Source organism: Tinamus guttatus, unplaced genomic scaffold, assembly GCF_059628265.1.
Source record: "Tinamus guttatus ecotype Peru unplaced genomic scaffold, ASM5962826v1 Tinamus_guttatus_pri_ptg000246l, whole genome shotgun sequence".
Classification (NCBI taxonomy): Eukaryota; Metazoa; Chordata; class Aves; order Tinamiformes; family Tinamidae; genus Tinamus; species Tinamus guttatus.
Window position 1 is genome coordinate 3,374,477 of NW_028288780.1, and position 116,631 is coordinate 3,491,107.

The following is a 116,631-nucleotide window of genomic DNA, read 5'->3' on the forward strand; positions in this document are numbered from 1 at the left end:
ACCTTCTGGTAAACATTGTCTTTAATAAAATTATACTATAATAACAGTGAAGAGTTGCCAAAAATATATAAATACATCTATCTCAGGAGGTGAAGTTATTAATGAGATTGTCCTTCTATAACTAATCCTGTACCCAGACCACCTCCTATGAGATTATCCTTTGAAGAAATAAGCCTATTGAGAAGTTGTGCTGTGCCACAGAGTCGTGTGGAGCAACTAACCGCAGGGCCACGATGCTGATTGCAAGTGTCTGCCGCCCCGGCACGGAACTGAGCAGCACAAGGCAGGCAGGGACAGCGGCAAGGCGCGACCGGCGTCGCATGGGGCTACGCGGTGGCACCAACGACGGGTCACGTTGCGCCCTTCCTTGTTCAAGGGAGCGGATGGGTCACGCGGTCTATTTCCCAAACAGTTTGGCTTTCGTTTTGTTAAATGACATGCCTGAGTTAAGATATAAAAGAGATGGAAGTGAGTAAGAAAACATTTCATCTTAAAACTGGCATGATACAGAAAATAAGGATAAATTTCAAAATAAATGGCAATGAGAAATTAATTTTCTACATGTTACATTTTGATTTCTGGGGTACTGTCACGGCTCCCCTCAGTGACAGATTTGATCCAGAGCAAAGGGTCTCACGTGCTTCTGTCAGCACAGAGCTGGCAGGAGAGCAGCGCTCAGCGCAGCTGCACGTGGGCTCTGCTGGGAGTTGCAGTTTCTGCAAGTTTTCATCCTACCAATGGACCTCCAGCCAATTTCAAAGTATGACAGTTTAATAGGAAGCAAATACAGATATATAAGTGGCAGTAATGAAGTTCCTTAGAAAATAGCAGCTGTGGATAGGTACTGAAATTCAATACTTATGAGAGCAATGTGGGGGGGAGATGAGAGGGAAATCAATAGATAAATACACACTGGAGAATTTGGAGGATAGTTTAAAGCAGAGTAATACAAAAGTGGGCTGTTCAAGCACCAATGCCTTCTGCGGGAAGAGTAAGAAACCGGTGAGAGATGAACAAAAATGTTGTGAAATTGTAAAGGCTTCGGGGAAGAAAAACGAGCACTCGAAACATACTGTAAAAGCTTGATGGCTGTTGAAGTCTATTTAGCCTGCTCGGTGCGATGGTATTCAAAGCCAGACTTGACATGTGTCTCTCCCTCTGAAATAGATGGGAGGTCTGCTTGTCCTCACTATAATTTTTAATTGAGTTTATGTTCAGTTAGCATAACATGATTGCTCTAACGATGGCTTCTGTCTGTTCATAACAAGGTTAAAACCCAATTAGCAGCTGCAGCTTCTAACAATATTTCACCTCTTGCCAGAAGGCTCCACTAGCATCTGGCTAGCTGCGTGGAACTGGTTCAGCACGCCCGGCACTTTGCAGCGATGACGGGGTCTCCTCACCACCGTGGTGGTGGCCTTCCCTTGGAGCACTGCTGCAAGGGCTCGGGCTGCCCCACCGCGTCCTCCTGGGCCACCCAGTCCCAGCTCTAAACACCCTGTCACAAGAAACATTAACTCAAAAATCAGTCACACCTTCACTTTGCAGTACTTGAGGATTATTCAAAGGTACACAGCTGGTAAGAAAGCTGCTATGATAATACTTTGAATTACATGAGGACTAGCATTTCTTTTCCAGAATAAATTCTATGCTAACAGCTAAATTAGAATGAACAATTGTTCATAATAATCAACAGGCTTCATGAAAACCTGATTGTTATGCTACAAAACCCTCCTTAAAGGCTGTTGTGTCTCATTTCTGCCCAGCTGACCCTCATAAAGTCATTTTCTGTAGCATATCCTTTGCACAAAATGAATTATAGCATGCTTGCTCTCCCCCTTCCTTTCATGGCAAGTCTAGTTTTCCCATTACTCACATCTTCACCCAGAAAATTACCAAGCGTGTTGATATTTATGGGATAGTGTCAATATTTACTTGAAATATCAATTTCAGTGGCCGTACAGACAATTGACCTTGGTTATCTGTACAGTGTATCTTGATCAAAAGCAGGTAAATAACAAATGTGTCATGTTCTGAATTTTAACAGAAAATTCATAGATACTTGTAATTTTAAGATATTCAAGGGAGAAGCTGTCTTGGAAACATAAATAAAGATACTGGCAGCAAGATGAAAATTGTGAATTGTATTGTTTTGTATGTTAGGATGTAGCCTGGGATACTTCTCTCGAATAAAAAAAAATAGCTTAAAAGCAGTTCCAAACTTTTTGTCAAGGTCTACTCTTTCTTTATATAGTAATTTTTGATAGAAAGCATAAATGTCCTTGGAACTTTTTATATCTCCTTTATGAAACTCCCAGTCATTCTTGTACCAGAGCTGTGTAACATGTGCAGATTGTATTTAAAGAAACAAACAAACAAAACTCGTAAGTTAGATATTTCTGCTTTCTTTCCGTGGTCAATTCACTGCTATTCACCTGATCAATCCTCTATACTAGGAGTATACTAGTATTTGCTGCTGGGCAGGGATGACCACAGGACTCTCCTGTGCGCCCTGTGCACCTTCCGCACACCAAGAGCAGTTTCCTTTCGGCTGCCTTTAGGGGCCTGCGGATAAGGAGCGCCACAAAGGGCTCGCATGCAAGGATGGGATGACCTTTACGTCTCTAGGAAGCCCTGACACTGCACAGCTGCAAAGGTGTCCACTTTATTACCAGTTTTCCTGATAACCCTCAGGGAATCTCAAAGGCAAATGCCTCTTTTCCTTCCTGCCAGGTAGTTCTTTGTTGAGAGGCATTTTGATACCAAATGACGTTATAATCAATATTGCTTATTCCAGGTCCCATATGAGGACTACACTTGGTTCCACCCCGTTCCCTTCCTGCCTTCAGATCACAATACACTTTCATTTCACACCAAATCAGAGCTAACTGGCGCCAACAGGCGTCTTCTCCGGAGGTGCCTGATCTGTGGCGGGCACAACCCAGCACTCACGGCCGGTCCGCGGCCCCGCAAACACCTCCCCCTGCGCGGGCGTCGCTCAGAAAATGGCGCCGCGGCGCCGCGGACCGTTAGGGGCGGGGCGGGCGCGGCCGCGCGTGCAGCGCCCGCGGCCCCGCCCCGTGACCTCAGCGCGCGCACCGGGCGCCGCGGCCGTTGCGCCTCACGTGACGCAGGTAACGGTCCCCCGCCGGCCCCCGCCCCGCCCCGCCCGGCGCGGCCTGGCCCCGGCGGCGGCGCCAGGAGCCTGGGGCCTGCCCGCCCCGCAGGTCGGTCACCGCGGGCGGAGGGAGGAAGGACGGGCGTGAGGGGCGGGCGGCGGGGTCTGGGGGGGCAGGTCGGCCCGGGCTGCTCGCCCTTGAGGCGGGAGCCCGCCGAGCGCGGTGACCTCCAGGCGTCTGCGCCGGAGCTGCCGAGGTTGTGGCGAGGGTGACTCTGCGCCCCCCCGAGACGGGACACGGCTCCTCCCTGACACCCCTCCCGCTTCCCTGCCTCTATTTATTTATTTATTTATTTGGAAAGGGAGCATTAGTTTTATTACAGGTAGCTGGCCCCATTTTTAAAAGGAGATGTGGTGAATGCCGAGTACATAATCTTCCTTAAAAAAAAAAAAAAAAAAAAAAAAAGAAATAATACTGTAATGCGTGAGTGATGAATTATGTAGTTCTTCCTTTTCACTTTTTTTTTTTGTTGTTGTTTGTTTGTTTGTTTGGGGGTTTTTTTGAGTGGAAAGTTGCATGTTGTTATATGGCAGTAGCATCTCTGCCAGAAGGAAAAGAAACAAGGGTGTAGGTGGGTATTTCTGATGCAGCCATGTTTGCTCAGGCCCCTAATGCTCTAGTTTCAGTTGTCCGTGACAGACTTCAGAGGTTATTTTATTTTGGCTATTTTTCATTACCTGCATTATTCTATGTTGAGATTAGAGTCATTCTGTCTTAAGAAGTTCAGGAGTTGTATGAGGTTTATAGGAGAAAAGGGCCATAACAGTGGATAAATGAGGCATGGGCCAGGCTTACTAATGGCTTCTGCAGAGCAAGAAACACATTAGCTTTGGTAGCAGGACTTAACGTCTGTCCAAGAAGGTCAGTGAGGATATGGACAAGCAGGAGAACATTGATTCTTGTAAGGATGTAGCATGTTTATGCAACGTGTCTGTTTTATTTATCCAGCTTTTTGCAAGTTTGTTTAATTCTGGCTTCAGAAGTGTTTTGCTGTTATCTTGTCCTTATGTTTACATCCCCTTTGGAAACCAGGGTGGAGTAATTGACAGGACTGTCCCTCCCATTAGCTCACTTCTCAAGTTGAAAGTGCTAAGGCAATAGCTAGTTTGTGGCTCAAGACACACATTCAACACTTCAAAACAGCTGTAGAGGTTTTCAGCTGCTTCATTTACTTTCCCCACTTTAATGGTGCTTTGGTGTATTTACTCTCAGGCTCTCCTTCTGGTTCACTGCTTCTTTCTGATTTTTGACCTTTGGTAGAGATTTAGTTAATATGTTCTTCTGGTTGCTCTTAGCTCGGCTTGATTCCTTGGCAATCACTGTTTTCATTTCAGGACTGATTGAGGAAGCATAGCGGAGTGGAACAATCCTATTTTTCACTCTGCCCACTTTCCTTTGTGCGGATTTTTGACTGGCAGTGTCAAGACTGAGTAGGCTGGAGTCTATGATCATGCTGGTGGTCTTTGATTTGTTTAGTGTTGATGCTGACAGCTGACATCTGTACTGATGAGCTGCAAGCACAAAGAGAACCAGGAAGGTGCTGGTTTTACTGACTGGAATTAATCTGTAGTTAAAATGTAACTGGAACTGCACTGCTGGTGACTTTGTCCGTTTCTGCTTCATAGATGCATAAATTGAGGTATTACTTATTTTTGTAAGGTAGAAATAACACCAGTTGTAGCAGTTTTCTTCACCAGGCATCTTGAGATCTTCACAGGAGTGAAGGAATCCATATCTGGTTTTATAGGTCATTTATTTACAAGTTTTTAGTTGAAATGGGACCCTGAGCCCATTTTGGAATTGAAGTACTTTATGTTATTATGGACATGAGTATTACACGGATTTTGCATCTATTTTCAAATCTTCCTTACAAACAGTTGTTGTTTTCCTGTAGGTTCTTCCTATTACTGGAAAAAAAGAGCCACTGTAGTGTGTTACACCAAGATAATTTTTCTTCTGACTCCCTTCTCTTCAGGTCTTTGCAAAGCACTTTAAACAAAGGCTGGTCGCCCTTTGGGAAGGAGCTGGCACCTGCTCTTAAGATGCACCTGCTGAAGCATGTGTGCAGAAGTTTGGGTTTCACATGAAATAAGATACAAGATAACTTTTAGCAGAAATGTCGTGTATAGTGTCCTAGGTTTTTGTGTCGTTGTGACATCTCAGTTCTTATCATTAAAAATGCGTTAAAATCTTATGAAGTTGTGAAAAGTGCCATGTATGTATGTATCGTGTTTTTGTTGCCCTTCTATCTTAAAGAGTGTAGTGTACGTAGACGATATGTTTTCAACTCTGCTGATATTGCCACAGATGCTCTGAGTTTGCAGAGGACTTAATCTGCTTTCAGAATAGTGCTGGTAGCACTTATATTCCCATACCTGTCTTGAAGCCCTGATTACAGATGAGGTGTTAGCACAGGAGGAAGTCAGTGTTGTAAAAGTTTTGAATCTGTACAATGAGAAATGACAAGTGAGTGTAGATAAGGAAATAATGCTATCCAGCTGAATATATAGGGGATTCCACCTAGCCTTATTATTGCCAATTTGTTGAAAACACTGGAAGGGAAGAGTATATGAAGGCATTGGAGTTTTTTTCTCGTTGTTGATTAAAGAAGGATTATGTACTAATTTCAGTGATACTCCCTTTGGAGAATACTTCCTATTTACCTGGGTAATGAACACAAGTGCTTACTTGGAAAAATCAACATATGGATCATGGTAGCTGGTACTATGAGCTAGCAGTCAGTTACGGTAGCAGATGAGAGCTGAAGGGCTGCAGAAGTCTTGAAAGAGGAGGCAAACAAATTTGGTGCGATAGAGGAGGAGAATTCACTGCCAGGCTGGTGTGTGTAAAGTCAGCAGTGCAGAGAGTTGTCAGTAGCCTGCAAAATGGATGACTGACTTGAGGGTGATTTTTTTAAGACTCGTATTTATTCTAAACTTAGGGGTGTGGAGGGCTTTTCTTAATCTGTATCTTGTCCTTTATATTCTTTCCCAGATAGTTGTAAAGTGTAAACAAAATTAATATTTTTTCTTCACACTGTTGCTGTTCTTTTGCTATTGTAGCAATTACAGCATTGAGATTGGATGGCTTTTAGGTTTAATTATAAGCTACATTTGTGAATTTTATTCTCAGGGTGGGCTTTGATTCCCACTGTGAGTACCAGAGTTGATTTTATTCGGTGTATTCAAGTTTTTTATTTTCTTATTTTTCTTCCTGATTGTGTTCAAAATTATGGGGAACCTGCTTACCTTGTTAAAAACCAAGCAGGAAGTCACCAGAACAAAATAAATGTGGCTGGTTAGGAGAACAAATTAAACTGAGCCTCTTCTTAATGTAACCTGATTTGATTCAATGCCAATGTCAATATGAAGACTTGACTAACACTTTTACCTTGTCAGCTGCATTACACATGGCACCAGAAATTTGAGGCAGTGGGCTTTTTTTTTTTTTTTTTCAAAGTGTAGGTTTCAGTGTGTAGGTTGAAGCTGTTTGCTGAACCTGCCTTGCTTTGGCTTTGTAAAAAGCTACTGCTTTCTTCAGCTGTGAGACAGTAGGTGAGGATGCCAAGAGCCCCAGGAAGCCAATGGGTTAGTAGTCTCTTGCAGTCCCAGAGAAGCAGGACTTGGTACAAGGGGCATCATAACTGCTATGTAAACCTGTGGATGGGAGGGTGGCCATCAGCAAAACTTCCACTGCAGTAAATGCAGCTTCATGGGCAGTAGTGTCCTCTGTTCTGAAGGTAGCTTTGTGCTTAGGTCTGAGCTTTGTTAAAGAGTTTTCTAGCCATAAACTTCATTTTGACTGTGAGACCGAAATGTGCCTGTAATTTAATGACCATTTTTCTGATTAGATTTGTCTTATTAATAGACTTGAATCTTCTGTCTAATAAGCAAACATGAGTCATCTGAAGCTGCTTGCGGCTACACTGAAGTGGCATGGCACTAAACTTCTGGAAAAGCAGGATGTAGTCAGAAAGATATTTTTCCATGGCAAACGATATGTTTCATCAGGAATCTCGGAACCTTTCCTGAGTGGGAGTAATTCCAACTATGTGGAGGAAATGTATTATGCTTGGCTTGAAAACCCTAAAAGTGTGCATAAGGTAAGTTGTCTAAAAGTTATCTGAAAATTTTATTATTAGCTTGAGTGGAGTTGGCTCCTTCTATTTTTAACATTTTTATTAAAAGTCCAGGGAAAGGTTTTGTATAAAATGAAAAATACGAAACTAATTTCCCCACATATTGATTGTTATAAGATGTTACAGCAAAGCAAAAGTACAGACGAGCTGAAGGCATGGTGAACTTGGAGTGAGAAGTCCAGACTAGAAATAAACTGCTGAATAACTTTAAGAATTCTTCTACAGAATGGACATTAAAGAAGTCTTTTAAGTAATTAATTAGATTCTGAAGAAGATCCACGAAGTAAAATGCTTAATATTTTGGTTTACTTACTGTAATGGTTATATCAGGGGATGTGTTACTTAAAGATGAACTTACTACTTAAAGATGAATGTTCATTTCGCTTCCCTTAGGAAGTTGTAATCTTAAAGCTGGATCTGTTGTCAAAGCTCAAGTATTTTGAAAAGTGTTTTGTTCAGTGCCTCTCTCCAGGCTACATACGCTTGTACCTTTTTATTTTTAATCCTTTCTTTTGGGGAAAAATACAAGCGCTCTATTATTTCTATCAAGTTTTCTGCTGACAGTAAGGACTCTGTTATGGTACTTACACATTAAGAAGTTGATGAGAAGTTCAATAAAGTCTAAGAAAGACTAATCAGTAGTGTGGTAGTGTAAATTGCACCCCAGTTGTTTTTACAAATTTATTGTGTGTTCCTTTATTTATGGGGCAAGTATATCAAAATGTCACTTGGTGTTTTAAGTCTGCTCTGTCTAAAGAGTGAGAAATGATGCATACTGAACAGAGAAAAAAGGGTACCAAAATAAGAGTTGTCTTTTTCTGTATGAATTTCCTTCTGTTGGGTGGTGACATACATTCAATGACAACTTTGAAGAGTGCCTGTTAGTCACACAAGAGGCATGTCCCTGCCTCTTGTGTTATGCCTTTAGCTTGAAACTGAAAACACCTTTCCCAGGGTTGACTCCTTTTCTCACATTGTCCATCTTTGATTTTTCTTCATGTACCTGCCAACTAAGTTTCCAAATAGTTCACAGCAAGGCAGCATGTTCTGTGAATGTATTGCATTAATTTCGGAGAAGCCCTGAGCACGTTTGCTCTAGGAGTCTGCATTAACCCTTTATCATAAGGGCCCAATACTGCACTAGTGGCGTGTGGGGCACAAGGGGCCGCGCGTGCAGGGCCGGGTGCTCCTGGCGCTGACCGCGGTGCTGAAGGCCATACCCGCTGGGCCGCAGGGCAAGCGGGGCCTGCAGCTGCGGCATGAAACTTCCTGACACAGCGGGCCTAGGACACACGGCAGACTTCAGCTAAGGCACTCACTTACTCAGGGTGTTCTGGCTAATTATTTAATGGACATGGTAAAAATCCTGCCAACAGACTGTCCAATTCATCCGCCAGGTCTAGCACAGCTTGGAGGCAGATTCTGAAGGGGGAACACATTTTGTAGTTTGAACAGCAGCTAATAAATTAGCAGAAGTGATTTAACAGAGGAATGTCGACATGCTGATTGACTAGAGTGTGTTCCAGAGAATGTATCCCAAGTAATTCAAGGTGTATTTTGGAAATGTGTGACTTCTTTTCCAGGTTAAAGATATCCCAACATAATGAACTAAAGTGAATTCATTGCGTCTCAATTACGAGGCTTGAAAGGATGTGGTTGATGAAAATTATGAATTGCTTCACAAGGATTCTTGTCTGAAAAGCAAGCCTCAGGGAGGGAGGAGGCAGCAATGATTAATTTGTCTTTGTTTCATTAATGGATTTAATTTTTAGTTTCTTGAAAGCCGCCTCCTCTCTTCAGCTAAAAGCTGTAAGTACTCCTGGAAGAATTTTGATTGACGGAAATTGTTCAAATTGAACTTAAAATAATACTTAAAAAAGAGGCCAGGGGGGCAGATGGGAAGTGTTGAGAATTCAAGTCAGCCTGTATATTCTTAAATATTCAGAAGAATGCCTAGCATATTTTCATGGTTCCAGAGGAAGTTGTGAATTCATCATTCTGCTACAGAAATTTGTGGAAATGTAGAAAAATCATGACAAGCGAGACCTACAGCTCGTGCGTTATTAGTTATGGTGGTGGTTAATGTTTTCAATCTCTCTGCAGGCCACTCGTAGTTTATTGCATTATCCAATATGTCCGTCATGGTTTAGATATCTAATCTGTGTTAAGCTCTTAGACATTACAATAAACTAATAAATATTTTTCTTCTTTGTCTTCTTACTGTTTCCTTTTCTTGGATATCTCCTTTTTGGAGGGAATGTGCCCCTTCTCTTTGATGAGAGGAAGTGTTTATTGTTCTTGGACTTTTAAAATCGTGCTTCATTCACTTTTACTTGGAAGCTTCAATTAATCAAGCCTCCTCAAATAATTCTTCTCTCAGAAGAGTTTATTGGACATGTCTTTTCATATATTTATGTTTAAAGCTGCTATTTAAAATATGACTCTCATGTTACTGTCAGTGTTACTAGTGTTTTTCCTATAGATAGATCTCTCCTTTATTTATGTACTGTAATTGTGTATCTAGGAATACATATTTGTATCCAGCGAACCTTTTATTCCTTGTGCAAATCCATTCCTGGTGATTTCCTGCTTTTCCTTGTCTTTCGTATTTCTTCTCCTTAAAGTAGCCAGAACAACGATCAGAGTAAAATGACATGGGCTCTGAAAAAGGCATCATTATTTTTGCTCGGAGTGTGGTGTCAGGGCCATAGATCATAACAGAGAAGCCTGACAAGGCTCAGTTATTACTATCACAAGATTAATTACAAAACTGCATGGTTGGATATTGAGTACATAATGCCAACCATGTTATACTATATGCAGCCATTCTACCGTGAGTATGTGATTGCTTCTTCATTCTGTGCACTTGGAAAAAGGGGCTTTTGGCTTTGACTTTTCTTTTTCCCCCACAACTAATGATGTAGTGGCGCTCGGTACTTTGTGCATTCTAAGGCTTTGCTGTCCTTATTGCAGATGAGATATATTATAATGCTGCTAGAAAAAACAAACCTTAAAGCTAAGTAATACATTACTTGTTTTAATATGTATAGTGATGTTTATTGTATTAGAATAAAATATTTGTCACTGAATCCCTTGAGTTATATTAATGCAGAAATTAAAAGCGTTATTAATTACAAGATAAATTCTCTGACTAGAAGAAGAAAATAGAGGAATGTATCATATTATCACTATGTGAATTTATTTAACCTTTTTTTCCTCACAGAGGTATTTAGGAAAAAAACAAAAACAAAAACCTATTGCAAGTCTCTTCAGATAATTCCCTTCTAACCTCCAAACCTGTGGTGTTGCCCTTTTTTTAAAAAACTTTACTCATTTAGTTGAGAGGCCTCTAGATATGCTGGTCTTTTGTATGATCATCCGCGGTAAGTGCTGCTGTGGTAGACTGGCATTGATACACAAGACTTGAAGACTATAATCTGGTATCAATCTTGAAAGATGCTATAGAAATTTTTAAAGGCTTTGATGGATGTGTGTACAGAAAAAAAACTAATTTTCTGTAGCCAAATGATATATTTTCCCTCCCCTCTGATTAAACGTCAAGCCTGCTCACCAAATCAATAATAGGAAAAAATAGTGTGGGTTCCTTCTGTCCCAGCAGGCTGCATCTTCAGATGTAAACATTCTGAAGGTATTTCTTTGTGAGTTTGCCTGAAAAAAAAGGGGGCTCTGCTTATTCTCCTTAAACATGTAGCATTCGGGACAAATCTGTGTGAATTGTGTTAGCAGCTCTCCCAGAAAACTACTCATCCAAAAACACATTTAACTGTTTGTAGGTCTTTAATTTTTTATGTTTAAATCCAAAGCTTTTGACACACACACACACACACACACACACACACAAAAGCAATAGTTGTATTATGATCATCATTGTCTGTGGAAAATTTTAGGAAGGAACCTTAACATAAATGAGATATTCCTTATTAAACTTATGTATGAAAAGTGAATGTCAGATTTGTCATGTTAATTGGCCAAACGTGTACAGAGAACCTCTTAATTTAATGAAAAAAAAAACTTCAGTCTAAGTAGTCTTAGTTGTACTACATGGAGGCTGTTGTTAGTTACCATTGCAAATTGTCAGATTAGTTATTGTACAGGTATAGAATAACAATGCTCTTCTTAATTTAGGGTAAGATTGTGTACAGAGAGAAAATATTGTTGTGATTCCTGTAGACCTCTTGCAGTATCTTGCATAAATGCAGATTTCTAACTTCAACTAAGCTGGTCAAGTGTCAAGTTAAGAAGAAAAGAGGAAATAGGCACAAATGAAAGGAAGAAACTCTTCATCATCATGGTAGGACCTGACCAGCAAGCATGATCTGACTGCCTGAGTTTGCCACAGCATATGAAAATTAGGTCAAGTTTAGATCAAGTCTGCCTAGAACTTGAATTTGACCAAAACAAAACATTTGTGTAGAGGGGCTAGAAGCCAAGTTCCCTTATTTTCTTTGAGATGACTAATTTCCTTTCTTTTTCCTTCTCCGTAACCATGTCTAGTCCTGGGATTTGTTTTTCCGAAATGCTAATGCTGGCCAAGCATACGACCCTCACTTACCAGATCGGTTAGAAAAAAAGGCATCGTTTCTTCAGAGCCATGGCCTGGCCCAAACACCGGGCAAAGCAGAGAAACTTGTAGAAGATCATCTTGCCGTGCAGTCCTTGATAAGAGCATACCAAGTAAGTGCATTTCTGGTAGCTGGGGGAGAACATCCGCCTGGCAAACAATGTGGATGTTGTTGGCCTGGCCCAGCTGCTGCAGCTGAACAACTGGTGCCCTGGGTGCCCACCCCCTCGGGGAACTCCTCGCTGCTCTTGCGCTGAGGCTCTCGCTGGAGCTAGAGCGGCGTGCAAAGGGCACGAGAGAGACTCGGGTTGTGCCCGTTCACTGAGTGCAGGAGCCTGGCGGGTCGTGTCTTGGCCACGGCTGCTCACTAGTCTGCATGCAGATTTCTCTTTTGGTCTCGAATTCAGCAGGTTAGGTGTCCAAAATGGAAAACTAAGGGATAGTTACTGCAAATAGTTTTGCTTCACGTAAAGAGAGTTGTTCTAGACATACAGTGATATTGTCTGAAGCAGTGAAATCTAGTGAATGTTCTGAGGTGTGCAGTAGTGAACTTTTCCTTGTCTTTGACAGTGAACTTTTCCCTGATTTGAATCAGGGAAAGCATGTGTATGGTTCTAGATATACTATATTTTTTAAGAAAGAAGGAAACGTGTTTGCTTTGTTATGCTAAGTTAGTTAGAACTCTCGAGAATCCTGATTTTTGGTAGGATTATAGGTAGAAGAAGAGAGAAGAAATGATGAATTCAGTACTCTTAGCCTCCCAAAATTCACCTTCCTCTGAGTTTGATTCAGCTTTGAATTTCTTCTAGAGAATTTTCAAAGTTGACTTTGTTTCACACTTTTATTTAAAACCTTCTGTTGAGTTAAGAAATTAATGTTTAGCTTTTTTCTCCCCTAAAAGAAAAAAAAAGTTTTTTGTAAGTGTCACAGTGTTTTTGGCTTGATGTTTTCTAAATGTTAAACAAATTTTAACTTTTTATTTAAATGTGTGTTTTATATCTTAATTTCAATAAAACAGTTAGAAAAAAACTGTACATGATCTAAACATCTAAGTAGATGGGGGTTGAGCGAAATATTCTAGTTTGATTTTAAAAATGAACATGTTCAACTTGGGAAATTGCACTTATTAAAAAAAGTTTGCAGTTTGGCTCTACAGTTCTGTTCTGCTCACCTGCAGCTTCTCTGGCTTCTGAACATCTCACGCTGTGATGGATGAGATGGTGCACAAACCCCGCTTGATGTTAAGGATGTATAGTGTTTTATGAAGTGATGTCTATATATAATAAGGGGCAAACCCCTTCAATTTTGGAAGTGTAAATTTGGAAAAAAGATTGTGTTTTTTTCCTTTTTTTTTTTTTTTTTTTCTTTTGTGACTGTCATTAGTTGGAAAATAGGCAAGACTTCAACCTGAGAATATTAAATACTTAGAGAAAATCTTACCAATGCAAAAACCATTTCAATGGCCTACAAAATATCAATCTTGTTTACAAGCCTTTTTTTTTTTTTTTTTTTTTTTTTTTGCTGTTCCGTACACATGGATATGTAATAACTGATTTTGATTCAGCTTAGTAATTGTATAAGTCAGGTTGCACAGAGAGGTTGTTGAGCCTCTGTCCTTGGAGATATTTGAAAACTGTCTGGGCAAGGTCCTGAGCAACCTGCTCTGGGTCCCTTCCAGCCGCAACCGTTCCATGATTCTGTGATATTTCTCCTCACATTAAATGACCTGGCAAACCAGGAACAGGGTAAAACACGATTCACATACATTCCTAAAATAATTTTTCTCTGAGGGGGGAAAAAAAAAAAAAAAAAAAAAAAAAAAAAAGAAAAACAAGGCATCTGTTTTCCCAAGAGCTACAAAGTGCTTTCCAAACGATAAATCAAACTGCAGTACAGAAATATGGTATATTTGTTTCAATGGCCACACTTGCTGTAAGTTGCAGTGCAAAATTTTTTAGCCAGACAACTTCCTGGTGCCTTGCAATTTGTTAGTTATAATACTAACGCAGTATTTAATTAGGTAGTGGACAAACAGCAGACAGTGGACAAACTGCCATTTCCTTTTGCCTTTTTTGTACAGTCCAATGTGAAGAAATCTACAGGCTGCAAAAAACTGGTATTACTGTGGGGTTTGTCTGTCAGGACACAGTCTCACAAACTGTACTTGCAGGATAAGCTATCCTTAACAGTAAGCAGTAGGGTCGTTAGAAAGTGTGTAAAAACTAGTCTTTCAGATCAACTCCTGATTGCAAAATATATTGCGATCTCTCAACATCATTGGGATTTAGTACTTAGCTCCCAGTTTTTTAAAGGTAACACTAATTATGTGAATCCTCTTGCCTTTTGGCTTTGTTCTTGCCTTTATGGGCAGTAATGTCTGCTCTGAAATTGGAACACAGCTTTTTGTTTCCAGCTTTCTGGAAAGGATACATGGGTAGAAGAGAAGATAGTTTTGATTTTCCCCAGCCTGTACTATTGAATCTTATACCTGCCTTTGAATTGTGTAAACGGATCAAATAGTAAACAATAGATGGCTAGATTTTTGTGTAAATAGTAACTGTTGCGTAGATTATGTTTTTGTGACACTGCAGTGCTTACAGTGTTAGCTTACGCACATACCTGTGGCAGAAATTGCTTGTTTCTCATTTCAGTGTGTAGAGATATTAAAATCTTAATTATAGGACATATTGTGTTTTAATTAAAACACAGCCCATCCTGGAGTGTAATATGACACAGTTTTTTACAGACTTGCTCTTCTGAGGTTTAGAGTTCTTGCTAATACTCTCTCTCCTCCTTTAATACTGCAGAGCAGACGTATCTTGAGGAGGTGAGTTCTTTCCTGTTGACGATGCCTGAGACAGAATTGCTTGCTTAGTTCCAGTCAGATACACTTGGTGCTGCTGTAAACAATGAGGTGGCACAGATGTTGCCGTGGGCATCATTTGGCCTGTCGAAGCTTTATTACTGGTGATTCATAAGGTGCAAAGAATCTCAGAGGCCAGGCTGAATTTACAGGGCTGATGATTCTTTTTTATATTTAACAAAAACAAAACAACTTATTTCTATTAGTTTGTAAGTACATTTTGGTATGCACTATCCTGTGAATATAGAACATTTGAATAGTCTTTTTAAAAGTCACTCCTTACAGATAACCCCCATTTTACACACTAGTGAGAGTGATTATGTGCAGTAAAGCTGCAGTTTATTAGTATTTTTTTCAGAGACAATTAGTATATTAGCAGTGTGACTAAAATTCTACCCAAGTGATCTGAATTCAGCCTTTAGAAGAAAAATAAAATGGGAAAAATTCACGTATTTGCCTGCATGAAAAGCTTCTAATGACTTAATTCAGAAGAATTAATAAGAAGAATACACAAGGGTATTTATATATATATATATATATATATATATAAATGTATAGTACTCGCACATAAACCCACACATACATAGATACATATACATCTTTTATTTGTGGCTGTGTTTAAATTAGTTATTCCTTCTGTAGTACTGTTGCTCATTAATATAAAGCACTGTAATATAAAGTCTGTAGCAGTTTATAGCTTGTATTGACCAGCATTACTAATAAGTGACAGCTGGCTAAATTCCCCATTGGTGTATTTGATGCATTAAAGTTCATTCATATCACACATACGAAATTCCCAAACCTTCTTGAATGAAAACTAGGTTGACTGTGTTGTGGGGGTTACTCTCTCATGTGGAATAGAGCTCATGCAGACAGATCCCTTCACTTGCAATTGAAACCTCTTTGGCACCAGTATGTGTGTTAGGTCAGCGGTGCTGTACGTTGGTGTCCTCCAGTCGCTTCAAGGAGGATTCGGGCAAAAATACATGGTGATTGAAATAGCAAAAGATAGAATCTATAGGCTAGTCACACTAAGTTCACACTAATTTTATCCAGAAATTTAAGAGTACAATCGTCAAATCTAGTATTTTTCTTTAGTTAGTCTTAAATGTAATTCTACATTAAGTGGCATGTTAAACAAAACTTATGTTCTCAGGTGTAGGCAGCAGTTTTTAAAAGAGATCGTATACATATCCAGTAGTATAACGCTTATTTTCTGTTCTTGCAGCATAATTTGGGAAACCTGCACCTCTTACCATTAACTATGTCTACTTATTATTTGTGCTGTGGAGATATATCAGTCTTTCTCTCTTTATTTTTATTTTTTTTAAATCTTTCTGACTTTCATTAACCTGATAATGTTTTTCATCCATTTTCCTTTCTTTTCAGATTCGTGGCCATCATGTGGCTCAGTTAGACCCTCTTGGAATTCTGGATGCAGACCTGGATTCATTTGTTCCATCTGACTTAATCACTACCATTGATAAACTTGGTAAGTATCTGATACTGTGTCCAAAGAGAGAGAAAAAAGAAAAAAAGCAACTGTCGTCTTCAAAGTTATTGAGATAATTGCAAAAGCAATTCACTATACTAATAACTTAATAACTGTTTTTGATTAAATTAATAAGACTCTATTAGGTGTTCAGAGCACGGGCGAGTGTTGGCAGGCCAAAATGAATTTTCTTAAACCTTAGAATAGTTTCTCCAGAGCATTGTGACTTGCCAGAGGAGTGATCCTGAAACCTTCAGGTGCGCAAGCAAGCAGTGCTGAATACTGAACCAAGGGGTGTGTCTGAGAATGTATCCAGTGTGAAATTGGAATTTGTGCAGGAAACAATTTCTAATGCAGGGCAGGCGCAGCAAAAAGAGAGAAGGATCTTAAATGTTGTCTGTTCTCAAAAATCCAGACCGTCATAGCTTGAGTGTTCCAGGAAATGTGCAGAAGGCCTCTGATGCTGTGGAACGTAGTTGGTATTAGACTTTCCTGTGTGTTTTCTTTGACCCACCTTCTGTTTTTCTCAAGAAACCTTCTGGTAGGAAGTTTCTTTTGGCAGCTTATCCTACAATGCTAGTTAGAAGTGTTCCTACTGCACAATAGGAGGTCTGGGATTGCTGTCAGAAACTCTTGGGGTTCAAGAAGACTTTTTCTCTTTAAACATGAAGTGATGCTTCAGTAAATATGGGCTGCTCGAGTACAAAGCACAGATGTTCTGTTTGTGGCCAAATCACTCTTGTACATGTCCTATTTTTTGCATGACAGCACATGACGAGCCTGCGAAGTCTGAAAGAAAGCAAGGAGGAAAAAATATGTAGGGTGTAGCACTGCTTTGTTTCATCTGACTTTAAAAAGCAAACAAACTCTCTTTTGTTTTATAAAAAAACAAAGATAATTTTGTCCTGGAAAAAATATATTAAAGTAGGAAAAAAACAGATTCAGTGATGTCTGTACAAGGACATAATAGTGATACACAGACATCTATTTTGATTACTCCAAATTTATCAATTTAAATATAGTAAATCAAAATTAATACTTATACTAATATTTATATTTGCATTAATTATTAGTAACAATATGAACATTATAAATATTAACAATATTAAAAACACAAAATAAGTGTTTATATGTTAAAACACAGAATATATGACAGTACAGTGCAGTAGAAGTGGTTGCAACACAGTATTATGGCCTGGCTTCTATCTATATAGGCTTCTGTGTATCTATATGCGAAGTTCTATAGTTATTTAATTTTCAAATTGCCTTTTTTTTCATCTTTTATTTTCAAGAAATTGGTTTAAACAGTAATATAGAGCACTCTTCTACCCTAAGTTTTGTGCAGACTCTCAGATCAGTGATAAATATGTGTGTGCAATATATCCAGAATCAAGATAGGTCAAAATTAGAAATACAGAAAATATTTTTTAGTTTTGAAAATATTTTAACGCGCAAGTGCACTCGCATTATTTTAAACTAATTTCTGTAGTCCTAGATACTGAAAATTGTATTTATGTACTTTGTGTTTAATAAGCATGTACCTTTTTCCATTGAAATAAGCTATTTTTTCTTTCTGTATTATCAGGTCAAGGTTAAACTTTGTCCTGCAAAGCCTTTAATGTGCATTGATATTTGTCTATTTTGTTTTGTGTATTTTTGCTTTCAAAACCGTATGGTAGTTAAATTTACTAAACTAAATTTGCAGACAGAATGAGTTTAGAGATCTCTGAATCCAGATGGGATGATATGCTTAAACCAGCTCTTGTTTCATGGAGAGGAAAAAAAAGTCTGTATGTTTTATAAAACATAGCTGATGTAGGAAATACTGTTGTACTGCTACTTATATACGTTTCATACCAAATTTCTTATAAATTCCAATTATTTGGCTTCTTGAGTCAAGTAACAGCTACTTATTGAATACATTTTCTTTTAAATCCATAGCAAAGTACATTTTATGAATGGATGCCTCCAAAATATTCACGCTGTAAATCCTTAATCTGCTTTTTTCTTTCTTAACATGACTTTATTAAATTTCAGTTGGTGGAGCTTTGGAATTTTTTTTTTTTTTTTTTGGTCTCCTGCCCTGCTTCTCAAACTACGCACCTCTTGCAGGGTTTTATGGTTTGCATGAGTCAGATTTGGACAAAGTCTTTCATCTGCCCACAACCACCTTCATAGGAGGAAGTGAGACCAGTCTTTCTTTACGAGAGATCATCAGGCGGCTGGAGGTCAGTGTGACACTTCTGATTTGTGACCTCATCTCAACAGAGTGAACTTTTTCCAGAAGCTGTCAGCTACAAAGAACTTGGTCTTTGCTAGGCATTGATAGCACATCTGAAAACATCAGGTGGCATTAAAGGAGTTGGTGGGCTGTTACCACAGATGCTAACACTTTTCATTAGCTGAATGTCTCAGCTATGTAGATTTGGATTAGTGTAAAAGAGGTCAATATAGTAGAACTAATTCAGGACATAATTTTACAAAAAGTTTGTGCTGCCTAAAAGGAGTAGAGACCTTAGAACTTTAGTTGATGTTGTTTTGTTTCCTGTCACAGGAAAACCTCTACTCGACGTGGGCAGGGTTTGCTCTTGCCACCCTGACTTTAGTGGGATTCTTACCTGAATGTGTGGGTTAAGTACCAAATTCATTTAAAAAAATGAAAATGTAGCTTTTAAGACTGGTGGTCCTTGCTTTCATCCCCAGTCCCTTTCCTACAGTCTGGTTCTCTGACAGGTGATCCGATTATGTCATATGAAGTCATCAAAGCTGGTTGACAATTAAAAGAATAATTATAATTGGATGGGAACTCCAAACAGCAAGTAGGGCTAATAATAAATTTATTAAGTGCTGAAGTGTTTAAAGTGAACTGAGTGTTCCCAAATGTGGTTTGTTCAGGATCTTGTAGTACAAAACATGTGAAGATTTTAAAGGCATGGCAATAAATTCTGTTGCATAAAAAGGGATATAAGTGAGGAAGATGAATTACAGAAATGAGTTGCAAGAATAAAAATAAGTAATTTAGTGAGCATAGAGGAGATCTTTGGCTTTGTCCTGTTGTAAGTATGAGAAATGTGTTGACTTGTGTGTCTGACATGCTTTTACTGAGGCTGAAATATCTGAAGAAACCTTTCATTTTTCCTCCCTTCCTTTCTCTGCACTCAGCTTTTTGAATTCTTTCTCAGATTTCTAGCCTTCTGAGACTTGTCAACTATCAAATATATTCATGAGACTTCATAATAATCTTCTGATTATCTTTATTTCTTGGCCTCAGATGACATTTAAAAAAAAATCAGTGGGTAGATTTAGTTAAATTACTTGAAATCTTTGTTAATGCACTCAAAGACTGCATTATGCCCAATTGTGAGATAGGTGAAATATGCCAGTCAAATCAAGGCAAGTGTTTTGACCTACTTGTCCATGAACTCCTAAAGGTGTTTTGTTGGTGTTTTTACCTTCTAGAATACCTACTGCCAACACATTGGCCTGGAATTTATGTTCATCAATGATGTGGAGCAGTGCCAGTGGATTCGGCAGAAGTTTGAGACACCAGGTGTTATGAAGTTCACTAATGAGGAGAAGAGGACTTTGCTGGCAAGGCTGGTGCGCTCAATGAGGTAGGCTGGGCTGGTGCTGGGCAACCCCTCTGCTCTCTCTGCAATAGCTGAGTGTCAGCTGGCACGGGAAGCTCGTGAGCTCTCTAGGTTCTGCTGGGTGGCAGTGAAATCTGGACTACAGGGGTGTACGCCTGTGTGGGGACAAGCCTTTCTAGCTTCTCCCATCCGTGAGCAACTGCCTAAATAAGACTTGGTTCTCATAGCAGCAAGCACCTGCAGCCCTTATGAAGTCAGTGGCATATGGGTTGGCAAGCTGTGGCTGTGAAATACTGCAATTCTGCAAACCTTGTAGCAGTTCACCTCAGGTGTTGAACTTTCTGCTTGTGCACTACTGGCTCCGCTTGCAACTGCAAAGAGAAAACTGTGTGTGCAACCACCACTTTGCTCCCTCCTGTGGGAGCAAATGAAATGGGAACCCCCCTTTCAGCTTATATAAGCTGATATAGCCCTGCTGGCCTCAGAAGAATCATGGCAGTTTATTTTAGCTGAGAATCTAGCTTGTTGCCTGAATGCCTGAGTTGTAAAGGTATTGTTGGGTGAGCTAAGGCGACATTGCTGTGTTACGGCAACATTTCATTTCATTGCTTTTAGGACTTCAATCTAAAGAGGTAAATGTCAGCATCCTGAGTGAGGACTAAGCTGTGTATTAATGCATTATGGCCATGTTATCAGCCCAGACACTGCACAGATGATGTAACAAAATAGTTATGTTCATAGAGATTTATTTTCCTTTGCATTCCATATCTCCCGGCTTTGCAACAAACAACCCTTTCAGTGTTTGTTAAAAGGCACTTTTTAACCACTCACATTGCCTCTGGCACAAATGCATTAAAGAGTGAAAAAACATAGAACTGTCAAAGGTTGACATCTTTCTCCTACTGTAGCTGAGGAAGATTCCAATGTACTTTTTCTTGGCAAGGTATTAGCTGTTACATCATGTAGTCTGAAGCACTGTCCCATTAAAAAGGGCCTATGAAATAGGTGTGCTTTCTCTCGCTGTTTTCTTTCAGTATTCCATGCTTCCAGAAAGCACACATTCTCTGATCTGTCATCTTCAATTCATAGAGCAGACTTCTCTGTTTGCTTTGCTTTCCTAGTGATCAATATAAATTTTGTGTACATGGGGAGGAGCAGAGTTTAACCTGGGCAGTTATGGTGAACACTTCTCAGTGAAGGAGGGAGCCTTAAATTCCTTCCCATGTCTTCCCCCTGCCCTGCATATGATTGATCTCCAGAGGTCTACAAACATGTTGTCAGAAGCTTTAAAACAGATTTAAACTGTCTGATTTGCTACAAGATGTTTGATAATAAGTATTTGCTACATTTTTTTAATGATCTCATCTCTCTTTTTTTTTTTTTTTTTTTTCCCCCAAAAGATTTGAAGACTTTCTTGCTCGCAAGTGGTCTTCAGAAAAGCGATTTGGTTTGGAAGGATGTGAAGTAATGATTCCTGCACTTAAGACTATCATTGATAAATCCAGTGAAATGGGAATTGAATATGTTATAATGGGAATGCCTCATAGGTAATGTCAGTGAACCTATCAACAAGTGGAGTCTCTGTCTCAAAACTCGTTTTAGATTGTAGAATTAGAATTTTATTAACAAAGTCAGTGTTGGAGTAGCTAGGGAAGAAAAAGTCAATTATAGTGAGTAAAAGGAATGTGTAATTGTAACAAAGATATTTGTCAACGAGAGGTTAAAGGCCTCACAGGTGAACACTAGTGAAAGTCACATCAATGTACTTTGAAGCAGCAAGCATATGTGTTGTTTGCCCCATTGCATAGAGTCTAGAGCAGATAAAGGAGGTTGAGATGGTGTCATGCTTGTGCAGTCTACATTAATATTGTCATGTTGTAGCTGCTAGGTATCTGTAAAAAACATTGCTCACATTTGGATAATTAGATGTTGTAGAGTGTTAGTGGGAATGCATTGAAGGTAATTTGCAGTGGGAGGGAGAAAGGGAGAATAAGGCTTTTAAATTTTAAAAATGTAAAGCAAACTTCTTAACTGCAAATTTCTGAAATAGATAACTTGCTAGTTTTGTAAGTTTTATGCTAGTAGTACTGTTGATTTCCCTGTTTGAGCCATAACTGTGTTTGATTTTATTCTTAGGGGTAGGCTGAATGTGTTGGCTAATGTCATCCGAAAAGAGCTGGAACAGATCTTCTGTCAGTTTGATCCCAAGCTTGAAGCAGCTGATGAAGTAAGATGCTTTGTCAATTTATCTATACAGAGAAGTCAACATTCAAAGTAGTTACTTAGTCTTTGCTTGTTTTTGGTCATGATCATTATGCAATAGCATTATCATCTTCTGAAAAGTATTGTTTTCTGCTTTGAGTATCGTTTTTTGGTTTGCGGGTTATGATTTGATGAAATTTGATCAAGAGTGCAGTGCAAACTGATGCATACCTGCCTAGACTTGTTTTTCAGGAGGAAGGATAAATTTTAGACATTCAGTTTTGTATGAATGATGTGCCTGAACTTTGACCACATCTTGCGGGCCCACACTAGGGATCTGGGGATGTAAAATATCATCTGGGAATGTACCATGAGAGGATCAACCGAGCAACAAATAAGAAAATCACTCTGTCCCTGATGGCCAACCCTTCTCATCTGGAAGCAGTTGATCCGGTTGTGCAGGGGAAGACTAAAGCTGAACAGTTTTATCGAGGGGATACAGCAGGAAAAAAGGTAAAAATGGTTTAATGTTGTGGTAACTTTTTTTGGTAGAGTTTTGCAGCATTTTTAATGAAGTGATTTTCCAATAATTTTGTATTGTGGAGAAATCTTCTTCTTTGCCTCCTCAACAAAAGGAGTATACCACCCACTGAACCAGATCAAGTGTTTGACCTCTGGGGTAAGTTCAGGGAGAGAGTTTATAACTTTGCTTTGGGTATTGGATGAAGCAGGCAGAATGCAAACCAATCTATGGTTTATGATGAAAGTACAGTTGTATTCTGTAAACGCTCTAGAAACGTAGAGCAGATGGATCTTTTTGAGGAGTGTGGGTTTTTTTTTTTCTTTCTAATAAATGCATGTATAATCCTTCCTTGTAGGTTATGTCCATATTATTACATGGAGATGCTGCCTTCGCAGGACAGGGAGTGGTTTATGAGACATTTCATCTTAGTGACCTCCCATCTTATACCACAAATGGCACTATTCATGTTGTGGTCAATAACCAGGTAATAAGCAGAACATCTTCCAATCAATTTATCTATTTAATAGTTGCTGGTGTTTTTCTTTCTGTCTGCCTGTCTTTCTCTTGCGTTCTTGTTTTTTCTTCTTAGCTGACTGGGCTGTCCCCTGTGTTTATTAAGAATGGTTAGGATATTCCTGAAAATGGTCATACTATCTAGCAACTCTGATGCTAATATGGATAATATTATATCACCTACACATACCTTATTCAGTTGGTCACACCTAATTGGATTTGATTTGCTTTGTTTCTTTTCAAATAAGCAAAAAGCAGCTCGTGTAGCTGCTCAGTTTACTGACATTTAAATGACTATTAAATCAATCTCAAACATTCAGGGCAGAGTAGAGGGAGATGCCCACATCATTTTGTTGCAATTCTTGGCATTTTTAGATTGGCTTCACTACAGACCCACGAATGGCCCGTTCGTCTCCGTACCCTACTGATGTTGCTCGTGTGGTTAATGCTCCCATTTTTCATGTGAATGCTGATGACCCTGAAGCAGTGATGTATGTGTGCAGTGTAGCTGCAGAATGGCGCAACACCTTCAATAAAGATGTCGTCGTTGACTTGGTAGGTCTCTGCTTTCTTAATTCTTCACTCTATCGTATGCTACTCTCCCTAATTTTTATGTATCTTGGAAGACCCAGGCAAGAAGCATATTTAAAAAAAAAAAAAAAAAAAAAACACTCGCAGGAATCCATAAGCATTTCTATTCCATAGACTTTTAAAATTCCTGTAAAAGCATGAAATTTAAAGTTTTAATTTGACATCTTTCCCTACCAACAGAAACCATCTTGTTCTTTGCAGGTTTGTTACCGTAGGAGAGGGCACAATGAAATGGATGAACCAATGTTCACCCAGCCTCTAATGTACAAGCAGATTCATAAGCAGGTGCCAGTGCTGAAGAAGTATGCTGACAAGCTGATTGCAGATGGGACTGTAACACTACAGGAGTTCGAGGTACAATGCGTCAACAGAGCTAAAAACTACATGTGAAATTATTTGCAGGTAGAAATAACTGTGTCATTTTGTGCTGTCTGCTTTAACAGCCTTTTATCACTACTGTGATTGTGACTTTCCTCTTCCCGATTCAGTTCAGTTTTGATTTTTGTGCGCAGCAGAGTTTCAAAGCTCACCTCTTTGGAGGTGCTGCTCAGTTCTTTTCATAAGTTCAGCTCTCGCTGTATGATTTAATGAGAGATGAATTCCCCATGAACAAACATGCGTGTTGTGGGGGAAAAAAAAAGACTGAAAGGGCACTAAGATATTAAGAATATAGAAGCAGTATACACAGGAAAAAAAAAAAAAGGTTACTTACGTTTTGAGATGTGAATATTGGAGATGGAGGAATTTGATTGCTCCTCTCTATCTCTGGAATCTTGATTCAGCAGTAGGACAGAATTTGAATGTTCATAATTGTGGTTGTGGTTTCATATCGATCACCTAGAGGTGACACTCGTATTCAACAGGTACGTGTGTACTTTTAAAGCATAAAAGATCATTTGAGCTTGTTATTTTCTTGAAATAATGAAACTGAGTTCAGAGATCACTTGAAATCTTCTGGAAAGATGAAATATGTGGAGTCTGGGGGCAGTATTAAACTGGTTAGATCTTTGCCTCAATCTTTTAGAGCAAAACTGTATGGCTAACTGTGTAGCAACAGCAGTGTTGTAGAGCAACCAAAAAGCAGTTAGTGTGTGCGCATTTTGCTTCAGGTTGTGGCTTTGCACTTACCGCCTTTAAAGTGTGAGCTAGCAGTGTTGTAGTTAGAATCTACAGCTGAACTAGTTATATCTAGGAGGATCTTTTCTGGTCTTAACTTCTGTGGCCTGAGGTATGATGGTAAGAAATTCAGATTTTATGACTGTAAGTTATAGCACTTCGGTTCTTTTTTGATTTTTGGAGTGCGGTTGGCTATGCTCTTGGTCCTTTTCTCTGTAGCACTTGCCCAATAAACTAAATAAATTATTTCAAATGATGTGGGTAAGCATGTTTCTAGAAGACAATTTTATTCCAGATAAAATAGGTTTGTTAACGACATTTCATTATAAATATGTAATGTCATTACTGTCATACCTGAATAATAGGTGTCATCTGTAGAATGCCAGGGTGTTGTTCTCTTTTATGCCAGGGTGTTGGTCTCTTTTAAAAGTGTGGGTTTTTTTGTTTCGTTTTGTTTTTTTCCCTGCAGGAAGAAATTGCCAAATATGACAGAATATGTGAAGAAGCATATACTAGATCTAAGGATAATAAGATTCTACATATTAAGCACTGGCTTGATTCACCTTGGCCTGGTAAGAAGTATCCGTTGACACATTCTACTATTTGAAGTTACTGTGTTTTCATTTTAATTCCATATTCTAGGACTCTCTATTTTTGTCAGGCAGCTTTCCTGTGTAATAAAATATGTGACTTATGGTTTGCCTGTATTAGCAGTGAGACATTTTCCAAATCATTTTGAAACAGGTGTGTGTTATAGAAAATATTGAAATATGTGATTTTTAAAAAGCCCACATTTCCATCCAGCAGGGAAATGTTTTATCTATAATGCTATTCATATCTTCCTTCTTTTAGGAAGAAGGGCAATATCTCCTTTTTTTTTTTTTTTTTTTTTTTTTGAGGGACTCAAGTGTCGTTTGCTTTTTACTGGCTGCCTCTACCCACACATTTGTTTTTAATTCACTGGGAGTAAAAGTAGAAACAAAACAGATTGTGGTGTGTCTGTGAGATCGAGTCCTGTTTTCACGCAGGCAATGGAAGTGATTGTGCCTCCCTTCTAGAAAGTGAAGGACTAGGTTAATGTGCTGCTTAGGTTGTCTTAATGACTGTTGGTTTTAAAATAAATTGTAAATAGAGTAGAAATCTCTCAATCATCTCACCAAACCTTTTACTTCTAGGGTTCTTTAATGTGGATGGAGAACCCAAGAGCATGTCGTGTCCCCCAACTGGCATTTCAGAGGACCTACTGATTCACATAGGCAATGTGGCTAGTTCGGTGCCGGTCAAGGACTTCAAAATACATGCAGGTCAGCTGGAGTCCTTGCTTCCTTGGGGCCTGTGTTTTACTCGGGTGTTTTCTGTCTGCACGTGAATTGCTGATGGGCCATTTCCCAAAGGGGAGAGTGGCAATAACTTCTTTTGGAGAATGTGGCAGATGGGGTCCTGCTGCTTGTTCTCAGTTGAATATTCTTTCAGTATCATGCCGTTTCTGTTCCATACCTCATTAAAATAGTTATTTTCTCCGAGGGAGGTTATAGTCTCTTTGTAACATTAAGTTAATACAGTCCTTTTATAAAATGCTGCCTCTATGCTGTGCTTTCATGGGACTTGCTGCAAAGTAAGATATCCATCTTATGGAGCACTATTACTTGTTTCTTTTTATTTTATTATTATTTTTTAATTGCTGAAACTGCTGGTAATTTGGGGTCCACTTAAAACACTTTTCTTGTTCTTCACTTGCAACTTTCTGCTCAGTGATCTAGCCCAGCCTTTTCACACAGGGCAATGCTGCTGATGTGCAATGAGTATAATTAAAGTACAGTAGACTATGCAAATAAATTTAAGCCCAGTTGTCGTTCTGGTGTAGTTATTTAATGTTGGTGATAACATAAATCTAGCACTTTCTCAGAAGGTCTTAGCTTTCGGTCTGAAGAGATTCCATGCTGAATCTAGTGTCTGTATGGTCCCAAAAAAAAAAAAAAAAAAAAAGGCGGGTCTCAGTAGGGAGTGCCTGGCATTGGGGAAAAGTTCTGAGCTAAATCTTTTTCTGGGTGGCGTCTAGCAGCCTTACAGGGAGCAGTAGTTCCATGGGGAAAGATGGAGCTACTTTATTTGGAGTTCTCTTTTTTTACTTGTAGGAAAGATACTTAGGATCTGTGGAAAGAGTGCTTTTTTTTTTTTTTTTTTTTTAAACTTTGTTTTTTTTTCTTTCTTTTGCTAAAGCAAGGTATGAACAATATGCAACCCTTTGCCTTTGGGAAAAAGTATTTTACTTTGTTTGCAGTTCAGGTCTAGCAAAACAATTTGTAGACTCTATTGGGTTTTGCCTAACTTCATTGCAGCTGTTCTGCTTTTGACAAAGTCAGTGGATCAGCAACTAAAAGTAGCAACTCAAAATTGATTTTTTTTTCTGTTTTTATGCATCCTATATCAGTGGGGACAAAGGTGAATGTTCTATGAATGTAGAATGTCTTTCAAGTAAGTCCACAGATTTCTGATCTTTACTCCAATATAGGACTCTCACGGATTTTGAGAGCCCGCCTGGAAATGACCAAGAACAGAGTCGTTGACTGGGCCTTAGCAGAGTACATGGCTTTTGGCTCCTTCTTGAAAGAAGGAATCCATGTCCGACTAAGTGGACAAGATGTGGAAAGAGGTACTTTTAGGTGAGTACTGAAATAACTGTTGAATGCTGGCCCATACTTCAACACTTAGCATGCTGAGCAGAGTCTTTTGAAGGGAAAGGCAATCAGAGGCTATTTGGCCTCATGTGATTGTCATAGGCACTGATGGTCAAGAGGAATCCAATTTCCTGCTAATCTGCAGAGAATTAACATTTCAAAGAGTTGTATTTAAGGAAGAACAAATATTTCTAGATATTTATTTTCTTTTGCTGAAAGGCAGATTTTTTTTTCTTTTTGAGTAAAAATTCAAGTGCAAGCCATCTAATTACTGAGAAAAGGTGTTTTGCTGCTGCAGGTTCTCAAGTCTTCAACTAGCATTCAAGTGTAACTGCTTCCAACTCCAGTGTTCTTTGAAACAAACGTATTGCCACTCGGCAAGGCTCTTCTAAGTGAAAGAAGGTGTTTTCTACAGAGTCTCTTATTGACTATGGAGCTAGAACGAACACAGAATCTGATCACTTGGTAAAATATAGATGGTGCTGCTGCTTTTCCCTACCTGATTCTCCATGGAGTAAAATCTTAATGATGTATTTAATTGAACCCTTTGATGCAAAGCCCATTGCTGGGGGCGAATGCAGTAGCAGCTGCCCTCTGCCTGCAGAGAAGGCTGATGTGCATTGGTGCCTGCCTTCTGTGTTTGCGTGCTGAACTTCATTTGGTATCGAGTCTTCCAGGCTTTGTTCTTTTTGCTCCTGTTCTAATGGCAGTTTAATAAAATGATTCGGACAAGACGTTAACACAAAGCGAATCAGGAGGTTTCCCCATATTTCTCATCCTCCTTGATTTCAGGAATATTGGTCTTGTAAAGTGGTAAGCACCTCCTGGGGGAGAAACACATGTACATTGTTCAGCAACCTAACCATCTATTTCAGGTGAGTACTTAGTTGTGCTCAATACTCCTGAGAATACCAACTGTGTAATAGGTGGAAGAGGATTTTCCAGAACAATTTGCCAAATTTCCTTGATGTATGTCCAAGAGAAAAATAAATGTTGTATTTGCAACAACATATGTAAAATAAACATGCTATAGACAAAAACCCAGCTTGTTCAGATTTGCACAGATTAGCTAATCTTTTCTGTGCCATCTGGATTCTGTTATTCACTCTTTTAGGAAACGGGTGAAGTTGGGGACTGAAGTCAATAATGTAGATGTTTGGTTTATAGTATCATTGTGAATTTTAATTATGATTGTGATAGGGTGATAGAACAGTAAAGGATTAGGTTAAAATGCCTCAAGTCTGGGGAAATCAGAGAATATTCAATATTCTGTTAAACATAGAGAACACCATAGGAATGTGCAAGGCTTAAGATGTAAAGCTGTGTTCAGCCTCATCTCATCAGAGGAATATGTGGAACTGCTAATTTGGGATACAAACACATCTAAAATATGCTGCCATTTCAAACAGAGCTGCCCTTGTTTAGTTGTGGTTAGGATTATAATAAATATGAGAGACTCCCGTAATAGCTGGAGACTTAGTTGCCTGTGTTGTTTCTGGGAAAAAAAACAACACTGCAAGTGCTTGAGAAGCATATGTCACCGCATCTTCTCTCAAACTGTGTATTAAAAGATGCTTTCTACACCCCGCCAAAATCTTCAAAGTACATAAAATCTGAACTACCTTGATCTAATGGAAAAGGAGCATCAGCCATTATTTGGGAAGAATGGAGATGCTGTATTGCCATAATAGGGGAAAAAAAAAAACACACACACACTCTGTTCTGGAGTTTCTGAAGTTCTGGCTGCACTAGAATACCTTCTGTGGGCATTCAGATCATCCCAATGACTGCATGGCAAGTTGAGTGAGTCTGTATTAGTGCTAGCCAGGAGAGTCTCCTCAAGCAAGCTCTAGGATGCTTTCTAGATCCCAAACCCTCTGTTTTCTCATTCCAGAGCCTTTAACGTGCAGAACCCAGAATATTATAGATGTAAGCTACTTCTCCCATGTGAAGAACGTTAAATGTAATGGCTTGTTTTCTTCCCATTTCAGTACTCCACCTAGCATTGTTAACAGAAGGAAATCAGAGAGATGCTGCAGATGAAATGTCTTGGCCCTTTCTTATTTTGGAGCCACACTTTGGAGAAGGCAGGGAAGGAAAGAGACTTGACTTTGTTCTGGTTTCATATCAGTAAACCTGACAGCTCTGCCCCCGCAAAACTCGACTCGTCTGGCTGCCCATCCATGCTCATTGTAACTGCCTTTTGGTGGTGGTGCTTCATGATTCAAGGTCTAAAAGCTTACTGTCTGTTTAGGCCTTTTACTTTTGATCGAGTGACAAAAATAAAATGATAAGATTAAAAATAATTTCTGTCTTAGAGTGGGTCTTCCTGTGCATATTTTTCCCTTTTGTGCCTATCTCCCCACGCTGTTCTTCAAGGGTTCTGTCTTTTCCTAGCCTTATATTGTTGTCTTCTAAATAGAATTCAGAACTCTCTTGCTAGCATGCATTATGCAAAATGGAAATAGAGAAAGATTCAGTCTTCATTGTTGGCAGCTATACAGCACACAGTAGTTGTTACCAGCATAATAGCAGTCCTTATGTTAGCGGTTGTAAAGCTGGACATATTGGTGTGATTCACTCAGTTAGGCTGCTCAGAGAGTTAATGGATTACAGTAATTACTTGAGTCATCTCTGTTTTGCTAGTGCTCCTTGGTGCCCCATTCTAATGCTGATTAATGGGGGGCTGGAGAGCTGTAAATGGTATGAATGGAAAATGGCAGGAAGGAGGATACTACTTCAGTCTTGGTGTTGTGAAATCATCCTTAGATTTTTTTTTTTCCTTTTTTTTTTTTTTGCCTGAAAGACAAACAATTATTGTCTCAAGGAAGAGAATAAAAAAAAATGCCAGGGAGGCACAATGAAATGTTTTAAATAACAATTTAAGCTTCTGAAATATGACTTTCAGTCTAATATATTTTACAACCCCCTTACCTTCCCCAAATTCCAGTAATGACAATGTATTTTCAGGTTTCATGAGTGCATGAGAGCAAGTATGTGAAAGTCCTCATAGTGTAGCAATTTTATTAAAGATATTTCTGTGTTTCAACCAACCACAGTGTTGTATATGGCAGATGTAACTATTGCTTGCTTTCCTTCTAGAATTTCTAGGTTTGGTGGTTAATCTTTTAAAATTGCTCTGCTGTAGCCCAGATTATTCTTAGCTGACAGATTCCTTTCCCCAACTCTTCGCAGCCATCGCCATCACGTGCTTCATGATCAAGAAGTTGACAAGAGGACTTGTGTTCCCATGAATCACCTCTGGGAGCAGCAGGCCCCCTACACCGTGTGCAACAGCTCCCTTTCCGAGTACGGCGTCTTGGGTATGTCCGAGCATCCGAGGGATTTGGTTACCCGTAACAGACCTCGAACGAGATGCAGGGATTGGTGGCAGGAAGACCTGACAGGAGGAAACTTTCCAGGTTTTTGCTTTGATGTAATTGGGATTCCTCGCCTGCAAAGTCTTGGTTGTTACCCGAGTTTGCCAAATGTCAAACCAACGAACATGCATTCTTCTGCTAGCTGCACTGAAAAATAAACAGACTGCCTGTATTGTATTTTAACATTATTGCTTTCCTAACAGTTTTGCGTTGCTCGAAAGCCAGGGAGTGAAGAACAGGGGCTTAAAATATGATAAAAATGCCTAAACCTATCCAATCCTGAACAAGCAGTCTAATCAGGATATTCAATGGTTGTTACAGTCACCATGGTCATTACAAGAATTCTACTTTGTTTTCTTATCTTGAGGGTTTTTAAAACATGCTTTAAATTTTAAACCAAATTCTATTTTTCTAGAATGTGGTCTGATTGGTCTCATTTTTAACCTACACAGTTTTTAACATTTTCATTTTTAACCTACACAGTTTTTAACATTTTATCATAAATTAAAAATGAGAGGGAAAACTGCAGTTTTTCTTTATTTTTTTGAACATGTTGTCTGTAGTAGCCAGCATTTGAATCTGCACGGGTTTTAGTGTGTCCACAAAGCAATACTTGCTTCTTAAACCCTTCTTCTCCCTATAATATCTTTATTTATATAAACTACTGAAAACCTGCCTCTAATGACTAGTGTGACTTGGGAGATTTAATTACCTCTCAGCAGAAAAGCTGCAGAGAATGCCAGTATTGGTCTTACCAGTGTTCAGCAGCAAGATACATAAAGTGACACAATACTTCAATTTTGGAGAATAAGTTAGGCAGGGCAGGGACAAAACTCATAAGAAAGAGACTGCTTTATTTATTTATTTATTTTAAAAAAGCTGTGGAACTGTTTTTGAAGCTGTTTCTTTCAGATTCTGACATCTCTTAAATAAGCATCTCCACGTTTTACAACTGCGGGATTCAGTTGAAAGAATCTGTTTGTTGTAGCTGATATTGGCAATGCCAGAACGCGTGGCTAATGCTTTAACAAAACGGAAGGAACTGTCAACAAAATCAGGGACACTTTGGAATATAAATATAAAAAGACATCTTAGCCTTATATGATGACTGAGTGCTAGTGTGAGTGTGTTATTTCAAGAACACAAATCCTTGTTGTTTTTAGCATTAATCGTTGTGAATTATGCTTTTTGTACTGGACAGACGTTTTATGTTCAGCAGCAGTGAACAGGTAACCTCACTCTGATGTGCCGAGGGTGGCAAACTGTGGAGCACAAAACAAATACTTCTAATAATTTATCAAGAACATTACTCAAAGGATTAATAACAAAGAACTGTGTCTGTTTCATAGCCAATGTGAGAGAGTACAAATGAAACATGGTGGAGAAAGGTGGTAATTGCGAACTGCTTACCTGGAGATTCCAGAAATATTTGAGCATATAATCAATTGCACATATGATACATATTACATATTGCTAATAGCAACATTTAAATGATGCAAAACTGAATAGCTGGAGCATGGATTGAAGAGGGTATTTGTTAGTTCTATAGGGGAATTGGTCTAAGCAATACTAAGATCCTTCCTTTGTGTATCTTTAAGCTGATAGATAATGCTTATGTATGATCTCTAAATAGGAGAGAGCGAAAGAGAATATATGGATAAATGTAAGGAAAAATATTTACTGTAGATACAGTGAGAATTTCATTTTAGAGAATTACTTTTGTTTGCAGTTTCGTACCATTTCTCACAGTTTTAGTTCGGATTTTCTTGTCCTGAGCTCTGTAAATGTGCAACACCTCAGAATCATTTTGGAAATTCCTTTAGTACCTGTGAGTTCGAGCTAAATGAAAATGGATTGACTAGCTCTGCATGATAAAACCCCGGATTGCTTGGCAGGTGCCAAAGCCAGGAGCTTGCACATGTGCAGAGCTGCAGGCTTTGCACCACGTTTTTTGTGGAGCTGGTTGGGAGCACCTGGGTTGTTACTGCTCCACTGGAATGGTACTCCCAACAAGATGAATTTCCCTTAGAGGGGAACGAAGTCAGTCTTGTTATCTTGGAGTTCTAACGGTTCCTTATGTTTGGATGCAGGAAGTAAGAGGGTCTGTGTGATGGGGCATCAAATCAGAGTATTTAATAAACCCTAATTTCTTATCTCATCTGTGACATCCTAAGTCTACTATTTTTAACTATGTCCAGACTATTCCAATGTAGTTGTGCATCCACTCATTTAAGCTATGGATTTTTCTTTTTACTGAAAGTGTATGCCTGGGAGTGTAACTGAGTGCTGTGTGAAGTCACTTAATCAGAAAAGCTTTCCCTAGTTTATTTGCTGATCAAGACAGAAGAAAGGCAGAACTATCTTAAAGTCAGTCCATGATGCTTCTTGTGCAGCTTTTTTAAATACTCGAAAGACTCTTCTGTCTTTCTGTATCCCTCTCAGAGGGATCATGTAGTATTGATTTTTTTTTCCATCCAGAAAGAGTGAGATTTTTTTTTTTCTTTTGATTAGATTCAGTGCTGGCTTTGAGAGGTCTTGGACTGTAACATCCCATGTTGGGTATTCACAGGGAACTTCCAAGCATGACAGACTTGGAGTTAGTACATAATTCAAGAAAAGTCCTGAAGCTCAAGAGACCTAGAACACAGCTTTTTTTGTGGGGAAGATGATTATCAACTGGAAAGGGAAAAAGACAGGTATTGATTTCAACTTTCTTCACAGTACACTCTTCAGATGGAATATGTAAAGTTACTACTCATTCAGAACAGTATGTTTTTTGTAAGGTTAATTGGGAAATGCTGTTATCTGACTGAAATTGCATTAGGAAAGAGGACAGATTGTAGTAAGGACCTGGTGTTAATGGCACGTACATGTAGCTCCAAAAGTCATCAATCAGTATCAAGCAGGTATTTACCTGCCTCTCTCCTGGGCTGTGCGTGGGTTTGGGAAAGGATGCATGTCCCTCTGTTAGTCCTGAAGTCCCTGTTTTTTGATTGTACATGACACAGATCTGTCTTTTAATTTTCTTCCTTCTGACATTCTATCTCTGTATCAATAAGCCATTTATGGATTTTTTTTAACATTCATGCCTTAAGTCACTTAGAAATCATATTTAATTAGACTGCAGCCTTATTTATTTTGACTGAAAGCTATAGTTCCTACAGGAGCCCTGCAAAGTGCTGTGGATAAAAATACAGTCTAATGTGCTGTGTAAGCTGTGCTTTGCTTGGCAATACCCCCTTCTCTGCCAGAGTGACAAAAGAACAGTAAGGGAGCACAGCAGGAATGGACTAATAGAAAGATGCCTGTCATCTAGGGACCTTAATGAACTCCAGCAATTAAAGCATTAGTTTTGCAACCCTAGTCAAGTGCTTGATATTCTTCTTTCTTATCTTCCCTCGGTTTGGAAGTTCACTGTGCTGTTGCACTGGGCCCTGGTCCCCCAGGCCTTGGTGCGCCCTAAGCTCCTGGGGGCTGCACGGAGTTCGGGAGCTGGCTGCAGGCTCTGCTGGGCACGGCCTTCACCCTTCACTTTATGAGCTATGTCTCAGCCAGGTTCTCAGCACTAGATTTGTCAGTAGCTTAAATGTGTTTTCCAGGTCTCTAACAATAGAACAGCTAATTGTTTAAGCTCACAAGCTTTGCACAGCATTCTGAAATAACACTGGTCATTTCTGGTCTCTGGAGATAAAAGCAGTAAAATTCTGCAAGGTTTCTGCTGAAGATTTTTAACTCTCTACGCCAGTGAGGTTGAGCCCTCGTGAGGGGTTTGGGTAGAATCCTGCTCCCCTGCAGTTTGGGTGTCATCTCCAGACCTGTGGAGTCTTTCCAGCTTGGATCACCTTCCCCGACCTTGATGCATCTGGAGCCTTAATAAATCCCTTTCAGGAAAAGCTCTGCCTCCTACTCCATCTTTTCAGATACCTTTCCAATAATGACTTGAGATTTTTTTATTTAGTATTTCAGGTCCAGCTCTTCAAATTCTTTTCTCCACAAACAGATAGGAGCAGTAATTGTAGGCAGACTCCCTAGCAATTGCTGTAATTGCTGGTGGTAAAAAGATCATTAAAGTTACGAACTCTCATTGTCATTTGCCTGCTGGAAAATGAGTTTTGGAGTCTGATTAAACAAAGATGGATATACCACAGACACATGTTCTATGAGACGGTAGCCTTTGGGGTGCTAATTTTAACATATTAATCAGGATATAGAGATTGCATTTGAACATGTTTTTCCAAATTGTTATATGTCTGCCAGAAAGCTTGCAAAAGGTACCTGTGTTGAGATCACTCTTTTTTATGCAGCTTATCCTGGGACAGGATCACCATGGGGTGATTATTAGCATGAAATGAGCAACAAGATAGGAAGTGAGGAATGGTACCGTTTTCCCCTGTGAAACTTCCAGGGTATTTTTGGTATGCAAAACAGAATAATATGTGCACTTTGAGCCCTAAAGCATCATCATGGCGCTCCATGCCCTTTGAAAAGGGGGTGCGTGATTATTGGTAGTTCCAAGTGGTCAGAACCTCATTTTTTTTCTTCTTCAAAAGCTAGATTATTCCATCCTTAAAGAGAGCACATATGTGCAAATAAGCCTTGAACATATTGCATATTTTCTCAACCATGTAACCTAATCAGTAGAAATGGTCTCTTAATGCTTGCATAAAATTAGAAGGGGATTCAAGTCTATCTAGGGAAATCTCTTTCCCAAATACCTTTGGGAACATGCATCGAAGGGGTTATACAGACTTTTTTCCACTGCTTGCATGGTGTTTAAAAGCAAGAATCACACAAATAAGGAGAGTAGAGATTTATACTGTGTTCTAAAAGGAAGCTTGTACAGGGCGTCAGACCAAATGAGTGATCAGCAAGAGTCATCCTCTTTGGAAAATGAACTCTCATGGTGACCCAAGGGTGAAAGAGAGTCCTTCTAACTCACCAGTCACGTGTTGGCCTCTCAACTTATGGGTCTCCTTTTGGTGAGGAGCATAACGGTCTGCGGGAGTCATGGATGGACTGTTTAGAGTTCAGCACCGTAGAAGTCAAGTGATTCAGAGATTTCTTGCGATGGGGAGGGTTAAAAACAAAAGAGAATTGGTCAGGATTTACCAAGGAATAGGCTACAGAGGTACACCAGAAAAACAGACTGTAAGCAACAGTCTTCATAAACAGCAAGAAGATCTTCAAGCAAAACTGTTTCTCTCATGCATTTGCGTCGTCCTGAAGTTGTTTGTCTGCAGGCTTCTGGGAAAGCCTGTGCTGACACTGTCTGAAGAGGCTTTTCTCTGGAGTGGAAGAGCGAGCTCCTGTCATCACAGTTTAGCTGTGGTCAGTGAGTTAAACAAAAGCAGTTGCAGTGTCACGCATAGATTATCAGGGTAAAAACATCATTTAATGTATTGGATGTTCTTGTAGTTAGTATTACATGGCACATGACACATGTCTAGATCTCACTAGTTTCCCTGTGGGTTTTCCTTATGAAACTGGAAACTTTATGCTACTCTGTCTGTTAGTTTTCTGTGTTGTAGTGTGGAAATGCTTGCCTGTTTGTTTGTTTGAAAAGTGAAATGGTGTGTTTGCAGCACCCAGTACATGAAAACGTCAGTCTTAGCACAGAGTTCTGAGCATTTCTCTGAAAAAAAAAAAAAGTAAAAATTGAGCAAAAGCTGAAAAGAACAAAGAACATGAACAGAAGTTTTATCTTAAAACCCTCCTCTGTAACTCATAATGTGGTTAAACTCAGTATAACTCATGTGCTGTATATGTGGCACAAGTTGTTCTCTTCAGCTTCCTACTATGTTGTTATATTTTATCTTGGCATTTCAGGTCATCTTAAAGGTAGTTTAGTAGCAATAAAATCTCCAATTGCCTGTGGGCTTTTTTTTGGTCTTGCTCTCTGAAGTAATTCCCTTAGGCACTGAATTCCCTGAAGTCCTGAAGCCTTAGGTCACCGTGCTGTAAATGACAAATGACAAGTATGTGAGGCAGTCGTCACCCTCTGGTGAGTTTGAAGTAGTAGCCCTGTGTGTCTGTGTGTGTGTGTGTGTGTGTGTGTACTGAGATGCTACTCTCTGCTGGGAAGTTCAAGGTTTTTCAGAGTTCCCAAAACTTTTCTGCTTTACAGGAGTTGTGGATGGGAGTGGATCAGAATCACAGAAATCTTCACAGATTTCCCATATGTTACTCTACTAAATACTGCAGGTCCCAAAGTAGATTCTCTGGGATTTTACTAGTACAGAATGTGTAGGAGGGTTATTAGGTACCTCATTTGTGATTGGATTTGGACTTATAGCCACTTTTGGGCATAGAAATATTATGTAAAGCATTAGGTTTTACAGAGTGTGTTGTGATATTCTTGTCCAGTACTCTTGAGTCTGCAAGTTAGGAAGGAGAAAACCCGAGCTTACACGTAGTATCAGGGGGAGTGTGCCGTGCTGTCAGATCAGCAGGAGTTCTGCCCTGCATCCACAACTTCTGTTGTGGCCCATTTCTCTGTTAGCGAAGTGGACACTACTCTTGTGACTGTTGGGGGTTTGGTGGCCAGTGGGGCAAATTCAGCAGAACAGACACTTTGTTACCTGGAAGTGTGTGCAGTTTTGCCAAGGCTGGGCCTGCTGTCAAGGCGATATCGTAAAACGGCGTTTGTGTTTGTCTTCAGTGTGACTTCATTGAAACAGGAAAAGAGAGAAGGTGAAATCTGGCAAAAATGGAAATGGCAGTAGCATGTAAATATTATAAACACAGAACAGAAGAGGAATTGGGTATAGACCACCGTCAGTGGGGTGGGACTCTGTGACCTGACTATCCAATCAATTACACATTGTTTTACAAAGATAAGATATCCTCAGTGGTCTGCTTAGCTCATTATCACATTTTGGAGAAAGCTGTAGTTAGTTGCGACTCATCTTAGGTTTTTAAATCAGATTTTGTAATAGCAAAGCTAGTTGCTTTGTTGGAGTAACCCTCAGTGGGAGCATACCCATGTTACAATTCTGTATTTGAAGCGAATTTTAGGTTTTGTGCAGAACTAGCAAACCTCAACATAAAACACATTCATCCATCAAGTATTTGTTCTTTGCATGATTGAATCAATCGTTCTTCAGTCAGAGTCTGTGAAGTAGTGCTATACGGTTGGCCTGAATGAGCTCAAACTTTGGTAGTTCAAAGTTATAGCTGTATGAGACAAGTACAGATACTGAGACAACTCTCCAGACTCATGTGGAGAGAGCCAGGGAAAACAGGAGTGGAGATTACGTACATGTTTTTAGCCCCACATTTAGCTGGCTACTGTGTTCCTGCCAAAGAAATAACCAAAATTTACCAAAGACAGATGTTGCAGAGGTGTCTCATGCACCTCTAATGTTCAGGCTTATTTAAAGGTCTAAAGAGTGTGGTCCTGCCTATGGAGATTGGTGTCACCAGTAACGCTGTTCAGTGTCTGGGGGGAAAAATGAGGGAAATCAACAGTACTGGGCAGGGCTGTGCAAGTCAGAAAATGAGCAAGTAGCTTTTTGAACTAGTCCTAGATTGTGTTTTTTTTACAGCTATTGCCCTCCCCTCAAAACAAACAAACAAAAAAAACAACCTCAGTGAACTTTCTCAAAAAATGAACAAAAAGTCTGAGTTGAAAAGGGGAGTTAATCATTCATTAGAAATTCATGATATTTAGATAGTTCAGTAAGAATGTGAAGGACTAGTCCTATTTGCGGGAAGTTCATTAATTTTTCTAATGAAAATAAAACTACTGAAAACCGCATAAATTACAAAAGGGCTAAGAAAAGATTCTTGCTCTTAATCACGTTGTTTTTCCTTTTAATTTATTTTCAATGAAAAATGAGTAGAATTCTCAGCTAGTCTGTTTCTTTTTCTCCTTGCTGTGTGTTTTCCAGGCTTCGAACTTGGCTTTGCTATGGCAAGTCCCAACGCCCTGGTGTGCTGGGAGGCCCAGTTTGGCGACTTCCACAACACGGCCCAGTGCATTATAGACCAGTTCATCAGCTCGGGCCAGGCCAAGTGGGTTCGGCACAACGGGATCGTTCTGCTCTTGCCGCACGGGATGGAAGGAATGGTAAGGAATGGTCTTGCTGACCAGCACCCATGGGAGTGCACAACATCATGTTCCCTGTCCCTAAAATCTAAAGGTATCTTGAGAATCTCACAGTGGTATTGGGGGCGAACAGTATTTAATGTATTGGACTGCTTCAGTGCTACAAGGGGGAACGTATGCAGGTTGGTCAGAGAGGACAAAAGGAAATCGAGAAATGTTTCTGAGCACTTGGCTTTCTGTTCTTGGTGACCTGTACCACTTTGTCCTTCTTAGATGGAAGACTTCTTAGGAAGACTAAACAGTTGCAACCCTGCCCTGATATACTGATGTACATTTCTCTCTTATGAATGGCTTTCCATACCTTTTTCTGTGTAAAGAATAAAAGGTTTGCTATTCATAGAAGTTTTATAAATTACTATTTCTTTAGGTAAGCCCTTTAGGACTCGGAATGAATCCACATCCACAGCCCGAATGTGCCCTCAGGAGGAAGCGTGTCCCTCTGCAGGGAAGCTGCAGTGAAGGGAGCTACATCTCTGCCGTTTGTAGTACTCTTAATCAATCTTTGCTCTTAGTCATTTGGCAGCGAGGATTTGCCCAGATGTTCTGAAACATGCTTGTTTTGCTACTGGTGTCAGATGTTTTCTGAATATTTAAGTATCCCATGTGGCTACTGAAATACGTTATCTTCCCGGAGGAGCTTTCCATTACAGGAGAGTTATTTTCTGTATCAGCAGCATTGGGGGCAGAATGATATGGGGAAGGATTTGTAATGGGATATGGATCTTTTCACCCCTAGGTCATGCATTCACAGGCAGGTGTGATGGAAAGACTGCTGCTTTATGGCTCCTTGGTGACTCATTTGAAAGTAGCTAATAGATTCAGGGTAGCTCGCACTGGATATAGGTGTTTGCAATAGAAATAAACCCTCCTCCATCGCACCAAGCAGGCCCTGGCAGCCTGATGGGCAGCGTCAGCAGAGAAATGGGAGATGGATGTGGACTCCGAGGCCCTGGGCGGGGGTTGCTGCAGGGCGACGCGTGCGTGTGTTAGGGAGGCCTCACGCCGCGCTCCTGTAGTCGTTTGCTCGCGCCAGCTCTGCTTCCAGCCTCCTGCAAACTGCCCCGTGCTGCTCGTTCTGCCTCCAGGAAAGCCCGTGCTTGGGGTGGGGTTTGGGTTACAGCAGACACACAGCAGTGCTGTGGCAGGGTTAGACTCCTGCTGTGCTCCACAGCTTCACTTAGCTTTGCCTCTTTTCCTCGCAGTCCCTGCCCACTTACGACCAGAGTATTTGGCACCCAGGAAGTGCCAAAGCTTCAAAAGAATGTGTGTATGAGGGCAAAAGTTCTAGACTGTTCATGTTTTTTTTTTTTTTTTTTTTTTTTTTTTCCTTGCCAGTGGAGATTTGGAGTGTTTTTCCTTTGAACCCCCTAGGCCACGGAGTAGTAAATGAAAAGCAGAGAATAGCTTGTTTTACATCGTTAGACTCCTAACTACCAAACAAGTGAGAATTTGGAGATCATATATAAGGTTTCGATGCAGGAAGTTACAATAGGAGAAGAAAAACTTGTTTATAAACATCTTTAGCTTAAGCGCTGTAGAGAGATTTGAGAGGGGGGAGATAACAGATTCTTAATAAGGAAGATTACATTCCTTATTCCTAAGTTAGCTCTGCCCACCCAGCATATGTGTTTTGTTACTCTAAAATGGGGCTAACGGTGTATGTTAAAAGAACCTGCTTTGAGAGCTGCTAGCAAGAAAGAGGACTTGAGAGTTCAGTAGTTGTCAGGTGTAAAATCCCTCTTCCAAAGCCAGTAATTAAGCACAGGCTAGTTTGGCAGGTCATGTTTACGGGCATTTGGATCTGTTGTAGCAGAAGTGTTCATTTAGGGCATTTTTTCCTATGTCGAGCAGCTAAGGTAGCAGAGAGATCCCAAGTCTGCATGTGTAGCTAATAAAGCAGAGGGAATCAACAATTAACTAGTGGTTGCTGCTGTTCAGCAAGCAAGTGTAGTTGTGTGGAGAAGAGTGAGGCTCTGCAGTACGCTGAGAAACATGTAGCGTTTGCCCTTCTGGCATCCTTTCTCCTCCTTTTTGCCCTGCATTAAACAAGGTCATTCTCGTGTCCTCTCGTGAACCTACTGGCCTTTCACAGTCTTCGTTGCACAGATACACTGAGACAGGCTGACATTACTGCAAATGACAAATGCGTTGGAGCTCCACGTGAAAACTAATCAGCTCCTTTGAAAACGGCCCATGGAAGAGAGACCAAGAATGTTGGTCCTGCTGCGGGTCCTCTTCTCTCCATGCTGCAACATTTTATGCTTTTGGCTGGGGGACAGTGTGTACCACCTGAAGCAGAGCTGCAAGGGTAACAGGGAGCACTTCTGCAGAGAGTGACCTGGACTGTCCATCTGCTGGCTTGGCTTTTTAATGTTGTTTTATATTATTATATGATTACCAGGGTCCAGAGCATTCATCAGCAAGGCCTGAGAGGTTTCTGCAGATGAGCAATGATGATTCCGATGCTTATCCAGTAAGTTGACTTGTCAAGGGCCGTGTCCTTTTTCCTGCTCTTTCCTTGTCGGGTATGTGCTTTAGTGTGGGTGGTGTAGGCTTTATCATCTGAGAAATCAATGTATTTCCCCTTTGCCCTGTGCCCTTGGCTTATATTTAACTTCAAGAGCTGGTATGTTGTTGGCTTGGTCCTAGTAGAAATAATCAAAGCATGCAGCTATTGTGCTCCCTGTCCAAGTGGGGTCGTACAGTGGTCTCTGGGAGCATGATCGCTATGGCTGTTCCTTAAGGCCAGTGATTCTGCCTGCTTGTTTTGCTGTGCAGATTACAAATTGGTATCTCAAAAGAAAGCCAAGTGGCTTTTGCAATTGAACTAAGTTGTACTAGTGCGAGCACAAAAGTGGGGACAATTCATAAAAATTCTATTTCCACAAAAAGCAAGAGAATTTCCAAATCCCGTAATAAACTTAGTCTAATTTTAAATTTGATTCAGCTAAGAAGTTCAGAGATTGATCAGTTATGTCCAGAAGATATTGGGCAACAGCACATGTCCTTTCCCACTGCAGCATCTGTGCTAATTTAGTTCTAATAAATACTATTGTATATGAACTGAAAATCCTATTAATTAGAAAAAAACTATATTTCAGTTTAGGCCTGTTACCCGTGAGGTAAGGATGGTTACAAAGCTGTATTCCTTCTCATCTAAAAGTGAATTGTCTGTGCACTGTCAGCCTAAAGCTCTGTTTGACTCTGCTTGAGTGCAGTCAATTGCACATAACAAGCAAGTGTAAATTCTATCATACTAACTAAGAGCACAGATGATGAACGAGGACATCATTTAGATGCTGTACCAGTCTGTGATGAGATAACTGTATCTCTGCATGCCTATGTCCACCTATATATATATATAAAAAAATTAAAATATATAAAACATATATAAAAGTTGTAGGACAAGACACCAAAAAAAAAAAAAAGGAGCCAACTCTACACACAAAAAATGAATTGTAATTATAAGATTCTTTTAAAGGAGTTCCAATTTGTGCCTTCTACCTACTAAAAATCCTGCTGAAATTGATGGAAGTTTTGCTTTGTTTTTTCCTTTGCTTTCATACATTTTTAGCATGAACTAGAAGCAGAGAAGTATTTGTAGGTATGCTTCCCTAGCTAATAGTATAAGCTTAGCAGAAATCTGTTCATTAAATGTTTGAGGAAGGGGATTGCTAAGAGTCAGAAATAGAAGGATGGTTTTCAAGCGTCTGGTTCTGTTCCCACCACCTCCTGCCAAATTTTGCTAAAGGTTTTAATGTTTCTCTCAGGAATTCACTGAACAGTTTGAAGTCTCCCAGCTGTATGAGTGCAACTGGATTGTGGTGAATTGTTCAACTCCAGCCAATTACTTCCATGTCCTCAGAAGACAGATCTTGCTGCCATTCAGAAAACCGGTAAAGTTGCTGTAATAGACTTGAATGTTCTAGATACATTAACTCATCCTTCACATGAAAAGGGGATTTGTTTGTTTATAATACATTTGTTAATATGTGGTATACTGCTGAAAAAAAAAAATCTTTGGTGAAAACTTTAAATGCGTAAGTGCTAAAGGTGGTGGAGTTGATGGAGTAAGCTCTCACTTACCAGAATTCTGTAGCTTGGCTTTCAGCTTTCCTTGCTTCCAGCTATGCAGGCCACCAGCTCAGCTTGTCAGGATACTGTATATAGGTTGCATATGTATAATCTATATGCCTTATTGCTAGAACTTCTGCTGTGTTTGTATAGGAAGTGACTGCTGCCTTTGAATCAGGTACTTTGGGTCTGAGCTGCAGTGCTGGCTCCACTCTAGTTGCCTCACCCTTCCCCTTTCCTCTACAGTTATCTTTCTCTTCTAAAAAATTGTAGTTGAGAACATTTAGTGTGTTGATTATCTAAATCTTTTGAATAATTTTGAAACATCCTAGACTTTCAAAACATGCAAAATTAATTTACTCTGTCAAAGTTATTCACATTAAATTGATCTGTGGCATTTTAAATGTCTATTTTTGTATGAACAGTGATGTAAATATTGCATATAATAGTGTAGGTGAAGCAGCTCCTGAGTGTTGGAAAAAATCTGTGTCTTACAGCTGATAGTCTTGACACCCAAGTCACTCCTGAGGCATCCAGAAGCTAAATCCAGTTTTGATGAAATGGTATCTGGTAGGTTGACTTAAACTATTACGGACAGATAACCAGCGATGCAAAGTTGTATGTCAAGACTGTAAATGGGAAAAGAGAATCTATTTTGGAGAGTGTTGTCTTTCTTTGGCTTAATTTTTGTGGAGCTATTGTGAGGACAAGAAATTGTTTGTATTTTGTTATCTCCTTTCTGCAGATGAGTCCAGTTTTCTTGGGCAAAGAATGTCGCTGGCTTTGATTTCTGGTTTAAACACTTACAGAATCTTTAGATTAGGAAAGGTGATTACTGTGCGTGTGTGCGCGCGTGTGTGATTATATGATTACGATTACAATTTCCATTATAAAGAATGATTACAGGTTAGAAATTCTGTAAGATTTGAGAGTTGTGCTTTCAGTTAAGTCTTGCAGTGCCCTTCTGCCTCAGGCTAACTCACAGCAGTGGCCAAAACTCTTAATTGACATCTAATTTTGATTTTCATGTTTCTGCTGAAGATGACAGCAAGTGAAGTATTGCTGACTCTCAGCTGTTTGCTCTTTTTAAACTGAAAGCTGAGGAGGAGGGGGAGACCGACTCCAGCTGACCCAATAACACACAGATTCAGTCTTCTTTGATAAATTCTGCTGCTGAGTGAGATGGAAAAAATCTAACATAAGTCAGTTCCTCTTTCATACATTTGTGCTGCTGCTTTTCTCTCCCCGAGAAAAATGGCTCAAACAGAAGGTTTTTGTCCCGGTAAGTGGGTGTGCTGATTCAGACGGGGAGGTCATGTCACTGTCTGCTGCCTTGTATTTGGTTGATGTGGAAATGGTTGTAATCAGTCACAGAAAGGAGCAATGGAAAGGATCTCTTAGACTATCAAGGCTCTACTCCTGCCAGAGCAAGATTAGTGTCTTTCATGCGTTCCAGTTTCATGTATCCCAAGTTGTCCTCCTGAGAGAGGATATCACAGGAAGCCATATCTAGCAGTCAGCTGCTTGCTTAGCAAATGACTGTTTCTTGGGACTGCTTTGGTGCAGAGTCAGTTCAGTTGAGTGCACTCCTCTAATTTTTGCTCTCTCTAGGTACCACTTTCCAACGTGTGATTCCTGAGAATGGGCTGGCAGCTCAAGAGCCCCATGAAGTCAGGCGAGTGATCTTTTGCACAGGGAAAGTGTACTACGATCTGGTGAAAGAGAGAAAGAATCAAGACTTGGAGAAGCAAGTGGCTATAACAAGGTTGGAACAGGTGAGCTCCTGGATTTTCAGAAAAAGCAGGGAGTTTGGGGAGACTTTCAGTAAGGGGTTGCTGTGCTTTTCAATAGATGAGGTAATAATGATGATACTCAGCATTTTTATGAGACTTGGGTCTTGCAAGAGATCACATCAATGATGTACTGGACAGTGAGACTTGGAAAGATTGATGACTTGCCCAGAACTACATGAAAAACCTGAAGGTTACAATTGGATGGCATCTTAAAATTGTACCTCTAGTTTGCTAGGTTTGAATGTTGTTAATAGTTCTCTTGGAACTATCTTGTCATTCAATAATTCTGATGCAAATGGAATTGTACCAGCCACTTTTCTCGAAAATTGTAGAAACACAGAGGTGTGGACTATAACAGCTTCCATTTATATTTGTGCTAACATAAAACACATGTCTTCCATAATTGGTCATTTCTGTTACTGTAAAAATGATTGAAGTCACTTTAAGATCACTTTAAATGGTTCAAGTCAATTTAAGAAATATGAGTCGCTTTAAGAATGAATAGCAGTCATAGTAGTTTGATACTAAAGGGCTAAATGCAATGGCTGTGTGTAACACTCAACAGATAAAAACCTTTCCTGCCAGAGACTCACACCATATAAGATAAAGCTTTGCCAATGATTACATCTTTCCAGATTTCACCATTCCCTTTTGACCTGCTGAAAAAAGAGCTTGAGAAGTATCCAGAGGCTGATCTAGTTTGGTGTCAAGAAGAACACAAGAACAGTGGATATTATGATTATGTAAAACCACGTTTCCGCACGATTGTGAACCACACTCGACCTATCTGGTATGAAGACTTTAAACAATTGCTTTATCTGCTGGGATGGCATTTTTGCCAGGTTTTTCATTGGAGGTTGTTGTTAATGGGAAGTCATATTCCTCACAAATCAAAAGCTTGAGTTTGGTTCCTTAGAGAAAGGAGAGAAAGTCTATGGAACTTTTCCTTAGAATACACAGTGCATATCTTGCTCCTCTTGGAGTTCTGGGGAAAAAAAAAATCAGTAGCAGCTAGCTCTCTATGTATCACTACCTATTGCAGTGCTTCACGCCCCTGGATTTTTATCTCTTCTTGTCTAAGATTGTCTTTTCTAAAAATTTAACTCCACATTTTAGCTTCCTGGAGAAGGAAGTCCAGTCAGATAGCTGTGTGCTTTAGTTCTTAAGTCAGCATATGCAGGTGTTGGAGTCTCCATCCCCATGAGCAGCTTATATAGGAATGAAACACTGCAGCTGGTGGCCCTGGGAGGAATGGGGTACAAGAGGCTGCTCAGAACTGAAGGGAGGGAGATGGAGACTGACTGGAAGGTAGAACCGTGATGGCACAACTTCAGTTTCATTTATTGTTGTTTCAAAAAAGGTAAAGAATTATATGTCTGACTGCTAAGCTGACCTGAATGCATTTAGCAGCATATTCCCCTGCCCATTAGTGTCAAAGTTGCCTCTCACCTGTCTGCCCGATGTGTCACAAAGGTACGTTGGCCGAGAGCCTGCTGCTGCCGCCGCCACCGGCAACAAGAACACCCATCTGGTGTCGCTCCGAAGATTCCTGGATACAGCGTTCAACCTGGAGGCCTTCGAGGGAAAGACATTCTAACTGGCTCATCTCCATCAAGAATTGTTATAAATTGCTGCATCTGAAAAGGAAAGCAAGCTTGAATGGGAAAATCTTATTTTTTCTTCTTTATGAGTTTAAAGGATCCAATTTCAATAGTCTCCGTCTTGTTCTGTTCTCCAGTGTGCTGAGTGGGGCGGGGGGGGACAATTCTATTTATCTTTCACTATTTTTTATCACTTGTCTATTTAGATTCAATACTCAAAGAGTGTCTCTATTCATGGATCCAGCGTGTGCAGGCACTATCCAGTTACTGTAAGTAGAGCAAGCATGGGCAGCATGATGCATTTATGCAAAACTCTGAAAAAGAGGGTGAGTTTGGGAGCCACTAAGGAAAAAATATATATTTGTTGTTCTAGGAAAAACTGATTGTCAGTTTTTCCTAGTACAAGCCAAAAGTTAAGGTGTTACCATCAAGTTGATAGATAACTTTGATGGAGAAATGTACTGGCTGTCCAGATTGAAAAGAGCTGGCAAGATAGCCTGATGATGTGAGAAAAGAGGCTGGAAATAGAGCTACATTACAAAGTCAATAGCCCATGGGTGATAATAAAAGCAGTGTGAATCACTTAGGTGTAAGGTGGAGGAGGCTGAAAGACAGACAAACAGAAAGAAACCCAGAGCAGAACTGTAGGGGATAGATAGCTGAGGAAGGAGAAGTCTGCACGGGCAACAGCTCACAGCAGGGAGTGATCAGCAGGAGAGTGAAACAGCAAAGTGCTGGACAAATGACTTCTAAAGGAAGAAGGTGACAGTACCAGCTGCTCCCGTTCCCTGGGCTGCCTGATTTGATGTACTTGTGGTATGTAGAGAACTGTGAGGTTCTCCTGTGGGCATCTTCCCCAGATTACAGGAAGCTGCTTTTCTTTGATCTGCTACGACCTGTACAAAGATTGTGTCTTGATGGGGAAATCCGTGTTTGCCTGGAAGTGGTGGCTCTACTTTGTCCAGTGTTAATCTTTGCCTTAAATTTTCCTGATGTATTCAACTCCAAGTGGCAATTCCTGGTTTAATAGCCCATTTTTGTTTTAAGGAGAAGGTGGGCAGGCAGCAGCTGCTGATGGACCCAAGGCACCCGCTGTGTTTTAGTGCAGGTAGCAATGGAGGAATGGCCGTGCCCATATCCAGGGAGGCGATGCCCTGCACAGGGCCCTGCTCTGCTGTGGTGACCAGGTGAGCTGCTGCGTTGTACCCCACGGCTGGGGAACACAAGTGTGGTGGGGATCACCCCCATGCCGCTCCCTGTGCTGAGCCAGCTCTCGGGGCATTCTCAAGTTCCTGGTGATGTGCTCTGCCCTGCTGCTGTTACTGCCATTTTGGCTGTGGTATAAGAAGACTTGACAGTTTATGCCGGATTCGGAGAGTCTGGTGATGTTTAAAAGATTCTTGTCTTATCAACGTGAAAGGCTTGATTAAAAAACCTTTCAGCTATGATCATCCACTGGTAGTACAAGCAGGGTACCAAAAAGGGGTGCGTGTCTCATGCTTCCTTTCCTGTGGCCTGGAGACAGCATGACGGTGAAAAGTCCTGTTCAAAGAGCAGGAAATGGATGTTGCAAGGTACTTATCATGGTCTCTAGAACCAAACTTAGCCTGATGTTTGTGAATCTCTGTAGCATCTTTCTGAATTAGAAAAACCCCAAGGCAACCAGCCTTTCACTGAAACATTGAAATTAATTCAGTCTTTTGGAACCTAATGAACTTTACGTACTGCAGTTGACAGCAGCAAAGATTGTCCCATGTCCATTTCCATGCTCAAAACATTAAGCTGATAGGCATTAACTGTCGCCCAAAGTATTTTAATGCTTTTATGAATGTGTGTCTCTGCGGCCAGAATGTGTGCAGCTAAATAGTGCTGGCACCAGTTATTGTGTTCTCCGCTTGCATAAGGCAGGTCAGTGCTGCATGAAATATGATAAATGCACTTACCCCACAGTATGTGTGGAGGTAGAAAACAATGACAAAAGAAATACAAATATAAGTGGTAAATGGCAGGTTTCCATTTTAAATGTGTGTAATAGAATGTGGCATAACAATTGCATAAAAATACCAACAAAGAATGTAAAAAAATAAATAAAAATATATAGAAACTAAATTATGCTGTCGCTGTGGGTTTTTTTATTTGTTTTTTCTTTTGAGTTTTTCTTTTGTGTGTTGGCATTAGTACCCTATTCATAAGAGTGCTAGGGCAGCTTATCTTTGGCTTCTTGTTTTCTCAGTAGTGACTTACTTAAATTTAATAGCAAAGAGGAAAAAAAAGCATTTGGACTAGAAAAACATGGTTATTCAGAGTCATTGATTTAAAAGGAGTAGTAAAGCAATTGAGATTATATTAGAATATTTTGTTTTAGCCTTTTTTTTAAGTAAGTGAACACATCTTTTCAAAGGGTTTCTCTTTCAAAATATTGGAACTAGATACCTAAGAAATTCATTTCTCTAAGTGTGTTGGCTCATCTTAAGTTTCTGTTGGATTACTAGTCTGCACTCTGGATGGTAGTTCAGAAGCCAGTAAAACATCATAAATTGTTAAATGCAGAGATTGCACTTTTTATGTATAATTCTTCTGTTTTCCTTTAATAAGGTCCTTTGAAATAAAAAAAAAGAGAATTTTAAATAGGTACATATTTAATAGGCACATTATCAAAAAACAAATGCAAGTTGCTACATCATCTTTAAATTGGGTTAAGAATCTCTGATCTCACGGAAGACGAATATTGTCTTAGAACTGACATAGATACTTTTTACATACTATAACAGTTTCTTAAATAGCAGTTTCCCAGTAGTTACCTGATGAAATACTGTAACAGCAGGGATGCATTTGATGAAAACTTCTGCTCCACTTTTGCTACAGTTGGAATCATCTCCTCTGGCAGAGGAAGGGGTCTGTGGAGGTGGAACCGCTCTGCTTATTCTAAGGTGAAAATAAGCATCCAAGTCTGGACACGAACAGGAGCGCGAGTTCGTCGTTTGAGTAAATCACAGTGGGGCCTTTTTGTGGGGGGGGAAGTATGCCTGAAAGAAAACCCTTTGCCTAGATGCTCTCCCTCTGGCTGCTCTTTAAGAGCTCTGGTAACTCTTAATATAATACACAAACAGCAGGCCAGTTGCCTGGAATACAGAGCTGGGAATTGCCACTGCTGCTGCCCAAATCAACCAAGGTTTGGGAAACTGCTGTAGGCAGGAGTGTGTGTGTGTGTGTGTGTGTACACAAAATCCCTGTCTTTATATTAATCAATTTGATTTCTGTTAACGTTACAGAAGTCAGACTTGTTCCTTTCTCTAGCATGTACAACTCGAATGTCATTTAAAGCAAAATGCAAAATACACGGGCACTCAAAAATCACATAAAACTTGAAGATCCCTAAGAGCAGGTACAAATTTGATGTAAAGTTAGAGAGTCTGGTCAAAGACGAAAAATGTGTTGTACATTGGTTCGGCAAACTTGGTATGTTTTAATGTTGCAGGTCAGTGCCGGGCCGGTCAGGACCTTGCCAGGCTGAGGAGTTCCCAGGGCAGGTAACCTGTTGGTCACTGCTGATGGGGTGTTCGGGAAGCCCCGACTCTCAGTAGCTGATGTGTACCCAGAGGCTGCATTTAGCCCTGCCTGGCCTGTCTCCAAGATCTTGACTTTTTTCCCCAGGACAGAGGGCCACAGCTGGGCCATGCTGGGCCATGGGCACAGTGCCCACCGTTTCCGCCATGTAAGGGACAAGAGTTGAGGAGCTGAACTGCAGCAAAGGAGGCTGAGGACTGCTACTGGGAATAGCAGGAGGCTGAGGAGCCCGCGGGCTCCCTGTGCTGGTGCTTTCTGCAGGCAGGTAAGAGACCAACTGGTGGGCACTGGTTAGGGGTTTCTCCTCTCACCCTCTGGATTATAATCACAGTTTCTGAGGACTAGAAGGTCCAGAGAAACCACACTGAATAACAGATGGATTTCTGATGCAAACCACTGGAAAAGCTATCAAGGGAATGTGCATTAACGTGCCGCTGAATTTAGCCTCTGGTGTTTCTGAGGCCAAAATGAACCAGATGCTTCAAGTAAAAAGCAGGAGCGTCATGTGGCTGCAATAGTCGTGCAGGGAAAGCTCTTTCAGTGGGGTCTAGTCAGTGCTGTGCAGCTGGTCGATCTTGCTCTCATCTCTAGGTTTCCGATTGCTGCAGCCACGGGCTGGAGAAGCTTGCTTCAGTGTACTAGCATCTCTGTGTGTAAAATACTGCTCTTTGCAGTGTGAGTGCCCTGAGGCTTGTTTTGGAAAGGTGAGGAAATATTTGGTTGAAGGATAGTAGCAAAATCAATCAATAAATTCATTCTCCTTTGGTGGGTGGAGGTGAAGAATGACCAGCCCCTGCTGGGCTCTAGTGAGGCTCCCCATCAGGCAGGGCCTGTTGGGAGGTGCAGGCACGGGGTACTGGCCACTGCTCTCCATGTCCTGCCGGCAGCATTGCTGCGCTTGATCTGTGATCACAGACTTCCCTGGAGTCTTTCTGTGGTCATGAAAAATAGACCAATCACATCAGAAGACCTCTGCAGATAAGGCTAATGTTGTGGTTATCTTTTTTGCAGCTGTCCTTGTGTAGTTACTGAGTAGAATAATTGCCATGTAGAACTTCAATGACAAAGCACTCAGGATTTCTACTCACTTTAATCAAAAGCTCTTGGGTGTTTTTTGTTCCCTTTGGTCATTTAGTAGTTCTATGAGGATTAGTTGTGTAGCAACAGGAGTCCTGACTTGATGGACTCTGCTGAAGATGCAGTGGTTATGGAAAGCTTTTCTTCAGCTTCTCTGCCCTGTAGACCAAGGGCAGAGATTGTCACTACGCTTTCTTAAAGATTAATGGAAGATATTAGCAAACTGCATATAGACTGGAATAGAAATTCAACATATTTGCAAGGTGGAGACAGACACCTACCTACTCTTCAGACTATTTCCAATTTCTAAATACTCAGTAACTGTTATTTCAGGTTATGCATTAATTTTTCTTAATGCCGTTATTTAAAATTTGGCCTGTTTGCTAAAAAAGAATAAAAGAAGAGGAGAAAGAATGATGCAGGAAATAAAAATGTTTGAGATTTACCAGCTTTGATTGAAAATGTTTCACAGATTTCTCCAAAGTTTTCAATTATTAATAAGCGCACCAGGCAGTTCCTTGGTGATATTTAAGTGATGCAGTCATTAATGACAAATGGAGATCTAATTTATTTAGCGAAGAAAACAATTGTAGTCATTATCAGAGATGCTGTGTGAAATAGTGAAACATAATTTCTGTTGAGACCTTTACCTCCTATTTTCATGTCAGTGTCACAGAAGAGCAGGGGAAAAACTTTCTGCCAGCCAAACGCAGCCAGTTTCATGTTCGTCCCCCTCCACTCTGCTCAGGCTGCCACAGGGAAAGCCCAGGAAGTGCTTGGCCTAGCTCTTGGTTATGTTCCTTAGCAGGACATTAAGCATTATCAACATAATGGATTTGCCTGAAGAGTGGTTTGAGTAGTTTGGTTAGCCTTGCAATGGATTAAAAGCTGTCGGCTGAAGGACAGTAATGTTTAATGCTCTCATAAATCCCCCTGTGCACCTGTGATGCTACCTTGTGTAGAGGCGCTGGGTAAACGCGTGGGAGAACGGGTCTTTGATGGAGACATGGAGGAGAACGGGTCCCTCGGTAGTGCTGGGCTGCTGTCTGATCCACATGCCCACGCAGCAGGGCTAGACTGGCTTAGGAGTGGTTGCCTTTGTGTTCAATGGGATGTTGTGCAGTGGATGTGCAGAGATCGCTCTGCTGTCTACAATGTTGTTTTCTCAGCTGACAAACACAGGCAGAATAAGATGTTCATAAAGATCTTAACTGTGTATATAACTTACAGACTTTGTTTGGTCTTGCAGTGGATGTCTTGGATATTCCCATGGTGATGCTGGTTCATCTGAATAGGAGCCTACCTCAAAAAAAAAAAAAAAAAAAAAAAAAAAAGTAAGAGTTCTGATCTGATAAGGTTACTTTGACTTCACCTATGGGAAGCAGCATCTTCAAATTGTGAAGAAGGGAATAGAGCTATAAAAGTGTTAATGAAAAGGTCTTATGTCATGGCAATATACATAATGTTCAAGGATTATTGCTTGTCAAACAAAAATTTGGAAACAAATATGACTGCTATCCTATTACTGTTTTGTTATTTTGAGCTTAGGTGGCTTCTGCCTGCAGATACTAATATACACTGACTGGAAAAGCTTTATACAATAAAATTCTATTTTACAGCTCAAATAAGGCAGTATAAAAAATGATAGTGCCATTTACGGTGTGGATTTGGGCACCTTCAGGCAACTTGGTAAGACCGTGTGACTTAATGGGCTGTGATATCTATTTATTTTGTTTACCCTCCCCTGCCCCGTGTCAGCACGGGCACTGGTGAGAGGGCAGCACCCTCTCGGCAGGGCTGCACCGCTGCCCCTGCACCAGGAGCAGCAGCCAGGGCCGCTTCCGCGCGAGTCTCTGCCCCTTGCTTCGCTCGGCCGCCTTTTCAGGCTGCTTTTCAAGCTGCAGGGTCTTCACTGCTGCCACTATCACAGGGATGAAATAAAACTGCCTAATACATAACGTGATAAAATGATAGTACATAATTCCCCCTGACTAGAAATAGGTGTTTAACAAACTGCTCCTTCTAGGCTTGTTAAAGATGAAATATTTATTACTATATGTTAATTACACATTTTAAGCAGTACTTAAGTAATCTGAAAGCAAGACCTAGTCATCTCTAAGAATTTTATGTGATTAAATCTTTCTTCATTAGTTTTTTTTTTTTTTTTGGTGCTAGCACAGTTTGTTCAAACATTTTTAATTAAACAGTGTTTGCAGTGTTGATCCCGTTTGTAGGATGAATGTTGGACAGGTTTCTCTGTGAATTTCATGGTCCAAACAAGATCAGACTGCATCAGACTCAAAATTGGTTGTCTGGGCTCAGACTTAGTATCTTTTCACATCTGAAAAAGTCTTATGGGTACAGTAAAGTTACATGTTACCCTTGGGATATTAGTTGCTGACACTAACAATCAGTTTGAAGAACTCTTGTGCCTTCTTTTTTTTTTGGTGGCACTATCTCTGACAAATTCATATCTATAAAGTACACTGTAAGAATTGTCCCCTGTGCGACTGAAGAAATTAAAGAAAAACACCACTACTTTGCAACTTTTCATCTTAAGCTGTTTAATGTCATCATATACAAAATTATGTTGAGGGAAATTATTGGATTATCAGAATTTCAAAGAATTGTTGACAAATTCTATCATTTTAAGGTTGATTAAGAGCTGAAATTTGTGTTGCTTTGGGACTCTCTTCTAAATAGGTAATAGGCTGTTACCAATGAAGAGATAAAGAGAAATAAAGCAACTTTAATCTTCAGTGGTTCTAAATGGTACCTCATTATGCAGTTGCATAATTAATTTCTCTTGTACTGTGTTCATTTAAAAATTATCTGGTCGTATGTGACCGTGCGTATTTAATGTACTCTGCAATAGCTAGACCATGATGCACCCTGCTCATTAGGAATGAGACTTTATTTAATATGCTTACACACACACACTCCTATATTCTGGGGCTCTTGCTCAGACACAGTTTCATAGGCTGGAGGAAGACATGTCTGAGTGCACATCGGTGTATGCCTGCACATAAATAGCTTTCACAGGGGCAGTCAACAAAAGCTCTCGTATATTTTCCTTCTCTTCAGCATCACTCTTCTGGCAGTCACATGCATTAAAGAAATAGGACATGCTACACTAAGTATGATTATTCTTAGGCCTATATCAAAGCCCTCAAGGCTCTCATTAGACTTACCAGTAAAACTGTATTTTCTGTAGTGAGCACAATGCTGTGCAGCTCACTAGATCTGTGCAGAATGTTCTAGCTTTGTGGTACCTGTCTCTGTAACTAAGCTCAAAGGAGAATAAACTGATTTCTCTAGCATAGATTGTGCCTCAGAATTAACCCCAAAGTCCATGTGAAAGCCACTAACTTTTGGTATTTCTGACTATGCTGCATATGAACTGGTTGGACACGGCCTTAGGTATGCTTAATTGCATGTATATGTGAGTACATATTTATGGGGGATGTTGCAGAACAATCTTGTCTTTTCTTAAAGCTGCCTTACAAAATTGACTAAAACTGAAATCTGTAGTAAGTAAATTCAAATTCATCTTTAATTTGCCTCTCCATTGAACGAGCCTTTACTGAATAGTGTTTCTTGTAAACATGTGCTGCAACAGGGCAGGAGAATTTTGCATGTATCTTCGGCTATTTTCTACTTGCATTATATATTGGTTACAATAGGGAATATTCTAAATATTTTAACGGAAATATGTATTAAGATAACCCAAAGCCATTTGGACGGTTAAAAGGACTGTCAAAAACAGAAATGTCCGAGTTTGTTAGAATTTTTCAGCTTAAAAAAGGCAGTTTTATTTTAAAGAATGCAAATGTTAGAATAAAACATTCCTCTGCACTATTTGTGGAGTGCAATACAAGTAGTTGTTTAGTACTTTTTAATCAGAGATTTGGAAAATACTTTGGGGACCAGAAGATCACAGTGAATCACAGCAGTTATCTCCATCTCAGATCTCTGGTCAGAGATTTCATCCAGACTGTAAAGCGAATCTGTGACAAACTCTGTCTCAATAGGTAAAAATGATTGACAGAAATTCTTAGTACTGCCATTCAGCCATGTTTAATAGTGTCTTGCTGAATGGCCAACATGCAAAATGAGGATAAAAATTTAGCTCTGTGAAGTCTCATTGATAATTAAAAAAAAAAAAAAAGAAAAAAACTATTACAGTAATTCAGTGTGATCCTACTAATAAACTTTGAACTCTTTTTTATGACCCATACTGACAGCAGTCAGTATGTTTTATTTTTTCAAGTATATGATCATTAATGCACCCATGGGAAGTTGATTACCATCATACTCTAACAAATGGTAAATATCTGAGAAGAAATAGGATCTTTTCTGCTCTTCTTCCATATCTGTATGGAGTGAATTCCTTCCTATGTAGCACTTCCATCTCCCTGAAGCAATTCCTAGGCATTTGCAGGGTTTTTGATCAGTCTGAAGATCGCAAACTTGTGCATCTCTCCCAGCAGTAGCTGGGTCACTTTTGCCTTAGGCTTTTGAGAATAAACTGTTTGAAAACTAAGTGGTTGCTTTCTCTAGCATGAGAGTGCTTGGGATAGCTGTTTATAGCTCTTAAAAGAGGAAGTGCTTTGCTGCAATGTATAGTTTGTGCAGCCACTGTTAGTGATGGCCAAGAGTGAAATCTTCCCATTTGTGAACAGTGCAAACCTGGTGTCCGTAGTATGGCAAGGAAGGGCAGCTTGGTCTTTCCAAGCCTCCTGCTCAGGTGCAGCAGCAGCTTCATTTCTTTCTGTTGTTGTTTGGTTCCAGACAATATTAAAGTGCCTAAATTAGGAGATGAGTGATCAGCCTATCGCTGTAGCGAGCAGAGATGTGATTTGATCTGTGGAGATGCCTCTCTTCATCAGCTATAGAGGTAGCCTTGGGCAAGCCAGCTCCTAAATTAACTCTCTCAATAAAGCATCTTCAATTAGATGGGGCAAACATACGCTCTGGGGTTGCGCTGTCTCAGCAGAGTGGCCTGGGTGCCGTGCGGTCACCCTGCTGCGTGCCGTGCTGCGTGCGCTCATGCAGCTGCTTTCTTCTTCCTCTTTTCCTTTAATGTATCAGCTGTTGTTAATCCGTTTCTTGATAGCTGATTCCTTGTGTTTTATTGTGCTCTCCCCTTTTGAAGAAATTACAGGCAAACTGACAGATTTTTTGAGGCAATCTGCAAAACACGAGGAAACAGGCCTGACAGAGTTTAATCATGTTATAAGAAATTCTCAGTCTAAAAGGCAAACTATTTTAGTTATATTGTGTTATTGTGCCATTAGTGCCATTTGACTGCCAACTGTGCAGCAGTGGGGCTCCAATCAACGGGGGCCTTTGTGTGTTTGCCCTTGCAAATAGCACTGAGGATAGGAGGGAGAGAGGCTCTTAGTGGTGCAGGTTTTTCAGTGATTAAAAATACTTGAGATCCATTTCACTGATCAGAAATGTGTCTTAATGAGACAATTAGTCAAACCATAAAGGCTGCACAGCAATTTAGCTGGAGTTACTACTGCAGTAATTTGCTGCTGCTGTTTTCTTCCTCCTGGTTTGACTCCTTCACAAGAGCCTGGATGAAAGTTGCTGCAGAGAGGATCTGCGGGCTGGGTCAGGCATTCTCAAATGGCCATGATTGGCTCTGGGGCAAATAATCCCCTTAAAAATGAGGGAGACTTCAAGAGAAGTGTAGTTATTTTACATATTAAAAAAAATTAATGTCGTTGCCCAAGTGGCTACTACAGTGACTTCAAATACCCAGCTGCCTGCTAGTGCCATGGCAACCAACCACAGGTGATGTTTAGCGGACGGGTACCAGCCTGAACGGGCTGCTTCAAATGTGTATGGCTTTTTCTCTTCTGGAACAAATGCACAGCATCGGGATCTCGAATCTCTGATGCCTTTTAGCCACTGTTGTTCTAAATGCCTGGGGGAGCTCATATTTTACCTCACTGAGTGGAAGTAGCGTGTCATATTAAAAGGCTTCATGACCTAATGATTAGGTCATCATATTACTCTAAATCAGAGCTGTTGTTGTCAACTCATACTTGCCTTGAGGTCTCCTGCTCCTGTTCAGAAGTGAAGCCTTGTGTTCCTCAAAGGTTGTGTTTATTGCAGCTAAATAAGTTGATCTATTAGGACTTCACATCTCCCTAAAAAACTTTACTCATTCTGACTTGGAGCTATATCAGAAATATCCTCAGGTTGATATTACACAGACAATGAACACAGCAGAACTTTAAAACTTCTTTTTAATAAATTAGTCACACTCCTGAGTTCTTTGCCTGGAGCATTTGCATTGATGTTCATGTCATTCAATGCTCAAGTGGTCTGCAGAGTTTAGTCTCTTGTCTTTTGGAGTAAATTCCACTCTGGAACTACCATTATTTAAACTATATAATTAATTTGCATTTACCTAAGAGACCAATATGCAACACAGTGCCAGAGGGAGCGGGAGCAGTGATCCATGCTCATGCAGCTCTGAGCTGGGGCTTTAGGGGCGGGCGTGCAGAGTCTCTCCTGCTCCGAAAGCCGCCGTGTGGCAGCCGTACAGCCACAGAAGGAAGGAGAGGTCCCTTCGGAGCTGCTCCACTGGCAGGCACAGTGGCTGGGGGGCACTGGGGTGGCCGCCTTGTTTGAGGAACCTCTCGATGCTGCTGCTTACAGCTGGAGGCTGGAGTGAGGTTAAGTCTGAATGTTTTCAATTTCTATTCTTGTTTTATCAGAGCTGAAGAAAACTAAAATGTTGCAGTCTTCTAGAGGGATGCTATGATTTCTTCTTCATTCAATTTTAATTATTTTTTCCCCCTTACTGGAGGATAGTTTTTTTTATTGCCTCTGGCATCATTAAGTGATTGGAAGTAATTGGAAATTATTTAAATTATTGGCATGACAATAGCGTTATTTCTCAACACTGTTTTTGTATTGGTGCTGCAGTAAACTTGATTCATTTGTAACAGAAGTATGTCCCTGCTGGTTACATCTGACAGGTGATACTGTGGATCCACACTGCTGAAAACTTCTTTACAATGAAGTTGGTAAATCAGAAGATAAACAACAAAAAAAACCGACTCTCATACACTAGCTATTAAAAAAAAAGAGAGAGAGAGACACACACACACAGAAAGAGAGAGAGAGAGAGACTGCAAAAGGAGCGTTATTTTTGAGATACCTGGTGGAGTCAGTGATGGTGACATCCGGTCAGCTTTAGCCCTATCCTGGTAAACATACCAAATTCCTTCATTGTAGACCCTTGTGCTTTGTCTAATGGCCCAGGAATACTCTGGAACTTTTTTGGCTAACAGAAGGGCAGAATTGGCCCATCCTCTGTCGGGTTAAGAGTAGGGAATTTTAGTCTGTAGAATTCTAGACTATAATTAAGTATTCTCTGATAACTCTTTTGTCTTTTTTTTTTTTTTTGGCTTTTTTTTTCTTTTTTTTTGTTGTTTTGTTTTTGTTTTCCATAGAAAAGCATTAAAAGTTAGAGATAATACAGCATCTCTGTATTATATTTCCATATAATTAAATGTTTGGGTTGATTTGTAGTTGTGAATAACTTTGAAATGGCATCTTTAACATAGGAAACTTTCTAAAGTAGAAAGCATGCAAGATATTCCAGAGTTTGAATCTTTTGATTAAAATCAAATGATTAGAACTACATGCAACTCAATTCTACGCAAATCTGTAATATTCAATTTGGTAACATATGACTAGTTCTGAAGAAGATAATATATTGGTACCAGGTTGACACATGGATGCAATTAATAATCTTACGTAGAGGCTTACTAAGAGACATAAAAGTGTAAAGAACCACTGTATCCTGACATTGCTGGTACATTTGTAATATAGGTTAATTGCCTAGAGAAAAACAGGGGAAAAGAGAAGGTATCCCTGTAAATCAGTAAGCATTCAACACTGCTTTTCTGGCTTCTTCACAAAGTGGATCCAGCTTGCCATCACCTCCTAAAGGAGAAAAACACAACTTATTCCCATTTATTCTTACTTTGCATTAGTATTAGTATTCATTATTGTAGCATCCATAGTCCTTTACATTCAACCTCATGGTACTTTGACTCAGATTGACTCTATCCTTTTTAGCTGTATAATTGGAGATGGATTCAGCTTTGATTTGGATTGGAAGCAGAGCCAGGAAGTGGATGCAGCACTGCGGGTGACTCCATAGACAGGATAGGGGGAGAGACAAAGAGAAATGTGAAATGACAATGTTGGCAGAAGTTGGAGTGTTTATGCTTTAGGAAGTGCTCATTTCAAAATCTAAGCATTTTCAGTGAGAGACCTTCATGCTTACCGAAGTCCAGGTCATTGATGTCGCAGCAAAACACGGTCTCCCCATTTACTATGAGCTCCACAGCATTCCAGTCTGGTATCTCTTCTAGAGTGACTTCGTGCCCATCTGCTTCCAAGACAGCTGCAAGAGAGCAGAGAAGCAGAGAGCAGGGCTGTCCTCGCAGTTTTAGAGCTTATGTGACCACGGAGCAAATAACAGTACTAGCGTGGTTAAGTGCTGTACAGAACTCCCTACAAATCCTATCAGCTCTAATCTCTGGCTTCACTGTTATTACATTAATGGATCTCCTTTGAATGAAGCCTGTGTCATTTCTAGTTCTAGCAGTCTCATAAAGGCAAGAAATTCATTATGTACTTGTATTTGCTATTAACTGGCTCAGCAGCTATAAGACACACAATGTATTTATTTATAAGTGCCAGAGAATAAAACTAAATTCAAAAGAAATCTCCCATAAGTGTTAAGATGGTGCTGTAAACAGCTGGAAGTCTAAGTCAACAACCTTGATAACCCAATTGTTCATTGACGCATAATTTATTTCGCTTCTCCTTAAAGAATAATTCCTCGTTACAGTTAAGAACTTGAGATTTTGCGAAGCTTTCTCAGAATCAAATTAAAGGGACAAAATCCTGCCTGAAGCTACATACCTGTTTAGATACATTAGATGTGTTTTATGTTTTTGTTCTTTTTACAGTACATTATATAGCATTTCTGTAAATTAATCAGAACTGTGGAAGCAGAAGAATGGGCTGAAAATGCAACTCCAGCAGCACATAAATACCATCTGCTTCTGCTCAGGCTCCCAAAGGTTTAAATTCTTTTGATTCCTCTTATTCTGGAGACTTGTTGTACTAGGTGGAAGCAGATTTTTGCATGTTCCTTCTATCTTTTCAGGATTTTCTATCCATTATTTGTCAAAGCTGAATCAGTGTGCTGCCAATGCAACTCAGTTGCTTTAGCCCATCTTTTTTTTCTCTCTCTCTTTTCTTCTTTTTTTTCTTCTTTTTTTTTAAAGCAGGTACAAGTGCCACTTTCCTTTTCCTAGCTCCACTGTAGTTGTGTGATGTGCAAGATTGGCATTACTCCACTGAGACAAACATGTAACTGAAGTACATCCATCTGCAACAAATAACTGCAGTATTTAAATTTCACTTACTGAAAAACCATAGCAAGTGACTCAGTAAGGAGCCCAGGAATCTGGCTTGAGCTTCCAAGTTTCCGGTGTTGGATTTCTTAATTTTTTTTTTTTTGACAGTTGAGCAGCAACCGCATTGGAGAATGCTGACTGCTTTCTTTCAGATCCTGATGCCAACCTCTGATCATTAATTCACATGTTTACAAGGGATCAAAGATGAAATTCATCCTTCAGGGGGATGACTCACCCAGACACTCACTAGTTTCACTAGTTTACTAGTTTAACCGGTCTTTCCTAACCCACAGCACGTGAACGTTCAGATGACCCAGTCCCAATGAGCACACACGATCTGGGGCCCGTCCCGTCCCGTCCCGTTCCGTCCCGCCGCGCACCTTGCAGCCCCCGTAGGCGCCAGGCGCCATTTCGCGGCTCCCCGCGGCGGCCGCGGGCCGGCCCGTGCCGCACGGTCACCTGCGCGCGCTGCGGCATGGCGGCGGGGCGCCGCGACCGTTAGCGGCGACCGTTAGCGGCCGTTGGGAGCGGCTGTGTCCCGCCCTGCCTCGCGGCGAGCGCGCGCAGGTAGCAGCGCCCTGTGGGACAGCAAGAGGCACGAGAGGTTTCTTGCGACGGTTTTTATTTGCTCAGCTCGTAGGGCCAGCGTATCCTTCACTCCAGGTTTTATATATTTATATGTAGGAATATAGAGGCAGGTAAACACCATATTTCAACAGAGCACAAAACAAAGCTAACTGTGTTATTAATACACGTTTACATTTGTCATAAATCTAGACTATTTTACAAAAATAAAAGTATCACTAAAATATTTTTATTTCTGTATAACTCCTGTATCAGAAGTTCAGCTATATTGTCATAATAGGTTCTAGTTTACTTACAGATAGCAGAAGGACTATATTCAAAAAAGCACAGTCACAAGTCAAGTTTCTTTTGCTTTTGACTGTTCCTTATGACTACTGAGGTTCACCAAAGCCTGGTTTTAAATTGAGCATCCCAGCATTGGACGTATATCTATGTGTAACATGAAATAATTACCATCATAATCTATTGAAGTGAGTTTGTCTCAAGTCCAACCAAGAGGTTACTTTAAATCATTGCAACTTGTTATATCAACATAATTATACTTAGTCTATCAATTAAGGTTTTTTGCCTTCTTAATATAAGCAATTTTTTCTATAGCTTACTGTTTAGAAGCATTTCTAAGACTTAACATTTTATTTCCATAAGTACATGTGCGCAGATTTTATAATCTCAGAACTTAATCTAATACAATTTAAGCAGGTACATAAGAAAGCTATTTGATGATACCCTTAACACCCTTAATAGCTGCAGCGTTTGCAGCAATTGGAGTAACTGAGTCGAAGCACACTTCCTCAGGAAGCTCCTGCCGACAGAGTGAGGGTAAGTTTGTAATGCTCTGCACTCTAAATTTTTTCCATCTTGAATTTATTCAACACTCTGTTGTTTCAACATGCCTGAGCTGCTTCTCAAGTTTCTTGAGCAAAGTAAGGTACTTTGCATATATTACATTTACTGAGAGTAGTGACTAAGGTTATGCACATACCTGAATGATTTCCCCTGGAGTGACTGAGTTCAGTGAAGCTGCTCATTTCAACAGAATGATAAGGAAAGTAGAGTTGAGTGCAAAAAATAGTTAAGCCTCTAAGTATGGAATGTTTTTTTCCCCTCAAGTAAAAGACATAATGTCAGTGTTTTCTATCACCAATTACATCTGAAATGCCTATTATTGCAGGTGTAGATAAGTAATGGACTCTTCTACTTAATGATAAACTGGTGTAATATCTCATACATAATCTGGATTTCAGCCTGCATTTTCAATGATTGTATATTGAGTATGCTGTGAGAGCTATTTTTAAAAATTCCAGCCAAAAAGATATAATTAAAATATACAGGTAATATTTGTAAACAAATAGTCAGTATCCGCCCAAGTAGAATATAAAATAACTACTCACACTATTTTTATACACATAAAGTTTCATTGTTATTTCAAACATTTTTTTGAAAAAATATTGAGATTGGAGTGCTACATTTATGTTAAAAGTGCAGAATGCCTTCATAGTGACATAAAAAAAAGCAAAATTACTGGAAATATTTCAAAGTAATTTTTGGAATTACAGTACAGGAACAGAGTTTAAAGTCTGTTTAAGTAGAAGCTTTAACAAAGTTAAAGTTTATTTTGAACAGCATATTTATCAAGCAAACACTTGGTTTGACTAACACAGATTATTTTCTTTCTTTTTAATTTCATCTTTGGAACAGCTTTTATGCCATATTTTCTATATAATCGAACTTTAACTTTAATTATTACTTTAAAAGCATAAACTTTAAAAGCATAAACCCAGCCCTCAGTTACTGTAAATCAACATAATTGATTTGCTGCAACTTAGCTGACTTGTTCCAACTGATTATCAGGCCCACTGTGCTTTAATATAAGGGGTTAATATAAGGGCTAGCCTTTGTCCTTCAGACAACTGCATTTTTGTGACTTTAAAATAAGCAAGGATGTATATACACCGTACTGAATCACTATCTAAACTTCTCAGACAAAAAAGTATTCCTGCATCTAACTAGCTTATTGTTGTTCTTCTAATAATTAGGTCTGAAAAACTCTAAACAAACCAATGTATTTCAGTTTGAGAGAAAGTAGTTGAAAATATTAGTTCTTGGAGTGAGTGTGGGGAATTAAAGAGCTAATGAGAGAAGGCTTAAGAAAACACTCCAAGTTGTGGAAATTATGCAGGTACTCTATTATTTATTTTCCCTGTTTAATTTACTCTCTATTGCAGAATAGGATTATCTGTATCTAGTATTAAAAAATATAAATTATAAATCCCTCGTAAGTGGGATGATTCAAAACTGAAATTAACTGTTACCTTTAGTTCTAGCTTAGAGCCTTTCATATCTTACAGACATCTCTTACTGCTTGCCTCTTGATTCCAGTTGCTTATTGCTGCTAGTTGCTTATTGTGTGGTTGCATACAGTGTGTTAGTCACAGTGACTAAATTAATTCCTGTGCGGATGAAAAGCTCTTAAGTGGGACCGAATTGCACTTTTGCTTTGTGCTCTACTTGTCTGTCAGGTTGACTTTTGCCCACTTATTGAAAATAAATGATTATTTTATTTTGGACAAAAAATTCACAGCTCTCTTAGCTGGGTCCTGTCTCCTGTATGCCGCTTTCTGCACAGACCTCCCGTAGTGCAAGCACAACATGTATGTCCAGGTGCTTGGTCTGGTGCAAGTGCAAACCTGAATAAAGGCTAGCCGGTTTCTGCATTGTTTTTGAGCTGGGGAAACATGCAGATACCAATGTAATTTTCCTAAAATCTGTTGCCATTTGTAGAAATATATTAGGAATAACTTGCTGTTGTAGGTGATGTTACCGAGGTATGTCTCTTGGATATAGGAAATCTCATATAGTATTAAATACTCTTCATGCAGAATTTTAACATTTCATGGCATGAGCTTGTTATTTACAATATTATGTTCAATATTCCCGATTGAGGGGATTTTTTTTTTCGTTCACATGCAAACCTTGCAAGAATATATGTGAATGTTTTAGTACTGTTTGCAGGGGAGATCAAATCAGTGTGCCTTAGTATTTTATTCACATCATATACAAACTTATTCAATTATTTTAGATTGTAAAATGGCCTGAGTCAATTATGGTTAGAAGTGGTTGTACCACACATACTTGTGTTACTGCCCTCTTCATTTCAGCCAGTGAAACAAACCTTTTTACTGAGTCATAAGCAAGAAATGGAAGCTTTAGTATTTTATAAGGTTTAAACATGGCAACAACCTAAAACAAATTACATCTTTTGCTATACACTAATATATTACTGCTTTTATCTTGCCTTTGAACAACAGTATCATTGTTTCCTTGCAAGATGCGTTCAGGAAAACAGTTGTCATGGCCTCTTAGGCTAGGGTTTGTGGTCACTCTGTGACTGCGCGGTTGCTTCCTGTTTAGCAATTGGCTTTGCAGTGGTAGAGCTGCATTTGCTACACAGATCTCGGATTTCTAGGAGGCTTTCTTCCACAGCTTTTGCAAACATGTCAGAAGAGGTTTCTTTACAGTCTTTAAAGCTTGAGATGCAAAATAATATATGCTCTGGCTGAGGGTTATAACATGCTCCATAACCATTGGGTACCACAGGCCCGTAGCAGCAGAACATTTCCATGGTAGTTGGAACCTGGTTGGAGGGAGAAGGTAAGGAACAATTTCTGGTTAATTGGGGCATCTGAAATGCTGATTAGGATTGATGCAAAACAAACAACGCCTGCTCTCCCTCCCCCTCAATGCTGCTAGTGTTTGAAATGCTGTGAAGCACCCTTAAAGAATATGGCATCCTTCAGAAGTCCAGACCTGAAGCTGACATTTGGAAGGTAAAAACTCATCTCAGTGTAGAATTTGATTGTCAGCATTAGAAAATTGGAATCATTTGAAGTAGGTTAATGCATTTCTTTGCTCATTCTATATAGATGTTTAACAGCTATGAGCTTTATTTACTTATTATTATAGACTTTGTAAGGCTGCATGCAATTACGCATTTACATAAACTTTTTAAAGGTTTTCTTTATTTTAAGCTTGTTCAATTGAACTGATATGTGAAGGCAGTAATTGGTAACAATGTAGTTTGTCCACTTTTTAATAATCAATTATAATTGTTATGGTGTCTAAAATATATTTTAGTGCATCTAGGTACCAGCTAAAATTACATTTCTATTACACTTCAGTTTAATTATGGTATAATATTGGAGTGAAACACTTTCTGCTAAGAGAAAATAAAAGATGTGTTAGAAATCTATATGCTTCACACTTTGTGTACATGGGCCTTCAGAAATGACATTTGTTTTTTTAATGGTGTAGAACAAGCCATTAGTCCTGCTAATAGAGCCATAGAATTGTCAGATAAATTTGCTGTGCAACAGCCGAAGGCCATATAGCTATTCAGGAGCACTATTTGCTCATGGATAGTTTCTTGCAGAATTTATGTAGCAGTATGGTGGTTACACTCACTCATGTCTGAAAGCCTACAAACATTATGACAAGATCAAATTACTTATTAAGGTTTTATGCTTCAGCATGCTATTATAAGTCTTTTTTGTTGCACAGTTCCAGTCTATGCAGTTGAGTTAGTGTTTCCCTAAATGAATTCCTACATAGATTTCTTCTTTCATTAGGACTGCTCCTATATGCAGTGAAACTTTTAATTTTTAAGCTGTGTGCTGCAATGGGCTTCCCTCTTTTGAGATCATTGAATATAGAAAGTGTTGAATCTTAAAAGTATCATAGTATAGTTGAACATAACTGTACATCTATAAGTGTCTAATACATCTGTAAATCCAGATGCATGCCAGTAGAGGTTGCAGTCTGATAGGGAATAACTGAAGGCTATAGAAGATTTTAGACATAGCTACTTTTAAGGAGAAGGTTGGTTCACAACTTGGCTTTTCTCACCCAGAATGCCAGCCTGTCTGGCTTGTGGCTGTACTGTCCTGGAGAAAAGAATTCTCACTAGAGCTAGTGTCTGGTGGGGAAAGAGGAAAAGACAGGAAAAGGGAGGATACATAGTACTGAAAGAAAGGAAGGACTTGTAAAAAAAAAAAAAAATTGCTGAATTTATATGTATGCATTTCCAGAATTCGAGGGAAAGGCTTCGAGGTTTTGCATGGGAAGTAGTAACTTCAGTCAGTATTTACTGTGCTAATTTGGGGAAATGAACCACAACTGGAAAACATATCTGGAGAATTTTGCAGGCCTATTAATGCACAGTATTTTTTGTTTGTTTGTTTTTTAATCTATTGTTCCGACTGTGAATTGCAAGGTCTAAAGTACAACAATGAATTAAGTGTTGCATCAAAGACTATTGATTATGAAAAACTCACCTGGCTAGTTGAAAGGATGAATCGATTGCTTGTCAAATACGTCTCATCAGTAAATATCTCTGGCAGTTCCTTCAAGTGTTCCCGTGCCACCTCTCTCAGCCCCAGCAGGTGATTGTCTATTGCCATTCCAGTAATAGCCTGTGTACAACATGACATACGTCAACATTCGACTAAGTATGGAGGTGTGTGCCTGGCTGTTGCTGCCCAGGTTTCTGGTTGCAGTTGAGGAACTTGGCTTGAGTGGTGTAGCATGTTGCCTCAATTCGGATATTACTACAGGTAATATCTGCTGATCAATAATTAGAAGTCCATGTGGTGCTTTGAAATTGTAAGTATTAGGAAAGAGCTTGTTCTTGAGATGCGTCATGTGCTGATGTTATCGGCAGTTTTAGATGGTCATCATTTCTCACAGCTGGATATCATGGATTGGTCTTTCAGAGCTGCTGAAGGGGGGAGCATATGGGGTACAAGATCCCCTAAGGACATTTGGAATTGCCTGTGCATCACTAGGATTATATTATTAGGAGGCTCCAAAACCCCTCTAGGTTGGAATTAATCTTTTATTCCATTGCTGCCTGGCTCTGAGTCCTGGCAGGCAAAATGCATGTGATTCCATAGAATTTAGATCCAGAGAGGTCTACTACAGATCTACTGGTGTTTACAGATTAACTTAATTTGGAAGGGACTTCTGGAAGGCATCTTCTGGGGGGAAATGCCTCTCAGAGCAGGGCCACCTTCAAAGTTAGATCCAATTTCAAATATAGAACAGGTCTGCCTCGGTCTACTAGCAGCCTGCACCACTTGAGAAGACATGGAGTAGGGATAAGGATGCTTCTCTATTTAATTCATTGCCTGAACACACCAATTTCACTCCACCCAGGTCCATGTGCTGGTTTCACTAAAGAGCTGTTTTATCTCAGAGGCAGCCCTTGTTTCTAGGAGGGCATCTGAAAAGAGTAAGTGTAGGACAGCATAGATGAATGCACTGTTGCTGATTACAAGTTTTTCTCCTTGGGCTTGCTCTGCTTGGTCCTTCTGCTCTGACCAGCTACCCAGTTCCATAGACTTGAGGAATTCCTTTAGGTTTAAGATCTTTGACTTGCTAGCATATGTGATGGCTAACAGGATCAAAAGGCAATAGAGTGAATAGGCTGGCAGACGGATGGAGAGCATAATTACAGGTGTTTTGTTGCTTTAGGAAACCAATCAAAAACTGGGCAGCTGAAGAACAGGACTGAGCTGTTCTGAATGAAGAAATTGTCTCAAATGAAAAGATGCATTTAAAGTCCTCCTTTTTTCCTTCTCTTTATTTCCCAGAAGTGGCCCAAAGACTATTAGCCTCATTCTAGTTGGTGAGTGCATTGATTACAGGGGGGTAGAGCTGAGGAAGGGAATAGTTAACAAGGAATTTTGCATTATGCTGCAAATAGAGCTGATATCCCTGCGGCATGGCACAGGCCCTCTTAACAAGGGAAACAAGGGAAGGTTGGGCTTACAGAAAAGCACAAGCTTGTTTTTCCTCTTGGGAACAGACCGCTAATAAATGTCTGAAGGAGTATATAATCTTGTTTGGCATATTAAGGAATAGACACCCATGGGTGAAGGGGCTATTTGTTCATCATGCCAGATGGAGCTGGGAAGCTGCAAAAAGGAACAGCATTTACTTGTTTTTCTCATAGAGGCAAACTGGCTTGATAATCAAAGGAATGTTTTGCTATCACACAAGATTTATAAGGCTGTTAGCAATGACATTTTTGCAACATAGATCAATGTCATGTCTGAAGAGAGGCCAAGACAGGCTAACGAAATAAACTGTGAGTCAACACATAGGAAAAAAATGCTAAATTAAATTTTAGGTCTCCACATTTAAGATAGCAATGCTACTAGTAAACCCTAACAAGGGGAAATAAGATCATTAGATTGCTTTTTGCTTTATGAAGTAGATGTTTTGGTTTGCTTGGGGGCTATTACATTGCATAACACATATGATTTAGTGGGACCATGCAAGTCTTACCCTCTCTTTTGAAACCACGTCAGTTAAATTCTTTTTAACACAGTGATTTTATTTTATTTTTTTCCTGTGAGCTAAACATTGTAAAATTTTCTTGGACTGAAATGTCTTGAGGATAGAAAGGCTGCTTTGAGATAGCTCAGGTGTGATGGTTTCTTTGAGGTAAAACTTGCCTCTGCTTTAAAGAAGAAATTTAGCTTCAGCTTCTAAGATGCAAATCCTAGCGTGGTGCTTGAAAAACAAAACTTCTCCCCTGTTTATTCTGTTTCACAGACTTAGGAACAAACCCTGCCTAAACACAGCACCTCTTTAATGCTTCGAGCATGCCTGAGGAAATAGCCACTAAAAGTGAATAATTTCTTGCGTATGATGAGTATTTAAACATAATCATCAATGATTATAAATAAGAGTTTTAGTGAATTTGTTAGGCAATGGTCTGAAGCAGAACCATGGGCAGCAAATTCTCTTAATGTAACTAGTTATCAACATTTATTAATTTCCTGAGTGGTTTGAGGAAGCTGTTAGTAGATTAAGTCTGTGCTTTGTCTTGTCACAGTAGGATATGGTGAGTTACCCAGTCTGAATTCTCTAGTTTTATTCAATAGAAAACGTGTTGTATTTAACACCAAACTTTTTTTCTTCCAGTGGGAGGAATCCCTTCCTTTTCTTACATATTGCATTCAGGCCTTTAAAGGTGAGTTTCTACAGCCCTTCCTCATTGTTAATGACCAGTATTTAATGGCACCTTGGATCAGTTCTCTGCAATACGTGTCTATCTGAGGAGCTATATTCTCAGCTGCTCGCAACAGACTTAATGAAACTGTCTGCTGAGGACCAACTCCAAGATAAGGATCTCTCCTCTAGGGAGAAAGAACATAAGAAAATACGCCAATGATCAGTTTTAGGGGAGAAAAAAAAAAAAAAAAGCTTCCTGTGTGTTAGAGATTTTATGCTTCAGGTTTCAAGCTTATGTGTAACATTATATTTTATGGATCTAAATACCGGTAAAATTTGTGAATCTAGATTTTCCAGTTAGAGTTCTATCCTTCGTGCATGTTACAAGGCCGCTAAATCAGTTGCTTTTGCAGCCTTGCTTGCTGCTTTTCCTGTTAAGGCACTCGGTTGTCTACTTGCTGCTTCATCTTAGAATGCTCCATTTCGCCTTTTCTTGGCTTTCTGCATGGCTAACGTTTAATGATGATCACAAAGGGCACAGAATAAAGGGTTATTGCATCTTACTAACTTTCTGCTTTGCAAACCTTTCGATAGTTAAAAAACAAACAAACAAACAACAAACAAAACCTAGCCTTTGTTATATTTTGACTGCAGGCACTTTAAGGCAAAGGCCATTTTTGAATTGTCAATTTGTACGGCACCAAGCTTAGTGTAATCTTAATTCCTGGCTGTGATTCCTAGTTAATGACAGCAATACAAGTCATGAGTGTTTCACAGATAAACATTTGCCATGAATACGTTGTGTAAGTAAGTGCCATATTCCATGACAGTTCTAGATGAGAGAGGTTATGCCCAAGAGTGGTGGTCTTGCTACTGATGTCATATGCAGAATTTTGTCATTTGGCCTTCAGGAAAATATTTTTTCTTAAATATGTCACAGTAAACACTTTCCTATTTAGATTTGACTGCATTTTATAATGCTCAAATACTTAAAGATGGCATTGCACAAACTAACTAGTCTTTATCCAGACAAAGCAATATTTTACTTACCAAAATAGTGTAATTAGTCTGAGCTGCAATTGCATCTTTAAATCTCTGCATCTTCTCAGAATCCTGTTAGGGAATAAAAATATATCTATTATTGAACTATCTTTCAAGGAAATTGCATTCTCCATCAATTCACCAGCAACCAATAGGAAGAAATGTCAAATGCCCCTTTCTGCTTGCTCCAGTGTAAGTACTCCGAATGAATGCACCAATGCAAAGCTGTTGGAATTAAGTGTCCTGATCAGCTACAGCACTTGATGTGAGGGTTGACCAGGCTCATTGGTCATGTTCTATTTGAAGTCAAAGAAAGATTTACAGTTCATTTCCGTGGGTCTTTGGGTGTGTAGATTATTGCTAATTGAAACGCTTCATTTGAAGTAGGGAATGTAATTGCGGAGTATAATTCAGCCTTTTAAAACAGCCAGTACATCTTCTCCAGAAAGGTTTATCTGGACAATGACAGTGGTATTCATAAAAACCATTACTGATGTTTTAGTAGCTGGTCAAGAAATTACTTCTCTGAGAGAAGGGGCATCTAGAATTTTCCATGACTGCTCTACTCTTTATAGATGCTTCGTGTTTCACAAAACAAACTAGCAAATCTTGATTCCTGTCAAATGTCAGCTCTTTACATGAAAGGAACAATCCTAAGAAGTTCTGCTTTGCTATGCATCAAGTCAGATGCTTCAGTTTTGGGAGACTCTGAAACAGCCAGGAATGGCTAGGTGTGCAGATGAACAGGGAACCTTCAGCTCCAGTGAAGAATGAATGATCTTTATAATAAACATCTTTTTAGAAGCAATTCAAGGACACCATCAGGGACCCTTGAAGTACAGAGTTTATTATTTTTTGCAGGACCAGAGCCAGGCCTTAGTTTCCTTATACAGATTAAATTATCAAATGCAATCTTTAAATGTGTTTAATTTACAGCTATTCAAGCAATCTCTGAAGTGTCAGATGCTTCTTTTACAGCAGGTGTCAAATGTATGAGATATTTCTCCTGGTAGAAAATCAATCTGACTCGATCAGTCTTTGGTGACAGTTCAAGTTCTGTCTTGAAAATCACTTTTATTGACATCAGGTAGTTTTTTTTTATTTATTTTTTATTATTCATTTGATTTAGATTAATGACTGTTAACAGACAATATTTTGGGCACTTTAAGGCTGTTTAAATCAAATTATGCATCTCTCTGTCCCGCAAAAGTAGAAATGACTTCTTCACATACACAGGAAATCAGTAGGTCTAAAGAAATGGTCTTGGAAGAGAGTTCTGTTAAGCCAATTTTGTTTTTAGATGATTCTACAATCACAGTGTATACGTAGTTTGGATTGAAAGCTATTAAAATCTAAACAAATATTTTTCTACTTTAAAAGTTTGTCACAAAGACAGTCACAGATTGATTTAGATGCCATTTGCACCTGTTAGTGGATAAGAAGGCAGAAAAAATAGCAGTGGGAGGGGTTTGCATTCTGCTTGCAGCCTTTCAGAGGGAATAAAAACTTCTTTTATCCCGTTACGCTTGTTCATATGAAGCAATGGTCACAATATCACATCTAAATCATAAAATAAAAAAAAAAGAGAGAGAAATGTTGAAGCTTTTGAAGAGCTAGAGAAGTCAGAAAGTGCGGGACCAAGGAAGGTGGAAAGAGACTGTTGGAGACAGTAAGAGGAATATGGCCAGACAACGTGCCAGGACAAGCTGGCTCATCCTAGCTCTACCCCAAGCCCGTGGGGAACATGTGTTGGGACTGGAGTTTTGCCAGGTGCCTGAGTCAGGAGGGGCGGGTTTGCATGGATGGCTCCAGCTTCTCTTGGAATGCTGTTAAGGCCTGTGTTGTGGGCAGCTGAGTAGGGCATTGTGAGAGTAGATAACAAAGGCATCTTCTCATCTACTGTATGGTAGTCACTAACGTATATAGCAATATGGGCATCATTGTCTTGAGTTACCTACACCAAGTAGGAAATCACTTCAGCTTTCCTTTGAGCTGTAAATTTTAATACAGAACTTCTTCAAATCTTGTTCATTATGAGGTATGTTCTGGACTTGGTAACTTTAAGGAGATTGAAAAAGCAGTGGTCAAACAGAATACTTCTCTGGACAATTTTTTCCTCATCCTCTGATTTTAGAGCCCTTTTTACAATGTTTCATTAATTTACACCTAATTTACAGCCCAGCAGTACTTCTGGCAATCTTAGTCTAGATGCTGAGGAACATCTATGTGGGCTGTTGACGCTATAATGGGCTTTTTGTGTGAAATAATCTATATGGCAGCAGTGTGTTGCAGCTAAACATCCGCCAGGAAAATGCCCATACAGCAGTGAAGAACAGTGGATAGAAGGGGTACACAGAGACATGCTAGGGTATGCGTTCTGGAGGTGGCAGGAGGGACAGTGGCACAGGTCTGTGCAAACACTGAGACTTCAGCTGTACCTCTTCCCATGACTACGTACTTCAGAGAACGCTCGTGCTTCTGGCAAATGGATGATGGTGTCTCAAAAAACAACAAGATTTTTCATTTTTGCAAAGTGGATATCAGGATAGTTTGGAGAGCTGTTTTATTAGCTAGGTAATATCTTTTTATCGTTAAGGTTCAACTCCTTTGGGGATCCCAGAAAAATAATATTTGTCAAAAGCATGCATTTAAAATGAAAAAGGTCAGTCAGAACACTTCTACCCAAATCAAAGCATGGGAATTAGATTACTTCCCATATTTCAATATGCAGCCCAGCTATCTGTTGTAGGGAACTGGCAGGTAATTCCCCTGGCATGGCCATATAATGACCCTGAACTTCACTTGCTCAGCTTACATCTCTCCAGGGAGCAGAATTTGTCTCTGTTGATGGATCATACAGAAGATGATAGCAGGTCTAAACCCAGATGTTTTGTTTCTTATAATGCCATATTTTGGCACTTGCAAATCTGTGGGATGCTTAAGTAAAAATAAAAATACTTAAATATTTATCTTAATTGCTGATTTGCATAAAGAACAAAATCCCATAAAGTTTACTAGCCTGGCCTGTGCCTTTATGGTTTTGGTTAACAGTTAACAGCTGTTGAGATTGGGGATTGTGAATGTATTTATTTGCTTGGGGTTTTACTGGAGAAGATAGAGGAGCCAGACCAACGTACCGATAGAGCTGACTTATCATCAATCATTGCTTTTACAAAAGCAAATGCTTCTGAGGTAGCAGACCTAATATTGTCGACTCTGCCCTCATCAAATCGGCGTATGGAAGCACTTTCATAGGTAGGGACAAGTCTCCTGTGCAATCTGAGAAAATGAAATAAGAAAAAAAGAATGGTTATTTTCAAAGAATCATAAGGGCAAAAAGAAATATAGGCTCACTGTGTTTCATTGTTACAGACCTGATTTTATTTTTTGCATAGTATTCATCTTAATGTTAATAGAATTCTATAAGAAACTTAAAAAAGATGGATGCCCACTCCTTTCTAATATGAGGAGCTGCATGCCATGTATACATTTCAGTTGTACAGCACTAGTAAAAAATGACCTGCTGTGTAAAAATAAGTCTAATAAAACTAGAATTTACTGAAAGTTCTCAAGGAATATTTTATTTGTACTGCATCATAAAATAATTGTGTAATTAATCATGTACTTACAGGAATGAAATGTTTTATTTAAAACAGGAATAAATGTATGTTGTGTGTGTGTTAATACAAAAATTAAAAGAGGGAAAGGGTGCCATTTGAAACTGATTTGAACAGAAAACCCACATTGCAAATGGAATAGAGCATGTAGACTATAGTTTTAATTTGCATCCAGGTATATTTAGCTACCACCTCCATTTCAGGAAACCTGCTTTGCCTTAGCTATTTCTAGCTCAATCAGGCCTCTCAGTTATAACTAGCTGGCCTCTAAGCTTTTTGTTGCATAAATGGGATTTGTATGATGGCTGAGATCCAGATGAAAATCTTGGACCTGGTCATTGCTGGCCTTGGCTAATGGAGTATGCAAAATGTGTTGGGCATCTGTTGGTTTTGGCTAGATAAAGACCACTTCAGGATTTAATTTGACATGATAAAGATTAAGAATTATTGGTGTAATAGGCTGTTCTGCAGGAAACCATGAAGCTGATCTCTATCCTGGGCATTAATGGAAATCAGAGGGTATTATCAAATCTTGAGGTGCCCATGAAGGGAGCAGCAGTAGTTATTATCTTGTATGGGAACTCTGATGTGAGATACTGCTGTAGCATCTGTGTTATTCCCAGCAGCACAGGACATGCACGTGTGAAAGAATCTAGCTTATTGCCACTATGCCCCCGAGCTACCCAAAGGAGCCAAAGGAGCTTTTCTGCCCCATGTACTCAGCCCCTCTCGCTGCTTTGGCTGCTGTGAATGGCAGGATTGGCTGCCACTCTCTGCCTTGTCCCCTCATCCTCTTCTCTGTGTAAGGCACAGTGAGAGCAGTGGGGAGGGAGCTGGCAGGGAATCATGTATGCGGGACTAGAGAGTGGGTCAGTAGAGCAAACTGTGAGAACGGGTGAGTGCAGAGAGGACTCTGCCCTAGACCTAGGGGCAAATTCCATTTTGGCTGCTTTGTAGTCTTCGGGTAAAACTGCTCATTTCCATGCAGAAGGTCTCATGGTGAGGAAAATCTCAACCATGCTGAGCTGTCGTCAAACATCTTCTCTTGTGCTACTTTGTTTCTGAGATTTGAGTTAACCTTACCTGTAAAATGCTAGCTGAAGTGCTACTTGAATGTAGGCATCTGGACTAGTCTTTTGTTTTTTGATAAAGTCTTTTCCATAGTTCTCAAACTTGTAGACAGTAAAGTCCAGATTTGTTACTAACCTGGAAAACAAGCAGAGATGGTTACCATGAGGGGCAATGCAAAATTCTCCTGTTACATTTGTTTTGCAGATAAAACCCAGATAACATTTTATGCCTGTACCCACTCTGAGATGAACGGGCTTCTATTCTGCAAATGGTCAAAAATGCTGCTGGTGACTTATTCCCACTAACTTTTACTCATACAGGTTCTAGACTGGGTTTGTCATCTGCAGCCCTGACATGAGCTGTGGCTCTCAGATCATTCAATTCCTTCCAGTGAAACTTTTTTTTTTCCTCTGATGTTTCCTCTTCTGAGGCCTAAGACAGGGACTCTTTTGTTCTCACCAATTTCTGAGAAATTTGTGTAAGAAGGTGAAGGCAGTAAGTTTCTTTCAGTGCTTCTATTTGAAGGAATTATAGCTTTATTTAAAAAACACGAAAAATTACTCCATATCCTGAATATTTTTATAATCTCATGCATACTTTTAGTCACTTTAAGGCCTCATTTAGGGTGATCACACTGGACAAACTAAGAGCTAATCATGTGTATAATGTTGATTTTTTTATAGAAAATTGCAAAAAAGGACTGAGTGTCAAAATGAAGTCATTTGGAAGAAAATCTCCCATTGCCATGATGCCCATCCCCAAAATCATGCAAATATGTTGCAGTGTTGAAACCCAGTCAGAAGAACTAACCTTTGTAGCAACAGCATGGATGTAAACAAATTAGATAACTGAATTCAAATATTTTATTCAAACCAGCTGTGTTCTACTTGTCCTGTATATGCATTTCCATTAGTCTGATTTCTGCTTTAATCGGGTCAAACTACATACCCATAAAACCAGAGTTTGCATCCCTGCAAATAGAGAAGGTCTTTTCAACTGCTTTTCCGGTGATCCTTAGCTTTTGTAATATTTACATGAAAGCAACACAGGGCTAGTGCAATTCCTGAATACTGTGCATTAATTCCACACGGACCCCATTCTGAAAAGAGCTGCTAAGTAACTGCTGCTTTGGGAAGAGTCAGAGACGTGGGAAGGCAAGGGGAGTGTTGTAAGAGGAAACACCTTCCTGAACATGCTGTGCTGGGTAGTTCCCCGTTCACATTCATCCTTCAGAAAAATGAGAAATCTCTGTTACCTTTGCAGTTTTTCAGCTGATGATGCCAAGTGTGCCTGAATTTCAGGGCAACATTTCCATCTCAGTCTCCGTGGAGCAGGAAGCTCGCTCACTGAGTCAGCACGGACTAATTTCTTGGAGCTTTCTTTCCTATTAATATGTGAGAGAAAATGCATTAAGGTCATAGCAATAATCTATTTGTTAAATTGTGCTTTCTTAGTGGTTTGCTGGTTAATGACGGGTGTCTAATGGTTGAATATGGATTAGGGTGGCCCCGAGTTGCTGGAGGGAGTTGATGCTAATAGAGGATCCCCTAGGCTTAGAGCGGGCACAGTAGCTGCAGGGAAAGGGGACTCACATGTGCTTGAGCAAATGTTCCGTGCACTGCACCAGGACGATGCCATCGAAAGGGGAATGCTCACACACGGTTCCGCACACTCCGTCTCTTCCTACTACAAACTAAGCAAGGGAAAAAACAAAATATGGTAGTGAATGTATCACATTCTGGATACGTTATCCATGGGAGCAACCCAACTTGACAAGAAATACTGTCATTCTTATGTGGTTTTCTTATTGATCATGTCAGGAAATTCCTTGACTAATTCCTTGACTTACAGATCCAGATGTGTAGATACAAATGACAGTGGGAGAATCTTAGATCCTTTTTATGCTGATATTTGGGAGGGTGTGAACTTTACCAATGCCCATTTGCCCATTGAGACAAAACTTCAACTTATCTACATGTTCCTTGTACTTTTTCTGGTATTTTTTCACTTCTTTTAAACTGCCTTTGGACGGACTTCTCCCATTCAACTCACTGTTCATTTGTATCACCCTGATGTATCCAGTCTCCCTGGTTCGTAGTAGGTCTCATGAAGATTCTCATAGGGGATGAATTGTAAGTGACACAAAAGATTTTACCTGGACCTTCCTCATTGTGCTGCCTCACTGCACAATTAGAGAAGAATGTGGAGGGGAAAAAAACAGATCTTATTGTGGGAATATAAACTTTACTGTGGGAAATTCCTTTATCATCTGCATTTGCATGGAGAAAAGATAGGATTTTCCTCTTCCTAAGAATTTCTATTTACCTTTGATCTATGACTAGCTTGAATACATCTGTTTGGGTGAATCCCTCATATACACCTTGCAAATGTATTTCCTTTCTGTCTCCTTTTGATAATGAATAGGAAGAAAATGTTTATTGCCACTTGTTTGAAACCTCTCTACTAGTGGCCCTGAAAATAACAGAAGATTCTAATTAATGACAAATGGTTCATTCTTTAAAAACATAATGTTTGAATCTGCTAATAATTTATTTACTGTGGCATAAATCAGGAATGACTCCTGAAATAGATTTGCACTGGGTTGGCTGGTGCAAGTAAAATTAGTTTAGCATGTTGATGCTTTTAGGTATGGCAAGAGCAAAAAGCATTGCGCAAGCAGTGTATCAGTCAGAGGCTTTTTTTTCAATTTTTCATGAGGTGTCACCAGTGTTGACAGTTGGAGATTAATACATTGTTCACCCTGGCTCTACTGCAATATGTGAAAATAACTGTGTGACACTTTAAAATCTGACAATCAAAATGTGATTGGGAAAGCAGCTTGAGAAATCAGCACTTCCAAGAAAGCTTTGACAAGAATGTCATTAAATGAATAAACAGTCTGTTAAGTGAGAACCTAATACTAGCTTAAGCACATGCTGGATTGTAAACAGTAGTATTTCTAGGGCCCCAGGAACCAGTGTGCGGAGAGAGAGCAGAGAAAGCTATTCTGTTTTGCTTCTTTGTTTTAAGTTCCTAGTCCAGCTTTTTTTTCTGTCTTTTGATTGTGCAGAAGTAAATGCCTGCAGTTGCTATCAGCTGTCTACCTCTCTGTCCATCTCTGTATATGTCTAGCTCCTCATGTGCAAAGGTCAATGTCACAGAAGGTGGAGGTGTTGGAAAAGGCCCCCTGGTGCTAGCAAGGCACCAGGTCTGCCTGCTTCCCCTGCCTGCTCTGGCTGGCAGCCATCAAACGGCTCTGCTCTCAACACCAGCACCTCTTTCACTTGTTCTTGTGCCACCTTCTTCTTTCTCCCACTTGAGTCACAGTAGCCTCTGCCCCAGGGCAGCGTAAGTCCCTTGTTGCATGCAAGTGAGGTTGTTACCTGCATAGGTTTGTCATACCAACGATTGGCCCCATTTTTGTGGTAGCCTCCCCCGTGGAGCAGTTGCAGTGCCCTGTTTGTGTCGTTGAGCTCCACGCCACTTGGGCTGTCCAGGCACACCAGGCATATGCACCGTTCAATCATGTCGAGAGAGTCGCGGTTAGTGGAGTCTGGGGACAAAACAGTGAGATGTTCACATGCTGTTATTCGCCCTCAGCCCTGCCCAGGGAGCCCCGCTGTTGTGCACAGCCTTTGAGAGCTCCCCCTGCCTCTGCAATGAGCTGCTGTCACTGCAGAGCTCTGCCAAGAACAGAACGCCTGGGTGCAAGGAAATGTTGCACCAAGGAATTGGTGCGTTAACTTTTGCAATATATCTGCATCTCTTTCATGTAATTCAATAATATCCACTTTCTTGTTCTGCCTTTAATTTCCTAAAGTAATTATATTGCAACATAGAGCCATGTTGCTTTTAAAACAAGCAATACTTAATTTATATGTAACAGCTGGAGAAAGGGCATAGGGAGTTTCAGAGCTCGTAGTATTGCTACACTACCACAGTATTCCTCTGTGAAACAGCAGGGCCCTGTGTGGTTTTGTGCTGTTCTTCCAGTAAAACCCTTTTGTGGACAAGGATCTCTGCCCATCACTGATCATGCCTTGTGTTTTAAAGAAACAGCCTTGGACTGAGTGTATTGCGTATTTCTCACAAGGAAGGGAACATCACCAGGCAAAGCTGTGAGATTTCAGTTTTTGACGTGGTATTGCCAAAACCTGTGTGCTGCCATGCTCCCCTTCCCACTGTCACTGATGCACTTGTAAGTAAATGGTGCTTTTCCTGGACTCTGTCCATGCTGCTTTTTCATAACCTGTTTCTCCTGCTTTTACACATGGACTCCAAAGGCTATTTTTACATTAATCTCAACACGTTTTCCCTTAGTTGTGATGTATTTACCGGTTATTTTGTCTCAGTTTCTTTAACTTAGAAATATTGAGAAGGTAAAGGTTTGTTGTGCTTTAGAGGGCCCATTTGAGGCATGAGAAGTATTTAATTGTGAGCATTTAATCTAGTTTTTAGCTGAAAGGAGAAATTGTGTAGAACCTGTAACAGAGACTTCTATTCAAAGACATAAAACATCATGAATTGCTGTTAAATGCTGGTTAAAAAGATCAAGTAAAAAAAGGCTTTCAAACATTAACTTAATCCTTCCATTCTTAACATATCATCTTTCATCTGTTGGTTTTGCTAGTGTTTGATGAAAGTATTTGTGTTTGAAAATGTAATTAGCTGAAGGTGTGTATTCAGATTGATCAAAGCTTCTTTCAAGTCTATGCTAAGACCAACAGATCTGCATGGGATTTGGAGGATGATTTTAGCTGAAGGAATAGAAAAATATTTAAAATTAAACAATTCAAATTTGTCTTTGACATACGGAGTCTTTTCAAAATGTGCATGTTTTTAGTTTTTGCAAATATGAAGAGCAGTTCCACCCTCTGAAAAAGCAAAGATTTTCATTTTTCCCTGTATTTTTAAAATAAGAAAAAATGTTCCTCCTAGAAATCAATAAAATAGGTTAATAAGGAGCTATAGCAGTTAGATACTTCTCGTCCAGACTAATTCTCCAGGTGCTCTGCAGTAAAAATAAATAAATAAAAAAGCAAGAAACAAAAAGGAAGGTAGGAGAAGGAGAGGGGTGATAGACCCGGCTGAGAAAGAAGCGAGCTGTGGGTTAGCGTAAGGCACTATCTGTCTTTGTCCAGCAGCTCCTGCGGGGAAGCGTTGGCAACTGAGAAGCTAAAGTGCCAGAAGGGCCAGAGTGGAGCCTGTGGGACAGGGGACCCTTGAGCACAGGAACAGAGGCTGTAACTTGCAGCCCACCAAAACCTGAGCTGGCCTGGTACAGGTAGTTAAACTGAGCTTTATGAGCTCCCTTCTTACCAGGGATCTGCATCTCCGTACCACATGTGAAACACTATCTCTGGGAAACTGCATGGCTTTCAGGAGCTTTATGAGGGAGAAGAAATGTCCCCAGCTCCTTAGCCACAGAACCCTTTTCGCGTATGGCACTTGGAGGGCTGATAGTGGTTATGGTATTTCTTTCATTGATGCTATGGGTACATCAATACAAAGTCTGAGTTGATCCTCAAGGATGGAAATGGCCACATATTGATTGGCTTCAGGGACTTTGGGGATGGATCTCTTCAAGGAAAGATTGGTTGGATAGTGATTTACAAATTGCTACAGTTTGCTTAGGGTTCTGCTTTATGTTATCAGATAGATTTTGTATATGTTTCATTGTGGCTGCTGCCCACACAGATGTGAAGCCCTTATTCTGACATATGGCTTCAGGATAGCTTGAGTCAACATATTAGAGTGAATAAAATTAAACTCTGCTGGAAATAGAAATCTATCACAAAGATGCCCTTACAGGAGGGGGAAAAAAAAAAAAAAAGAAAAGTTGATCAAACACTGACAAGAATCTCATGTAAAGCAGACAGTGAACTGCACAAGGATTTGTGAACCATGACTTGGGATGAGAAACAAATATTTCCAGATGGAGTTGAAACAGAGGGAGAAGCACCTGAAGTCCTGCAAGATATACTTTTCCTTCTTTTCTTTACAATTCACACAGCTGCATTGAATTGGCAAGTCTGTTTTTGCTAGTTGCTGGTTTTTTAATACCAAAGCATGAGAAGAATGCCCTGGGACAAATTCAGATGCACTGTGCCTTGTGTGATCTCCTTACATCAGTAGAAACTCAGTTCCTTACACAGTTCCTCTATTTAGAAGAATGGATTACTTCTGCAGTTAAAATAATTATAAACCAGGTAGGGCAGAGATTGTTAGAATTCATTTGAAATCTTTTGAGGCTGTAGGACCTATCTGCTACCTATGGATCTATGCAAGCCCATGTATGTATCCCCTTTATGACATTTGCAGAGCACTGTATGGGGCACCTCCTTCCCAAACTGTCCTTTCTTTTCCCCTCCAGGAGCAATTGCAGACAGGCGCTTCAACCTCACATTGCTCCTCAGGACTCTTCTTTCTCCTTGTTATTGTCACAAGAACATTTTACCACAGTCATTTTAAAAGGATGTGTTAATATCCATGTATTCATGTGGAACATCATCATGCTATATAATGGAGGACCTTCGCTAATCTGAGTAGCCCAGGATGCAATTGCTACTTTGATTATGGAAGACACATCACTGTGCTGTGATTCGTGCTAGTGTGGGGTTTTTTTCCAGCCATACAACAGAGTTGGTTTCCTTCTTCACTGAAATGAATATTTTGACAAATGCCAAGTAATCTAGACATAGCCATTTTAGAGCTGTTTCTGCTACTTTGGGCTATTTTTTTTTTCTTTAAGGTGATCTAGGATTACTAATGTGACTTTGCTGCAAGTTACAAGGCAGTCACTGCTTTACTTAAAGACATGCCTGAAAATAAATTATAAGGTGTGTATTTTAGTTTCCACTAAAATACAGGCATCTGTTTCTTTCCTGTTGTGCAAAATAAAAGGATGCAGAGGGGGAAGCCTAAAAATGAAACATCATGTACATGCTCAGAGAGTGAAAAGCAAGTATCAGTATTGTTTAAATCTTATGTTTTGTTTTGCTTTCTGCACATTGAGAATGACTCACGGATTTATATTCAAGTTAGAGAACTTTCCAGGTCAAACTAAGTGCTAACAAAATGATGGTCTGAAATTACCACTCCTCGCATTGTAACTGCTCTGTTGAATTCACTGACTTGCAAAATTGAGTTCACTGACTGCAAACCTGGTACTGGTTAAAACAGCTGGTAATTTTATTGTCCGATTGGAAGCACATTGTGATCAAAGAATGAGTTATTTGTTGTGGATGGGGAGCAATAAGAATGAATGAAATGCTACGTGGGTGGAAAAAAGTATCCTCTGCAAACGTGTAAAACAAAAGTGCATCCGAGTGCAGTGTGTACAGTGAGTGGAAATTAAAAGTTGAATGAGAAACAGATAGAACAAAAATGTACAAACAGAAAATGAAGCAAAAGCGTTCATGATTTAAATGAAACATGCTTTTTTTTTTCTATAGAAGAGTATGATTTTGAACAAAGATTTTCTCATTTTTTATTTAATCATATTTTCTAATAGAGGTTCTTTGAAGCTGGTGATACTCCCCTGAAATTCAGGAAATTCTATGGAATACAGTGATCTTTAATCCACCTCCAAAATAAACTCTCTAGGTATTCACAGCTAAGTATCTATTGATTAGAACATGAGCATGTTTCTACTGAGACTAGCCGTTTCATTGCCGAGCATTTTGGAGAAATAGCTTCCAGTGCCAACCCAGGAGAATCTGAGAGAGGTGACGTTCTTGAACATAAATAGATTTTAGCATTGATGAATTGTATCAAACCTGACAGTCCTTGAATATCTGATTTCCTTGTGCACAGAGTGGGTCCCATTGCTTTAAGAGAGGCTGGCTACGAGGGTCCTTGGAGTCAAGTCTCTTACAGAGACAATGTTTCTGAGAGCTTTTAGCTATGAAGTACATTGTACCAGAATTCATCAGTACAAACATTAATTGGTTTAAGAGTGTCATCTGCTGCAAATTGCTTTGGGTTGGAAGCTCGTCTTTTTACTGGAATAACAGTGATATTTCCTCAGTTAACTTCCTTGGAAGTTACTGCGATATCAAGTGATTGAGCATGAGAAAAGTGCTATGGGATATGCGCTGTGCAGTTCTTTAAACATGCGTGTTTCAAGAAGGCCAGAGAGTCAGAGTCTTCTGGTTTATTCCTTGTGGTACACTAATTATAGACTATGCAGTCTTTAGAAGAGGTAATATTATATCCAGTGTCTACTGTTAAACTGTAGTAATGGTCAGAACTGCATATGTATGAAATATGTATAAAATAATTATAAGCACAGATAAATTTGAATAAGAAAAGGAAGTACTTCCTTGGGATGCTAAAAATATTTTAAGACCGTTGACAGCTCGTGTATGTTCCAGGGCATTGGTAAAACAGCAGTATTTTCTATAGGATGGCTGAGTTTGGGATAAAGAGGTGAGTTAACATTTTTCTGAGAGGAAAACTTAATACCTAGGTCATCTGAAGTGGCATAAAAGAGGGAGTTTACACCAGTTAGTTTCAAGGTGAAATATTATAAGATGTGAAGTAATAGAGGAGAAAAATCCCACTCATTATCATGGCCCGTCATCCAAAGCATTCAAGAGCACTAAGTGCTATCAAAAGAGACAGGTAGCTGTCCCCAGATAACGGTGGGTTTCACCTTTCCTAGATACTCGTTTATGATTTGGATGCATCAGTTTCTGTCTTTCTCCATTTACCTCAGAGAGTACACTACTAGCTTCAATAGATGCTCAACTTTTAGATAACTTAGATGAGATGAAAAATGCCAGGTAGTTGCTAAAAACTAGAGGATGTGTCATTCCCATTGGTACGTAACGGATATGAAGAAAGAGACAAATCACAAAATCTGATGTAATGTAATTTATGTGATGAAAAACAGAGAATGGAGCAAGAGGCATTTACATGGTATAACACCTGAACATACACAGCCAAGGGTGCAGACCATGCCTGTTGCTTCTCTATAAGCTACTGCTGAACATTGACAGGCACTGAGTTTCTTCCTGCTAGAAAAATTAAGCAGTGAGGCTGCAGTTTCAGTCATATATTTGCTGTAAGGCTTACTGCCAGCAAAAAAAGGCAATGATGGTGAGGAGGAAGAAGATGAAGAAGAGAAAGCTGGAATTACTGCTGCTAACCTTTCATAAGGATCGTCCTGGCCTGTGCCCATTCTGTTCTTCCATCTGTCGTCAGTAAGCCGATTGGAGGCAACATTTCCTCTTCGTTCTCTGCCATTCTGGCTATCTTTCGTAACTGAGTGAAAAGGTCTCCCTCACTGAGGCGACGGAAATTAATGACAACATCCAAAACAAAAAACTGCAAAGGAACAGCAGAAGTCAGAACAGTCGCAAATTGGTGGAATGGAGCCCCCACTAATCAACACCTCGCCTTAGCCTGGATCTCCTCAAGGTGCTGAAGTCCTGCCAAGAAAGCCAGACCTGAGGGCAAAGGAAGGCACCAACTCTGGGACTGGCTCAGGCCTTACCCCACTGCCTTTACAGCAGGGGAGCTCCAGTGGCTGTAGAGGATTGGATATCAGAGCCAAATAAAGCATATGTTATTTGAATAAGAATTAAAACATTTGAGGAGATAGTCAGGAAGCATGTAAATAATTTCCAGAGTATTATTTGTTTAGAGAAAAACATAACCAAGCTTCCCTCTGAGATGAAGAAGAAGCTTTTGGGGAGAAGGGACTCACCAGAATCCATTTCTTCTTTAGAGGAGTCTGTAGGTACTGCAAATATGGAACCATGTGCATGTGCTCTGCTCAGGCAAGATGCTCTGTTGCCTGGCAGCATTAACTGCTGTGGCAGACTTCCCCTCTACTGCTTCAGCATTTCTGCTTCTACCTGTGTGAATTTGTGCAGACATAGCTCAGGGACCCCTGAAAGGGCTGGTGCTGCACGTGCCATGCATTGTATGCCCATACTTATCTGTCAAGAGATGAGCATTTCCAGCAAATGCACTCTAATAGGTTTTTTTTCTTCTGTGGTTTTCTCCGTGTTTAATAAACATTTTTGTTTGAATGAGAAAGCAGATGAATTCTGCCACATTCCTCCTTTCTGCATCAGTGTACTCGGAACATAATGTGGGGTAAGGACAAAAAGTGCTGCAGAAGCATCTTTTGGAAATGTTGACAGTGAATCGTTGGTAAGAATCAAACAAGGCTCCAGTGAGCTTGTATGTAGCACGCTAATCGTGTTCCTGGGCAGTGATTGGATTAGGTTGCTCGTGAGTGAATATAATCCAACTGAAGGGACATAGGAACGTATATTTAAAAAAAAAAAAAAAAAGAAAAGAAAAAAAGAGCACCCATTTACCTGATTGTTACAAGCAACAATGATATGTTCAGGTTCTGGCATTACACTGCTTTTCTGGGCCACAAGAGTGTCTTTGGTATGTCCTGGAAGACGATAGGAAGAAAAGAGTCCATAGTATTGCTTCATACAGAGAGGATGACCAGACAGCTGTCCACGAGCAAAATCAACAGGTAAAGCATGGCTGGAGAGAGAGACGGGGAAAAACAAAGCCAGAGGAAAAGAGGGGAGAGAGACAGAAAGGAAAAGAAATCTAATCTGTCCTTTGTTCTATTACAATTAGATCAGGTATAACACAAATTGAATAATAAAACAAGATTACAGTTATAAGAGAAATAGATAAATTCCCATACCAAAGTTAAATACATCATTCCTGGCAGCCTCGTGCATATTCATTAAGGACTTGCATTATCGTCTTGTGGAAATGGAAAGAGTAACAGGTCATGAACTGCTCTACAATGTGAGTGGGAAGCCAGTTTAGAAGGGACCCCTGAAACTTGGCTGGAGGGAAATCAGCAGAAGCGCTGGAAAAGATGTAGCACTTAGGCAGAAATACTGGCAAAATTCAGTACAAATCACAGAAGGCTTGCACTGCCAGGGTGGTTAGAGTGGTTTCTGATGGATGGAACAGGCTGGACAATACAGAGGTGTTATCACAATTATGGTTATGGATTGTAAAGTGCGCTGCTGACACTGCAGCGGGAGCACTGTCACTTGGGCGGGGATGCAGGGACATCAGATGGAAGAAGATATTGTGATAAAGTTTTCCTTCAACAAAAGAGGACTATGCTTCCCACTGACTAGAGAGGGATGGGGCAGAGACATACCAGGAGGATTACTGTGCAACAGCTCGTACTGGATCCTGCTTTATACTCAGTTATCTTGTTAAACTGTTAAAATTTCTAAAACAGGAATATTTTCCCAGTTGCTGGCCCTGTGAAACTTCGTATCACTTCATTTTACAGTGACATGTTTGTCTTAGTTCTTATTATTTGAGCAAGTTAGGCTTTATTTGAAATGCTTAGTCCTGGCACCTATATGGAGTATCTGCACAGATGGAGTTTTAGGCTGAGATTTTGTGCATGCTGCATGTTGAAAGGGCCAAGAGAAGCTAGGAGTACAGTAATGGTTAGAGGCTTTACCAGTGACATAAGGAGGTGAAAATGTAATTATGGTGAGGAAACAGAAGGGTCATAAGCAAACATCAGTAACTATGAGCACACTGTAGTGAGGAACTACTGACAAATGTGAGGATGTTTAGTCTTTGGATCTAGATCAATGAGATCAAAATAATAAGAATTTAAATTATCCCTTGGTTAAGCAATGTGCTTTCTTATCTTGGATGCTATCATGTAGAGAAGCAGTGAACTAGGTTAGTGTGCAGTAGCACACCACGATATGTCACTGGTGGGCTTTGCAGTTTCGTGGCATTTCTTGGACCACAGCAGATGTTCTTGAATATGCACTCAAATATGTACCTTTTCTCTGCTTTTGGAGGGATTGTCAGACTTTGAACTGAAAAGTTGAACAGCCCCTTCCTATTTCTTTGATCTAATTTGTAAATGTTTAGAGCTATGATATTTAATAGGGATTTTGCCTTCCATCCAAATAGATGTTATCTGTAGCATACGATGTGGGTATCCTGTACTTCAGAGAGGAAAGCAATGCCTCTTCCACTCAGTTCCATGTCTGTTGTGCCCAGCTCCACATTATTTTTATTCTTCAGACAGCAGTGATATCAGCAGTAATTTTGGAAAATAGTAAGTGAAGGTTTTAAATGTGTTACAAGCTACGTTATGCAGGCTGTCCCTCTGCTCTGTTTAGGCCCAGAAAGATAATAATTATCTTTTTAAAAAAAAAAATAATAATTTATTAGTTACTGAACTTGAGTGTCTGTGATAAGGTATTTTCCTCCTGGTGTGTAATTCTTTCTTTCTGGAGGGGTGGGGAGCTAATATTCAAAACGTAGGGTACAGTATCTGTGAAAGAGTGCCCAGCCTGACAGTTATCGGGTACCTGAGGGCATTGGCTTTGTCTGGGGCCAAGGAGCACACATTTCTTGGAGTAATCTCCATAGGTTTGTAGGCAAACTTGGGCCTGAACTGCACATTTGAAAACAGTGACTACCACCCATCAAAAAACCTTTTCTGACCCACTAGACTGCAGTAATAAAGCAGAAGGCCTATGAAAAAGTGCTGAGGCAGCCATGCCTCATCCCCACCCTCCCAAAAGCCGGCACGGCCCCATGCAGCCCAACTGCGGGCATGTCGGAGCACCTCGGAATCAGCACAAGGCGTGCTGAAGCTCCAAACAGCCGCAAGCCTGCCAAGCTACTTACGTGTCCAGTAAAGCTTTATAGTCTTGCACTCCTGAAATGAGATTGGCAGCAAACCTGCAAGCACAAGACAGAAGTGACATCAGTGTTTTTGTCATTCAGCAACATAGGGCCATTTCCAAGAGACCGAGGAGAGTCTGAATGATTGATTAGGCAGCGTAAGGAGAGAGTCTTGTCAAGAAGAGCCCCTTAACACCCCCCCCCCACTTCCCCAAAATTAATTTATGTCAAGAGAAATATGAAATGCTAGAAAACATTCAAGCAATGGTTAAACAGAACGACCACAGGAGGAAGCCTGAAAGCAGTTATTCAAAGAATGGGAGCAGACACTGAATATTTAGCAGGATCCTCAACATGGGTTTCGGTATGAACACTCAAAAGCTGTCCAATTTATTAGAGTACTTCCTGTCCTAAGCAGATACACTTTCTGCAGAGCTGTGGACAGGTGTATTATTTCCTGACACTGCCCATTTGCACGGAGTCTGAATGGGAGGCTCTGAGAAAAATGTTTCCTTATTATAGTATGTCCATTAGAAAATGCAAAGCAGAGGTTTTTAGAAAGAAGTCATGTGCACAATAAATTTAGTCAGTAATGAATAGAAGCTTTTATAGTTACATTTAGAGTAAAGCAAAAAGATCCATTGGCTGTCTTATGTAAAATGTTAAAATAACACATATCATCTTCAAGGTTCTGGCTGTTTTATAATAACATAAATTCATGTGCAGTTAATTCTTTCCGTAATGAGCAGCTGGAGAGTGCTAAAAGCAAAGAGAAAATTGCACTATATATAGGTAAATTTGATTTGGTTTACTGCTTAAAAGGTGAAAATGTTTTGGCAAGGGCTAAAAAATGGAATCCTGGAGAGGTGTCTGGAGAGGTATATTATATTCTTGGCTACTTGTTTGCCTTTTCACTTTTTAAATGATTGTAGCCACTCATAACATTTAAAAGTATAGAGATCAACCCAGGGACTGGGAACAAGGGGTCTGATGGAAATCATGGGAGAGGGGAGAGATGATTTCTGAATTCTCTCTTCACTCCCACTGTTGTTTCTGGTTGCTTTCAGGTTGCTTGAAGAGACAGTTCAGTGCTAGTGTGATCTTTCCGGTCTGCAGGGTGAGTAGGAGTCACGGTGAGGGTGTGTTAAAGATTGTTTTTCTTTGAACAATGTGCCAGGAATCTGCATTTCTTTTTCACAGCAAGAAATGGTTTACTTCAGTCATACAAAGAATTGCTTTGCAAATATTTCTTTAAAAAATGATACAAGTTTGCATTTTTTTCCCAATGCAATAAATGTAATAGTAATGGCACTTTTACTTTGGAATTTCAGTATCAGTAACTCCAGAAACACTGCCCTCAGCCAGCAGGCTTACTGGGGAATCATTTAATTGTAATAGCCCTTATTTTTTAATGACATTTGATTGTTTCTTTGCCAAAGCAATGCATTTAAAATATCCTTTCATTTACCAAAAGCTGCGAAGTCTTAGTACATTACCTCAGCTGGTCATTTACATCCTTGAAACACTGACGAGCAAAAATAATCGCTGGGCTAGAATTGACTGGCAGAGCTAGCCGGTTGTTGAGGTACATGTCATCCAGCCAGTAGTTAAACACCTAAGGGAAGGGACAGAAGACGTTACAGCCACAGAAAGGCAGCCTGTGTGCGGGAAGTGCCTGGTGCACTCTCTGTCAGGGCTCTGATTAATGGAGCCACTGAGCTTCTTCAGCCCAGGCTTTCTGACCCGAGCTGAAATCAGCTGCAATTCCATAATCCTATTTTTTAGTCAGTGGCAATTTACATTGTGTTCCATTAAAAATGAAACAACTCCCATAATGTGGTAGGTTTTTTTGTTGTTGTTTCTCTCTGCAACAACAAAAGTTTTTGAGTACAAGATACTAATTACTGAGTCCTGAAGAGTGTTTAACGTATATCAGGAGGTGGACAGAATTTTACTAGTGGTGGCTAGTGGTTTCCTGATGGGGCTGTAAATATTTGTTGATAATGCTCTGTTAGCCCTCAAATACCATCACGGTGTAGCTGAACACAGAGCGAGGAAAGAATTTCCGAATGGCTTGGTCCTGCAGACACAGACATGTGGAGAGGGTCTCCGGAGAATCCACTTTTGTGCCCACTGATGCAAATGCAAATTATTGATGCTTAACCCAGGTGGACACACATTGAACTTCTCTTTTTTTTTTTTCTTGAAAGCATAGAGGTATGGTAGAAATGTTTCTTTATGTCTGAGCAGAGTTTGAAGAATCATTATGTGGAAAATGGAGTTCTTAAAAAGATCACTTGATCTGAGGTGGTGTGTCTAAGTTTAGCAGGCAAGCTTTGCATACAGTAGCTATAAACAACAATCAAATTATGCAAAAATAATTATGAATGCATGCATCTGTTGAAAAAGTTTTCCTCTGAGATATTTCATTGCTGTTAGAACAGATGCTTCCCCCACATTCTCTGGAGTCTTGAAGAGAACAGAATAGAGGTTGACAAATTAAATTCCAAATTATAACATTTGTAGTTTATCCTAAGGAGTAGCTATTCAATTTTAAGGACTGGAATTTGAACTTGAGGTGTTTCAGAAAGCCTTTATAGATGTTTTCTCTATGAGATTTATACTGTAAGCTGTTAAATGTACATTTCTCTCTTGGTAGTGGTAATCAGGAGCTCCTAGCTTATTTAAGAAATGTTTAATTTAGTCACCAAAACCATGACATTCTCTAAGATGAATAAGAAAAACTAACTGGATGGTGTCTAGTAGGTCTTCAGACTACAGCAGCAAGTAGTTCATAAAATAAGCACTGTTTCTAAAATAAAAGCTCTCCTGTAAACACTGTAGACTTTTTTTTTTCTGACTATAGCAAAAATGTGATTGTTTGAGGTTTCTTTTGGATCATGCCCCTGGCGAGGTAAGGAAGAGCTTCACTGATGTCAGCAGCAAGCTGCAGGATTTCAGTGAATCCATGGAACCTCTTGCTGTGTCTCTTCCTTTCTGGAATACGAGGACTTCAACAAAATCAGTGTTCCTAACTTTGAACTGCCATGTTTTAACATGGTTACTGCAGGCAGGATGGATTGTGACTGCAATGACTAATCTGTTTATTTACAGATGCTTAATTTTCCTTTCTTGGGAAGCAGAATATATGTCTTGAGAAGCAGGATATGTTTTATATATAGTGTATGTATGTTTTATAGTAGCATAGAGCAGATAAGTTCTATAATGAGAATGCTTTGGAGAAACTATATAGTATATTGTGACACTGAATGGTAAATGATAGTCTTATTTTTTTTAATAATAGTTTATTAAACTTAATTATAGTCCAGAATAATTTTACTGAATCAGAGATTTGTCAAGACATGTATGCAGAGCACTTTTTACAGCCCTGTCACAATATATTTTTCTTTTCAAAAAAGAAATCTGAATCTTGTGATTTAAGGAAAAATCTGCAAGTATATCCAAACACTGTAACATAGTACTTATTGCAAACAAGCTGATACCTGCGTCTTCAGTGCATGAATTCCTTGATTTATCTCAATGAATTGTTGACCTGATTTAATAATTATATGGATTTTGACATTGTTTGCAAAGTCTGGCTTAATAAGCATGAAACATTAATTCCCTCATCTTACGGGAGGATCTTACGTGACCCCTCTTTTATAGTGACCCATTAAAAAAATCACTGCAGAAAGCAGTGATCACATATAGAACATCACCAATAGCTTGTAAATGAACATCCTCCAACACAAGTGACTGATTTTCTAATCTGCATTTGCTTACCCAGTTTGCTGTCTTTTCCCGTTTTTCCTCTAGGATTTGTTGCAAAGATTCCCCTAGACCTCCTGAACCTCCAAATTGTTCCACAATAACCTTGGTCTTGCTAAACTGCTCCTCTGGCACCAAGTGTTTCATGCAATGTAGGTACATGTGTAAGGTCTGCTGCAGTGGTGGGACTGGAAGTTTCAGCACTGTCTAATCATAAAACAAAAACAAAACAACAACAACAAAAAAACAGATTAGTAAATAGTTTCCAAAATGTCCTAGTTTTGGTTTTGCTTTGTTTTTCTGTAGATAAGCAGAGGGAATGTTATGAATACAGTATTTTGGAGTATATTGGTTCAGATTAGGTGCTGATTCTGGTTGTTGTATGTCAGGGCCAACATGTATGAAAATGGATGTCCTGGAGGAAACCAGTCTTAACCTAGACCAGCAGTCTCTGACAGCAGTCAGCAAGGGATACTTAGAGAAACAGCAGAGCAATCAAGGTAGGTTCAGAGGTAGTCTCCACTCCTGAGGGCAAGGAGGAGTTTGAACAAAAATTGAGGAATCAACTCTCCCTGACCTCAAATTCTAGCTCTGTCTTTTGCCATACATGGGAAAAATCAGTGCTGCATTATGTTTTCCTATTTGGACAGTGGAGATCACAGATGCTTATAAAGAAGTGTTTTAAAATTTATACATGTTATTAATGAAGATGTAAATCCAGTTTAACTTGTAATGCATCTTAGATCTCAGGAAAAAATAAAGTTTACTTTGCAATTTCAGGTTATGTTTAGTCAGGACGTATCTCTTCTGTCATTGGTTTTTTTGGTCAGTGGAGATAGATGTTCCCAAGGGTATTTTTGTTGACACCTTGTTTTGACCTTATCTTTCTGTGCAGGATTACTGTTAATTTCATGGCTCTGCTAAGGAGCTTTAAACCCAAGGAGTTTAGATGACCAACTTTAGCTGTACACAAGAAATGATTCCTATAGTCTGATATATCTGCACTGATAATCATTATTATTATTATCTGCACTATAATTATTATTAAGAAATAATTATATGCTAACTCTGACTATGTAGTAATGCATCTGTTGTTGTATAATAGTATTTCACTTACTGGAAATCTTCATAGGATGTTGAGAGGATCAGTGAATATATTCAAGTATGAGAACTACTAACATTAGATCAAAGTTCTCAGTTTTAAAATACTGCAAAGTAACTGATGTTCTGTGAAATAAAGAAGTTATCTCTGGAACAGAGCTCGTTTTACAAGTAACTTTTAAATTAATTTACCCTACATTTACAGCATTAAGCAGTTTTACTGTCAACTGCCAAAAATAACTTATCTTCAATCTTTTTTTTTCCTCATTTTTTTTTCTTTTCCTGGAAACAGTCACTTACCATCTCATTTTTACTGCCTGTGTCTTTCTCCTCCTTCTGCATGGGCTTTTCTAGGACAGGCATTCTTGCATTTCTTTTGATATTTTTTGTTGAGGACAGAAATTGAAGCCACTTGGGGGCACTTACAGAGCCTCACGCCTCAGTTCTGGAAAAAGAAAAGATTTAAAATCCAGTCAGTCCCCATTATTTATAATCAAAATGTACTTGGGGAATATTCCCTGTGCAAGCATACACAGAAGCTTCCAAATGCAAAGCTGAAGAGAAATAGAAGTATTGCCTTCAAAACTACTGAACTAAGCCCTGTGGAGGTTACTCTGACATTCTATTTGTCTTATTTTGCTATAAATTTCTTTATCCAGAACTATCTAATGCTCATCAATGTTACCTTCTCAACATGGCTTATTTTGTCACTCTAATTTACTTTGCAATGTATCTTGCTGTGCTCTGCACATGAGTTTGTCCCGTCCATTAGCTGGAGGAAGGAGGTGACTTTCCTTTGGATGTCGTTAGGTCAACACAGGTCATAGCAAGGCTGCAATTATCTGTCTAAGGTCCTTATATACCCACCCTTTACCACTGAGAGCACCAGTTTTTAAATGCATCTATCACTGCACAGCTGCACATAACGGCGACAGGGAAACGCCGCTACCTGTGCTGTAAGGGTGCGGGGCGAGGGGAAGGAGGCTCAGTGCAGACGAGCCTCCCCCATGCATAAGGGGCTCAAGGGCGCGCGTGGCCCTGGGAGCTGGGCGGGAGCTGTGCTCCTTGGACCTCGGCGCAATGGGAGAGCCGTGAGTCTGGGACCGAGCAAATCCTGCCGCTTGTCCCTGGCAGGTATTGCGCTTATCCTTCTTTTTGCCTCTGTAGATACTTTAGTCCTTTTTTGTGCCATAAGAAGCTGCACTGGCACATGCATTTCTTCCAGTATGGTAATGCCCATGCTAAGAAATTGTTCCTCAGTTACGGTGGTACAGTTACTGCTGAATAGCTTCTATTCATGCAGACAGATTTTTTTTTAATTACTTTGCACTGCAGATGTGCAAAATACAAAAGTAAATGTCTGTTGACTGAGTAGAAAAGAATATTATATTTCTTTTTTGAAACTCTTGGGACTATAAAGGCAGGGCACTTGAATTATTTCTGCAGTGCTTTTAAGAACAATTTATATGAAAATGCAGAGTGTGTGGAAGTGAGGCGAACAGTTCTGGTTAGAGAGGAGGGTTGTACATTATTCCCTTCTCAAGGAGCCACCTTGGCTATTTCAGTCTTTTGGATTCAGCACTGCGAAGAGGTACACGGCCACCGATCATCCTGTGTAGTTCCTGTCCTGTTCCTGTCCTGATTTGGCTGCCAGTGGTGCCATGTGTTGGAAGTAGATTGTATAAAGTTAAAAGATGTCCCCGGGGCACTGCAGTGAGCCACATACTAAATTAGTGTTGATCTGTCATCTGTTCAGGATTTTGACACAGGTGAGGGACTATTTCCCTTGCTGAAAGGCCACGTTAACCCGCTGCGTTGCTCAGCTCCCTCTTGTGTACCATGCAAATCTCATCACATATCAGTGAGTTCCTAACAAGACACACTCAAAACGTGAGTGTTGTGAGTGTGTGAGTTCCTAACAACACACAAAATATTTCAAATAATGAGCATGTCCTGTAACTCCTAGAAGACTGTGGCTTGCCAAGTTGTTGAGGCGCTAGCCTCAGCTCCTGTTTTGGAATGCAAAGCAACCATTTGTCTTCAGAGTCCCTGAAGCCTTTTCCCCTAAAGTAATGATCTTGCTTGGTAATATTTTCACTGAGGCTTTTGTCCTTTCCTTATTTCTTATTTCCTTATCCTTATTTCCTTCATTCCTTCTTTCTTTCCTTACATTTTTGGTCACGCTGCAATACTTATCATATTAACCCGAAGTCCATATTTGGTTCTGTTTTCCTGGGTAGTGTTATTGATAACAGCCCTGTGTGGCTGTATCATAGCAGTACAAAGAGAGTTTGGTGGTAGTGTCAGCCTAAACTCTGCTTCTTTCTGTCAGGGGATGAGCTGAAGCTTTGTCTGTGGTTCAAGCGCTGCCAGCTTAGTGACATGCCCAATCCTAAATTTGCCTAATACCGGACAGGGAAAAAGCTGACACAAGAGAAAATCCTGGAGGAATTCAAGATGACTTCAAAGTTGCTCACTCAGATAGCTGTGAGGTGTATTGTCAGAGTTATTAGGGCAAAAAAAAATAATCCTAGCCGCTTTTCTTTGGAGCGGGCTTAGCGGGAGGGCTGCGGGAAGCAGCTCAGCGGATGCTGCGCGTCGCTGCAGTGAGGGAGCTGCGGCCATGCGCAGCTCAGGGCGGCAGCACAAGGGACCGAGCCCCCGCACAGGCAGCAGAGGGGCTCACAGAGCCGCCCGCACGTGGGGCCCTGAGCCCTCCGTGCCTTGCAGTCTATCCTGTCATGCAGCATTACTCCCACCGTCCCTCTATCCGTTCTCCGTCTCGCTAGTCTCGGAAAAACAGCCTTAAAGTTGCGAGGAGGGCGTGCGTGAAGTGCGCGCTGCTGCGCGCTGTGGCGCTACCTCCGCCCGCTCCCGCGGCCCGACCCGCTGCCGGGACAGCCCTTCCGCGCACCGGCCGGGCCGAACCGAGCGGAGCCCGCGGGTGCCGCCGCCGCCCTGCGCCGCTCGTGCGTCCCGCGCTGCTGCTTCTGGCCGCCTCCGGGGGCGCGGGGGCTCCACGGCCGTCGAGGCGCCCGGCAGTGCGGGCAGCGGGGACCGAGGGCTCGTCGGGGCGGCGGAGAGCGAGAGCTCCGCGACCGTCTCGGGGCGCGCAGCCGCCCGTCCGCTCTCCCGCACTTACCTGCTCGGCGCGGCGCTCCCGGACGGGAATCCGCGGGGCCTGGCGCCTCTGTCCAAGGTACCGCGGCCGCCGCCTCCCTACCCGGCCGAGTGCCCTGTGGGGCGGGGGGCGTGCGGAGCGCGGCTCGTCCCCCCGCCGCCGTCGCGTGGCTCCTCCCCGCCCGCCGCCGGGCCGGGCCCGCCCCGGGAGTGCGCGCAACAGGCGCCACCGCCTCCCGCCGCGCCCGCCGCCGGCCCGGCCCGCAGCAACCCCCGCGCCACCCGCCTCGAGGGGCGACACTGCCGCCCACCTGTCCCCGCCGCTGCCGTCCCAGAGAGGACGGACCGCGCGCCTCTGTCACCGCAGGTCGCGGTTGGCGCTGCCCCCCGAGGGCCCGGGAAGGCGAGAGAGGTGCGAAGCTTCCGCTGAGCGTCTTAGCCCAAGCTCGGACAAATACCGGGTTTGCCTCCGTGCCCATGAGTGTCAGGGCGGGACCTCCGCGGCTCCCGAGGAGGCGGCAGCCCTGCCCGCCCGCGGCGGCGGCAGACGAGGCGAGGCGAGGCGAGGCGCGGGGCGGCCCTGGGAGCGGCGCGGGCGGCCGCGGAGCCCCGGCAGCCGCGCTCAGCGCAGCGCGGCGGTTTCAGCGAAACGGGGTTCAACTCTTTTCGCGCTCGTTATTGCGCTTCTTCCGCTGAACCCGCCGTGCGTTTTCTTTTAGCGGCGTTTCCACTAGTTGTGTACGTTTTGAGCAGCAATTCGAGTGCCCCCTAAAGTGACTATAACAACGTGAGGTCCGTTGCCCGCCGCGATTAAATGCGGTTGATGAAGGATTTCTTCTTTCGCGGTGCTCATGTCCCTAGAGAACTCAGGAAACTGTTTAATAGTTGCTGTTCGTATTTTTTTTTCCATTTGAGAAAATAAGTAAGTAATTTAATTATTTTCCTAGTGAGGCTGGAATTTAAATAAACGATTTTATTTTACATCAAAGAAAACTTCCAAGTTAAAAACTGAACTGTGTTCCCAATGTGTGGCTTGATACGGTTTCTGCTTTTTGCAGAGGTTTCAGGGAAGTACCTCGCCCATCGTTTCTTTGTTTTGTTTAATTCCTATCGGCTCTACTGTGGTGGACACGGGCTAGTGCAGCATAAAGGACCAGAAAGGTGCTTTGCAGTATTTTATATCTACTTGCTGGAAATATAATTTCTGGACTATTTAAAATTCTGGAAAAATTAAATTTGCTATTGTAAAGTATGAAAACACCAGTTAGCATCAAAATGCTGTTTTTAGGTGATCAGTAGTGAGTGCTTGCAATGCCACATTAGTTGCTCAGATTTGTTAACATAGGCTTCAAGGAATGAAAAAAATAAACATATTGGGGCTTTCTCCTGAGAGTTTTGGTAGCTGCTGAGATCTGGGTGCTAAGGAATTCTCACCATCTGGGTTACACTGAGCACGACCACCTCCCTCCCCAGAGCAGCTCCCAGCAAGGAAACAAAGACAATCAATCCTCTTCAATTCCTTTTATTCAGATCGTGTTATTCTGGTAGTTTGGAGTTCAAACTAATACAGCTTATTGCACTTACCGGAGAGCAGCACAAGAGAGAAAAAAAAATGAGTACAATGTTTCAGTTTATTCCCAATGAAGAATAAGACATTGTGAGAGTTGTTGCTCTTCTTAAATATATGAAACCCACTGAAAATCTAAGTATATGTACACAAGATTTATTAAGTCCCTGAATACGCCATTTGTAATTTATTACACAGACTTTTTTGCTTTCCTTATGTTTTTACAGAGATATACAATATGTCACACACAGTTTGAGCTCAAGAAAATTTTGCACAATTAGACCCCAGCTATGAGGTTGGGTTTCACTTTTGTTTTTTGGGAAGGACCACACAGATTTTTGCCAATGGTCACTCAGATAACCTTTTTAGGGATTGAATCCCTGCTCCCCACCGATCTTGCCAGAATGTTGAAGGAAATACAGATTTAAAATATGTCTAGAAGAAGAAAGCCATTACACCATGACAGAGGTTAAAATGTATATATTGCACGTTGTACATAAACGTATGGCAATAATGCTTTCATCCCCCCCTCTCCTCCCTCCCTTCCACATTGCACTTCTCGTTCCCGGGGGCAGGCAGCTCGCAGCGACCTAACTGTATTCATAGTCCGAGCAGTCCTCCTCCGAGCCCGCTGGGTCTCTGTGGTAGGAGTCCACACTGTTCTCTGCTGGGTCACCCCCAGGGTGTGGGCTTTTGCCCTTGCCTTTGCGCTCCTCCATTTTAATGGTGTCGTAGAGTCCTTTAGGTGCTTCTTCCAGGAGGATATTCCTCTCGGAGTGAGAGGGTTTCATCTGGCAGACATTTTTGAGGAAGAGAAGAACAGGGGCATAAAGCACATTGGCGAGCCCCATTCCCAGGTTGAGCTGCACGAAGCCCATGGTGTGCACAATCTGGCCAGCCACAATGGGCCCCAGAGCATATGCCACGGAGTAGGAGATGTCTGCGATGGCGTAGATGCTGCCATAGACGGACACGTGGCGCACGTCCACCAGGAAGGCCAGGGTGGGCAGCAGGGCCGTGTCCACCAGAGCGATCCCAAAACAGATGCCGCAGAGGGGGATGACTACCTGCCCGAAATTCCTGCAGGCCGGCACCATGCAGGAGCTGGCGCCAATGATGGCCATGCCAAGGGCCCCATAAAACCACTGGAGGTGGGGGTACTTGGCGGCCAGCCTGACGGTGACGTAGACACCCAGCACGTGGGGGAAGAAGGCGGGCAGCCAGGTGAGGCCCATCTCCCACTCGGTGGCTCCCATGGACTCCTTCATCCAGTTAGCGATGGTGGGCTCCAGGAAGGCAAGGGGGATGTTGCAGGTGGTGAGTGCGCCGGCCACCACGGCGATGTACGGGTCAGCCATGAGGCGGTGGATGGGGGTGCCAACAGGCATGTTGGCTCGCGCACTGCCGGCGCAGGGTGGCACGAGGACAAGCAGCAGCAGCCCGTCGAGGAGGCAGACGCAGGCGAGCACCAGGAAGGGCACCCGCTTGCCCGCAAACTCGTAGAGGACACCACCGAAGGGGGGTGCCGCGAGGCTGCCAAAGGAGATGAAGGCGAGCGCCGTGCCCAGCGCACGGCTGCGCGCCGGCTCCTCGCCATAGCGGTCGGCGATCATGGCGATGCCGGCTGTGTCGGCGAAGGCCGAGCCCAGCCCCTGCAGGCTGCGCGCCGCGAACAGCGTCGCGTAGTTCTCAGCGAAGGCGAACGTGGCCGTGGAGAGGAACATGACGGCCAGGCCAATGAGCAGCGGCACGTCGTAGCCCACACGGTCGATGAAGGTGCCGCTGAGCGGGTTCACCAGCAGCTGCAGGATGGCCTTAGAGGCGAAGAGCACCCCAATCTGCACGTCCTCGTTGCCCGTCGTCGCCGGGTACCGCGGGAAGAGGCGGCTCCGGTTGCCGCCGCCGCTGTCGTTGCCCCCGGCCGCGGGCGCGGCGCCCCCCCCGCCGCGCATCGCCGCGATGTAGTCGGGGATGATGGGCACGATGACCATGTAGAGCATGTTGTCCAGCAGCAGCGCCACGCACACGATGACCAGGAGCAGCCGCCGCTGCCGCCGCGCGTCCTGCATGGCCGTGCCCAGCCGCCGCCGCCGCTCGCCCACGGCGTCCGAGAGCCGCGCCACGGCGGCCCGCGCCCGGCCCGCGCCCCCCGCGCCCTCCATGGCCGCCTCAGCGCCGCGGCGCCGCCGCCCGCATGGGGCCCGGCGGGGGCGGCCCCGCCGCCGCCTCCCCCGCCGCCGCCGCCGGAGCGAGAGCCGCCCGCGCCGCCGCTCACCTCCCGGCGGCCGCCACCAGCCCTCGCCGCCGCTCTGAGGCGGATCCGAGGGGCCGGCCCTCCATCATGACACTAATAAGCGCCGCGGACAGAAACCCCACCCGCCCCCCACGCGCCGCGCCGCGCCGGCCCCGCTCCCTCCCTCCCTCCTTGGCTGCGCCCTCCCTCGCTGCGCGCCCCCCAGCACCGCCCCGCCCCGCGCGGGGGAAACGCGGCGAAGGGCGCTCGAGCCGCGGGGCTCAGCGGCAGCCCGCGCCCCCGACGGCGCTGGCCCCGCTGCCGCCGGGAGCGCGGGGCAGCCCGACGCCGTCCCGCGGCGTCCGCCGTAGCTTGCGGGCAGCGCGGCGCGGCCGGGCGGTGCGGGGCCGCGCTCGCCGCCGGAGCGGCCGCGGCGCCTCCCGACACGGGCGTCGGAGCGGGCGCCGAGTGCGGCGGCCCGCGCGAAAACCGCCTCCCTGCCGCCCCCTTCGCCCGAGGAGCCCGCTGCCTCCTCCCGCACTGCCCGCAGCAAGGGGCTGCGGTGCCGCGGCGAGGGAGGCCCGCCGAGCCCCCGGGGCTGCCCGCCGAGGCCGAGCTCCGCGTGCCTCCTCTCACCGCGTGCCCGCGTCCCCTCCTTTGGTCGTGTTGGAGGCGGCTAAGGAAACAGTGTGGGGGGTCGGGGAATGGGCAGTGGGACAGTGAGCACGTCACCCCCCAGAAAGCAGCCCCAGCAGCTCTTGGAGGCAGTTTAAGATGGAGTACAAACCACAGGCTAGTACAGTTAGCAGTGCTATGTGTATGAATAACACTCAGACAAACATCCAGGGGAAAAAAAAACAAGCATGTAGGAATCTCGCCACATTTTGTCCTACCAGGCGCTCCAGCTGTAAGCCTCCTGGAGCAGATGCCACTCAGTTCAGGTGCTTTGCTGTTAGGAAGATACTCATGGCTTGAATGAAGAGTAAAAATCATTATGCTGCTAGCAGAAATGTCATGTGGACTGCTCCGAGGAATGTCTTTGCAGAACAATGTATGAAATAATTAGATCTTGGAGCTGAAGCATGAGCGAGTGGATGTGGAGTTCAGGCTCCTTCATTTGCTTGTGTAGCAGTACGCCGGACTGCCGTGGCCAAAAGGGAGGTGATTTATTCTGTCAGTTGCTGTAGCTTACTCAGTTGAAAGGAAACTGTCCAGATGACCAGAAAGGCTTTGAGACAGATCTCCGCATGGAGCAGCATACAGATCTGATCGCACTTGCACAGGAGTGGAGGATTAAAGCACATTTACAATAATAGTACCCCTGGACATTCGTATTGTCATTGCTAACATTATTTGTTATTCATTCATTACCCACGACGTAAAACTTCAGGAATACACCACTGGCCGTAGGGTTAAAGCTCTCGAGCTGGGGCTCTAGCAAGGATAATATTCTAACTGCTCAAGTAGACTGTTTCAGGGTGCGGACAGAAAGAATCCCAGAGAAGAGGAGTCTTACTTGAAGGGTATTGAGATACTCCCACGACTGCTGCATTGGCTGCATGATGTAGGTTGTTCATTGTCTGTGAGCACCTTGTCTGGTTGCTAGTGCGCAAAAAAAAAAAAAAAAAGCCCCAAACCCCATCCTCCCAGAGCTCCCCAAGCAGACCCAGAGGGAGCACATTAAAGAAGTGTTCCCAAGAGAAAACATGAGTGGAGGAGGATGAGCTCTTAATAAAAAAACTACTGATGGATGTTCTTCCTGTTTTGGATGGATGTCACGTTTACAGGAGATGGTAATGGGCTGGGGGTAGATGTGACTTTGGATTATTGCTCTGTGGCAGTCAGGAGTATTGGAATCTTGGCTCTTGTTTTTTGAGGCACTTTATTTGATTAAAGTTTCCCTTTTAATCAGAGATATGGCCATTTCCCGTCTCTAAAATGGAATCTGGCTCTGAGGGGTCACGTCTGGATAATAAAGGGACTGGTTCTCGTGTCTCAGGGGAGATAATATTGAATTTATGCCATCAAGGGAAAGCAGAATTATACTTGTAAAATGTTGCATAATAAATTTAGCTTTCTTAGTAAATCACATCAGCTGATATCGTTATCTACAGCAGATGCGTCATCACTACGTGTGCTTCTTTGACTGGACAGGACTAATGGGGAGAAGATGTACCCTCAAATGTGGTCAGAGCTGAAAATTAAAATAAGACTCCCTGGTGTTTGGCTTAGACACTCATAATTATCTTTGGGATAGGACTTTCAGAATGAGATGAGGGGAAGTGACTTTACATTTTGTTCTGCTATCCCAAAGTGCAGAAGATAGGACACTGATTTTGGTTTGAATGCGGAGGAGGGAATGTGCTTCATTTGTCCTGCAGTGCAGTACAGTCAATTTTGGAAATCCTTGTTTAATGTCAAGGAGACTGAGAAGGTCTTAGGTCTGTGTGGACTTGCTTACTGCTTCCTTTGTGTTGATGGCAAGTACCGGGAAGCTCACAGTTCTGTCCTATTCCAGAATTTACTAAAAAAAAAAGGCTTTGGGATGGAAATCACATTTACGATCTTCAGGATTTCAGGAACGACAGATAACATATAACATATGTGTAATCATATAAACCTATTATAACCAGTTCGTGGTATCAATATAAGTGAGACATGAGTGGAGAGTGGGGTTTAGCACTGCCTGATAGTTCTGCTGTTGCCTCTCAGTTTAACTTTGAGAGACCTAAGTAACTCAGGAAATTTTGAAAATGAGGTATGTTTCTATCTACACATAAAAATAAATATGCTTGTAGCTAAACAGAAAAAATGACTGTGTACAATCTGCACTTGCTTGTCTTGCTTCGTACTGAATTGATAGTCCTTATGCTTTAGAATGACGGTTGTTTTAAATGTTGTATGAGAGTGATCTTAGAGATAGAGAGATGTAACTGCGGCTGTGATGCACCCTGCTGTCAAGAGGGGACTGAACTTAACTGAGTGTCCCTAAGACATGAGAAAAACTTTTCGATATAGGGAGTCCAAATGCAATGACTCAGAGAGCGAGAGTTCTTCGTGTCTGCAAAATACTAATTTTCTTAATAGCCTTAGTATTTAATGTCTGCAATACAGAACTTGTCCTCTTAAGGATATGGCAATATGTTTGAGCACTTAGTTCTGAGCTATTTCTGTGGTTGTTTTTCTACCTTATTTCTGATTAAAAGACCTGCATATCTGATTCTGTCAAACAGGAGAGACTCACCTCATTTAAACAAATATGTTATAATCTTTAAGAGGAGCAGTGAAAGAAAGGGAGTAGAGTGTAAAGTCCATTTTCAGCATCATCATTTAAAACACATTTTAGGTGTGAAGTGGACATCTGTAGAGCAGAAACCAGTGCATTATTTCTGAGAATGGAATTACTGAGAAAATGCTGATTCTTTGCCTTAGTATGGCAGCAGTAGCTGATCTTCCTGATTTTCCCACCAAACACTAACATCTACATATGCTTGAGAGCTCAGGACAGACAGACAGTCCCTAGGCAGTCAGTTTTAGCCCATCAAATCAACAGCACTTCTGCCACGAGCAGTAGCAGCTCCTTGCCACAGCTTTGTGGGGAGACCTTGTCTGTTGCAATTCTTCATCAAAGCTTCAGAAGTGATAGAGGTGTAACTGGGCATGGGGACTGTGCATTAAAGCATGCCCATCCATTTCTGTAAAAGCTGTGTCTAATAAGTAAGGCTTTCTTTAAAAATGGTTGTCATAGCATCTTTTTTAAGGAATGGTAAATGATCAGGTTCTTTTACATTGTACCCATATTTCATATGGTTGGAAAACTGCTGTCATCCTGCTTCAGTCTTTGGCAAATAATGTTTGCGTGAGGCAGAAAAATAGATGAGAAGAGAAAGACGAAAAGTAATCTGAGGGCTGTGTCTAGGCTTATGTTAGCTCTATCAAAAGTTGATGTTCTTGTTAGTTGTGATAGACAGTTGTGCAGTTAAGGCTGAAGGAGAACTATTAAATTATAGTGTTATTCTCTTCAGTAAGCTCTTGATATCTCTGCTTTTAAATGGTAAAGCCAATGGCATTTTCGCTCCCTCTTTGGAGAGTACTTCTCTGTGCACTGCTTGAATAGCTTCCTTATATGTTCAGGTTGACATTTCTTTTCCTGTTTTGTGCCCTGTATGCAAAGGTCTCCTCCGTGTGTCACTTTAAACCATCCCTTTCTCTTCTTGTGTGTTTGGATTGTTTCTCTGTCAGTCACAGACTATATCGGAACTACAAGTGATGCACTATCAGTTTTCTTTGAGATGTAAGAAGCAGGTCTATGATCTCTAAATATCCTTCTCCTTCCAACCACTGCTTCTCAGAGCTTTAGCATCATTCTTGTCCTGCGATGTCTTCCTTTACTCCTTTAAGGAAGCCTGTCCAAAAGTTCTTGAGCCAGCCATAGATATATATTTTCAGCTTTTCAATTGTAAAAATACAGAATCTACCTTTGTTCAATAAAACCTCAAAAAAAGTTAACCTACACACTCATTTGTCATCTGGTTTTGCAGTGAACAGGAACTAGAGATATTTTTCGATAACTTTGATACTTGTTTCTCCTCTAGTCAGTGTTCACCCTTCTGTGCTTTGCTGTAGCCTGGATTGAGTTCCTTGTTAGCTCTCTGTTACTTAACAGCTTCCCAAAGCTAAAGCAGCAGAGTAGGTATCTTCACATCCTCACAAATGCCAGCAATATTTTCTCTTGCTTTTAGAATGGTGTCAGTTTGGCAGTCTGATTTGCTGACAGTTTAAATGCAGATTTTCATTATGCTAGACACTCTCATCATGCTATCTGCAGAACAGTGTTTGCAATAAACTGTCAGAAGTTCCTGTTTGGTAATATGTGAAGGGATCACCATTGGTCCAAGCAGAAGGAATCAAATATAAATGTTTTACTTCTTAAACTGGGGGGGAAATCTCCCAGGGGGGAGCATGTTTGCAGAATATACTGTATGTGGCGGGCCCTAATGACAGGATATCAGTCTGTTTCTCTTCACACACTTTAAGTGAAATTTCACTGTTTAAGAAAACCTCAGGCATCTGGAGATTTTGTCACACCTTACTACAAAATTATCAGACAGGACACAATTCTGAACCATGACTGAAATAGTAGGTGATCGTGTCCTGGAGACAGAGTAATTCTGTTTTGAATTCTGCTTTCCTGTATGAATTATGGAAGTCAGAAAAGGCAAATCTAGAATAATTACCCTAGTAGTTAGATATTTACTCATGTGTGTATGTTACAAGCATGTTAGATGCATCTGTGGCAGATTTATCACTGATTTTGCTCATTTGATCTTTTTGCATTCATTCATTTATAAGAAGGTATATTTCTGAAACTTTAGTTCTCCCATTGAACACGTTGACAGGCTGTGGTATTTCAAAGTATTGAAAACACTTGAGAAGAGGAAGATAAAATTTTCCTTTAAAGGGTGTAGATGAGTGGAGTTTGAAGCTGGGTTGCAGGTAACTGCAGGTATGTAGGATTAGCAGCTATGCAAATTTAGGAAGTGGCATCAGGTGTGTGCTGAGACCTTCTTCCCTGGGAAAGTATAAGGCTGAGGCTTGGAGGGAGGGTGGTGGTTGGATTGTAAGTGAAGTAAGTGTAGGGTGAGGACAAGATGGTGCTGGTTTGGGGCTGCTGTTGAAGTGAAGGGCTGGGACATACTAGGGGTAGAGGCAGAGCAGTCAAGGCAGTGTTTTTACTGTGTTGTTTGTTGTAATCCTTTCTGCCAGTGCTGTTTTGGAGCAGCATATGGTCATGATTCTGTGTAGTCCTCCCTATCTGGGGAGCCCTTCCTAGTGAGGTACAAAGGGTAGAGGTTCATGCTGGTTCTTTTAGATCTATCAAAGCAGCCTTTGATTTTTTTGAATAGAGCTGAATGAATAATTCATAATTAATAACACACTAAGTGTGTATGTGTTGGGGTGAGGGGAAGGGTTGTGTGTGAATTTTCTAATAGCACTTTTACAATTATCTTACCTTTTTAGGTTTGAAAATGTCAGCTGCTCTTGGCAGGTAGGTTGTTGGTGAGGCTGTTGGACTCCAGGTCCAGAGCTGGTGCAGAGGGATCTGACTGTGGAGAAGTCAGTCAACAGGAGACCTGTAAAGGGGTAAGGTGTGGTGATGATGGTGCTCTTTTTAGCTTCTTGCCCAGAGCTGGAAGCCTGAGGAACTCTTTTCTTTCCATCCCTGGTGCTGTGTGTGGGCTCTTGCCTGGGCTATCACTGCCTGCCCTGGGCCTGGTGGCCAGGGAGAGCGCAGCTTCTGTGGCTGTTGGAGAAGCTCCAGTGTGTGTCAGACACTGAATGTCTCCCCTTTCTGCAACGTCTCTCTGCTGGGGGAGCTGGTGCTTTGCCCCCTGCTTCAGGAGAGAGGGGTGTTTCTGCCTTTATCTGTATTGTGTTTTTTTTTTTTTTTTTTTTCTCGGCCTCTTAACATTTCACTCAGAGTCGCTCTTCCCACTGAGAGATAGAGAGCCTGAGGTGTTTCCTTGCCAACAGCTCCATGCCTTCACCGTTGGAATGTTTCTCTTTTTGGAAGCCTTCCAGCTGTGGGATTTGCCTCTGTTGCTGCTGTTGAGTTGGTTGCTTTCATGACTTGCTGTATCCTCTGTTTTCCTCTAATATCCATATTGTTTTCCTTTTGGCTGTGTTTGAGGGGCAAAGATGGGGTTTGAACATAGTTTGAGAGAGAGCTTCTGTGACTTTGAGTTGCACAGCTGTGTTCTCCCTTTGAATTCCACCCCCTTTGCATCTATGAGAACTAGGCTGTAAGTGGTATGAGTTTATAAGAAGTCCAGAGACTTGTCAGCACACCCACTAACTCTCATTTTAAAAATCATATAGACAGCTGGCTAAAGAATTTAGGAATATGAGAATCATGGAATGTTAAAGGTTGGAAGGGACCTCTAGAGGTTATCTATTCCAAACCCTCTGCACACGCAGGGTCAACTAGAGCACGTGGCACAGGACTGCATCCAAGCGGGTTTTGAAAATCTCCAGAGAAGGAGACTCCACAACCTCTCTTGGCAACCTATTCCAGGGCTCTATCCCCACCACTGTCAAGAAATTTTTCCTTAAGTTCCTGTGGAACTTTTGGTGCTTCAGTTTCAGGCTGTTTCCTCTAGTTCTGTCAGTGGCCACCAATGAAAAGAGGCCAGCACCATCTTCCTCACTGCCTCCCTCGAGGTACTTATAGACACTGCTCAGGTCCCCTCTCAGCCTTCTCCAGGCTGAACCGGTCCAGCTCCCTCAGCCTCTCCTCATAGGGCAGATGTTCCAGGCCCCTGATCATCCTTGTGGCCCTGCGCTGGACTCTCTCCAGCAGCTCCACATCCCTCTTGTACTGTGGAGCCCAGAACTGGACACAATACTCCAGATGTGGCCTCACCAGGGCTGAGTAGAGGGGCAGGATCACCTCCCTTGACCTGCTGGAGATGCTGCTCTTAATGCACCCCAGGATCCCATTGGCCTTCTTGGCCATGAGGGCACACTGCTGCCTCATGGTCAACTTATTGTCCACCATGACACCCAGGTCCTTCTCTGCAGAGCTGCTCTCCAGAAGGTCGGTCCCCAGCCTGTACTGGTGTCTGGGGTTATTCCTCCCCAGGTGCAGGACCTTGCACTTGGCCTTGTTGAATTTCATGAGGTTTTTTCACCGCCCAGTTGTCCAGTCTGTCCAGGTCCCTCTGGAGAAGAATGAGATGTGCTGGCTAACCAAGGCAGGGCTGAGCAGTGCTGTGCAGCTGCAATGGCACCCAGGAGAGGCAGCTGAGCAGGTTCTTGCACAAAGGCCTGATGCTGGTGGGAAAGTATGTGGGGCTGGTGATGTCCCTGCTGTGATGGCAGAGTGCCTGCTTATGTTGCATAGAGTAAGAATCAGAAGGTACCTGTTGGCTTTAGCAGTTCGGTGAAGTGGCCTGTGTGCTGGGCAGCATCTGCTTGTTTGTTCTAGTAGAAGCATGAAGTTGGTGGCCAAGCTTGCCTTGACTTGCAGTGTGATGGCAGTACCCACAGCTGAGCTTCTTTCTTCTTATTGAATATACTTAATGATTTATTTTTGAGCATACAGAGTGATAGAAGTACCTTAGGCCTGCAGTGTCCTGTCTTTTCCTAATAGCTGCTGGCTTGTTATTTGTACTATGAAGAATTGTAATATAGTATTTGTTTTTCAACTACCTCTATAGCATATGAGCGCTCTTTTCTATGAATTGCATCATCAGGCAAGAAGTCTGTTCTATGCAGGCTTCGATATGACACGTATTCCTTAAGAGAAAGGAAAATTGCAAGGAATGCATAGCAGGGAGTTAAAGGACATTGAATGTCTTCTGTGAAGGACTGGCCCTTTATACAGAGGCAAACAAGGCTGTGTTCAGAGACCTCTCTCCCCACCCCGACTAGGTTTTAGGATTTCAGTGGGCTCTAGTATCTTCCTATCGGTGAACTTTTAATGAGACTTTCAATTTCCTTGATTGCAGCTGTATTTAAAGAAAATGGCACTTGAGAATCGCGAGCAGGAGGCAGTGACCCTGCTTTCCCCAGCGAGGCTGCGGAAGCCTTCTCGGCACAGCGTAGTTCTGCTCTTGCTGTGAAGCTCTCTTTGCTTGCAGTGCAAAAGGCTGGAGTGCCCATGCAGGAGACTCTCGTCCGGCATTTCTTACAGAGCACATTAACTGGAGAGCTGGCATCTGATTAACGTCCCTCATGCTGCCATAAATCAATCTGGGTATGCTTAAACAAGTTACATCAGCCTAATGGGAAAAGATGTGCTGAGACAATTAAAAGAATTAGCGCAGAGCAGTGCAGGTCGATACAGTGGGATAATCTATTGCTTAAGTGTTATGATCAGGCACTTTGGTTCTGGCAGCCACGCTGGGGAACCAAACCCAAATCTCTCTTGTGAGGAGGCTGATGTGTTTTCAGAGGACTTGACAATGGGCCTCTAGGGCTTCCAAATGCTTGAAGGCTGCTGAGGTTTAATTATTTTTATTATTAATTTTTATTGCTCCAAGGTGGCAAGCAGCTGTGTGTGAATGAGTGCACTAGTGCGTGTGCGTGTGTAAATATGGCAGCTTGTGCCTTTCATGCCAGTGGAACTGGAGCATAAGCAATGGGGAGGAATCACTTCTAGTGACATAGAGCGGTTTAGCTAAGCTTTTTTCTTACCTGCTAACTCAAGAAGGCTGTTGCACAGTGTTCTCCATGTGCTTTAGTGAACTCCCCCAGTCTTGCAGTGCAAACAAGTCCAGTCAAAAACAAACTCAGGCTTTGTAGTAGGTTTAGATTGTGGTGGTATAATTTTGGTGAATTTAATTGCCAAAAAATAGGGAAATGGAAAAGCTTCTAAAAGGTAGCTAACAGGAGCCCCTCTATTTTTATATTTTTGCTAGTGAAAAGTCAAAATGACAATGTGCCTCGTAAGTTTATATACCTAGAGCATGCGTGCAAGCTCTTATTACAGTTTGAGAACTGCATGTGTGTTCTAGAAAAATGAATCTTCATCTTTCACAGCCAGTATTCATTACTTTAATAAAGTTCAATTAAGTCCTACACAAGGAAATAATAGCCTTTGTTCCTCCCTCATTTCCCCCTGAGTTTGCTTGAGGTTTTCTTGAATGATGTGTTCTTTTGTTCCCTGGGAGATTTTTGTTCCTCTCTTCACTCTGGGGAGGCTGACATAGCTAGAAAGCACTGTCTGTCTGCAAGTGAAAGCAGTATAATATGGGTGGGTACAGAAGGAAACTTCTCCTTCCTTGCCACTTCAATATAAAGAAAGGCAAACTGCATGCCAAAACTTGGCAAGTCATCAGAGTCTCTGTCACTTAAGTATTTGTCAAGAAAGACAAAGAAGGCAGGAGATCAGTGGCTGATGTACGTGGGTGCTTTGCACAAACAGAGGAAACCTTTTCTTGCAGGGTCACCTCTTATCTCTTGCAAAGAAAGTGTCGTACTCCCCTTATAGTAATGTAATGGGAGTGGAAAAACTTGCATGGGAAAACTCTGGGGTTGTGTGGGAGGAGGCAACTCTGCCATGTATCAAAAATGTGTGAGGTAGGTATTGCAAGTCTGTCAGACCCCTGGAGCCTAAAGGGTGAAGTTAGACATCATTGCCAAGAAACAGAATGATCGACTGGCAGACCCTTCTAAGTGCTTCTCGTGGCCGCAGAGCCAAGTCAGCTCTGTGCTGGCCTTTCTTGCTGTGTCCTTTCCAGGGAGACAAGCACTGAAGCAGCTAATGGTGCTTTGCCCTCCATTTCGAGAGCTGCTGCTGCAATGGTCACGAGGGAGCCGCTCACTGCAGCTGCTCCACACGGCCAGGGGCTGCCCACGGGGAGGCTGGTTTGCAGCGGACCCGCTTCAGGCTTTGGGGATGAGAGGTGATGGGCAGCAGCAGAGCAGACATCTGTTCTTACCTCCCTGGGGTAAAAAGATGGTTCAAAACTTCCTTTAAGAAATACAAATGGTACCTGTACTTGATGCCTAATTAAGAACCTAGGTTGGCAGCATACTTGCAACTGTAGTACCTTCAAAGCTGAAAGGTGATATTCTCCATTCCATGGCCATAGGTCACAGCACGGTCTGTGAGGTGAGGGAGCAGAAGGCAGCCTGATTTCTATTCTAGATGGGTAAGTTATGTCTTTCTTACCTGGCAGATACTTTCAAATTCACTTACACATTTGAGTCCTCATAATTTGGTCAGAAAAAAATGAGCTCTGAGGTCTGCTGTAGCTTCTGGGCAAACCTCCAACCCTTACAAACTGGTCAAAGCAGCCCTTCTCTGGCGCTCAGACACGTTATCTGTTTAGGAGCAGGATGTTGGCCCGCATTTGGAGCCCAGTGTGGATATCATCAAAAGGATGATATCTCTACCTGGAAAAATGGGTGTCCTTCAGCCTGTGTGGTGAGAAACTGCGTGTTGAAACTTGTGCTAGAGTGTCAGCTGCAGTGCAGGCCTCGCCATAGAGGGAACAAGAGCATGTCCTCTGATTTACTGCAGCAGGGTATATTTGCACTGGCTAGTTGAAGTGTCCCAGTTGGCCCTGCTGTAAAATTCTGTCCTGACCTGTTGATAGTTCAGGGAAGATGGCTTCTCCTTCCCTCATATATGCATTTTTTTTTCTCTCCTGTATTCTAGGTATGATTTTTAGAAGTCCTGAAGTGATCCTAGAAGAAAGGAAGGGTCTTGCTGGTCCAGGGTAGCAGCAACATGAGAAGGCCGTATGGAGATAACAACATGAATGCTGTTCCTGTTGGTTCTGCGCTCTGTCCGCTGGACTGAAACTTCCTGACAGTGAAGCAGAATGCAAGGTAAGCTTTGGGGTTGTCTTTTCAGTGTGCCTATTTCACGTAAGCAAACAACTAAATTAATTTGCTAATGAGGAATGAAATGTAGGTATATTTTGCTGACAGGAGAGAACTGCATGCTACTGCATGCTGTTGTGTAACAGATCTCAGCTGGGAAATCCTATTAAGACAGGGAAACAGGGTTAGAGCAAGCCTGGGTTTCTTTGTGTGTTTTTCTTAAGGGCAATTCAGATCTTTCTGATAGGGTAGTGTGTTTAGGAAAGATCTATATTCATTGAACTTTTGACCCCAATCTCTCTAAAGTAATGCCAAACATGCTTAGTGCACATACAAATGAAGTGGAAATCGTTATTGGCTTGCTCACGACCTGCTGAAATATGGTTTCCCTCGGGGACTCTGCTTTCATTTCCTTCAGTCTCTGAGGACTCGTGGGCTTTCAGTAGTTTCATGTGCTTCAAACTGAGTAGCAGCAAGGTTTGGATCAGCGCTTGCCTGCCATCACCCTTTAATGCAAAACCTCACCTTTTCTTAAATTCCCTCATGGAGCAGTAACAGGATATGTACCCTGGGTTTATATGATGGATCCAGATAGAGCCTTTGACTTCATCCAGCCTGTTTCCTGATGAGTGTTGATCTTGGTCTGTCCTTTCCTTGTCCTTCTGCCACCAAGTTCCAGGGAAAGAAAATCCAATTTGTGGATGTTTGGGAAGCTCTGCTAATCTGGATGACTGGTGACCTGAATATCAAGGCTTCCAAACCTGAATTTCATTTTTTTTTTTTTTTTCCCCTCTGTGCCCATGCTCAGAACTGAAAGTCCAGTGGGTCTAGGCTACCGTGTGAATGTTGGTAAAACTGAGCACTTCTTTAAATGCCCATCATTGGAGCTCCTTGTGCCTCTTAAGACCTCCAAAAAACAAACAAACAAAAACCTTCACCATGCACTTAAACCTCTCAAATTATTTATTTGAAAAATGGGAATAAAAATATTACTTCATTTTTTCTTCATATTTCCCAAGCACAATTACTAATGAGCTTTCTTGTATTCATCTCTTATTGATAACTAATATTTTTGCTTGTTGTTTGTAAATATGGAGTAATTCTGGCCTCTGGATTATTCCTAGCTTTGAGTCTCCTTGTGTGTTTGTATGAAAATGATCATGGCAAAAAGGAAGTCAGAGCACTTCATATTTTCCAGTCTTAACCTACACCATAATTGAAATATTCCAAGTGCTTCTGTTCTGTAATTTTGGACTCCTACTTATTTTTTCTCTTGTGTTTTTGGGTAAGTGGTAACTTTTTTTGCTCTAGATGTGCACTTGTTGACAGGGTAGCATTAAAAATATAAGACAAGACTGCGTAATAAAAGAATAATGAACAACCCATTAAAATGGAAAACAATAAAATGAACTATCTTTTTTAGTGTGTTTTTTTCTTTTTTTTTAAAAAAGGACACTGCTTAGAATTTTGTCTGGCAATACTGGGATTTTGTAGCTGGTACGTTCAGTGCTAACAGCTTGTGATTCCAACCTCTCTGTCCTGATCCTGTGTCCAAGAGCAGGAGCCTGTCCTGCTCCGATCCTCTGGCTTTCTGGGTTGGTTGCTGTTTTTGGCTAGCCATGCTCAAGCTTCAGTTGTAAACAGGCATAACAATGGAACAGTGCTTATTTTTATATATATGTGTATATATATGGTGCAGAAATTTTGCCCTATAAAAGAGGGGTTGCTGGAGAGTATTTCTGACATGCCTTTATTCTCCTTTGATGCCGTGCCTGAGGGTCTCTGCATCCATGACAGACAGTTCAAGCTGCAGTTGAAACCCTGGTTGCCCCAGGGCAGCCTCCCTGCTCAAAAACGCATAACAGCTCCAGGGAGCTGAGCAGAGCGGTGCAAATCTGGAGCACTGCAGTAGGGAATCGAGCTTTTTGCTGTGAACCGTATGGGGGAACTTTCAGGGCTCTAAGGCTTTCTCTTTGTTTCAGTCCATGGATGTGCACATACAGTTTTTTTTCACTTCAAGCATCTGAAAGATGTTTTGAACATCTTTACCTATATTTCTTCCATGATATTTGTGTAAAGCCCTAGTGCTGTGAATTATTTAGAGGTACATTCTCTTCTGGTAAAATGTGGGAACTCTCTAGCTGAATGATTGATGGGAATACTTCCCTGAAGTTCTAAAAAAGCATTGCTTCAGAGAGGAGAGACATTGCTGTCCTAGGACTTGGTGGAAGCCCACAGAGGGTCCAGCCAAACGACTACTTCCTTTTGTGTTGCCTTTTTCATTGGATTTAGGATGGAATTGGAGCACAGCACAGGAAATGTAGTCCACTGAAAATACCTCGAGTGTTTGAGATGCCTTCAGCCGCCATTAGGCACTATGGCACACGTTGCCCATGCTAAACTGTGGCCAGTTTAATGTGTATTAAACAGTGCATATATATTATTTGCCATTGTAAGTTCCCTAGCTGCTGTCTGTACTTGGGATCTGCATTTTCAGCCAGCCTGTTTCAGCAACGCCATCCAGTGATGTAACATCCCCTGGTTTTCTTGTGACTCTTGGTGGTTTCAGGTTAACGGGGATCAATTCTCCATATATGTGGTGGGCTTGGAGCATGGAGAGAGTGGCTGGTGCCTCTGGTAGCAGCGCAAACAGCAAGGCAGCTACTCCACCTTCATTTGTGGCTTTGAGCGAAGAACTCTTTTTCTGAGGGGGTTGCAGAGCCTGGCGAATGGTCTTCTCGGTGCAAACCTTCAGAGACTCCTCGATGCAGATGTGGCTACTTGGAAAGCAGAGCGAGCTCTGTGTTGGCATGTGGGGCCTGTCGGAGTCCTGTGACTGTGCTGGAAAAGCCTGCGCAGATGTGACAGAGGCCAGTCTTGCAGGAGAAGCAGACAGGGGAAGAAATAGAGCTTTTCTGTTTGCCATTTATCAAGAGTTTTTAATTATATATTTATTGCTTTAACCACAAGATTACTCAGCTGAAACGATTTGTAGGCATATGAAGTGCCCAGGGCTTGCTGTGGCAGGCAGTGCAGCAAAGGACAGAGGGAGCAGATTTGTGGCAATTTAATGCCACCTTCTGGTTAGAACTATAATGGAGCTGCTCTTTAACAATGACTTTGTTGCTGTCCTTTCTTCATAAACTGGAATAATCAACTAACTTATTCCAGAAAGTTACTGAAGACTTTTCACATGAGTAATATATGAGTAACATGAACACTTCCCTACTGCTATTTAAATGAATAAATAATACTGATCAGGATATTAAAAATGCCTACACCATGAAATCATACATCTGCTGCTGACCCTATAGAAGGTCCAGACTACAGAAGAGGGTTTGACTTCATAACAAAGACCTAATTTCAATAGCTGGCAAATGTGTGTTCTCTGGGCGTTTTATTTAATGATACATTGCTACTAACTGTTTGTGTGTGTCTTTTGTTTTGTGTTTTTTTTTTTTTTGGTTGTTTTGTATTCAAGTATCCAGGCCACTCAGCAAAAGAGGGGTCCTTTCTTAAGAAAGGCAAAGAAATGTGACCTTACAAGAATATAATCATAAAATAGGGAATTCAGTTGTGCTTCTCTTTCATTATTTAATTGCATGAATAGTGAAATGTTAACAGTGTTTAAAGTCAATAGAGAGCTTGACTAGAACAGCACTAATACCATGATATTTAAAAAAAAAAAAAAAAAAAAAAAAAAAAAACTATTGAAGCTGGAAGCTGCTTGTCAGTAGTTAACTGTACTGAGAGCCCCCTTTAGAGGCAGGCTGCTCAGACAGTTTGTGACTCATTCACCAGTAGATGGTGCAAAGGTACTGTGTATTTTGGGAGGAAGAGGAAAAAAGTCAAAGCCCCTTCCCGTGCCTCAGCAGTTCTGGTTATCCTCTGCCTGACGGTTAGGGAAGTCTTTGGCAGTAAAGGAAAATTAAAGTGTAGAAGATGTAAAGTGTAAGCAGATGGAGAAACATTATTTGATATAATTTAATTTTGCTTCACACATGTCAGTTGCTATAGAAGGTGCAGGCTGACAGGGAATGGGGTCCTTTTTGTTTACTGTAACCTACTTCTATTTACTTGTTAGTATTTTGTTGTTGCTGACAGGAAAACATTTCTGCATTTTCTTGGTGTGAAAACTCACATTATTTTTGCACTGGGCTATGGAACAGCTGTTGGTTTTTCATTCCATAACACAAAGATCTGATGTCACCTTTTGCTTAAGAGATTCGCTTTTCTGAGGTGAGAAGGAATTCAGTTATTGGGGCACAAGAAGAAATCATTTCTGCCTATGGACTGATGGAGCTCATGTGCTTAATTCTCTTACGTATTGTTACATAAACCTGTATTTTGTGATTCCTTCTCTATTGTTCACCAGTGCAGGCAAAGATTTGCTGCTTTTAAGTATTGCTCTAGGCTGATCTGCTGATACATAGAACTCTGCACAGAAACATCAGCATTCAGATTTCATGCCTCAGACTGTGGTCACAATCGTATATGTATTTGTTTCAATACTTTGTTTACAAATGCCCAGTTAAATACTTTCTTTGAATCTTATCTAGTGTAATGATGTGTTTTTAGTGGGAAAATTGTTTAAAAAGTTAAGAATTGTGATTTTTGTCAAAGTACAGTTTTTTGGGGAAAAATGTCAGTTTAGCAACTTTTTCCTCACATAGGGTTTCCTTTGAAGTTAAATATTTCTGCCTGTAAAGGGAAATGTGTATGAGAAAGTCTTAGATGTGTGTTCTCCAAACATACTCAAAGTTCATCATAAAAGCTTCTTCCCCTCTAGGATGGGGGTACAATATTTAAGATCTATAGAGCTGTTCATTTGGTTGTGACACTGTAACCTGTTTCTATTGCCATTATAAGAAATTTGGTAGGATAATTTCAGTAAAATAATGTTAGTGAAAATATGCCACTGAGTAGACAAAGTTAGAAACGATAGAGTTGGCGAATAGCAGTTATTTGAATCTTAAATGTAAATTTTTCTCTGGCAGGGTTTGTTGCCGTTAAGGGCGATCTGCTCAGATACAGGGATATGATCGCTAGTTATCTTCTGTTGCTCCTTGTTTGTCAAAGCCAGTGCTAAAGATTTTACTGTGAAATCCTCAATGTTTATGAGAGAGTAGAAAACACCCAGCAGCTGCTCTGCCTGGGCTGTTTGGAAGAGCAAGTTGCAGTAAAATGTCCTACTCTGGTGCTGTCTGGGGACATCAACCTGAAGAGACAGGGCTTTGCATTTGGCTGTAGAGTGCTGTGTCGTGTAACTCTAAAATAACTAGAAGCTGTGTCCTGGCTGGCTGCCTCAGGTAGCTGAATGGAAGGGGCCAGCTGGCACTTTAGGGACTTCAGCTCGTTTCTAACTGGGGCCTGAGATGAATCTTTATCTCATCCTTCTTCCATAAAGTGCTTTCTATGTTTGGGCATCCTTCAGGTGTCATCTTTGCGTCTAAACACCCCTCTGACTCTGTTTTTACTGATCAAATCTTTTTCATAAGGCCTTGGTGAGTGCTGGGAGAGGACACGCTGATTTCTCCAGGCAATCTAATCCACTTATTTTCTGATTTAAAATCCAGGAGAAAATGACCTGCAGCCCTGCAAAGCTTCAGCAAGGACTAAAGAAGATGCTGCTACTCCCTCGAGAGCTCATCAGGGCTACTTCTGAAAGTGAGGAAGTAGTTACCACAGACAGACCTGCAGTTTTCCCTTTCTTTTGCTAGACTGTCAGCTGTGGGCTGATGGTCTGTATTCAACTGCTTTCTCTGCACGATGACATCTTTTTGAAAGAGTGCACAGCACCAAGTGACCTTTCCTTTTCCTGGTGGCATGTACAGCTGGCCAGCAGCGTGCCTGCGGTGAGGTGTATTTTGATGTGACTTTGGGGCATAGCCGTGAGCTGACGTGAGCGAAGGAGGAGGGCTGCTTTCCGCAAAGTACCAGATCTGTGTCTAAATGCACATGGAAGGCATAACTCTTGGCTTAAGT

General features: G+C 41.3%; 4 protein-coding genes across 4 annotated transcripts; 1 reads left to right on the forward strand and 3 right to left on the reverse strand.

The window, feature by feature from the left end:
- The first annotated feature begins 3,161 nt into the window (after positions 1-3,161).
- OGDHL (oxoglutarate dehydrogenase L) lies at positions 3,162-46,460 on the forward strand. Its single transcript, XM_088526365.1, has 23 exons — positions 3,162-3,227; positions 7,047-7,281; positions 11,833-12,012; positions 16,152-16,254; positions 18,367-18,482; positions 19,714-19,868; positions 21,245-21,391; positions 21,981-22,071; positions 22,380-22,559; positions 22,925-23,053; positions 23,458-23,637; positions 23,875-24,027; positions 25,259-25,361; positions 25,965-26,093; positions 27,302-27,452; positions 30,663-30,790; positions 38,737-38,915; positions 41,356-41,427; positions 42,725-42,850; positions 43,526-43,598; positions 44,640-44,803; positions 45,457-45,611; positions 46,295-46,460. Exons 2-23 carry the CDS (start codon positions 7,075-7,077, stop codon positions 46,416-46,418), a joined length of 3,045 nt encoding a protein of 1,014 aa, XP_088382491.1. The 5' UTR covers positions 3,162-3,227; positions 7,047-7,074; the 3' UTR covers positions 46,419-46,460.
- A 12,483-nt stretch (positions 46,461-58,943) lies between these two features.
- Positions 58,944-61,004, reverse strand: CUNH10orf53 (chromosome unknown C10orf53 homolog). Its single transcript, XM_010213775.2, has 3 exons — positions 60,908-61,004; positions 59,384-59,503; positions 58,944-59,037 (listed from the first exon to the last, which is right to left on the reverse strand). The coding sequence occupies exons 1-3, from the start codon at positions 61,002-61,004 to the stop codon at positions 58,973-58,975; spliced, it is 282 nt and encodes a 93-aa protein (XP_010212077.2). The 3' UTR covers positions 58,944-58,972.
- Positions 61,005-64,476: 3,472 nt separating this feature from the next.
- CHAT (choline O-acetyltransferase) lies at positions 64,477-92,755 on the reverse strand. Its single transcript, XM_010213772.2, has 14 exons — positions 92,693-92,755; positions 91,307-91,498; positions 89,020-89,138; positions 87,527-87,580; positions 85,192-85,372; positions 84,010-84,187; positions 78,241-78,410; positions 76,450-76,550; positions 76,113-76,241; positions 74,870-74,992; positions 73,307-73,448; positions 70,179-70,241; positions 66,443-66,580; positions 64,477-64,746 (listed from the first exon to the last, which is right to left on the reverse strand). The coding sequence occupies exons 1-14, from the start codon at positions 92,753-92,755 to the stop codon at positions 64,477-64,479; spliced, it is 1,923 nt and encodes a 640-aa protein (XP_010212074.2).
- A 4,452-nt stretch (positions 92,756-97,207) lies between these two features.
- Positions 97,208-99,241, reverse strand: SLC18A3 (solute carrier family 18 member A3). Its single transcript, XM_010213774.2, has one exon. It carries the CDS (start codon positions 99,239-99,241, stop codon positions 97,670-97,672), a length of 1,572 nt encoding a protein of 523 aa, XP_010212076.2. The 3' UTR covers positions 97,208-97,669.
- Positions 99,242-116,631: the final 17,390 nt, after the last annotated feature.

Coding starts and splice junctions, on each gene's coding strand:
- OGDHL (XM_088526365.1), top strand. CDS start 7,075: ATGAGTCATCTGAAGCTGCTTGCGGCTACACTGAAGTGGCATGGCACT. Junction 22,072..22,379: donor AGCTTGAAGCAGCTGATGAA/GTAAGATGCTTT, acceptor GGCCCACACTAG/GGATCTGGGGATGTAAAATA. Junction 27,453..30,662: donor GTGGAAAGAGGTACTTTTAG/GTGAGTACTGAA, acceptor AACTCTTCGCAG/CCATCGCCATCACGTGCTTC.
- CUNH10orf53 (XM_010213775.2), bottom strand. CDS start 61,004: ATGCCGCAGCGCGCGCAGGTGACCGTGCGGCACGGGCCGGCCCGCGGC. Junction 59,504..60,907: donor GCGCCTACGGGGGCTGCAAG/GTGCGCGGCGGG, acceptor GCTCTCTTGCAG/CTGTCTTGGAAGCAGATGGG. Junction 59,038..59,383: donor CATCAATGACCTGGACTTCG/GTAAGCATGAAG, acceptor TTTCTCCTTTAG/GAGGTGATGGCAAGCTGGAT.
- CHAT (XM_010213772.2), bottom strand. CDS start 92,755: ATGCCTGTCCTAGAAAAGCCCATGCAGAAGGAGGAGAAAGACACAGGC. Junction 91,499..92,692: donor CAGGCAGTAAAAATGAGATG/GTAAGTGACTGT, acceptor TTTTATGATTAG/ACAGTGCTGAAACTTCCAGT. Junction 70,242..73,306: donor ATGATAAGTCAGCTCTATCG/GTACGTTGGTCT, acceptor ATTCCCTAACAG/GATTCTGAGAAGATGCAGAG.
- SLC18A3 (XM_010213774.2), bottom strand. CDS start 99,241: ATGGAGGGCGCGGGGGGCGCGGGCCGGGCGCGGGCCGCCGTGGCGCGG.